This window comes from Oncorhynchus tshawytscha, linkage group LG13 (genome assembly GCF_018296145.1).
Source record: "Oncorhynchus tshawytscha isolate Ot180627B linkage group LG13, Otsh_v2.0, whole genome shotgun sequence".
Lineage (NCBI taxonomy): Eukaryota > Metazoa > Chordata > Actinopteri > Salmoniformes > Salmonidae > Oncorhynchus > Oncorhynchus tshawytscha.
Window position 1 is genome coordinate 46,951,595 of NC_056441.1, and position 130,690 is coordinate 47,082,284.

Here is a 130,690-nt window from a genome sequence, read left to right on the forward strand (position 1 = left end):
CGTGCTGAGGATCACATTCATTAAAAATCCTACAATGTGATTTTCTGGATTTTTTTTCTCATTTTGTCTGTCATAGGTGAAGTGTACCTATGATGAAAATTACAGACCTCTCATCTTTTTAAGTGGGAGAACTTGCACAAGTGGTGGCTGACTAAATACTTTTTTGCCCCACTGTATGCCTGGAGCAAAAATGGTGAGCAAAGATTTTAGTTTTTAACAATCTATTCTGAATATTACTATCAGCGCAAGATCAGGAGTGCTTACACAAGGAAACTCACATTAAGCTCTGTGTCTATTCACTAATTGACCACCGTGGGGAAAACTCAGGGGGGTTCTCATAGGCTGCCAGCAAAAATAGCCTCCATTTTACAGGTTGCTTTTGACTGCATTTCACACCACTTTTAGATTATAATTGTAAGGCTTGTAAATCTCCTGTTTGTGTTACTGTCGCAAATCAACTGCTTCATACTTAAAAAACACGTCAACCAATAAAATGCTCTGGCTTTAACATCAGACTGACAATGAGGTTGTACACTAAGTGTATGACAAATTGGCCCATAGCTTCACCTAACAATAACATAGACCTACTGTAGGACCCATAACTTCACCTAACAATACCATAGACCTACTGTAGGATGAATAACTTCACCTAACAATACCATAGACCTACTGTAGGACCCATAACTTCACCTAACAATAACATAGACCTACTGTAGGACCCGTAACTTCACCTAACAACAACATAGACCGAGGACTATAAATCAGTTAATATTTCAGGTGAAACATGGAAACTAAAATGTATTTGTCATGACATTTCCTAACCTGATCACCAGATAATTTTGTGAATAATCCCACTATGCTACTCTGTAATGTGTTGTCATTCTAAATGTCCTGAATAAAGGAAAATAGCTCTGTGTGTTGAACAATAGCCTATCCATCAAGGAACCGTTCTCTACACATTATGAGTAAAGTATCTCTGTGTCCAAACAGACTAACGAGAACCTACTTTAAATCAAGCAGACAATAACACATTATAAACACCAATTTGTTAGGGATGTTGGATCCAACGTGGAGCACGGCATAACTGTCTTTACCAGAGTAATGAATGAAGAAGTACTTTGGTTGTTGTTGCATGTTGTGATGTTTGTCATTTGACTGTCCAAAACATTGTCTGACAGCAAGATCCAGTATTTAAGTTCATCATATGACGAGCTTAACGTTATGACTATAACTACTGTTCCCTGAAGGAGGGATACTAAATGAAACGGCCCCTGGCAGACCACCCAGACCTGACCCCACAAGATGCGTCAGTTTTATCAATTTATTCATTGTCTTTCATTTGAAACACTCCTCTCAATGTTGAGTAAGGACGCACACCTAATTACACATATAGAAGTAGGATTAGTCTACCTGGCCTGTGTGCAAATGTAGGCCTATAAATGTGCCCATTTGGGGATGTCTGATTGTATTTCTGATTGTCTTAACACTGAACCACTAATGAGTTCTGGAGTTTCTCAAAGTATTTTTTCTTCTTCAACTCAAACAGCAAGTCTTAATGAAATCCACTAGTAATGAGAGTGGTTACATTTCTCCAGCTCCCATCTCTCAGCTGTTTACCAAACCATGTCTCTGGGCAGATATTTTGTTTCCATTTAAAACCTAGGTCGTCCCTTTAAATAAGCCACAAAATCAATCAACCAACTTGCAGTTGAAACAATAACAAAGTTGTAATGCCTTTTTGCTAATAAGAGAATTGGAGAAATGTAACTACTCTCAAATTCATAGATAGACCTATGTATGCAAGGACTGACCATCCATGATATCAACATTATAATTTTAACCATGTTGAGGCTATACAGTGTTGGTTTACATTTTCTAAACATTGGAGCAAAAAAATCTTATTTGGGGTTCTGATGGGGTACAACAGTTGAACTAAGCTCATGAGGCATGTTTTATATTCTTCAAGAATCAATGGCTATAAATTATTTAAAAGTCCATATCAGGATGTAGCAATTGCATATTTCCCCTTTACCACCACACGTCAGTTCAACAACTGCCGAGTTTGTGCCTCTGTTTTTAAGACAATACTTACTAGTGTTAACCAGGGCACGTTCATCATTAGAACCATTGGATGCCTTATGATGCATTTGGGAAACCGGGCCCAGATATCCAGTTTCCTCTTTGATGTGACAGTCATCACCCCCTCTTCTTTCACTCCAAAAACTGCATCCTCCTCTTTCTGTTCCTCTTCTTTTACTGTAACATCCTCCTCCTCTTTCACTCTGAACACGTCTTTCTCTTCTTTAACTGAAACGTCTTTCTCTTCTTCTTTCACGGTAAAACAGCCTCACCCTCTACTTGTTTTTGTATTGTAACATCCTTCTCTTCCTCCTCCTCTTTCACCAGAGCTTCTTTCTCTGTCCAGCAGACCTCCTCTTCTTTAACAAGAGGAGAGTAGCTTAGTGAACTCATGGTCGGGGATGTTAGCTAGCTATGCTAATGCTAACTTAACCAGACCGCTAGCTGAATTATTTTTTATTTCACCTTTATTTAACCAGGTAGGCTAGTTGAGAACAAGTTCTCATTTGCAACTGTGACCTGGCCAAGATAAAGCATAGCAGTTCGACACATACAACAACACAGAGTTACACATGGAATGAACAAAACATACAGTCAATAATACAGTAGATAAAAAGAAAACAAAGTCTATATACAGTTAGTGCAAATTAGGTCAAATAAGGGAGTTAAGGCAATAAATAGGCCATGGTGGTGAAGTAATTACAATATGGCAATTAAAAACTGGAATGGTAGATGTGCAAAAGATGGATGTGCAAGTAGAGATACTGTGGTGCAAAAGGAGCAAAATAAATAAATACAGTATGGGGATGAGGTAGATAGATGGGCTGTATACAGATGTGCTATGAACAGGTGCCGTGATCAGTGAGCTGCTCTGACAGCTGGTTCTTAAAGCTAGTGAGGGAGATGGGAATCTCCAGCTTCAGTGATTTTTGCAGTTCGTTCCAGTCAGTGGCAGCAGAGAACTGGAAGGAAAGGCGACCAAATGAGGAATTGGCTTTGGGGGTGACCAGTGAGATATACCTGCTGGAGCGCATGCTACGGGTGGGTGCTGCTATGGTGACCAGCGAGCTGAGATAGGGCGGGGCTTCACCTAGCAGAGACTTGTAGATAACCTGTAGCCAGTGGGTTTGGCGACGAGTATGAAGCGAGGGCCAGCCAACGAGAGCGTACAGGTCGCAGTGGTGAGTAGTGTATGGGGCTTTGGTGGCAAAATAATAACAACAACACCGTAAATATGAAATTTAATCGGATAACTAACTAGACGACCGAAGAGGGTTTGAAACGCAGTGGCAAATAGACACGAAAGCGTCAAAAGAGCTTTATTGGTTCGGCTATTTTGTCTAGCAAGCTACCGAGGTGTCTGACTGACTGTTGCTGCTGTTGAAAGAAGCTTTCCGTCCACCAGATTATACGTCACACCGCCATCTGCTGACTGGAGTGGGTAACGCAGTTGAGTAAAATCTAAATGCATGAGTTTTTACTCACCAATGTAACAATACCGTGTGGTTAAAGACATAGTAAGCTAGTTGTAGTCACGATATGGTTACCTATAAGTACAAACTATTATGTTTTTACATATTTATTAACATATTTTGTGAACTCTTCCAAACTACCCACAATGCAGTATTTCTCAATGTCATATGGATGATCAACTCTGTGCTACTGAGTTTGTATGCCAGTGTAACGGTGTAATGAAGTTACATGTTTTAAATATATTTAACCTTTATTTAACTAGGCAAGTCAGTTAAGAAGAAATTGTCATTTACATTGACGGCCGACAACGGTCAAACCCTAACCCAGACGATGCTGGGCCAATTGTGCCGTGCCCTATGCGACTCTAAATCACGGCTTGTTATGATACAGCCTGGTTTTGAACAAGGGGCTGTAGTGACGCTCCTAGCACTGAGATGCTGAACCTTAGACCGCTGTGCTGCTCGTGTGTTTACATTACACTCCGTGTAATACACTCAGTGATAAAGGTATGGGATTCTGAGTAATCCACAGCAGATTTTTGGATAATTTGAAAATTGAGTGGTCCTGGGATAGAAATGTATAAAGTTGACATTTCATCATAAAATCCCCCTTTTAAATCATGCATTAGCAATTTATGTTTTAGTAACTACTGTTGTTGTTTTGGCGTCAAATAAGCCTCTCTTTGTATGTTATTTGCCGAATCTCAGTTTTCCATGTGGGTTTTATGCTAAAGTTCCCTCTTTCAAGTTGGTAGCAAACTGAAAATTGCATCTTCTTTAGGTTTGCTATTTTTATCCTGTCGTCTATTGATCATTCATCCACACTGTGTCTCATCAATGCAGGCAATTTATGACAAATGTATAAAGTACATGTTTTAGAAACTCATGAACACCAGCGAGTTTATTAGCCCGGTTTTGTGAGTTTAGCTGGTGGTATTCGCCACTAGAGGGGAACATTGAGTAATCTTTCAGGTTAGTTTGATAATTTTTTATACTAAAATGGATGACAGTTTATTCTGATGTAGTGAATATGAGACACATGGAAATAATGTATTTATTTTTATTATAGTAAATTAGGAATGAATAGGAATTGTTAAATCCACAATACGATCACAATAACTTTGATAGACATTTCAACTGTTTTTTTTGTATAAGTATATTATAGAGCAGATTTATGTACAATTGCTGTGGGAGTGCTATTTATATCCCGTCACTACTGATCATTAATCCATACTGTGTGTGTCCCATCATTGCAGCTTTGGAAATAAATTAACTATCCATTCATTGCACCTTCCTGTGTTGACTCAATGACCAGGAAGGTCACACTAGGTCGATATCTAGCTCAAGCTTGCAAACGTTAAACACGTTAAACACACCTCATAACCCATCTCCATTAACTTCATCACACCTGCCCAGAACCACGAGAACACATGTCCATCTCCATGAATTACATCACATCTGCCCAGACCCACGAGAACACACGTCCATCTCCATGAATTACATCACATCTGCCCAGACCCACGAGAACACACCCCCATCTCCATTAACTACATCACACCTGCCCAGACCCACTAGACCACACCCCTATCTCCATTAACTACATCAAACCTGCCCAGACCCACTAGAACACACCTCCATCTCCAGCGCCCGCATCAGCACCATTTTATTTCTCTCCGCCCACTCACTTTCAACTTTTAGATAATAAAGCATTTTATCATTCTATTGAATTAACAACAGAGGATTGGTTGATTTCCGGGTTTTAAGTATAATATTTTAGATGACTGAATGACAATTAACTTGTGGTCGTGATGAAGGCCTATTGGATGACGTCGTCCATCGGGATCCTCCCCAAAAAAGAGGACGCTCTGGATTGATCACTGGAGTCAGATGTGAAGGAGGAGGTTGATCATATGGAGTCAGATGTGAAGGAGGAGGTTGATCATCAGGAGTCAGATGTGAAGGAGGAGGTTGATCATCAGTGAACCTCTAGGATTGTGGCTGGGCTGGCGTTTCCACTTCCAGCTTGGTCATATATTTTGATACATTGAATGTTGATATTTATTTAATATACTGTTATATACTGTTATATATTTGTACCTTTGGTTTCATGAAGTGATGTCACTGAGTACTGCCCCTATATATACAGTGCATTCGGGAAAGTATTCAGACCCCTTTACTTTTTCTACATTTTGTTACGTTACAGCCTTATTCTGACATGGATTAAATAATTTCCCCCCCTCATCAATCTACACACAAATCCCATAATGAAAAAGCAAAAACAGGTTTTTATAAATGATAATTAAAAAATATGATTTTCTTTCAAAAACAAGGACATTTCTAAGTGACCCCCAAATTTTTGAACAGTAGTGTACATCTACATGATGTATTGTTACACCATGTAGGAGCAGTAAAGACCTAGTCTGTTCATTATCTACATCTACATGATGTATTGTTACACCATGTAGGAGCAGTACAGACCTAGTCTGTTCATTATATACATCTACATGATGTATTGTTACACCATGTAGGAGCAGTATAGACCTACAGTAGCTAGCTGCTAATTTAGATTTAGTATGACTTAATGAAACTGCCTTAAATATGCTGTGGTAAACATTTTTAATTTGCACTAATCAATCAACACATTTCTGTCTTTGTATGTCTCAATATAATAGTATTATTTAATTAAATCCATTTAAAATAATCTTTGTCTGAAAATAAAATATGATCCTCAACTGCGTTTCCCCTCCAGTCAGCAGATGGCGATGTGCGTCTTTCAGGCGACGCTGCCAGCGTGACGTATAATCTAGTGGACGGTTCTTCAGAAACATCTCGTCAACCACCTCGGTAGCTTGCTAGCCAACATAGCCGACAGATTCAAGCTATTTATACGCTTTCAGTGTATATTAGTTACTGTTTTTTAGACACACTTCTGTTGTATCTACTTGTTAACCTATTTAATTTAATGTTAAGTTATTTTGTATTAGTCAACTATAGTAGCTGGCCGGTTAAGTTAGCACTAGCCTAGTCGCTAATGATAGCTAGCTAGCTAACATGCCCGACCATGAGCTCCCTAAACGACTCCCCTCCTGTTAAAGAAGAGGAGGTCTGCTGGAGGGAGAAAGAGGGTCTGTGGCAGAGCATTGTTGTGAAAGAGGAGAAGGAAGAGGAGGATGTTACAGTAAAAAAAGAAGTAGAGGGTGAGGCTGTTACAGTGGAAGAAGAAGAGAAATAAGTTACAGTGAAAGAAGAGGAAGAGGGGTTCAGAGTGAAAGAGGAAGAGGGTGTTACAGTAAAAGAAGAGGAGGAAGAGAAAGATGATGTGTTTGGAGTGAATAAGGAAGGAGAGAACTGTCACATTAAAAGATGAAGAGGAGGAGATAGGAGATCTGATTAACACCAGTAAGTTCCGCCTTAAATTTATTTTTAACTTTGGATATTCGGAGTTGGCTCGTCAATACCTCTTCAATGGAGGGCCCTGGGATGATGACTGATATGTCTAGAATCAGACGACGTAGAGAACAAGCTACACCTTGTTTTCTCCGTTCCGTTTCCAAAACATGACTTAACATATATATTTGAGAAGGGTCTTAACATAGACCTTTCTCAAATATCTATCGGCATGTTGTGATTTTCATGTAGTGATGATTTACTACACACCGTGCCCCCCAATAGTGCCATGTGAGAGTTGGGATGGCTACACCAAAGATTATGGATATACTGACAAGATGTCTCTCTGCTCTGACAAGGGGAGTCATTGTCCACAAAGCGGCACTGCAAGTTGTCTAGCTCCCGCCTATCCTTTCTTTGGATTGGTGGATACTTCTTATTATTGTAATCTATTGTTTATATTCTGTGAGGGTTGTTGTCCTCAACTGCCTGTATTCAATGGAGAGATATGCTAAGCTACTAGCATGAATATGCATAACAATCTGAAGACAACTCCTATAGTGTTTTATTAGAACACACCGTTCTATACAGTCCACATGGTAGAGGTTCATATCTGACAGAGATGAAAATCTCTCTTACTTAGAAAGAGGGGGTGTCTAAAGCTGCAACAACTAGGATTGTGCCTTTTGGCTTCTGGAGAACGAAATAATGTTGATATGAAAACTAATAGAACAGGAGAGAAATGGCATAGTGGTGAGTCTAATAGAACAGGAGAGAAATGACATAGTGGTGAGTCTAATAAAACAGGAGAGAAATGACATAATGGTGGGTCTAATAAAACAGGAGAGAAATGACAGTGGTGGGTCTAATAGAACAGGAGAGAAATGACATAGTGGTGAGTCTAATAGAACAGAAGAGAAATGACATAGTGGTGGATCTAATAGAACAGGAGAGAAATTACATAGTGGTGGATCTAATAGAACAGGAGAGAAATGACATAGTGGTGGATCTAATAGAACAGGAGAGAAATGACATAGTGGTGGGTCCGACAGGTAAATAAACTGCATTGATGAGACACACAGTGGGGATGAACGATCAGTAGTGAACAGGGTAAAAATAGCACTGCTAAAGAAGATGCATTTTCCAGTTAGATACCAATTTGAAAGAGGGATCTTTAGCATAAAACCCACATGGAAAACTGAGATTTGGCAAATAACAGAGGCTTACTTGACACCAAACCAACAACAGTAGTTTCTAAAACATAAATTGCTAATGTATGATTTAAAACGTGGATTTTATGATGTAATGTCAACTTTTTACATTTCTCTCCCAGGACCACTCAATTTTCAAATTCTCCAAAAATCTGTTGTGGATTACCCAGAATCCCATACCTTTATCGCTGAGTCTATTACACCGAGTGTAATGTAAACACACGAGCAGCGCAGCGGTCTAAGGTATGGCATTTCGGTGCTAGAGGCGTCACTACAGACCCAGGTTCAAATCCAGGCTGTATCATAACAGGTCGTGATTGGGAGTCCCATAGGGCACGGCACAATTGGCCCAGCATCGTCTGGGTTAGGGTTTGGCCGGGGTCGGCCGTCAATGTAAATAAGAATTTGTTCTTAACTGACTTGCCTAGTTAAATAAAGGTTAAATATATTTAAAACATGTAGCTTCATTACACCGTTACACTGGCATTCAAACTCAGTAGCACAGAGTAGATCATCCATATGACCTTGGGAAATAGTGCATTGTGGGTAAGTTTATAAGATTTCCCGAAATCAGTTAAAAAATTTGTAATTAACGCAAAAACATAACTGTTTGTACTCATAGGTAACCATATCGTGACTAAAACTAGCTTACTAAGTCTTTAACCAGACTGTATTGTTACACTGGTGAATAAAAACTAATGCTCCCTACACTTTAACTTGTTGTCTGAAGATAAAATATACATTTGACTCAACTGCGTTACCCTTTCCAGTCAGCAGATAGCGGTCTGAGAATTTATGGTTATGCTGGTAGTGTGACGTCTAATCTAGTGGACGGAACGCTTCTTTCAACCGCAGCAACAACAGATAGTCAAGACACCTCGGTAGCTTGCTAGACAAAATAGCCGAACCAGTATAGCTCTTTAGACGCTTTAGTGGATATTAGCCACTGTGTTTTAAACCCACTTCTATCGTCTAGTTAGTTAACCGATTTAATTTCATATTTACGGTGTTGTTATTAGTCAGCTAGCGGGCTGGTTGTTAGCATTAGCCTAGCTAACATCCCCGACCATGCGGTCACTAAGCCACTCCCCTGCTAAAGGAGAGGAGGATATCACAGTAAAACAAGAAGTAGAGGGTGAGGCCGTTACTGTGAAAGAAGAGGAAGACGCGTTCAGAGTGAAAGAGGAGGAGGATGTTACAGTAAAAGGAGAGGAGGATGCAGTTTATGGAGTGAAAGAAGAGGGAGAGATAACTGTTACATCGAAAAAGGAGGAGGAGGAGGAGGAAACTGGATATCTGGTCCCGGTTTCCCAAACGCATCTGAAGGCATCCAATGGTTCTAACGATGCATTTAGCCATAGGATGGTTTTGAGAAACCGTTCCCTGATTAACACTAGTAAGTACTGTCTTACAAACAGAGGCACAACCTCTGCAGTTGTTGAACTGATGTTTGGTGTTAAAGGGGAAATCTGCAATTGATACATCCATATTGTGAGTTTTAAATTATTTATTTATAGCCATTGATTCTTGGAAGAATATAACACATGCCTCATGAGCTTATTTCAACTGTTGTACCCCATTAGAACCCCAAATAAGCTTTTAACCACTCTCAAATTCATAGAGAAAGCTATTGTAGCAACCGTAACCCAACATCTCGTCAAGAAGTTCAGAAATCTTGCCGTAACAGTTATAAAGGTGTTGGCTTGACAGTCGCTGGACCCAGGTTTGAGCAGCTCAGGGCTACCCCCTGAATTCACTACACTATGAATACAAGGACTGGCCACCCATGAGGTAAAAATTATAGTTTTAAACCGATTTTGAGGCTATATAGTATATTCTATAATTGCCAGTGAAGATTTCCTGTGGGGGCAAATTATTAGAGCTGTTGATAAGTCATTGTATAATATTCAGCCAATTTTTTTTCATGCCATTACATTAAAGGCAAGACATACTTAGATTCAATTACAGTCATGAATTGGTTTGAAACCTTTGCTTTAAACCCTTCTCAAAGTTGGTGCCTTGATGGATTTGTAAAAAATGGTTTGTCATGAAACACTTTTTAAATTTAATTTAAATGTAACCTTTATTTAACTAGGCAAGCCTCTTGCTCCTACTTGAGACGCAGACGTCCCAACTAGAGCTCTGGAAATGCAAATGTGCTACGCTAAACGCTAATAGTATTAGTTAAAACGCAAACGTTCATTAAAATACACATGCAGGGTATTGAATTAAAGCTACACTCGTTGTGAATCCAGGCACCAAGTCAGATTTTTAAAATGCTTTTCGGCGAAAGCATGAGAAGCTATTATCTGATAGCATGTAACACCCCAAAAGACCCATAGGGGATGTAAACAAAATAATTAGCATAGTCGGCGCTACACAAACCGCACAATAAAATATAAAACATTCATTACCTTTGACCATCTTCTTTGTTGGCACTCCTTGATGTCCCATAATCAATACTGGGTCTTTTTTTCGATTAAATCGGTCCATATATGGATGAACTTTCACAAAACACTTTGAAATACTTTTCTAATGCAACTTTAGGTATTAGTACACGTTAATAAGCGATAAAAATCATCAGGAGGCGATGTAAATTCGATAGGTGGTCGTCTGGAAAAAATGTCCGGAAAAAACTCAACCGATACATCAAGTTGGAGGTCGGAGGGAATCGGTTCCCTTGGGTCGGTTCTACCAAGAATCAAATCCGAAGCAAATGAGAAGACTCTAGACATCCTGTGGAAGCTGTAGGTACTGCAACCTCGGCCTCATTTAATACGGTTCACCTTTAACAATGGGTTGAAGTGGCGCATGGATATTTTTTTCCACTTTCAGTGATCAGATTTTCCTGCGCTTTTCGATGAAACAGACGCTCTGTTATAGTCACAGCGGTGATTTAACCAGTAATAGAAACGTGAGAGTGTTTTCTATCCACACATACTAATCATATGCATATACTATATTCCTGGCATGAGTAGCAGGACACCAAAATGTTGCGCGATTTTTAACAGAATGTTCGAAAAAGTAGGGGGTAGGCTTAAGTTAAGAACAAATTCTTATTTACAGTGACTGCCTACCCCGGACGACGCTGGGCCAATTGTGCGCCACCCCACGGGACTCCCAATCACGGCCGGTTGTGAAACAGCCTGGATTTGGATCATGTTCTAGTGCTGTCCCCAACTAAAATACATCTTGGTCAACCAAAAGTAATCTGTTCTTTCTACCAATAGCCCCATGTGTTTTTATAAAATCAAATATCCGTACTGAATTTGTCTGGTGCTTTAACCTGTCTGGCACCAGTGGGACGGTAGCGTCCCACCTCGACAACAGCAAGTGAAATTGCAGGGCGCCAAATTCAAAACAACAGAAATCCCATAATTAAAATTCCTCAAACATACAGTGGGGCAAAAATAAGTATTTGGTCAGCCACCAATTGTGCAAGTTCTCCCACTTAAAAAGATGACAGGCCGGTCATTTTCATCATAGGTACACTTCAACTATGACAGACAAAATGAAGAAAAAAAAAACAGAAAATCACATTGTAGGATTTTTTAAATGAATTTATTTGCAAATTATGGTGGAAAATAAGTATTTGGTTAATAACAAAAGTTTATCTCAATACTTTGTTATGTACCCTTTGTTGGCAATGACAAAGGCCTCCTTCACCCAAATCCAGATCGCTGGTGTTCTGAAAGAGTTGCAAAACCTGGACCTTTACAAATCAGGTGGGTTAGACAATCTGGACCCTCTCTTTCTAAAATTATCCGCCGCCATTGTGGCAACCCTCATTACTAGTCTGTTCAACCTCTCTTTCGTATCGTCCGAGATTCCTAAAGATTGGAATGCTTCCGCGGTCATCCCCCTCTTCAAAGGGGGTGACACTCTAGACCCAAACTGTTACAGACCTATATCCATCCTGCCCTGTCTTTCAAAAGTCTTCGGAAGCCAAGTTAACTTCTTGTAGGATAGGGGACGCTTGCGTCCCACTTGGCCTAAAGTTAGGGAAAATGCAGCGCAGGAAATTCAAATAAAATATATAAAAACAAACTTTCATTAAATCACACATGTAAGATACTCAATTAAAACTACACTCGTTGTGAATCCAGCCAACATGTCAGATTTTAAAAAGTATTTTCGGCGAAAGCATAAGAAGCTGATGATAGCACAACAGTAAACAAAGTGAGTAGCATATTTCAACCCTGCAGGCGTTAAACAAAACGCAGAAATAAAATATAAAACATGCCTTACCTTTGACAAGCTTCTTTTGTTGGCACTCCAATATGTCCCATAAACATCACAATTGGTCCTTTTCTTCGATTAATTCCGTCCATATATATCCAAAATGTCAAGTTATTTGGCGCGTTTGATCCAGAAAAAAACAGCTTCCAATTTGCGCAACGTCACTACAAAATATTTCAAAAGTTACCTGTAAACTTTGCCAAAACATTTCAAACTACTTTTGCAATACAACTTTAGGTATTTTTAAACGTTAATAATCGATCAAATTGAAGACGGGTCTGTCTGTGTTCAATACAGGAAGACAACAAACCAACGCCACTTTTCAAGTCTTGCGCAACTCTCAAAAGTGTTACCCAATTCCAAGATGGCCATACTTCTTCATTGCACAAAGGAATAACCTCAACCAAATGCCAAAGTCTGGTGACATCCAGTGGAAGCGGTAGGAACTGAAAACAAGTTCCTAAGAAATATTGTTTCCCATTGACAACTCACTGAACAGACAGAGACCCCCCAAAAAATCTGAATGGTTAGTCCTCAGGGTTCTGCCTGCTACATAAATTCTGTTATACTCACAAACATGATTCAAACAGTTTTAGAAACTTCAGAGTGTTTTCTATCCAAATATACTAATGATATGCATATCTTATATTCTTGGCATGAGTAGCAGGAAGTTGAAATTGGGCACGCTATTTATCCAAAAGTGATATCCTATCCCCTCTATCCCAAAGAGGTTAACCTCTTGATTCTAGCCATCCCGGATCCGGGATCGTGAATACAGCCTCAAGCTCATTACCATAACGCAACGTTAACTATTCATGACAATCGCAAATGAAATGAAATAAATATGCTAGCTCTCAAGCTTAGCCTTTTGTTAACAACACTGTCATCTCAGATTTTCAAATTATGCTTTTCAACCATAGCAAAACAAGCATTTGTGTAAGATTATTGATAGCTAGCGTAGCAATTAGCGTAGCATTCAGCGGGCAACATTTTCACAAAAACAAGAAAAGCATTCAAATAAAATCATTTACCTTTGAAGAACTTCAGATGTTTTCAATGAGGAGACTCTCAGTTAGATAGCAAATGTTCAGTTTGTCCAAAAAGATTCTTTGTGTAGGAGAAATCGCTCTGTTTTGTACATCACGTTTGGCTACCAAAAAACCCTGAAAATTCAGTCATCAAAACGCCAAACTTTTTTCCAAATTAACTCCATAATATCGACTGAAACATGGTAAATGTTGTTTAGAATCAAATACGTCCCAATGCTGCAGACACTTTGGGCAAACGGCAGAAAGCTTAGGCTCGTTCATGGCACATTCACAGCCATATAAGGAGACAATGGAAAACAGAGCCTCAAAAATTCTGCTCATTTCCTGTTTGAAGTTTCGCCTGTAGCATGAGTTCTGTGGCACTCACAGATAATATCTTTGCAGTTTTGGAAACGTCAGAGTGTTTTCTTTCCAAAGCTGTCAATTATATGCATAGTCGAGCATCTTTTCGCGACAAAATATTGCGCTTAAAACGGGCACGTTTTTTATCCATAAATTAAAAGAGCGCCCCCTATATCCAAGAAGTTAAGCATCAGCTATCTGAGCAGCTTACCGATCGCTGCAGCTGTACACAGCCCATCTGTAAATAGCCCATCCAACTGCCTACCTCATCCCATGTTTTTAACTTTTTAAAACTCTTTTGCACACCAGTATTTCTACTTGCACATCATCATCAGCACATCCATTGATGGATACGCTATTATACAACACACAGAGCTATTTTCCTATATTTGTTGTTCGGTGAAGTTATTGGTCCTACAGTAGGTCTATGTTAGGTGATGTCATGGGTCCTACAGTAGGTCTATGTTGTTGTTAGGTGAAGTTAGGGGTCTTACAGTAGGTCTATGTTGTTGTTAGGGGAAGTTATGGGTCCTACAGTAGGTCTATGTTGTTGTTAGGTGAAGTTGTGGGTCATACAATAGGTCTATGTTGTTGTTAGGTAAAGTTATGGTTCCTACAGTAGGTCTATGTTGTTGTTGTTAGGTGAAGTTATGGGTCCTACAGAAGGTATATGTTGTTAAGTGAAGTTATGGGTCCTACAGTAGGTCTATGTTGTTGTTAGGTGACGTTATGGGTCCAACAGTAGGTCTATGTTGTTGTTAGGTGACGTTATGGGTCCTACAGTAGGTCTATGTTGTTGTTATGTGTCCTAGAGTACACTATGTTAGTCATGCAACAACAACCAAAGTGCTTCTTCGTTCATTACATAGGTATACTTGTTGTTAGGTGAAGTTATTGGCCAATTTGGCTAACAGTGTACTAATCCTCATTGTCAGGTTGATGGAAAAGCTAGACAAAGGGCATTTTACTGGTTCCATAACTAGTGGTTTCCTCATTAGCATGGAGGAGTTTATGCAATCAAATTGCCCTCGTGCTGCAATTTTAGAAAACACAAAGGGGCCTGTATTGTAGACCAAAAGTCTTCTACCACACTGCTTAGAGTTTCAACAACATGAATAACTTATTTCTAGTCTACAATCTTAGATGTTACTACTAATGTGAAAACAAGACAAAATATGACTTCTTGCTCATTTTAAGACAATTTTAACATTCATTACAGACATCAATTGTTGTACAACATCATGGCTATGCTGTTGGCATCAACTTTTACACTGGATTATTGCTGTTGTGGGCCTTTAATCATCTGTCTGACTTTGTTGTTCACACAGGAGAGAGACGTTACTATCGTGGATCCTCTGGGGAGCCTCAACAACCTCATGATGCTGAGGAGACAGAGAAGAGTCTCTCCAGATCAGAACACCTCAATAAACACCCGCAGAGACCCACAGGGAAGAGAACTCACTGCTGCTCTGACTGTGGGAAGAGATTCACATCATCAGGCATTAAAATTCATCAGAGAACACACACAGGAGAGAAATCTTATAGCTGTGGTCAATTGGGTTTTAAACATTAATTCATCTGGAACACACACAAGAGAGAAATGTTATATTTGTGATCAATGTGGGAAGAGATTTGTTTATGCTTGCCATCAACCAGACTATACAACACACACAGGAGAGAAACCTTATAGCTGTGATCAATGTGGGAAGAGTTTTTCAATCTGGCCATCTGAAGTGCACCAGAGAATACACACAGGAGAGAAACCTTATAGCTGTGGTCAATGTGGGAAGAGTTTTTCAATCACCATCTGACTCTACACCAGAGAATACACACAGGGAGAAACCTTAAATCTTATTAGCTGTGACAATGTGACAGCCTGACTATACACCAGAGGAAGATTTGTGATTGTGGAAGAGATTTACTTCATCTGGCAATCTGACAGTACACCAGAGAACACACACAGGAGAGAAACCTTATAGCTGTGATCAATGTGGGAAGAGTTTTAGTCGATCTGGAGATCTGACAGTGCACAAGAGAATACACACAGGAGAGAAATCTTATAGCTGTGATCAATGTGGGAAGAGATTTGCTACATCTGGCCACCTGACTCTACACCAGAGAACACACACAGGAGAGAAACCTTATAGCTGTGATCAATGTGGGAAGAGATTTGCTTCATCTGGCACCTGACTCTACACCAGAGAACACACACAGGAGAGAAACCTTATAGCTGTGGTCAATGTGGGAGGAGTTTTAGTCGATCTGGAGATCTGACAGTGCACAAGAGAACACACACAGGAGAGAAACCTTATAGCTGTGATCAATGTGGGAAGAGATTTGCTACATCTGGCCACCTGACTCTACACCAGAGAACACACACAGGAGAGAAACCTTATAGCTGTGGTCAATGTGGGAAGAGTTTTAGTCGATCTGGAGATCTGACAGTGCACAAGAGAATACACACAGGAGAGAAACCTTATAGCTGTGGTCAATGTGGGAAGAGTTTTAGTCATCTGGAGATCTGACAGTGCACAAGAGAACACACACAGGAGAGAAACCTTATAGCTGTGATCAATGTGGGAAGAGTTTTTTTGTTGACAGTGCACTACACACAGAAACCTTATAGCTGTGATCAATGTGGGAAGAGTTTTGTACTCGCCATCTGAGAACACACACAGGAGAGAAACCTTATAGCTGTGGTCAATGTGGGAAGAGTTTTGCTCAATCTGGCCATCTGACTCAACACCAGAGAACACACAGGATTGAAATCTCATAGCTGTGACCAGAGATAATCTGATAAAAGATCTCTGATCAAATATTAGAAAATACATACATGAAGTAGTTGTTTCATGATTTCAATGAATTAATGTCACAATGTAGAATTTTTTAACATTGTAGTAGGAGTATTGTAATGATTTCACAATGTAGAAGCCTAAACGTGTGCCCACTTATGAATTGATATCAACGTGTTATGGATATTAGCCTAATGGGAAAAATCCAGGCTCTGAAATGGAAGAGTACTATTTATGTGATTTAACAAAAATTGACAAACAAAAAAAGAGTTCGGATCAAATCAAATTTATTTATAAAGCCCTTCTTATATCAGCTGATATCTCAAAGTGCTGTACAGAAACCCAGCCTAAAACCCCAAACAGCAAGCAATGCAGGTGTCGAAGCACGGTGGCTAGGAAAAACTCCCTAGAAAGGCCAAAATCAAGGAAGAAACCTAGAGAAGAACCAGGCTATGAGGGGTGGCCAGCCCTTTTCTGGCTGTGCCGGGTGGAGATTATAACAGAACATGGCCAAGATGTTCATAAATGACCAGCATAGTCAAATAATAATAATCACAGTAGTTGTCGAGGGTGCAACAGATCAACACCTCAGGAGTAAATGTCAGTTGGCTTTTCATAGCCGATCATCAAGAGTATCTCTTCCGTTCCTGATGTCTCTAGAGAGTTGAAAACAGCAGGTTTGGGACAGGTAGCACATCCGGTGAACAGGTCAGGGTTCCATAGCCGCAGGGAGAACAGTTGAAACTGGAGCAGCAGCACGGCCAGGTGGACTGGGGACAGCAAGGAGTCATCGTGCCAGGTAGTCCTGAGGCCTGGTCCTAGGGCTCAGGTCCTCCGAGAGTGAGAAAGAGTGAATGAGAGAGAGCATACTTAAATTCACACAGGACACCGGATAAGACAGGAGAAGTATCTCAGATATATCAAACTGACCCTAGTTCCCTGACACATAAACTACTGCAGCATAAATACTGGAGGCTGAGACAGGAGGGGTCAGGAGACACTGTGGCCCCATCTGATGATACCCCGGACAGGGCCAAACAGGAAGGATATAACCCCACCCACTTTGCCAAAGCACAGCCCCCACACCGCTAGAGGGATATCTTCAACCACCAACTTACCATCCTGAGACAAGGCTGAGTAAAGCCCACAAAGATCTCCGCCATGGCACAACCCAAGGGGGAGCGCCAACCCAGACAGGAAGATCACGTCAGTGACTCAACCCACTCAAGTGACGCACCCCTCCTAGGGACGGCATGAAAGAGCACCAGTTTGCCATTGACTCAGCCCCTATAATAGGGTTAGAGGCAGAGAATCCCAGTGGAGAGAGGGGAACCGGCCAGGCAGAGACAGCAAGGACGGTTCGTTGCTCCAGAGCCTTTCCGTTTACCTTCACACTCCTGGGCCAGACTACACTCAATCATATGACCTACTGAAGAGATGAGTCTTCAGTAAAGACTTAAAGGTTGAGACCGAGTCTGCGTCTCTCACATGGATAGGCAGACCATTCCATTCAAATGGAGATCTACAGGAGAAAGCCCTGCCTCCAGCTGTTTGCTTAGAAATTCTAGGGACAATTAGGAGTTGTGTTACACTTACCACATTGGTGACCCACTTGAATCAAAATGCAACACTTCAAAATGTGGCGTGCTGTTTTCTACAAATTGTCCTCTAACCAGGGATGTACTCCCAGGGATGTACTCCCAGATTCCGTGTGGTTTTTGAGCTGTTAGTTTTAACAGGACGTGCAACCTCATCTCTCTCCTCTCTCACAATTTTTTGATATCGATGAGTGATGACAAATAAGTGTTGCATTCCCTTGTTTAGCGACCCCTAAATTTAATGCATCGCTCCTAAATGTAGCTGACTCTTCTGCAGGTTGTCCTCTAACCAGGGAGGTAAAATATATCTCCCATTTCCATGTGTTTTTTTTGTTGTGTCAGTTTCAACAGCACGTACAACCTAATTTCCCCCCTAATCGATATCAGTGATTTATTGCTATTTGTCAAAACAACAGTGTTTCTGGTGCTTGTGCAGTTTATAAGGAGCTTGTTTAAAAAATACAAGTAATATGATTATTGTGGCAGATGTTTGTGTAAATAGCACATGTTATGTTTAGGTTTTCAATTTATCCCCAAACTGTTCCTGCATATTGGTTATTGATTTGGACATGTTAAAACTGTGTTTTGACATTGGGCTATCCCACCAAGCAAAATTATATTGAAAAGACGTTGAAAATATGACTATGCAATCAAATATTTCATATTTACATTTCATGTAACATTTGGTAGTGATATTTATTCATGAACCAACATGACAATTTTTTGGTACAATTATATTGACATTGTTGCCCTGTTTGTAGAATATCAGGGTTAATTCTCACATGTGCCAAACCAAATGTTCTAGAGCATGATATTGGGGACCGGGCCCAGATCCAACAATATGCCTATCTAGTGAACCCTGAAAAGAGAGAGAAGCTCCGCAGTGAGGTGGAAAGTTATTACGGATATCGCAGGAGTTTCCTCTTGAAATCAGTCCATGGTTAGGAAATCTTGGTTGCTGATTATCTCTGGGGTGGGCAGTCAAAAAGATTTGTGTTTTGCGTTGAGCCAGTGTGTTTATTTGGAGTTTTATCTCTTATTCTTTTCCGTATTGAAACTGCACTGTTGGTTAGGGGCTCATAAGGAAGCATTTCACTGTTGTATTCGGCGCATGTGACTAATACAATTTGATTTGAGTTTTGTTTGGGCTCGTTCCAAGAGGACGAGAGTTCTAGAAGCTAGTGAGTTTTAGGATTCTATAGAAAGAAAAAGGAGAAAAAATAATATGATTGTTTATTATTATTTAGGAATAGGTGTTTTTTCTTGTTTTTAATTGTTGACAGCCAGTAGACACCATGTTTATATTGGTGAAGGTGAAGCATTGTAGTTGATTATAATGTGAAATGGAAGTTGTTTTCTGTTGGTGGTGAGCAAACGTGTCCAACAAAAATATAGGATATGTTTGTTGTCTTAAGGGGGAAGGTGATACAGGCTTTGGTTTTTCCATTTATGTTTTGAGGTTGGACTTTAGCACGTCTATCTCGTTAGCACGTAGGACGCACTGATTGGTGTCACCTCGTTAGTCAGTATGTGTTACACCTGTGCTGGCTTGTCCATCTCGTTAGTGGGAAGGTGTTTCACCTGAGCTGGTCCAGGTTCTATTTAAGAGTGTCTGGCCCAGTGCTCCAGTTGTCTTGATAGATGTGACAAATCAACACCTTTAGTTGCTCCACCTTTTTGGTTTAAGATGTTTTCATTTCAGGTTGAAGCTTCTTTCTGAAGAGAGCTTTTTTTTTTTGAAAATGAATACAAACAAGCAAACCTGGTCGGTTCCGGGGATTGGTATGGCAAATACGGTGCGATTTTCATGGACTGAAAAGGAGATGGAGCCTTGGGGAGAGAAACTTTTGGAAGGAACATTTTGATGGGATGCCTCAGGATAGAGGTGAAGGAAGTGCTCTGCCTTCAAGGGAACCCGAATGAGAAGGCTTTGATGTGACGTTTCACAAAGAAAAAAACATGATGATGTATGAAGATGGCAAAGGAAGCGGAGAAAACGGGACCCCTGTGCCATTATGCGGTGACCAGCCTGGCGAAGAACAACTTCAGGGTGGTCACCGTAACCATGTACAATCCGCATGTGAAAGATGAAGAGGTGAGGGCCTTTCTGGGGAGGTACATGGACAATGTCTCCTCAGCGAGGTACCTCAGGGACTCCCTGGGTTTCTGGAACGGGAGGAGAGGGTTCCAGGCGTTACTCAGGGAGTCCCCGAAGAGTGTGGATGGCTACCTCCATCCTCCGGCGATGTTCTCCCTGGGGGCTGACAGGGGAACACTCTATGCACGTCAGCCCCCGTTCTGCAGGCGTTGTATGGCCTACGGCCATATCCTGGCCTCGTGCAGCGCCAAGAAATGTCGTTTTTGTGGGTCGGAAGAGCACGAGGCCAAGGAGTGTGACGAGCCCAAGGCTTGCCACGGGTGTGGCTCAAGAGTACACCTGTGGCGTGATTGCCCGGCTCGTCACAGGTCATACGCGTCTGCAGCTGGGGGAGCGGGGGATGGGGGGGAAAGAGAGGACGCATGCGGATTGTACGGATGGCACAGGGGAAAGGAAGGAGAAGGACGAAGAAGGGAAGAAGGAAGAGGTGAAAAGAAAGAGGAGAGAAGATGGAAAGAAGGAAAAAGAAGGAGAGATTAAAAAGAAGGTGGAAGAACGTGGAGGAGCTGAGAAGAGGGAGAAGGGGACAGTGGTACGAGAAGGAGTGGAAGAAGGAACGGGGACAGTGACGGAGAAGGAGGGAGGAGTGGAGGTGGGGGGGTGGGAGGGGGGGAGATGGGGGAAGGAGTGGGGGACAGCCTGCCAGGCTTCCTCGAGGTCGAAATGAGGGATTTGGTGGAGGAGTTAGCGGGGATGGGACGTTGTGTCTCCCCGCTACCTCCTTCACCAAAGAAGAAAGGGATGAAGAGGGGAGCTTGGCAGGAAGTGAGAGGGGGGGGTGGAGGGGGAGGGGGCTAAGAGAGTGGCGGGGGGGGGGTAATTTGTCCTCCCGGTTTGCCTCAGCCCCTTGCATTTTAGTGGATGACTCCAGTGAGGGGTCGGTGGGCTGTTTGCTAGAGGGATCCCAACTCCTGTTTGAGGAGATGGGGTCCCCTACATGCAGCCCCGAGGCAAACAGGGAGGGGGATGGTGGGTGGGGAGGGAGGACCCAACACACTGCCTGGGTCATGGGTTGGGATGGAGGACGGGGGCGTCAGGAGAGGAGAGGACGTCCCCGCCGGTGGAGATGGACCAGGGGAGCATCGGGTGAGTCTCCTGTTTTTTTTTGGTTTTTTAAATTTTTATTTGTTGTTAATAATTAAATGAATAGTTCTGTTTCTTTTTTAGTCTAAATGTTAGGGGTTAAGGAATAATGTTAAAAGGAGGGCGGTTTTTTGTTATTTAGAGGGTGTGGGGTTTGATTTCTGTTTTTTACAGGAGGTTCACCTGAGGGATGGTGGGGATGTGTGTAGATTTAAGAGGGAGTGGGATAAGGGGGAATCTTTTTGGGGCATAGGAGGGGTGCACTCAACAGGAGTAGGGATTTTGTGTGGGCATAGAGAGGTTAAAATAGAGAACACTTTTGTAATAATGCAGGGTAGAGTTTTGGGGATAGATGTTAAGTTTAGAGAAGCTAGATATAGGTTAATTGGGGTGTATGGGCCACAGGTGGCGGCAGACAGGAGGGAGATGGTGGACTGTCTGGCGCCCCTGTGTGTTACAAACAGGCACTTGGTGATAGGAGGAGACTTTAATATAGATTTAGGGGTAGGCGGTGATAGCAGTGCAGGTGCCATCTCTGGGCTAATGGCTTGCCATGGTCTGGTTGATGGTGGCCTGCACACTACTCCGGCAATGGTCGGTCCTACATGGCGCAACTCCAGGGGGGTTGCGCGGAGGCTCGACTACATTTTTGTATCCAGGTCTTTGGGTCAGTTGTCTGGGCGGCTGTTGCCTGTTTTCTTCACGGATCACGACGGGGTGTTCCTGCAGGTGGGGTCGCCAGTCTGCCTCTTCGGTAGGGGGTACTGGAAGTTAGATCGGGATATACTGGAGGAGCAGGCTTTCGTTGACGCATTCTTTTGTTTCTTTCGGAGGCTTGACGGCCTCCGGTCTATGTGCGAGGGGGTGTTAGAGTGGTGGGATTTAGTTAAGGTGAGAATTAGAGCTTTTATAATAGGATATTGTAAAAGGAAAAAAAGGGAGGAAAGGAGGGAGGTGGATCATATCCAAAGGTTAATTGAACTCGAGTACGAGGCAGGCAACCTCGGCGGGTCGATTGACTGGGAGAGATTCGCAGCCCTAAAGGCGCAGCTCAGGGAGCTGCAGGAGCAGAAGGCTTGAGCTTTCCTGGAGCGTGCGCATAGTGGCTTTCTAGAACATAATGAGACTTGTTCCGCTATGTTCTTTAAGTCAGTTAGGGCCAGACAGAGTAGGAAGGTAATGCAGGGAGTTGGGGAAGAAAATGGTAGTATAGTAAGTAAACCAGAGGAAATGGTCAGGGTGACAACTGATCATTTCCAAGGTTTATTTAAGGAAAGGGAAATAGATGTAGAGCAGGGAAACGTGTTTTTAGAACACTTGTCCCGGGGGTTGCCAGAGGACATTAGAGACGTGATGGAAGCCCAGATCTCACTAGAAGAGGTTGAGAGCGCTCTTAGGAGGATGGGAAAAGGGAAGGTGCCTGGGATGGATGGGCTGCCGGCTGAGTTTTACCTCAAGTTTTGGGGTATACTTGGACCAGTGGTTCTCGAAGTCTTGAAGGCCATCCTTGAGACGGGGGTCCCGGGGGGATCAATGGCTGTTGGTGTGCTGTCACTTCTTTATAAGAAGGGGGAAGCAACTGACCTTGGCAACTGGCGGCCATTGACCATGCTGTGCGTAGATTACAAGATTCTTGCAAAGGTTTTAGCAGACCTGTTGCGCACAGCCCTTCCCTACGTCGTCCACGAGGATCAGACGTGCGGGGTAGAGGGCCGCTCTATAAGATGGAACCTACAGTTGATCAGGGATTCCATCGCTTGGGTTGAAGATAGAGGGCTGCCTTTAATGGTAGCAGCGCTAGATCAGGCGAAAGCTTTTGATCGCGTGAATAGATCTTTTCTATTCAGGGTGTTAGGTAGATTAGGATTTGGGGAGAAGTTTATAGGATGGATCCGTACTTTATATGTCGGAGCGGGGTGTCGAGTTAGTGTAAATAGTCACTTAGGTGACATTTTTGACCTCTCGTCTGGGGTCAGGCAGGGATGCCCACTCTCGGCTCTCCTCTTCGTTCTGTACATGGAGCCTCTGGGGGCTGCCATTAGGGCAGACACAGGGGTGGAAGGCTTGTTGATCCCTGGAAGTGGTGGGCTGCGTGTTAAGATGACGCAGTACGCCGACGACACTTCCTTGCTGTTGTGCAAGGACTCGTGCCTGACAAGGTCCCTTGCCATCTTTGGGGATTTCACCCGAGCGTCGGGAGCAGTTCTGAACCATGCAAAGTCTTCCGTCAAGTTTTTCGGAAGATGGCGCGGTAGAACGGATGTGCCTGGGGGGTTATCTCTCTGTGAAGGGGCCCTGAGGATTCTCGGGGTTCATTTTGAGACCTCCGGCTCAGCGACGCTAAACTGGAACATGCGTATCGCAGTGGTACAGAGGAAGCTAGCAATGTGGAAGGCTAGGTATTTGTCTTTTATGGGCAAAGTCCTGGTCCTAAAGGTGGATGTGTTGCCGTCTCTTTTGTATTTGGCATACATCTACCCATTGCCGGCTTGTCTGAGGAGGCCTCTAGTGAGGCTTGTGTTTCAGTTTATGTGGAGTGGCAGGTGCGAGTGGGTCGCCAGGGCACGCATGATCTGTCCCATCGGGGAGGGAGGTAGGGGGGTACCACATTTCCCCCTCAAGCTGGACTCCATTTTTGTTTCTTTCTTGTTGCGGAGCTTGCTCAGCCAGTGATACACCCGTCCGGTTACCTCCTGCGGGTGTTCTTCTCGTATCAGGCGAGAAGCGTAATGGTGTGGTCTAACGCGGGTCCTCGGGCGGAACAGCTGCCGTGGCACTTTGGCCATGCGGCCAAGTGGCTGCGTGCGCACCCCGAGGTTGAAGTTGCCTGAGTAGGTTTAGACCACAGGCACCTGTACGAGGAGGTCAGAAAGGCAGGGAGTCCTGCGCCTGTAGCGGGCATCTCGTCAGTGGTCTGGGAGGGAGTGCAGGCGCGGGGCCTGGACAACAGGCTCAAGGACCTGAATTGGTTGAGCCTTCATAAGCGTTTGCCGGTACTTTCCATCTTGTACCGGTATAGTTTGGTGCAATCCCCCACCTGTCCAAGATCCTCTTGTGGCAGGGGGGAGACTGTGCGCCATGCCTTCTGGGACTGTGCCTTTGCCGGACTAGTCTGGGCTAGGGCACGGGTGATGCTAGGTGTGGTTAGGAGTGATTTTGTTTTGACATGGGCTAGGCTAGAGAGAGGCGTAGGGAGAGCAAAGGGAACGGATAGGGACAGGTTTCTGCTCTGGCTTCTCATGAGTCTCTTTAAAAAGGGACTGTGGGAAGCCAGGAAGAATTTAGTCAAGACAGGGAGAGATTGGGGGATAGGGATAGTGAGAAGGGTGGAAGGTGATTTGAGGGGGAAGATGAAGAGGGAGGAGAGGAAGTGGGGGAAGCATGCAGCACGGGAGAGGTGGAAAGGGGGTTTAGGGCTGGGAGTGTTAGAGTGAGTTTGGTAAGGGGATAGATTAGGGAAGGGGAGATAGGGAAAGGGTTAGGTATTGGTTAGGTATGACGGGGAGGGACGATGCTCCCCTGAGGTTTGTTTTTGTTTGATGTTTTTGTAAATAGAATTAATTAAGAATGAATGAGAATTATGATTTTGTAATAGTATGAATGGTATTGATTGTAATAAATTATTTTAACCACCTTTTTTACTTCCTGTCTTTAAGTTTGGTCTTGGTTTTTCTTTTGTTTCCCTCTTCTTGGGGAGATTTTGTGGGTCTCATGGTGGGTGTCTTTTAGGTCCCAGTTGTTGTTACTAGTCAACTCCCAGTGGATACCCCTCCTAAAAAACAAGCTAATATTTTGGGTTGGATATTGCATCCAATTAATATTTTAATCAATGGAATTTCCTTAATGCTCTAGTCCAGGATTGAGGTATTTCTTATACAGCTCTGCTTTTTTGTTTATTTTGCCCGGCAACACAGAAACACATATTAAACACTCAAACTAATGGATATGGAGCATCTATGACCTCAGTTACACCTGGCACCTAAATGTGACATCTGTCATCCGATCATTCCAAGCTTCATTAGGTTCAAATCTACCAGGATGGGCTTTTGACATAGTCTGGATGATGTCAGGCCACTAAATATGCATCAGCAATGTAAAGAGATGGGGTGAATGAGTAGGGAAAAGTACATTTTACACAAATTACCTTCATAATATCAAATGTGTGTGCCTGAGAGGAAATTAACTTTCATGCAGCCAAAAGGGGTGAGAAATTACACCAATATCAGTGGACAATTTGCAATAATGTAAATTAACATGGATGATGGATCATATTACCTTTTGCTTACGTGATGAACCGCTAAGGGGACATAAATATTTACCATCTAAACAATGTGTGACCTCTCTGGCTGTAGAAGTGTTCTTCCTAACCAGTCCCTCAACAGCTCTCTGACTGAGCTCCACCCTCACTGGGTCTTCAGAGGAGAGGAAGGCTGATGAGGGATGGAAGGATGAATGGATCAGTCAGTCAATAAAGTGTAGAGCTGCTGTCTGACAAAATCACTATTTTAGTAGTTCGTTAAAGTAAATTGGGCTTTATGACTGCAGAATACCAACTATAAATCACTTCGATCATGTATTTTCAGGTAGAGATACATCCTTGGGACGTCCCTAGCCCGTTGAAGTTGACATTTAAAATGGTTAAGGTATGGATGTCTCAAGGATCCCAGATTGCATTGACCATCATGCATTCTTCTTCCACTTTTACATAGCAGGTGTAAAATAAACAGACAAGACAAGTAGGCATGCAATGCATTATGGCCATTGTAGTTCAATTATACCAATGGCTGATGGAACATATTCCTTTTTTTTCTTCCTTTATTTAAATTGACAAGTCAGTTAAGAACAAACTCTTATTTACAATGACGGCCTAGGAACAGTACCTTTCTAGACAATGTGCTGGACGGTAATTATTTATGTGGCCCATGTACCCAGTGTAACTTTACGAAAAAAAAACTGCTTTGATGGATTATACTATAGCTGAGATCCCAATACCCATGTAGACATAGCTTACTGACAGAACAATGAGGTTAGATCCCAATACCCATGTAGATATAGCTTACTGACAGATAAATGAGGTTAGATCCCAATACCCATGTAGACATAGTTTACTGACAGAACAATGAGGTTAGATCCCAATACCCATGTAGATATAGCTTACTGACAGATCAATGAGGTTAGATCCCAATACCCATGTAGACATAGTTTACTGACAGATCAATGAGGTCAGATCCCAATACCCATGTATTGCGAACAGGTCGATTGTAGCGGTAGTCGTTTTGATGGCGACGTACTTTACAGTTATTTCGACCGCGGTGGTTATTGGAGTCGTGGTTTCCTGGAAGAAACCGTTGTTGTGCATCATCTTTCAACGCTCCAATACCTGATAATGACCAAACCTGTATCGGCTATTTGGGAATTAAACTTTAATTAACCTGAAAGAGTTTCTTCATAGTAGAAACATCTGTTGGGTTGGTAGAATGTAGAAGTAGGTTTTAAATTCATACTTATTACAAATCTGCAGTTGTCTGACTATTATATTATTATTTAATAAAGAAAAATGCACTTAAATAAAGATTTATCTGCGTTGCCCACTCCAGTCAACAGATGACGATGTGCGTCTTTTAGGTTCCGGCAATGCTGCCAGTGTGACGTATAATCTAGTGGACGGGACGCTACTTCAACAACAACAGCTAGTCAGACACCTCGGTAGCATCCAAGCCGAAACATTCAAGCTATTCAGACTGCTTCGGTGTATATTTGCCTCTGTATTTGAAACATACAACAATTGTATGTCTTTTAACGAGTTTCCCCGTTTAATGTCATATTTCCGTTTAGTCAGGTAACAGTAGCTGGCTTGATAAATTAGCCTATCACTAGGCTAGTCGCTAACTAGCTAGGTTAGCAGGCTAACATCACTGACCATGAGTTCACCAAGCTACTCTCCTCCTGCTGAAGAAGAGGAGGTCTGCTGGACGGAGAAAGAAGGTATTTGGCTGAACATTGTCGTGAAAGAGGAGAATGAAGGGGAGGATGTTACAGTAAACGAAGAAGTAGAGGGTGAGGCTGTTACAGAGAGAAAGAAGAAGAAGACTCGTTCAGAGTGAAAGAGGAGGAGGATGTTACAGTAAAAGAAGAGGAGGGAGCTGTCTTAAAAACAGGAGCAAAACTATTGTTGAACTGGTGCATGGTTTTAAAGCGGCACTCTACTGAATGTTTATGCTTGAATGTGTTATTATTTAATGTAGGAATTGATAACTACACTGTAAGATGTGTATACCACCAAAGAGTGTGTCACCAACAAAACCTTAACAATGGATTAGCACATTCACAACTTTAATGTCACTCAGAATTGATAAACAAGATAGAAATGACAGGGGATGTGTGTTACTATAGTAACCCGTGGGGGGTGATGCGTGTTGCTATAGTAACCCGTGTGGTGGGGTGATGTGTGTTGCTATAGTAACCTGTGGGGGGTGATGTGTGTTGCTATAGTAACCAGTGGGGGGTGATGTGTGTTGCTATAGTAACCTGTGGGGGGAGTGAACACCCAGACAGTGGACATCTTTGAAAACAAAACCAGGAAGAAACTTCATCGTTACCCAGAAAGGATTTAATGTTGAGATTAAAAACGACTGCTGTTGGCCCTTTAATGTAAGATACATACGGCTTCTTATGTGTTTTATTTATCCAACATAACTACCGTACTGTGGATGATTTCAATTAAAATAGACAACAAGAAACAAAAAAACTATTAACTACGACTACATACACCCTTCTAGCTAGCTGACCACTGATTTTTATTGCAATTCATGTAAGTTAAGTTTTATATAAGTTAGGTTATGAGAGTTTAAAATAAAGTAATATGTACACATTTTGTGGGACATTCTGTTTATTGTCAAATTTGACTGTGTAACACATTTAATTAAAATTTTAACCTCTGAAATATAGCTAACAAGTTTGCTAATGTTGCGAGTTTAACTTAGTTGATATAACTAGTTAGTAACCAAAAAGGAAAGAAATTGTAAGTGTTAGATAATACATTTCAAGAAAACAGCTGAATGTTGTCAAGCTATAGACAGATAGAGCTCAGCCTATAAACATGACATTATCTATTATTATAGAGCTCTGCTCAGCCTATAAACATGACATTATCTATTATTTTAGAGCTCTGCTCAGCCTATAAACATGACATTATCTGTTATTATAGAGCTCTGCTCAGCCTATAAACATGACATTATCTAGTATTATAGAGCTCTTATTATGACATCAAGATATTCCCTGAGAAATTAGATTTGGAGCTCTACGTCATTTGTTTTTAAATCTCACCGTCACCAAGTGTATTTTAGTAATGTAATGTTGTGAAAACTGACCTCCGGTTATTGAGGGATCTAGTTTAGATTAAACCTCATAGGAAGGCAATTTTATTTAATGTTGGTTTCATTCAGGTCTCTCTGTTTAACTAAATAATATGTTTGTCTTTGGCAGGAGAGAGACCAGACTCTGACAGCGGGAAGAGTTCCTCAGAGGAAACAGACCCGGAGACGCCTAACCAACACCACTGGTCCCACTGTGGAAAGAGTTTTAGGTGGTTAGGGAGCCTGAAAATTCACGAGAGAATACATACAGGAGAAAAGCCCTACCACTGTTCCCACTGTAGAAATTATTTTACTCAGTTTGGGGCCCTGGTTGGGCATGAGAGAACACACACAGGAGAGAAGCCTTATCACTGCTCCCACTGTGGAAAGAGTTTTAGGTGTTTAGAGGACAACTTGAAGAAAACAGCTAGCTACATTTAGAAGTGTTGCATTTTGATTCAAGTGGGTCACCAACATGGTAAGTGTAACACAACTCTATTTGTGTTAGTCACTTTTTGCTAAATCTCATAAATAGTACTCTTTCAATTCAGAGCCTGGATTTTCCCCCTGAGGCTTATATCACGCTGAAATCAATTGAATGGGGAAAACGTTTAGGGTTCTACATTGTGAAATTACTTAAAATACTCCTACTTCAATGTTAAAACATTCTACATTGTGACATTAATTCATTGATATCACAAAATAACTCCTTCATGTACTGACCACAGCTATAAGGTTTCTCTCCTGTGTGTGTTCTCTGGTGTGATGTCAGCTGGCCGGATCGACCAAAACTCTTCCCACATTGACCACAGCTATAAGGTTTCTCTCCTGTGTGTGTTCTCTTGTGTAGAGTCAGATGGCCAGATGTAGTAAACCTCTTTCCACATTGATCACAGCTATAAGATTTCTCTCCTGTGTGTGTTCTCTGGTGAATTTTAATGCCTGATGAGGTGAATCTCTTCCCACAGTCAGAGCAGCAGTGAGTTCTCTTCCCTGTGGATCTCTGCAGGTGTTTGAGGATTTCTGATCTGGATGGACTCTTCTCTGCCTCTTCAGCATCATGTGGTTGTTGAGGCTCCCCAGAGGATCCACAATAGTCCCGTATCTCTCCTGTGTGAACAACAAAGTCACACAGATGACTAAAGGCCCACAACAGAGGTAATCCATTGTAAAAGGTGATGCAAACAGCGTAGCCATGATGTTGTACAGCAATTGACGTCTGTAATCAATGTTAACATGATTTGACAATTGTCTTAAAATGAGCAAGAAAAGTCATATTTAGTCTTTTTTTCACATTAGTAGTAACATTGATGATTGTCGGCTAGAAATAGGATATTCATGTTGTTGAAACTCTAAACAGTGTGCCAGACGACTTTTGTTCTCCAAGGCCCCCTTCTGTGTTTGCTAAAATTGTGGCACGAGGGCAATTTGATTGCAGAAACTCCTCCCTGCTCATGAGGAAACCGATAGTTATGGATGTACTATATCTGCCTGGAACAAAAATGGTGAGCAAAGATTTTAGTTTTTCACAATGTATTCTGAATATGAATGGGGGAAAACTCAGGGGAGTAACCTCCATTTCCAGGTTGCTTATGAGTGCATTTCACACTACTTTGGATTATAATTGTAAAGGCTTGTTTGAATGTTCTGTTTAATATAATGTTTGCTACAGTATGAATTATGTGTAATTATTGAAGAACCGCGTTAATGACAGTATCCATTTGGGTGTTGTCAATAAAGTTCCGATTTTATTTTTTATTTCACCTTTATTTAACCAGGTAGGCCAGTCGAGAACAAGTTCTCATTTACAACTGCGACCTGGCCAAGATAAAGCAAAGCAGTGCGACAAAAAAACAACAGAGTTACACGTGGGATAAACAAACGTACAGTCAATAACACAATAGAAAAATCTATATACAAATGGAGTAAGGAGGTAAGGCAATAAATAAGCTGTAGTAGCGAAGTATTTACAACTTAGCAAATTAACACTGGAGTAATAGCTGTGCAGATGATGATGTGCAAGTAGAAATACTGGTGTACAAAAGAGCAACAAAGTTAATAGAAATATGGGGATGATGTAGGCAGTAGGATGGGCTATTTACAGCTGCAGCGATCGGTATGCTGCTCAGATAGCTGATGCTTAAAGTTAGTGAGGGAGATTTTAGTCTCCAACTTCAGCGATTTTTGCAATTTGTTCCAGTCATTGGCAGCAGAGAACTGGCAGAAAAGGCAGCCAAACAGGTGATGGCTTTGGGGATGACCAGTGAGATATACCTGCTGGAGCACCTGCTATGGGTGGGTGTTGCTATGGTGACCAGTGAGCCGAGTTAAGGCGGCCTAGCAAAGACTTATAGACGACCCGGAGCCAGTGGGTTTGGCGACAAATATGTAGCGAGGGCCAGCCGACGAGAGCATACAGGTCGCAGTGGAGGGTGGTATATGGGGCTTTGGTGACAAAACGGATGGCACTGTGATAGACTGCATCCAGTTTGCTGAGTAGAGTGTTGGAGGCTATTTTGTAAATTATATCGCCGAAGTTAAGGACAGGTAGGATAGTCAGTTTTACGAGGGTATGTTTGGCAGCGTGAGTGAAGGAGGCTTTGTTGCAAAATAGGAAGCGAATTGTACATTTAATTTTGGATTGGAGATGCTTAATATGAGTCTGGAAGGAGAGTTTACAGTCTAACCAGATACTTAGGTATTAGTAGTTGTCCACATATTCTAAGTCAGAACCGTCCAGAGTAGTGATGCTAGTCGGGCGGGCCGTGGCGGGCAGCGATCGGTTGAAGAGCATGCTTTTAGTTTTGCTAGCATTTCAGAGCAGTTGGAGGCAACGGATGGAGTGTTGTATGGCATTGAAGCGCGTTTGGAGGTTTGTTAACACAGTGTCCAAAGAAGGGCCAGATGTATACAGAATGGTGTCGTCTGCGTAGAGGTGGATCAAGAAATCACCCGCAGCAAGAGCAACATCGTTGGTATATACAGAGAAAAGAGTTGGTCCGAGAATTGAACCCTTTGGTACCTCCATAGAGACTGCCAGAGGTCAGGACAACAGATCCTCCGATTTGACACACTGAACTCTGTCTGAGAAGTAGTTGGTGAACCAGGCGAGTCAGTCATTTGAGAAACAAAGGCTGTTGAGTCTGCCGATAAGAATACGGTGATTGACAAAGTCGAAAGCCTTGGCCAGGTTGATGAAGACAGCTGCACAGTACTGTCTTTTATCGATGGCTGTTATGATATCGCTAGTACCTTGAGCGTGGCTGAGGTGCACCCATGACCAGCTCGGAAACTGGATTGCACAGCGGAGAAGGTACGGTGGGATTCAAAATGGTCAATGATCTGTTTGTTAACTTCAAATCAAATTGATTTATATAGCCCTTCGTACATCAGCTGATATCTCAAAGTGCTGTACAGAAACCCAGCCTAAAACCCCAAACAGCAAGCAATGCAGGTGTAGAAGCACGGTGGCTAGGAAAAACTCCCTAGAAAGGCCAAAATCTAGGAAGAAACCTAGAGAGGAACCAGGCTATGTGGGGTGGCCAGTCCTCTTCTGGCTGTGCCGGGTGGAGATTATAACAGAACATGGCCAAGATGTTCAAATGTTCATAAAAGACCAGCATGGTCCAATAATAATAAGGCAGAACAGTTGAAACTGGAGCAGCAGCACGGCCAGGTGGACTGGGGACATTCAAAGACTTTCGAACGGCAGGGCAGGATGGATATAGGTCTGTAATAGTTTGGGTCTAGAGTTGGATATAGATCTGTAATCGTAGAGTGTCACCCCCTTTGAAGAGGGGGATGACCGAGGAATCGTTCCAATCTTTAGGAATCTCGGACGATACGAAAGAGAGGTTGAACAGACTAGTAATAGGGGTTGCCACAATGGCGGCGGATAATTTTACAAAGAGAAGGTCCAGAATGTCTAGCCCAGCTGATTTGTACTGGTCCAGGTTTTGCAACTCGTTCAGAACATCAGCTATCTGGATTTGGGTGAAGGAGGAGCTGGCGAGGCTTGGGCAAGTAGCTGCGGGGGTTGAGGAGCTGTTAGTGTAGTACGCCACAGGATGTTTTTGTGCTGGTCGAGGGCAGTCAGGTCTGGAGTGAACCAAGGGCTATATCTGTTCTTAGTTCTACATTTCCTGAAAGGGGCATGCTTATTTAAGGTGGTGGGGAAATTACTTTTAAAGAACAACCAGGCATCCTCTACTGATGGGATGAGGTCAATATCCTTCCAGGATACCCAGGCCAGGTCGATTAGAAAGGCCTGCTTGCAGAAGTGATTTTGGGAGCGTTTGACAGTGATGAGGGGTGGTCGTTTGACCGCGGACCCATAACGGATGCAGGCAATGAGGCAGTGATCGCTGAGATCCTGACTGAAAACAGCAGACGTTTATTTGGAGGGCAAGTTGGTCAGGACAATATCTATGAGGGTGCCCATGTTTATGGATTTAGGGTTGTACCTGGTGGGTTCCTTGATAATTTGTGTGAGATTGACGGCATCTAGCTTGGATTGTAGGACGGCCAGGGTGTTACGCATATCCCAGGTTAGGTCACTTAATAGAACGAACACTGAAGATAGATATGGGGCAATCAATTCACATATGGTGTCCAGGGCACAGCTGGGAGCTGAAGTCAATAACTGGCGGCAACAGTGAGAGACTTATTTCTGGAGAGATTATTTTTTTTAAATTAGAAGCTCGAACTGTTTGGGCATGGACCTGGAAAGTATGACAGAACTTTGCAGGCCATATCTGCAGTAGATTGCACCTCCTCTCTTTTTGACAGTTCTATCTTGACGGAAAATGTTGTGGTTGAGGATGGACATTTCAGAATGTTTGGTTGCCTTCCTAAGCCAGGATTCAGACATGGCAAGGACATTAAGGTTGGCGGAGTGTGCTAAAGCAGTGAGTAAAACAAACTTAGGGAGGAGGCTTCTGATGTTAACATGCATGAAACCAAGGCTTTTACGGTTACAGAAGTCAACAAATGAGAGTGCCTGGGGACACACAGGGCCTGGGTTAACCTCTACATCACCCAAGGAACAGAGGAGTAGGATGAGGGTATGGCTAAAGGCTATCATAACTGGTCGTCTAGTGCGTTGGGAACAGAGAATAAACGGAGCAGATTTCTGGGCGTGATAGGATAGATTCAAGGCATAATGTACAGATAGGGTGCGGGTACAGTGGAGGTAAACCTAGGCATTGAGTGACGATAAGAGAGGTTGCATCTCTGGAGGCACCAGTTATGCTAGGTGAGGTCACTGCATGTGTGGGAGGTGGGACAAAAGAGTTCTCTGAGGCATGTTGAGTGGGACTAGGGGCTCCGCAGTAAAACAAAACAATGATAACTACCCTAAACAACAGTATACAAGGCATATTGACATTAGACAGAGACATAAAGCGAGGCATAAAGCAATCACAGGTATTGATTGGGAGAGGTAGCTAAGACAACAATGGGTAAGACAACAACAACAGATAAAATGGCTATGAATGGGCAGAGAGGGTCAGTTAACTACACACAGGGCCTGAGTTTGAGGCTGGGGCCGACAGATAAACAAAATAAACAAAATGAAGAACCTTGATCAATGAACAGTCCAGCAGCCATCACCTATGTAGCCAAGTGATCATAGGGTCCAGTGAACAGCAATATATGAACCAGGGAAGCCGTAAGGTAGTCATTACTATGCTAGCCGGGAGATGCATAGGGGCTAACTGGTGCTAGCTTCGGGACAAGGGCGTTAGCCACTATAGCCAATTCAGTCCAAAGGTCCAGAGCTTACGGCAGGAATCCGGTGATGTAGTGAAGAGTCTGGGAGGCATCAGCTGTGTAGCCGAGTGATCATAGGGTCCACTGAGCAGGCCGGGAGATGGGCCTGGCTCAAGGCTAGCTTCGGGGCTGGGCCACATGGTGGCAGCTAGCTAGCTGCGATTATCTTGTGTAATGGTCCAGAGCTTACGGCAGGAATACGGTGATGTGGTGGAGAAAAACAGTCCGATATGCTCAGGGTTGATATCACGCTCCGATATGCTCGGGGTTGATATCACGCTGTGCAAACTGGCAGGTATTATCCAGGCTAAAAGCGGCTGGTGTCTGAGCTAAAAAGGTAAAGGCCACTAGCAGTGGCTAACAATGACTAAATAGCTAGTAGCTATGGCTAGCTTCTGATGGAGGTTCAAGCTATAAGGTCTAAAAAAAATAGCAGATCCGTATCACATTGGGTGAGGGGAATTGCCGGAAGGTATATTTCATTTAAAAATTGAAAAAGTTTGAAATATATTTTTTCAAATCAAATCAAATTTTATTTGTCACATACACATGGTTAGCAGATGTTAATGCGAGTGTAGCGAAATGCTTGTGCTTCTAGTTCCGACAATGCAGTAATAACGAGCAAGTAATCTAACTAACAATTCCAAAAAAAACTACTGTCATACACAGTGTAAGGGGATAAAGAATATGTACATAAGGATATATGAATGAGTGATGGTACAGAGCAGCATAGGCAAGATACAGTAGATGATATCGAGTACAGTATATACATATGAGATAAGTATGTAAACCAAGTGGCATAGTTAAAGTGGCTAGTGATACATGTATTACATAAGGATGCAGTCGATGATATAGAGTACAGTATCAACGTATGCATATGAGATGGACAATGTAGGGTAAGTAACATTATATAAGGTAGCATTGTTTAAAGTGGCTAGTGATATATTTACATCATTTCCCATCGATTCCCATGATTAAAGTGGCTGGAGTAGAGTCAGTGTCATTGACAGTGTGTTGGCAGTAGCCACTCAATGTTAGTGGTGGCTGTTTAACAGTCTGATGGCCTTGAGATAGAAGCTGTTTTTCAGTCTCTCGGTCCCAGCTTTGATGCACCTGTACTGACCTCGCCTTCTGGATGGCAGCGGGGTGAACAGGCAGTGGCTCGGGTGGTTGATGTCCTTGATGATCTTTATGGCCTTCCTGTAGCATCGGGTGGTGTAGGTGTCCTGGAGGGCAGGTAGTTTGCCCCCGGTGATGCGTTGTGCAGACCTCACTACCCTCTGGAGAGCCTTACGGTTGAGGGCGGTGCAGTTGCCATACCAGGCGGTGATACAGCCCGCCAGGATGCTCTCGATTGTGCATCTGTAGAAGTTTGTGAGTGCTTTTGGTGACAAGCCGAATTTCTTCAGCCTCCTGAGGTTGAAGAGGCGCTGCTGCGCCTTCCTCACGATGCTGTCTGTGTGAGTGGACCAATTCAGTTTGTCTGTGATGTGTATGCCGAGGAACTTAAAACTTGCTACCCTCTCCACTACTGTTCCATCGATGTGGATGGATGGGGGGTGTTCCCTCTGCTGTTTCCTGAAGTCCACAATCATCTCCTTAGTTTTGTTGACGTTGAGTGTGAGGTTATTTTCCTGACACCACACTCCGAGGGCCCTCACCTCCTCCCTGTAGGCCGTCTCGTCGTTGTTGGTAATCAAGCCTACCACTGTTGTGTCGTCCGCAAACTTGATGATTGAGTTGGAGGCGTGCATGGCCACGCAGTCGTGGGTGAACAGGGAGTACAGGAGAGGGCTCAGAACGCACCCTTGTGGGGCCCCAGTGTTGAGGATCAGCGGGGAGGAGATGTTGTTGCCTACCCTCACCACCTGGGGGCGGCCCGTCAGGAAGTCCAGTACCCAGTTGCACAGGGCGGGGTCGAGACCCAGGGTCTCGAGCTTGATGACGAGCTTGGAGGGTACTATGGTGTTGAATGCCGAGCTGTAGTCGATGAACAGCATTCTCACATAGGTATTCCTCTTGTCCAGATGGGTTAGGGCAGTGTGCAGTGTGGTTGAGATTGCATCGTCTGTGGACCTATTTGGGCGGTAAGCAAATTGGAGTGGGTCAAGGGTGTCAGGTAGGGTGGAGGTGATATGGTCCTTGACTAGTCTCTCAAAGCACTTCATGATGACGGATGTGAGTGCTACGGGGCGGTAGTCGTTTAGCTCAGTTACCTTAGCTTTCTTGGGAACAGGAACAATGGTGGCCCTCTTGAAGCATGTGGGAACAGCAGACTGGTATAGGGATTGATTGAATATGTCCGTAAACACACCGGCCAGCTGGTCTGCGCATGCTCTGAGGGCGCGGCTGGGGATGCCGTCTGGGCCTGCAGCCTTGCGAGGGTTAACACGTTTAAATGTCTTACTCACTTCGGCTGCAGTGAAGGAGAGACCGCATGTTTCCGTTGCAGGCCGTGTCAGTGGCACTGTATTGTCCTCAAAGCGGGCAAAAAGTTATTTAGTCTGCCTGGGAGCAAGACATCCTGGTCCGTGACTGGGCTGGGTTTCTTCCTGTAGTCCGTGATTGACTGTAGACCCTGCCACATACCTCTTGTGTCTGAGCCGTTGAATTGAGATTCTACTTTGTCTCTGTACTGGCGCTTAGCTTGTTTGATAGCCTTGCGGAGGGAATAGCTGCACTGTTTGTATTCAGCCATGTTACCAGACACCTTGCCCTGATTAAAATGTTACCAGACACCTTGCCCTGATTATTGCAATATATACAAAGAAAAGACGAAAAAAAACATAACATTTACAACAACAAACACGTCTTACTGCTACGCCATCTTGGATTACAAGATGACTATGTTTAAAACCATTGGATTTAGCAAACTCTGAAATTATTTAGTATTTTTGTGCCCACAAAAACTGTTTTCCCAGCGTAACATAAGGAGCCACTAAATGACACATAGTTCGAGTGCATTTCAGAATACAAAAAAACTGTCTGAAAGCAAAATCCCGTATTTAAGTTGAAGTTCATCATATGACAAGCGTAATATTATGACTATAACTACTGTTCCCTGAAGGAGGGAAACTAAATGAAACGGTACTATCAAATCCACGCCTCGCTGGAAGACCCGCCTTCCACAGGTGATGTGCGTGAGGCTTGGATTTATTCCTTACATTTAATACCGCTCTTCACCGACCCAGGAAAGGGCGGGAACAAACAGGCGTTGTACCTCGTTTCTCTCCTTCAGGGAAGTGTAATTATAATCAAAGTTACACTCCCTTTCAGTCAGTCAACTTCGGTACAACATACTATGGGGAAATAAAATCATTCCCCAATGGATCCTAAATGAAACAGCCCCTGGCAGACCACCCAGAATTGACCCTACAAGATGTGTCAGTTTTATCAATTTATTCATTGACAGGAGTGTTTCAAACAAAAGACAATGTTGAGTAAGGACGCCCACCTGATTACCCATATAGAAGTAGGAATAATCTACCTGGCCTGCAAACAAATGTAGGCCTATAAATGTGCCCATTTGGGGATGTCTGATAGTATTTCTGATTTTCTTAACGCTGCACCACTAATGAGTTGTGGAGCTTCAAACAAAGTCTAATCAAAATCAACTGCGAATGACAAAAAGTGCTGCGAATGCTGACAAAAAGTATTTTCATAAAATATTTCCAGCTCTCACCCTTTCGATAACCACCCTTTCGATAACCAGCATAAAAGGGAAAAATGGAATGCTCTGATGCAGTGGAAATGTCATAAAATACCTGATTACTTCTTATCCTTTGAACAAATAGCCTACAGCTGTGTCTGCCCAGAACTCACTGGAGCAGGAACCTGAGGGCCTCAAATATTTTGGATATTTTGCAAGCTTGCTCTAGGATATTTATTTTTATCAGGATATTTTCTACCTGCAGAATGCAATGTTTTTATTTGTTTTTATTTGTTGGCTTTATGTAGGCTATTTTTACATAGTTGGTAATTGCAATAAAAGTTACTTTTAGATTTGTATCATTTTCATTTAGTTATAATGTAGATTAATCACAGACAATAATTGAGATACTATTATAAATTAAATGAAAGTGTTCCACGAAAATGTGCATATGAAAATCATAACTGGCACACAGGTTGGTAGAAATGGTCAGATAAATAGGCACTCCAAATGGAAAAGGTTGCCGACTGCTGGTGTAGAGTAATAGACTAGTAATAGACTATCTATCTGTAGTCTATTAGTCTATTACTGAAAACTTCAGCAGCAGATGACCGGCTCCCTCTGGTTAGGTTATGCTGACTACCGGCTCCCTCTGGTCAGGTTATGTTGACGACTGGCTCCCTCTGGTCAGGTTATGTTGACGACCAGCTCCCTCTGGTCGGGTCATAGTGACGACCGGCTCCCTCTGGTCGGGTCATAGTGACGACCGGCTCCCTCTGGTCGGGTCATAGTGACGACCGGCTCCCTCTGGTCGGGTCATAGTGACGACCGGCTCCCTCTGGTCGGGTCATAGTGACGACCGGCTCCCTCTGGTCGGGTCATAGTGACGACCGGCTCCCTCTGGTCGGATCATAGTGACGACCGGCTCCGAAGTTATGACTTTGAGTCATTTGTGTGTCTTAATCATTTAATCAAACAGAATGCTTAACTTCACTGGTGCAGGGAGCAGCATTCGGGAATTTTGGATGAAAAGCGTGCCCAAATTAAATGGCCTGCTACTCAGGCCGAGAAGCTAGGATGTCCACATTAGTAGATTTGGATAGAAAACACTCTGAGGTTTCCAAAACTGTTAAAATAATGTCTGTAAGTATAACAGAACTAATATTGCAGGCAAAAACCTGAGGAAAATCCATCCAGGAAGTACTATTATTTTGAAAGGCTGTTTTTCCATTGAAAGCCTATCCACCATACAAAGACTTAGGACGCAGTTCACGATCTCTATGTGTCATCGGAATTTCATAATTCCTATATGTGTTCATTAATTAAATACACTCAGTCTATTTTATAATGTGTAAGATTCTTATTTGCATAAAATAGACAGAGACCAGTCTTATCAAAATTAGATAATAGTATTTATTCTCGGAACGCGCTCCCATGGAACCACGAACAACAGTTTACAGTATATCACAAAAGTGAGTAAACCCCTCACATTTGTGTAAATATTTGAGTATATTTTTTCATGTGACAACAGTAGTGAGTGTACAGCTTGTATAACAGTGTAAATTTGCTGTCCCCTCAAAATTACTCAACACACAGCCATTAATGTCTAAACTGCTGGCAACAAAAGTGTCAATATTGGGCCCAAAGTGTCAATATTTTGTGTGGCCACCATCATTTTCCAGCACTGCCTTAACCCTCTTGGGCATGGAGTTCACCAGAGCTTCACAGATTGCCACTGGAGTACTCTTCCACTCCTCCATGACGACATCACGGAGCTGGTGGATGTTAGAGACCTTGCACTCCCCCACCTTCCGTTTGAGGATGCCCCAGAGATGCTCAACAGGGTTTAGGTCTGGAGACTTGCTTGGCCAGTCCATCACCTTTACCCTCAAGGGAGTGGTCGTCTTGGAGGTGTTTGGGGTCGTTATCATGTTGGAATACTGCCCTGCGGCCCAGTCTCCGAAGGGAGGGGATCATGCTCTGCTTCAGTATGTCACAGTACATGTTGGCATTCATGGTTCCCTCAATGAACTGTAGCTCCCCAGTGCCGGTAGCACTCATGCAGCCCCAGACCATGACACTCCCACCACCATGCTTGACTGTAGGCAAGACACACTTGTCTTTGTACTCCTCACCTGGTTGCCGCCACACACGCTTGGCACCATCTGAACCAAATAAGTTTATCTTGGTCTCATCAGACCACAGGACATGGTTCCAGTAATCCATGTCCTTATTCTGCTTGTCTTCAGCAAACTGTTTGCGGGCTTTCTTGTGCATCATCTTTAGAAGAGGCTTCCTTCTGGGACGACAGCCATGCAGACCAATTAGATGCAGTGTACGGTGTATGGTCTGAGCACTGACTGGCTGACCCCCCACCCCTTCAACCTCTGCAGCAATGCTGGCAGCACTCATACGTCTATTTCCCAAAGACAACCTCTGGATATGATGCTGAGCACGTGCACTCAACTTCTTTGGTCGACCATGGCGAGGCCTGTTCTGAGCGGAACCTGTCCAGTTAAACCGCTGTATGGTCTTGGCCACCGTGCTGCAGCTCAGTTTCAGGGTCTTGGCAATCTTCTTATAGCCCAGGCCATCTTTATGTAGAGCAACAATTATTTTTTTCAGATCCTCAGAGAGTTCTTTGCTATGAGGTGCCATGTTGAACTTCCAGTGACCAGTCAGTATGAGGGAGAGTGAGAGCGATAACACCAAATTTAACAGACCTGCTCCCCATTCACACCTGAGACCTTGTAACACTAACCAGTCACATGACACCAGGGAGGGAAATGGCTAATTGGGCTCAATTTGGACATTTTCACTTAGGAGTGTACTCACTTTTGTTGCCAGCGGTTTAGACATTAATGAGTGTGTGTTGAGTTATTTTGAGGGGACAGCAAATGTACACTGTACACTGTTATATAAGCTGTACACTCACTACTTTACATTGTAGCAAAGTGTCATTTCTTCAGTGTTGTCATGTGACAACACTGAAGAAATGACACTTTGCTACAATGTAAAGTAGTGAGTGTACAGCTTATATAACAGTGTACATTTGCTGTCCCCTTCAGTGTTGTCACAGATATACTCAAATATTTACAAAAATGTGAGGGGTGTACTCACTTTTGATATACTGTATATACAAAATATGACGTCAGGTTATAAAATGTCTTTCCTCCTATCGACCAGGACAGAGCAGGTTCAAAAGTTTATTCCAACCTCCTAGCGCACACACACATCAAGATTAACTTCTGAAGTCTCACCACCATCTATCACTATTTAGCAGACAGCTCCAGATAATGGAAAACCTAGGGAGGCATGCACTGCCTTATCTAAACATCCCAGAGCTAAGTAGAGTCGGCTCAACCATAGGTTAACGATCCTTTTTGCTTACTTAAAAACCCACAAACCATTCCTCCCTAACCTAGTTGGAATGGTGTTTATTATGTTTAATTACTCCTTGTTCATGCTACATAATCCCTTCCATATGAACAAACTTTATTAATCAGATATAATAAAACAGGGTAGAGTTTAATTAGTTATAGTTCTATTTAAATGTAGATATCGTTTAGTCATTATTCATAAAATTCCTACCACTATGGCTTCTTCTACATGTGGCCAGTCTTTAGGCATTGTTTCAGGCTTTTACTCTGAAAAATGGGGGAGATACACCACTTTCAGTGGACAGTGGAAATTTCCAGCCATGAGCCCAGCGCATGATCAGGAGCGCGCATTTCTTGTTTAACTTTTCTATTGAAGAAGCTTTTGTCCGGTTGAAATATTATTGATTATTTATGACAAAAACAACCTGAGGATTGATTTTAAACATCGTTTGACATGTTTCTACAAACTTTTATTGTACTTTTTTAGACTTTTCATCTGATGTTGAGAGCGCACATTGTGCCTTTTGATTACTGAACTAAACGCACCAACAAAACGGAGGTTTTTGGACATAAAGAGGGACATTATCGAACAAAACAAACATTTATTGTCTAACATGAAGACCTGGGAGTGCCACCAGATGAAGATCATCAAAGGTAAGTGACTAATTTTAATGCTATTTCTGACTTTTGTGACACCTCGCCTTGGTTGGAAAATGGCTGTATGGTTTTCTGTGGCTCGGCGCTGACCTAACATAATCGCATGGTGTGCTTTCGTTGTAAAGCCTTTTTGAAATTGGCCACTATGGTTGGATTTACAAGAAGTTTATCTTTAAAATGGTGTATAATACTTGTATGATTGAGGAATTTTAATTTTGGGATTTCTGTTGATTTGAATTTGGAGCCCTGCAATTTCACTTGCTTTGGTGGAGGTGGGACGCTACCGTCCCACTGGTGCCAGACAGGTTAAAGCATCAGACAAGTTCAGTACGTGTATTTGATTTTATAAAAACACATGGGGCGATTGGTAGAAAGAACAGATGACTCTTGGTTTACCAAGATGTATTTTAGTTGGGGACAGCACTGGAACATGATTCTGGGGCTCTCGAGTGGCACAGCAGACACTGCATCTCAGTGCTTAAGGCACCACTACAGACACCCTGGATCAAATCCAGGCTGTATCATAACCGGCCGTGATTGGGAGTCCCATGGGGCGGCGCACAATTGGCCCAGCGTCGTCCGGTGTAGGCAGTCATTGTAAATAAGAATTTGTTCTTAACTGACTTGCCTAGTTAAATAAAGCTTACATTTAAATACATTTAAAAAATAGTGTTTCATGACAAACCATTTTTTACAAATATGTCAAGGCACCAACTTTGAGAAGGGTTTAAAACTAAGGTTTCAAACCAATTCATGAATGTAATTGAATCTATGTCTTGCCTTTATAGTAATGGCATGAAAATAAATTGAATTAATATTATACAAGACTTATCAACAGCTCTAAATTTGCCTCCGCAGGAAATCTACACAGGTAATTATAGAATATACTATATTGCCTCAACCTGGTTAAACTATCATTATGACATCATGGATGAATTCTAGAATATACTATATAGCCTAGAAACCTGGTTAAACTATCATTATGACATCATGGATGAATTCTAGAATATACTATATATCCTAGAAACCTGGTTAAACTATCATTATGACATCATGGATGAATTCTAGAATATACTATATATTTGGTTGCTGTTTAAAAAAACCACACAACCCAGCAATCTGCAGTTCAAACAATAACAAATCTGTCATTCCTCCAGTGTTTTGGTAATAAAAGGATTATGGGGTTAGAGAAATGTAACTACAGACAGACAGACCTATGGATGCAAGGACTGACCATCCATGATATCAACATTTTATAGTTTTAACCATGTTTTAACCATGTTGAGGCTATAGTGTTGATTTACATTGTTTCTAAACAGAGTAAAATAAGCGTATTTGTGGTTCTGATGCGGTACAACAGAACTAAGCTCATGAAGCATGTGTTATATTCTTCAAGAATCAATGGCAAAAATAAATAATTTCAAATTTACAATATGGATGTAGCAATTGCAGATTTCCGCTTTAATAGTATTCCATGCTGTAGCAGGCTATATAAAGAGGAAGACCTCCATTGACGATTCAGTTCGTTGTAACATCTCGTCTGGACAGGTCACCGTCCTTAGTTAGTTAGTTGGTTTACGTAAGCTAGTTCATTATCATAAAAGTGAGAACTTCTCTAGATTGGAAACTTACGTTAATGAGTGTAAAGCCATGTTGGCTTTATGGAAACAATATACAATATATGGGAAAGAATATAGTTCAGGGAAATAATCCAAACCTAGTTCTGCCTAGTTAGAACAACGTTATCTAGCTAGATAACGGTATTGTACTGTAGCTCATACAACGCCGATGGTCAAACCCGGGTTTCTAATATTTACGGTAATTAACTAGTAACGTTATGGAAGATATTCACAGAAAACCATCATTGTCTTCGTTATTCATCATTAGTATCTTATATTATTATAATAAATTATGTCGATACATATTCAGAGCCAAACACCAACTTAACCTTTTTAACTGTTGTCGCATCCAAACGTGTCACCATCGTTTTCAGTTGTAATTGCGAAGTTTCCGGAAGAAGTCCAGCAACAACGGAGGTTCCTCGATGAACCCACCTTCTAACAAGTTCTGTGAAGAACCTTTTGGGGCTGTTTTTCATTGATCAATAACCCTATGGTTCTTAGGGGATCTGAGAACAACTCCAGTTGAACCCTTCATTTTCAGAGTTGAAGTCGGCTCTATTTACTCTATTTACACAGATTCAAAACATGATGATTAGCATCATCGATCAAGTCAGCTGCTGCTGCTCCAATACAGTATGAGGTGAGACGGTGAACTGACGTTGAACTGGGCAGTCAGCTGCTGCTGCTCCAATACAGTATGAGGTGAGGCGGTGAACTGATGTTGAATCATAATGATTAAGGTAATTAGTGAAACTGTTAAAAAATAGTATATGGCATAATAAATATATTACGCTATTGTTATCATATAGAAACATCATGGAATATTGTACATCATATTAGCATCAACATACATTATAGTTTCATTAGATTTCACATAATAAAGATATTTAATATTTTCAAGGTCAGAAGTCAGATCCCATCACCTGCTATGTAAAAGAGACAGAAGAATGCACAATGGTCAATGCTATCCGGGATCCTTGGGACATCCCTACCCTAACCTTAACCCTTTTAAATGTCAACTAAAATGGGCTAGGGACATCCCAAGGATGTATCTCTACCTGAAAATACATGATCTAAGTGATTGATAGTTAGTATTCAGCAGTCATAAAGCCTTATTTCCTTTAACTACTAAAATAGTGATTTTGTCAGACAGCAGCTCTACACTTTATTGACTGACTGAGCCATTCATCCTTCCATCCTTCCATTAGTCAGCGAGCTGTTGGACTGGTTAGGCAGAACACTTCTACAGCCAGAGAGGTGAGGTCACACATGGTTTAGATAGTAAATATTTATGTCCCCTTAGCAGTTCATTACGTAAGCAAAAGGGAATATGTTCCATCTATGTTTATTTACATTATTGCAAATTGTTGGTGTAATTTCTCACCCCTTTTGGCTGTATGAAAGTTAATTTCCCCTCAGGCACATTCATTTGTTCTTTGTTATTATGAAGGTCATTTGTGTTGAATGTCCTTTTCCCTACTCATTCACCTCATCTCTTTACATTGCTTATTTATATTCAGTGGCCTGACTGCATCCAGACAATGTCAAAGGCCCATCCTGGTAGATCAGAACCTAATGCAGCTTGGAGTGATCAATGACAGAAGTCAAATTTAGGTGCCAGGTGTAACTGAGGCCATAGATGCTCCATATCATTACTTTGAGTGTTTTATATAATATGACTAAATGTGTTTATTTCTGTGTTGCAGGGGCAGTCAAGAAATGGAACGACAAGGCCACAGAACATGACATAAACAGAGCTGTGGGAGACCACCTCAAGCCCCTGGTAGAGCCTGGGGTGGTGTTTACCACTCCACCACGCCTTCAGCAGGCTGGAAAAGTGGGATTGATCTGTTTGTTTCAATTGTCAGAAATTTAATTATTTGACATGGGATTGGTACTGATTTTCATACTAAGAGGGACCAATAGTCTGATGATTGGTCAGTCATTGGGTTCATTTGTTGAAGTCAAATCAAACTTTATTTATACAGACATGGATGCAACACAATGGCTTCACAGGAAAAAACAATGAAAATAAGCAGAAATATTTAGTACAGAAGATAAGAGGATAAAAAACAGAAGACTAATGAGCATTTATGGAAATGCCATTGATTACATTATAAATTGGATGCAACATCCAACCCAACATATAAGCTTGTTTTCTAGGTTGGGTTCTGAAAGACACTATGGGGGTGTCCACTGAAAGTTGACTAGTAACAACAACTGGGACCTAAAAGACACCCACCATGAGACCCACTAAATTTACCCAAGAAGAGGAAAACAAAAGAAAAACCCACACCAAACTTAGACAGGAAGCAAACCAAAAAGGTGGTTAAAATAATTTATTACAATCAATACCATTCATACTATTACAAAATCATAATTCTCATTCATTCTTAATTAATTCTATTTACAAAAACATCAAACAAAAACAAACCTCAGGGGAGCATCGTCCCTCCCCGTCATACCTAACCAATACCTAACCCTTTCCCTATCTCCCCTTCCCTAATCTATCCCCTTACCAAACTCACTCTAACACTCCCAGCCCTAAACCCCCTTTCCACCTCTCCCGTGCCGCATGCTTCCCCCACTTCCTCTCCTCCCTCTTCATCTTCCCCCTCAAATCACCTTCCACCCTTCTCACTATCCCTTCCACCCCCAATCTCTCCCTGTCTTGACTAAATTCTGCCTGGCTTCCCACAGTCCCTTTTAAAGAGACTCATGAGAAGCCAGAGCAGAAACCTGTCCCTATCCGTTCCCTTTGCTCTCCCTACGCCTCTCTCTAGCCTAGCCCATGTCAAAACAAAATCACTCCTAACCACACCTAGCATCACCCGTGCCCTAGCCCAGACTAGTCCGGCAAAGGCACAGTCCCAGAAGGCATGGCGCACAGTCTCCTCCCTGCCACAAGAGGATCTTGGACAGGTGGGGGATTGCACCAAACTATACCGGTACAAGATGGCACGTACCGGCAAGCGCTTATGGAGGCCCAACCAATTCAGGTCCTTGAGCCTGTTGTCCAGGCCCCGCGCCTGCACTCCCTCCCAGACCACTGACGAGATGCCCGCTACAGGCGCAGGACTCCCTGTCTGCCTGACCTCCTCGTACAGGTGCCTGTGGTCTAAACCTACTCGGGCAACTTCAACCTCGGGGTGCGCACGCAGCCACTTGGCCGCATGGCCAAAGTGCCACGGCAGCTGTTCCGCCCGAGGACCCGCGTTAGACCACACCATTACGCTTCTCGCCTTATACGAGAAGAACACCCGCAGGAGGTAACCGGACGGGTGTATAACCGGACGAGCAAGCTCCGTCAACAAGAAAGAAACAAAAATGGCGTCCAGCTTGAGGGGGAAATGTGGTACCCCCTACCTCCCTCCCCGATGGGACAGATCATGCGTGCCCTGGCGACCCACTCGCACCTGCCACTCCACATAAACTGAAACACAAGCCTCACTAGAGGCCTCCTCAGACAAGCCGGCAATGGGTAGATGTATGCCAAATACAAAAGAGACGGCAACACATCCACCTTTAGGACCAGGACTTTGCCCATAAAAGACAAATACCTAGCCTTCCACATTGCTAGCTTCCTCTGTACCACTGCGATACGCATGTTCCAGTTTAGCGTCGCTGAGCCGGAGGTCTCAAAAAGAACCCCGAGAATCCTCAGGGCCCCTTCACAGAGAGATAACCCCCCAGGCACATCCGTTCTACCGCGCCATCTTCCGAAAAACTTGACGGAAGACTTTGCATGGTTCAGAACTGCTCCCGACGCTCGGGTGAAATCCCCAAAGATGGCAAGGGACCTTGTCAGGCACGAGTCCTTGCACAACAGCAAGGAAATGTCGTCGGCGTACTGCGTCATCTTAACACGCAGCCCACCACTTCCAGGGATCAACAAGCCTTCCACCCCTGTGTCTGCCCTAATGGCAGCCCCCAGAGGCTCCATGTACAGAACGAAGAGGAGAGCCGAGAGTGGGCATCCCTGCCTGACCCCAGACGAGAGGTCAAAAACGTCACCTAAGTGACTATTTACACTAACTCGACACCCCGCTCCGACATATAAAGTACGGATCCATCCTATAAACTTCTCCCCAAATCCTAATCTACCTAACACCCTGAATAGAAAAGATCTATTCACGCGATCAAAAGCTTTCGCCTGATCTAGCGCTGCTACCATTAAAGGCAGCCCTCTATCTTCAACCCAAGCGATGGAATCCCTGATCAACTGTAGGTTCCATCTTATAGAGCGGCCCTCTACCCCGCACGTCTGATCCTCGTGGACGACGTAGGGAAGGGCTGTGCGCAACCGGTCTGCTAAAACCTTTGCAAGAATCTTGTAATCTACGCACAGCATGGTCAATGGCCGCCAGTTGCCAAGGTCAGTTGCTTCCCCCTTCTTATAAAGAAGTGACAGCACACCAACAGCCATTGATCCCCCGGGACCCCGTCTCAAGGATGGCCTTCAAGACTTCGAGAACCACTGGTCCATGTATACCCCAAAACTTGAGGTAAAACTCAGCCGGCAGCCCATCCATCCCAGGCACCTTCCCTTTTCCCATCCTCCTAAGAGCGCTCTCAACCTCTTCTAGTGAGATCTGGGCCTCCATCACGTCTCTAATGTCCTCTGGCAACCGCCGGGACAAGTGTTCTAAAAACACGTTTCCCTGCTCTACATCTATTTCCCTTTCCTTAAATAAACCTTGGAAATGATCAGTTGTCACCCTGACCATTTCCTCTGATTTACTTACTATACTACCATTTTCTTCCCTAACTCCCTGCATTTACCTTCCTACTCTGCCTGGCCCTAACCGACTTAAAGAACAGAGCTGAACAAGTCTCATTATGTTCTAGAAAGCCACTATGCGCACGCTCCAGGAAAGCTCCTTTAGGGCTGCGAATCTCTCCCAGTCAATCGACCCGCCGAGGTTGCCTGCCTCGTACGAGTTCAATTAACCTTTGGATACGATCCACCTCCCTCCTTTCCTCCCTTTTTTTCCTTCTACAATATCCTATTATAAAAGCCCTAATCCTCACCTTAACTAAATCCCACCACTCTAACACCCCCTCGCACATGGACCGGAGGCCGTCAAGCCTCCGAAAGAAACAAAAAATGCGTCAACGAAAGCCTGCTCCTCCAGTATATCCCGATCTAACTTCCAGTACCCCCTACCGAAGAGGCAGACTGGCGACCCCACCTGCAGGAACACCCCGTCGTGATCCGTGAAGAAAACAGGCAACAGCCGCCCAGACAACTGACCCAAAGACCTGGATACAAAAATGTAGTCGAGCCTCCGCGCAACCCCCCTGGTGTTGCGCCATGTAGGACCGACCATTGCCGGAGTAGTGTGCAGGCCACCATCAACCAGACCATGGCAAGCCATTAGCCCAGAGATGGCACCTGCACTGCTATCACCGCCTACCCCTAAATCTATATTAAAGTCTCCTTTTGTTGGACAAGTTCTTACCACGAACAGAAAACAACTTGCTGTCAACAATTAAAAACAAGAAAAAACACGTATTTCTAAATAATAATATACAATCATATTATTTTATTTTTTATAGAATCCTAAAACTCACTAGCTTCTAGAACTCTCGTCCCCTTGGAACGAACAAAACTCAAATCAAATTGTATTAGTCACATGCGCCGAATACAACAGGTAGACCTAACAGTGAAATGCTGAATACAACAGGTGTAGACCTAACAGTGAAATGCTGACTTGCGAGCCTCTAACCAACAGTGCAGTTTTTTAAAAATACAGAAAATAATCAAATAAAATAAAAAACTCATCTCCAACACGGAAAAACGTGTCAAAATAAATTGTGACCCATGATAACACACGGGGTAAATTCAAAACACAAATATTTTTGACTGCCAAGACAATTGAGACCATCAGCAACCAAGTTGTCCTTACCAAAGACATGTCTGATATCCAGAGGAAACTCCTGCGATATCAGTAGTAACTTTCCACCACTGCGGAGCTTCTCTCTCTTTTCAGGGTTCACTCGATAGGCATGTTGTTGGATCGGGGCCCAGTCCCCAGTGTCGTGCTCTAGTACATTTGAGTTGGCACATCTGAGAATGAACCCTGATATTCTAAAAGCAGGGCAACAATGTCAATATAATTGTACACAAGAATTGTCAGTTGGTTGCATAAATAATTATTACTAAATGTTACATAATTGTAAATATGAAATATCAAAACCAAATGCACACACCCCTTTGTTAATACGTATTGGCAATAATTACCTGAATGCTGAGGCATGGAATAATAAAACATGTATCTTTTGTAAGGCTGGATGTTTGAAATATGAGGTGATTTGAGTCATGCTTCTTCAGTAATGGAATAAAGACAATTAGCATTTGAATGATGTAAAGAAATACTGGAGTGATGTTGGATTGTTAATAAAATTGATTATAGACTAAATTCATTATACTGCGACAAGGTGTATAGGCTGTAAGTACCTTGAAATTAAGTTGTTTTCAAGTAATTGAAAAAACAACCCGAAAATACATATTTTCAACTTTCACTTTCAGCTTCAACCGAACATATATTGGACGTCGGGCATAGTCTTATTTTCAACATCTTTGGAATTACATTTTGCTAAATGGGAATAGTGCAATGTCAAAACACAGTTTTAACGTGTCCAAATCAATAACCAAAATGCAGAAAAAGTTTGCGATATATTGAAAACCTAAACATGTTGAAGTGTTGCGTTTTAATTCAAGTGGGTCACCAACGTGGTAAGTGTAACATAATTTTTTTTGTCACTTTTTGTTAAATCACATAAATAGTACTCTTTCAATTCAGAGCCTGGATTTTTCCGCTGAGGCTAATATCAACTGAACAGGGGACAAACGTTTAGGGTTCAACATTCTGACATTCATTCAAATACTGCTACTACAATGTTAAAACATTCTACATTGTGACATTATTTCATTGATATCATGAAACAACTCCTTCATGTATGTATTTTCTGATGTTTAATCAGGGATATTTTATCAGAGTATCTCTTCCCACATTGATCACAGCAATACGATTTCTCTCCTGTGTGTATTATCTAGTGTACAGTCAGAAGGCCAGATGAAGCAAAACTCTTCCCACATTGATTACAGTTATATGATTTCTCTCCTGTGTGTGTTCTCTGGTGTATAGTTACATAGCTAGATGTAGTAAAACTCTTCCCACATTGATCACAGATAAAAATGTTTCTCTCCTGTGTGTGTTCTCTGTTTTGTCAGACAGCCAGATGTACCGAAATCCTTTCCACATTGATCACAACTATATGGTTTCTCTCCTTTGTGTATTCTCTGATGTATAGCGAGAAAGTTTGACTCAGTAAAACTCTTCCCACATTGATCAAAGCCATAAGGTTTCTCTCCAGTGGGAATTCTTTGATGTATTTTAAGGTCTGATGAAGAGTTGATTTTTTCCCCACAGTCCCTGTGGATATCTGCTGTTGTTTCTTGAGTTGATCTGATCTGGAAAGACTCTTCTCTGCCTAGTCAGCATCATGATGTTGTTGAGGCTCCTCAGAGGATCCACGCTAGTTCCGTCTCTCTCCTGTGTGAATGACAAAGTCAGACAGATGGTTAAAGGCCCACAACAGCAGAAATCCACTGTTTATTTGAGGTAAAAGATGATACCCAGAGCATACCCATGAGTTGTACAACAATTGACGTCTGTTAAATTATTTGACAATTAAGACAGTCAAGTTAGCAACAAGTCATATTTCGTCTTGTTTTCACATTACTGGTAAATATAAATAAGTTATTCAAGTTTTTGAAATCCTAAGCAGTGTGCCAGATGACTATTGGTCTCCAATGTAGGCCCTTGTCTGTGTTTGCTAAAATTGCAGCACGAGGGCAATGCACAAACAATTTTAATGCAGAAACGCCTCCCCGCTAATGAGGAAACCGATAGTTATGGATGTTGTATATCTGCCTGGAGCAAAAATGGTGAGCAAAGATTTTAGTTTTTCACAAAGTATTCTGAATATTACAGCACAAGATCAGGAGTGCTACTCAAGGAAACTCACATTAAGCTCTGTTTCTATTCACTAATTCACCACCGTGGGGGAAAACTCAGGGGAGTTCTCATAGGCTGACAGCAAAAATAGCCTCCATTTACAGGTTGAAAATTCGTACATTTCACACTACGTTTGGATTATAATTGTAAGGCTCGCTTGAATGTCCTGGCTAATATGTTTGTGTTTTTGTCGCAAATCAACTGCTATATACTTAAAAAACACAACCAGTAAAATGCTCTTTGGCTAGCTTTAACATCAGCCATACAATAACATAGACCTACTGTAGGGCCCATAACTTCACCTAACAATAACATAGACCTACTGTAGGGCCCATAACTTCACCTAACAATAACATAGACCTAGGATTATAAATCATTTAATATTTCAGGTGAAACATGGAAACTAAAATGTCTGTCATGACATTTCATAACCTGATCATTTTGTGAATAATCGCAGTAGGCTACTCTGTAAGGGGTCGTCATTCTAAATGTCCTGAATAGAGGAAAATAGATCTGTGTGTTGTACAATAGCCTACCCATCAAGGAACCGTTCTCTACACATTATGAGCAAAGTATCTCCATTTCCAAACAGACTAACGAGACCCTACTGTAAATTATAAACATCAATGTGTTAGGCATGTTGGATCCAACGTGGAGCACAGCATAACTGTCTTTACCAGAGTAATGAATGAAGAAGCACTTTGGTTGTTGTTGCATGTCGTGATGTTTGTCATGTGACTGGCATTCAGAAAATGATTTCCTGGATCAGCTGATGATAGTTAAACATGTGACTGTAATAAAACAGCTACACTATTAAGAGTTATGTGTAATTATTGAAAAAACGCGTTAATGACAGTATCCATTTGGGTGTTGTCAATAAAGTTAAGGTGACTCTCGTTACAACCATTGGATTTAGCAAACTCTGAAATTATTTAGGATTTCTGTGTCCATGAAAACTATTTTCCCAGCGTAACATAGGGAGATACTAAATGTTACGTAGTTAGAGCATTTCAGAGATCTGAATACAAAAAAGTCTGACAGCAAGATCTAGTATTTAAGTTGAAGTTCATCATATGACAAGCGTAACGTTATGACTATAACTACTGTTCCCTGAAGGAGAGAAACTAGGTACAACATACTATTAAATCCATGCCTCCCTGGAAGCCCTGCCTTCCACAGGTGATGAGCGTGAGCCTCGGGTTTATTCCTTAAATTTAATACCGCTCTTCACCGACCCAGGAAGTGGCGGGGCCAATCAGGTGTTGTAACTCGTCCATAACTGGCAAGCAGATCGGTAAAAATGATCAGATAAATTGGCTCTCTAAATGGAAATAGTTTGCAGATTTTACCGGAAACTTCATGAGCATAACGTCAGAATTTAGGAAGGCCAGCAGCAGGTCGGTTGGTTATTTTCTTCTGGTTAAATTGATCTCTGGCTTCCTCAAGTCATTTGTATTAATTATTTAAACAAACGCTTTATGCATCAGTTCAGTTCAAGTTCGGCACAAACAGTTGATTTGATTCAACACATACAGTTGATTTTATTAAACACAGGGGGTGTGTCTATATGAAAAAATACACGTCATAACATTTCAACCAATCAATTGGTAGAAAGAGAACAGTATGTTTTTGTTATCTGGGACACCCTAGGACATACAGTGCATTCAGACCCCTTCCTTTTGACACATTTTGTTACATTACATTCTATTCTGAAATGGATGATTTATTACATATACATACATTTATTAATGATCAATGTACAGACAATACCTCATAATGACATCACAATACCCCATAAAAGTGAGAGAAAAAAGTTTAGAAATGCTTGCATACGAGTGGTTGTATCTCTCTAGGTCATGCCAGTAGGTTACAGTAGGTTGTATCTCTCTAGGTCATGCCAGTAGGCTACAGTAGGTTGTATCTCTCTAGGCCATGCCAGTAGGCTACAGTAGGTTGTATCTCTCTAGGTCATGCCAGTAGGCTACAGTAGGTTGTAACTCTCTAGGTCATGCCAGTAGGTTACGGTAGGTTGTATCTCTCTAGGTCATGCCAGTAGGCTACAGTAGGTTGTATCTCTCTAGGCCATGCCAGTAGGTTACAGTAGGTTGTATCTCTCTAGGTCATGCCAGTAGGCTACAGTAGGTTGTATCTCTCTAGGTCATGCCAGTAGGCTACAGTAGGTTGTATCTCTCTAGGGCATGCCAGTAGGTTGTAACTCTCTAGGCCATGCCAGTAGGTTACGGTAGGTTGTATCTCTCTAGGTCATGCCAGTAGGTTACAGTAGGTTGTATCTCTCTAGGTCATGCCAGTAGGCTACAGTAGGTTGTATCTCTCTAGGTCATGCCAGTAGGTTGTAACTCTCTAGGCCATGCCAGTAGGCTACAGTAGGTTGTATCTCTCTAGGTCATGCCAGTAGGTTGTAACTCTCTAGGCCATGCCAGTAGGCTACGGTAGGTTGTATCTCTCTAGGTCATGCCAGTAGGTTACAGTAGGTTGTAACTCTCTAGGTCATGCCAGTAGGTTACAGTAGGTTGTATCTCTCTAGGGCATGCCAGTAGGTTGCAGTAGGTTGTATCTCTCTAGGTCATGCCAGTAGGTTACAGTAGGTTGTATCTCTCTAGGTCATGCCAGTAGGTTACAGTAGGTTGTAACTCTCTAGGTCATGCCAGTAGGTTACAGTAGGTTGTATCTCTCTAGGTCATGCCAGTAGGTTACAGTAGGTTGTAACTCTCTAGGCCATGCCAGTAGGTTACAGTAGGTTGTAACTCTCTAGGCCATGCCAGTAGATTACAGTAGGTTGTATCCAAGTGGAAACAATTATCAACCCAATGTGGAAAATGTTGAATTTGGTCAACAACAAAATGAATGGCATATTTGCTACGTGAGGTTTACTTGATCCAACAGAAGTTTCGTAATGATTAAGTTGTTATGTGGACACGTGACATACTACATGCCGTGACCCACAGTCTACGGTCAGCAGATATACCCTTCTCAAATATATATGTTAAGTCACTTTTTGGAAACGGAACAGAGAAAACAAGGGGTAGCTTGCTCTCTACGTCGTTTAATTCTAGACATATCAGTCATCATCCTAGGGCCCTCCGTTGAAGAGGTATTGACGAGCCAACTCCAAATATCCAAAGTTAAAAAGACATTTAATGCTGAACTTACTGGTGTTAATCAGATCCCCTATCTCCACCTCTACCTCTTCCAATGTGACAGTAATATTCCCTTCTCCCCTTCCTTCCTCACTCCATAAACTGCATCCTGCTCTTCTTTTACTGTAACATCCTCCTCCTCTTTCACTCTGAACGCGTCTTCCTCTTCTTTCACTGAAACGTCTTTCTCTTCTTCTTTCACTGTAACAGCCTCACCCTCTACTTCTTGTTTTACTGTGACATCCTCCTCTTCCTTCTCCTCCTTCACGACAATGTTCAGCCCCTGAGCTTCTTTCTCCGTCCAGCCGACCGCCTCTTCTTTAACAAGAGGGGAGTAGTTTAGGGAGCTCATGTTCAGGGATGTTAGCTAGCTAGCTATCATTAGCGACTAGGCTAGTGCTAACTTAACCAGCCAACTACTATAGCTGACTAATACAAAACAACGTAATATCAAATAGGTTAACAAGTAGATACGACAGAAATGTGTCTAAAACACAGTAGGTAATATACACCGAAAGCGTTTTAATAGCTTGAATCTTTCGGCTGTTGACTAGCAAGCTACCGAGGTGGTAGACGAGCTGTTTCTCAAGAACCGTCCACTAGATTATACGTCACGCACGCAGCGTCGCCTGAAAGACGCACATCGCCGTCTGCTGACTGGAGGGGAAACGCAGTTGAGGATCATATTTTATTTTCAGACAAAGATTATTTTAAAATGATTGAATTAAATACTGCTATTATATTGAGACATACAAATACCTGAATGTGTTGATTGATTAGTGCGAATAAAAAATGTTTACTACAGCACATTTAAGGCAGTTTCATTTAAGTCATTCTAAATCTAAATAAGTAGCCAGCTACTGTAGGTCTATACTGCTCCTACATGGTGTAACAATACATCATGTAGATGTATATAATGAACAGACTAGGTCTATACTGCTCCAACATGGTGTAACAATACATCATGTAGATGTATATAAGGAACAGACTTGGTCTATACTGCTCCTACATGGTGTAACAACATTCCTTTACACTTTTTCTGCATTGTGTTACGTTAGCCTTATACTTAAAATGATTCAAAATACATTTAAAATACTCAAATCGACAATACCCCATTACGACAAAGCAAAAGCGTTACATATTTTTGCTAATTTCTTCAAATCAACTGAAAAATCACATTTACTTAAGTATTCAGACCCTCGATTACAGCCTCCAGTCTTCTTGGGTATGACGTTACATGCTTGGCACACCTGTATTTGGGGAGTTTCTACCATTATTCTCTACAGATCCTCTCAAGCTCTGTGAGGTTGGAAGGGGAGCGTTGCTACACAGCTATTTAAGAGATGTTAGATAGGGTTCATGTCCGGCCTCTGGCTGGGCCACACAAGGTTATTTAGAGACTTGTCCCAAAGCCACTCCTGTGTTGTCTTGGCTGTGTGCTTACGGGCGTTGTCCTGTTGGTAGGTGAACCTTCGCCCCAGTCTGAGGTCTTCAGTGTTATGGAGCAGGTTTTCATCAAGAGTGGCCTCTGTCTGGCCACTCTACCATAAAGGCCTGATTGGTGGAGTGCTGCAGAGATGGTTGTCCTTCTGGAAGGTTCTCCCATCTCCACAAAGGAACTCTGGAGCTCTGTCAGAGTGACCATTGGGTTCTTGGTCACCTCCCTGACCAAGGCCCTTCTCCCCCGATTTCTCAGTTTGGCTGGGCGGCCAGCTCTAGGAAGTCTTGGTGGTTCCAAACTTCTTACATTTAAGAATGATGGGGGCGACTGTGTTCTTGGGGACCTTCAATGCTGCAGAAATGTACCCTTCCCCAGATCTGTGCCTCGGCACAATCCTGTCTCGGAGCTCTACAGACAATTCCTTTGACCTCATGGCTTGGTTTTTGCTCTGACATGCACTGTCAACTGTGACCTTATATAGACAGGTGTGTGCCTTTCCAAATCATGTCCAATCAATTGAATTTACCACAGGTGGACTCCAATCAAGTTGTAGAAACATCTCAAGGATGATCAATGGAATCAGGATGCATCTGATCTCATAGTAAAGGGTCGGAATACTTAAGTTAATCAATGTAAAAAATGTTTAAAAAAACAAAAAAACTTTTTGGTTTGTCATTATGGGGTATTGTGATGTCATTATGGGGTATTGTGGTGTCATTATGGGGTATTGTGTGTAGATTGATGAGGGGGAAAAAAAATCTTCCATTTTAGGATAAGGCTGTAATGTAACAAAATGTGAAAAAAGTGAAGGGGTCTGAATACATTACAAATGCACTATCCTATAGCTAATACTAATACCTAATACCCCACACCCTATAGCTAATACTAATACCTAATACCCTACACCCTATAGCTAATACTAATACCCTACACCCTATAGCTAATACTAATACCCTACACCTTATAGCTAATACTAATACCCTACACCCTATAGCTAATAATAATACTAATACCCTACACCCTATAGCTAATACTAATACTAATACCCTACACCCTATAGCTAATACTAATACCCTACACCTTATAGCTAATACTAATACCCTACACCCTATAGCTAATACTAATACCCTACACCTTATAGCTAATACTAATACCTAATAGCCTACACCCTATAGCTAATACTAATACTAATACCCTACACCCTATAGCTAATAATAATACTAATACCCTACACCATATAGCTACTACTAATACTAATAGCCTACACCCAATAGCTAATACTAATACTAATACCCTACCTTATAGCATCTAATGCACTGTATACTCCTGGTAGAGTTTTCTACCGCTACCTAATCTTAGGAGAGTACATGGGAGGCACTATACTGTGTGTCTGCAGGTGTCTATCTGGTCAAAACCACTGATACAGGAGCCCCTCCACCCTCTGGTGGGATGGATCATGTCTACAGAGAAACCTAGATTTGAATACTTAGATTTGTGTGTATTGGGTATATGTTGTGAAATTGTTAGATATTACTTGTTAGATACTACTGCACTGTCGGAGCTAAAAACCACAAGCATTTCACAACACCCGCAATAACATCTGCTAAACATGTGGACGTGACCAATAAAATGTTGTTTTGATTTAAAAAAACAAACATCCTATTTAACGAAGGTGCTTTTGGCTGGGGTCAAAATGACTCCATAGGATTTGAATTTGTTAAAAGTCCATATTGATACAGAAACATTAAACCATGATTTAGATATATTAATAACAAGTTGATTGACAAAGTAATGAAAAATTGGAAGAATTGAACAAACCATATTTTGGCTATGATAAAAGATATGTCTCTGGGGTCAAAATGATCCATGTCAGATGTATGGTTCAATGCAAATATGTAGTGAGTGTAAAGTTTGTTTTAAATTCTACCTCATTAAACACGAATCAATCAACACATGCTTCTCTTTGAACGACTTAAAATAATAATCAACTTTTATGAAATAAATGAAATATAAACTTTTGGTTCCTCAACTGCGTTGCCCACTCCAGTCAGCAGATGGCGATGTGCGTCTTTTAGGTTCAGGCGACGCTGCCAGTGTGATGTATAATCTAGTGGACGCTCCTTCAACAACAACAGCTAGTCAGACACCTCGGTAGCTTTCTAGCAAACATAGCTACAACATTCACGCTCTTTACACTGTTTTGGTGTATATTAGTCGCTGTGTATAAAACACACGTCTGTCGTATGTACTTGTTGGCCCATTTGATTATATATTTACGTTGTTTGTCAGCTAGCTGGTTTGCTAAATTAGCTTAGAACTAGGCAAGTCGCTAATGCTAACTAGCTAACATCCCCGACCATGAGTTCACTAAGCTACTCTTCTCCTGATAAAGAAGAGGAGGTCTGCTGGACGGAGAAAGTAACTCTCGTTAAAGAGGAGGAGGAAGAGGAGGCTGTTTCAATAAAAAAACAAGTTAAGGGTGAGGCTGTTACAGTGAAAGAAGAAGAGAAAGACGTTTCAGTGAAAGAAGAGGAAGACTCGTTCAGAGTGAAAGAGGAGGAGGATGTTACAGTGGAGAAAGAGGAGGAGGGGGAGATGACTGTCACATCCAAAAAGGAGGAGGAAACTGGATATCTGGTCCCGGTTATCCAAACTCATCTTAAGGCAACCAATGGTTCTAACGATAAACTGAGCCGTAAGATGGTTTTGAGAAACGGGGCTCTGATTAACACTAGTAAGTACTGTCTTAAGTACAGAGGCACAAACTCTGCAGTTGTTGAACTGATGTTTGGTGTTAAAGGCGAAATCTGCCATTGTTACATCTATATTTGGACTTTTAAATTATTTATTTATAGCCATTGATTCTTGAAGAATATAACACATGCCTCATGAGCTTAGTTCAACTGTTGTACCCCATCAGGACCCCAAATAAACTTGTTTAACTCCAATGTTTGGAAACAATGTAAATCAACACTGTATAGCCTCAACATGGTTAAATATATAATGTTGATGTCATGGATAGTCAGTCATTGCATCCATAGGTCTGTTTATGAATTTGAGAGTAGTTACATTTCTCCAGCCCCATCCATCATCTTATTACCAAAACAGTGGTGGAATGACAGCTTTGTTATTGTTTAAACTGCAGATTGGTTGATGGGGATTTTTTTAAAGGGACAACCTAGGATTTAAACACGAACAAAATGCCTGCCCTGAGACTTGGTTTGGTAAACAGCTGAGGGATGGTGGTTTGAGAAATGTAACCACTCTCAAATTCATAGAGAAAGCTATTGTAGCCACCATAAACCCAACACCTAGCGACCTCGTCAAGAAGTTCAGACAGTCACTGGAACCAGGTTTGAGTTCAGCTCAGGGCTATCCCCTGAATTCACTACACTATGAATACAAGGACTGGCCATCCATGATGTCATAATGATAGTTTAACCAGGTTTCTAGGCTATATAGTATATTCTATAATTCATCCATGAGTCATAATGATAGATTAACCAGGTTTCTAGGCTATATAGTATATTCTAGAATTCATCCATGATGTCATAATGATAGTTTAACCAAGTTTCTAGGCAATATAGCATATTCTAGAATTGCCAGTGTAGATTTCTTGTGGGGGTCAAATTGTTAGAGCTGTTTATAAGTCATTGTTTAATATTCAGCCAATTTGATTAATTCCATTACAATTTAACCAGGGTCTGTAGTGATACCTCAAGCACTATATCCTATCCAAGCCACATGGGAGCCCAACATTGACTACCGTTGGCTGGCATGCATAACTTCCAGTGAATTAAGCTTACTGGTGTTCCCCCAGCGTTAGGGCAACCCCATTCCTATTTTATATTCCTGGAGATTATTGGACATTTTCCAGTACCTTTAGAATTGTCCAGTATCTGTACTGTTTTCTTAGAAGTAGGTAGCAGAATCAATATAGTTAACCATTAGACATATGTGATTGTGCAAAGCTGGATCAACACACCTGGTCATTCTGGGCCTTTGGACAGGAACATTGGTTAATAATTTGGAAGCACCATAGGCTTGGACTTGTGAAGGCCATTGGACAGGAACATTAGTTAATCAGTTATAGGCACCTGCAATAGGAGTGTGCATGTCTGTTTATTTTTGTGTCATTGCAATGGTCACGCCACCAATAGAATCAATGCCCTAATGTCTGAGCCAATCAGAGAATGGAAACTAAGCAGAAAGATAAGGGTGGCCAAGGCTAAAGGGTATTAATCATTTACATAAAGTGGAGTGACTATGTTATGCTGTGGGACAGTTTTTTGTAGTCTGAAAGGCTCTCTAACTACGTCACATTTAGTGTCTCCTTATGTTGCGCTGGGAAAACAGTTTTCATGGGCACAGACATCCTAAATAATTTCAGAGTTTACTAAATCCAATGGTTCTAACCGAGAGTCACCTTAACTTTAACACCCAAATCGATACTGTCATTATCGCGGTTCTTCAATAATTACACATAATACTTAATACTGTAGCTGTTTAGTTACAGTCACATGTTCAACAATCATCAGCTGATCCAGGAAATCATTTTCTGAATGACAGTCAAATGACAAACATCACGACATGCAACAACAACCAAAGTGCTTCTTCATTCATTACACCGGTAAAGACAGTTATGCCGTGCTCCACGTTGGATTCAACATCCCCCAAAAAATTGTGTTTATAATGTGTTATTGTGTGCTTGATTTACAGTAGGGTCTTGTTAGTCTGTTTGGACACAGAGATACTTTTTTCACCTGATATATTAAATGATAGGTCTATGTTGTTTTAAGGAGAAATTATGGCTCCTACTGTTGGTCTATGTTATTGTTAGGTGAAGTGGGGCGGCAAGTGGGTCGGCAGGTAGTGGTTAGAGCGTTGGCCCAGTAACCGAAAGTTTATAAGATTGAATCCCCGAGCTGACAAGGTAAAAATCTGTCGTTCTGCCCCTGAGCAAGGCAGTTAACCTACTGTTCCTAGGCCGTCATTGTAAATAAGAATTTGTTCTTAACTGACTTGCCCAGTTAAATAAAGGTCAAATGAAAAGCTATGGGGCCTACAGTAGGTCTATGTTGTCATCAGGTGAAGTTATGGGTCCTACAGTTGGTCTATGTTGTTGTTAGGTAAAGTTATGGGCCAATTTGTTAAACACTTAGTGTTCAAACCCTCATTGTCAGGCTGATGGCAAAGCTAGCCAAAGAGCATTTTACTTGTTGAAGTGTTTTTAAAAAAGCAGTCGATTTGCGACAATAACACAAACATATTAAGCAGGAGATTCAAACGAACCTTACAATTATAATCCAAAAGTAATGTGAAATGCACTCATAAGCAACCTGGAAATGGAGGCTATTTTTGCTGTCAGCCTATGAGAACTCCCCTGAGTTTCCCCCCACGGTGGTGAATTAGTGAATAGACACAGAGCTTAATGTGAGTTTCCTTGAGCAGCACTCATGATCTTGCGCTGTAATATTCAGAATACATTGTGGAAAAACTAAAATCTTCACTCACCATTTTTGCTCCAGGCAGGTATACTACATCCATAACTAGTGGTTTCCTCATTACCAGATATACTACATCCATAACTAGTGGTTTCCTCGTTACCAGATATACTACATCCATAACTAGTGGTTTCCTCATTACCAGATATACTACATCCATAACTACATCCTCATTAGCAGGGAGGAGTTTCTGCAACCAAATTGTGTGTGCTTTGCCCTTGTGCCGCAATTTTAGCAAACACAGAAAGTGCCCTATATTGGAGACCAAAAGTCGTCTGGCACATTGCTTAGGGTTTCAACAACTTTAATAACTTATTTCTAGCCTCCAATCATTGATTTTACTATTAATGTGAAAACAAAACAAAATATGACTATTGTTTCTAATTTTAAGACAATTGTCAAATAACTTTAACATTGATTAGATGTCAATTGTTGTACAACATCATGGCTACGCTGTTGGCATCACCTTTTACAGTGGATTCCGCTGTTGTGGGCCTTTTACCATCTGTCTGACTTTGTTGTTCACACAGGAGAGAGACGGGACTACCGTGGGTCCTCTCAACAACCTCATAATGCTGACAAGGCAGAGAAGACTCTCTCCAGATCAGAACACGTCAAGAAACCCCAGCAGAGATCCACAGGGAAGAGAACTCACTGCTGCTCTGACTGTGGGAAGAGATTCACCACCTCATCAGGCATTAAAATTCATCAGAGAATCCACACAGGAGAGAAACCTCACGGCTGTGATCAATGTGGGAGGAGTTTTGTTCAATATGGCCATCTGAAGATACACCAGAGAACACACACAGGAGAGAAACCTTATAGCTGTACACAATGTGGGAAGAGTTTTAGTCATTCAACCAGCCTGATATCACACCAGAGAACACACACAGGAGAGAAACCGTATAGCTGTGATGAATGTGGGGAGATTTTTACTCAGCTAAGCAGCCTGATATCACACCAGAGAACACACACAGGAGTGAAACCGTACAGCTGTGATGAATGTGGGAAGAGTTTTACTCAGCTAAGCAGCCTGATATCACACCAGAGAACACACACAGGCGAGAAACCTTATAGCTGTTCTGAATGTGGGAAGTGTTTTACTCAGCTAAGCAGCCTGATATCACACCAGAGAACACACACAGGAGAGAAACCTTATAACTGTGATGAATGTGGGAAGATGTTTACTAGGTCTAGCAATCTGACTCTACACCAGAGAATACATACAGGAGAGAAACCTTTCAGCTGTACTCAATGTGGGAAGAGTTTTACTAAGCTAAGCAACCTCATATCACACCAGAGAACACACACAGGAGAGAAACCCTATAGCTGTGATCAATGTGGGAAGAGTTTTGTTCAATCTAGCTATCTGAAGATACACCAGAGAACACACACAGGAGAGAAACCTTTTAGCTGTACTCAATGTGGGAAGAGTTTTATTTCATCTAGCCTTCTGACAGTACACCTGAGAACACACACAGGAGAGAAACCTTATAGCTGTAATCAATGTGTGAAGAGTTTTGCTACATCTGGGCAGCTGACGATACACCAGAGAACACACACACAATAGAAATCTTTTAGCTCTAATTAATGTGGGAAGAGTTGTACTCGGTTAAACAGCCTGATACGACACCAGAGAACACACAGGAGAGAAATATCTTAGCTGTAATCAATGTGGGAAGTGATACTCTGATAAATGTTATCTGATCAAACATCAGAAAATACATGGAGTTGTTTCATGATATCAATGAAATCATGTCACAATGTAGAATGTTTTAACATTGTAGTAGGAGTATTTTAATGATGTCACAATGTAGAAGCCTAAATGTTTGCCCCTTTATCAATTGATTTCAACATGATATAGATATTAGCCTCAGGGAAAAAATCCAGGCTCAGAATTGAAAGTTGAGTTGTGTTGCACTTACCACGTTGATGACCGACTTGAATCAAAATGCAACACTCCAAAATGTAGCTAGCTGTTTTCTTCAAATTGTCCTCTATCCAGTGATGTACACATTTCTCCCAGATTCCGTGTGGTTTTTGAGCTGTTAGTTTTAACAGGACTTGCAACCTCATCTCCCTCCTTTCGCAGTTGATTTCAACAGATGAGTTATGACACATAAGTGTTGCATTCCTTTGTTTAGCGACCCCTAAATTTAAATGCATCACTCCAAAATGTAGCTGACTGTCTTCTGCAGGTTGTCCTCTAACCAGCGAGGTAAAAGATATCTCAAATTTCCATGTGTTTTTTAGTTGTGTTAGTTTCAACAGCACGTACAACCTAGTCGATATTAGTGATGTATTGCTGTCAAAACAACAACGTTTCTGGTGCTTGTGCAGTTTATATGGTGCTTGTTTAAACAAATACAAGTAATATGATTATTGTGGCAGATGTTTGTGGATATTGCACATTTTATGTTTAGGGTTTCAATTTATCCCAAACTGTTTCTGCATATTAGTTATTGATTTGGACAGGTTAAAACTGTGGTTTGACATCGGGATATCCCACCTAGCAAAATGTAATTGAAAAGATGTTGAAAAGAAGACTATGTCCGAAATATGTATTTTTGGGTAGTTTTTTCAGTGACTTGAAAATAACTTAATTTCAACTTACTTGCAGGTAGCCTAGTGGTTAGAGCGTTGGGCCGTCATTGTCAGCCAGAATTTGTTCTTAACTGATTTATTTACATTGACGGCCTACCAAGGTATAATAAATTGGTCTATAATCAATTTTATTAACAATCTTACATCACTCCAGTATTTCTTGGCAACGCTCAAGTGCCAATTGTCTTTATTCCACTACTGATGAAGCATGACTCAAATCACCTCATATTTCAAACATCCTGCCTGACAAAAGATACATGTTTTATTATTCCATGCCTCACCATCAATCACCACCATTATTGCCAATTGTGCTGCCATCCTGTTAGAAGGTAACAGAGCAGCTACAAACAACGCTACGGTGCAGGTCTTTCAATGTAGTTATTTCTTGTCACGCTTCAGCCTTGGAAAATATTTGTTTGTAAGTTCGATTCAAGCATTTAGCTAATGATGATAATCTTGTCATTGATAGAGTTGCTTACATATCAATGTTGGTTGGTTGCATTTACTCACAAATTGCAATGCCTTTCATGTATGTCATTAGCTGTATTACTTTGCTCGTGGGTCATGCAAACAAATTGTAAAATATACAATACTGTAGTTTTGTTACTGTTTCTAGTGTAATATGCTTTGTTATTCTACAGAAATGGTTGTACGTTATTAGAGTAATGAAAGGAGCCAATTACCATATGAGTAACAATTAGCTATATGGTTTGGCATCATGCCAGATGCATGGTACCTTAGCATGTGCTTTGTATTTATGCAACTTCAAATGTATAATGTACAGCTACATTATGTCGGTGTGAATTGAATACTAAAGTATATTATTTTCTGTATTTTGCAGTTTCACAAACATAAACGTTTTCAATATATTAATTCAAGAAAAGTCACGCCTTGGGAGTTTTATTGAAGAGTAGTTGTTAGCTATCTGTCTAGTTTTGCATGGGAACGCAACTCAAGGGCAGAATACCAGAAAAGCAATACATATTAAGGGGTGTACATTTGGTTTTGATATTTCATATTTACAATTATGTAAGATTTAGGAATCATAGTTATTCATGCAACCAACATAGCATTTTTGGGTACAATTATATTGACATTGTTACCCTGCTTTTATATCCAACAACATGCCTATGGAGTGAACCCTGAGAAGCGAGAGAAGCTTCGCAGTGAGGTGGAAAGTTACTACGGATATTGCAGGAGTTGGTTGCTGATTGTCTCAAGGGTGGGCAGTCAACAAGTTTTGCGTTTAGCCAGTGCGTTGGCATGGATCACAATTTATTTTGACTGCACGTTTTTCCATATTGGAGGCAAGGTTTTGGGGGGCTCTTTCCAAGGGGACGAGAGTTCTAGAAGCTAGTGAGTTTTAGGATTCTATTGAAAGAAAAAGGATTAATTATTTAGAAATGTGTTTTTTATCTTGTTTTTAGTTGTTGACAGCCAGTAGACACCATGTTTATTGTAGTTGATTATGTGAAATGGAAGTTGTTTTCTGTCGGGGGTGAGCAAACTTGTCCAACAAAAACATAGCATATATTTGTTGTTTAAGGGGGAAGGTGTTACAGGCTTTGGTCTTTCCATTTATGTTTTGAGGTATAGCTCGTTAGCAGGTAGGGTGCACTGATTGAGGTCACCTCGTTAGTCAGTATGACCTCAGGGCCAGACCCTGGTCTCTACACAAAGAGTACTGTTTTTACAGCAGATGCTGTCTGCTGAGAATTCTAAGTATCTTTCATACAAATCTAAACCTTGTGACCCGTTCTAAACATCTGTTGTTGGTCATGTAGGTTGAAAGGGGTGTATCTTGGCTGTAAAAAACCTTTGTACTTTTGTATCGTGGCTCTCAACGAATCATCTGGGGGTGATTTGTCGACCATCCATCATTATCGTAGAGCACTCAATTGATTCAATTTATATTTGTGTGTTGTATTGACCTGCTCCCTTATTAATAAGTGAATAAATATTTAAATTTAACTCTGACTTGTGTGGTAACTTTGTCTCCTCATTTGATATTAAAGAGATTAACCACATTTGGCGATGGGGATGTTAATCTTCACTTGGTGACCGCTCCTGACAACCCAGGTAAATCGTGCACGAGGGATCCCTCAAACATGGGATCTCAGGAAGACCACACTTTGGGGACGGAGCAGATGGTCCCACCTTTGTTTTGAGAGGCAGCGAGCCGAGTGGATACCACATCTCAAACGTAGTTAAAAAAATAATAATGACGAGCGAAACGCGTAAAGTGGAGTTTTTAGAAAATCCTCAAAGGCTCTGAGTGTGTATTCCTGTGTGATGGGTGCACCTTGGAGGTGTAAACAGGGTCCAGTCAGTAGGCTCTGAGTGTGTATTTTGGTGTAAGGGGGGCACCTTGGTGTAAACAGGGCCGAGGCAGCTATCTGTGTGAACTGGTGAAACCTAGAATCTGTGTTTACTAGTTAGGACCATTTATGATATAGTATAAGATAGTAAGGTGCACCTGTAATTTTTTTAAACCTGGACCCCATTTTAGAAGTCTTGAAAGATGTAAATGTATGAGTTGCATTATCCTAGGAACTAACCATGAGATAGAAATGTGAAAATATTCCTGCAGGTTAAAATATTGTTGAAAAACAACTAATTGATTAGGTATGTTTGGGAATAGCATTGTGTGACTTATATGAGAGTTGTGTGAATGTGGAAATGAGTCTTAATCTGACGTTTGGATAGTAACATATAGAAATATGCTTACTCAGATGATTGAAATTTGGATAATAAACTGGATGATATTTTAGAAAGCAGCGGAAGGTCTATAGTTCCTGGGAGGCTTGATTTTTACCGTGGTCTCTGGGAGGTTAGACAACTGTTGATGATCCCATGGTCAATGTCTGGGATTTAAAAAAAATATATATATATATATTCTGCTGGGTGTATGTTTGGAGAGCTGCTTCTTAGCTATGGAGACTCCTTGAAAAAGCAAATTGAATGGTTTTCGTGAGTACCTAAGAATTTCTTACGTTTTATATGGATTCTGTGAATATATGAAAATATGATGAATTGTATGTGCCGAGTGATTACTAATGATTACTAGAGATTTGATAAAGTAAAACTGGGAATATAATTTAGATACAATTTAAACAACCCATATGTAGACAAACGTAGGTTTTAAGTTGGTATCTTTAATGGATAATTTGATAAAGATGAGGTTTAAGCATTTTTAAATAGTCTACAAAGTCTGGGCAGTTTTCTCAGAAACTGATGGGAGTGTGTCCACTTTAGGGTAAGTTACCCTAAGGATGAAACTATAAAACGCTTATTGGATTTTCTCCGTCCGGGTACTACATTTGAAATAAAACTGCCCTTGAGGCCTGTGGGGGTCTTCCCAGTATGAGAGGAGTTGCTAGATTTATTGAATTCCATCAAGTTAGAGTGAACCAAAGTGTGTGACTAACTGTTGATGTTGAAGGAGCGTCCAGTCCACTAGATTATACATCACGGTGGCAGAATCACCTGAAAGACCCACATCGCCATCTGCTGACTGGAGTTGGTATCGCAGTTGAGAAAATACTTTAAGACAAAAAAGCTAAAAATGTTATTTGAAGAACCTTTTGTGGGAACCCCTATAAGTTATTTGAAGAACCCCTTATCATTGTTCCATAAATAACCTTTTGGGGTTCCTTTTTTAACTCCCTGTCCACCCTCCCTCCATTATAAAAACATATAATAATATTGACAATATTGACTTAAATAATAATTGTTTATTTAGTGGCACCACAAATGTGAATTAATATTTACAAAACAATTTACCAAACAAAACACATTACAAAATAGCAAATTTAAGGGAAAATAAAAAATACAGCCCTAGCAGAGCCCCAAGTCCCACGGAGACGTCCTCGAGGGCGTGGAAGTTCTCCCCATCAAAGGCCAGCGGGATTTCACTCTCATGGTGAAATGGATTTCCGCCGATGTGCAGTAAAGGAGTGAAGAGCGGTGAAATCTGTGTCAACAAAAGTAAGAAAAAATTAATACACTTACAAAGAACATAACAAATGTTCAGCTGTAGTTTTATATAAGCATGCACACTTGTGTTTATGAAGAAACAGATGATTGGTGCATAGGCATGGACATAAAGGCCACTCGGGTCCTCTTTGAAGAGGTAGGGCAAGAGCAGAATCGCTGATGTGGTCTCCAGGCCTAGTAAAGCATTGATCTTACTACACTTGCTAATTTTATTACAAAATACATTAGAGAAAGGGAAGGAATAAGAGCAAATACCTCTTCTGTATTGTCCTTCAGGGACTGTCAAAATAGCAGGATGATGTCCTCACCCCTGCCTCTCTACCTCTGCTAGTTCTTGAATTCTCGTTTTGTCTATATCCATTCCATGGACTTGATTCATTTCTGAGAAGATCTGAAAAGATAATTAAGATAATGTAACGTTTCCAAAATGGGATAGTATTGTACATGTAACGTTTCCAAAATGGGATATTATTGTACATGTAACGTTATGCCCCCGTGTGAGTTAATAGTATTGCATGTTGTAGCAGGCTATATAAAGAGGAAGACCTCCATTGACGATTCAGTTCGTTGTAACATCTCGCCTGGACATGTCACCGTCGTTAGTTAGTTAGTTAGCTAGTTCATTATCACAAAACTGAGAACGGCTCTAGATTGGAAACTTACGTTAATGAGTGTAAAGCCATGTTGGCTTTATGGAAACGATAAACAATATATGGGAACGAATATAGTTGAGGGAAATAATCCAAACCTAGTTGTGCATAGTTAGGACATAATGTTATCTAGCTAGATAACGGTACTGTACTGTAGCTCATACAACGCCGACGGTCAAACCCGGGTTTCTAATATTTACCTTAATCAACTATAGTAACGTTATGGAAGATATTCACAGAAAACCATAATTGTCGTCGTTATTTATCATTAGTATCTTATATTATTATAATACATTATTTCGAGACATATTCAGAACCCAACTGTTGTCGCATCCAAACTGTTGTCGCATCCAAACCATCGTTGTCACCATCGTTTTCAGTTGTAATTGCGAAGTTCCCGGAAGAAGTCCAGCAACAACGGAGGTTCCTCGATGAACCCACCTTCTAACATGTTCTTTGAAGAACCTTTTGGGGCTGTTTTTCATTGACCAAGAACCCTATGGTTCTTAGGGGATCTCAGAACAACTCCAGTTGAACCCTGTATTTTTAGAGTTGTAGTCAGACCCATTTACTCTCAGATTCAAAACATGCTGATTAGCATCAACGACCAAGTCAGCTGCTGCTGCTCCAACACAGTATAAGGTGAGAAGGTGAACTGATGTCAAATCATAATAATTAAGTTAATTAAAATTAATTAGTGAAACTTAAAAAATAGTATATGGCACATATTGTTAACATATAGAAACATCATGGAATATTGTACATCATATTAGCATCAACATACATTATTGTTTCATTCAATTTCACTTAATAAGGAAATTTCATATTTTCAAGTTCAGAAGTCAGAACCCATCACCTGCTATGTAAAAGAGACAGAAGAATGCACAATGGTCAATGCTATCCAGGATCCTTGGGACATCCCTACCCTAAACCCTACCTTAACCATTTTAAATGTCAACTTCAACAGGCTAGTGATGTCCCAAGGATGTATCTCTACCTGAAAATACATGATCTGAGTGATTAATAGTTGGTATTCAGCAGTCATAAATCCTTAATTACTTTAATGAACTACTAAAATAGTGATTTTGACAGACAGCAGCTCTACACTTTATTGACTGACTGACATCCATCCATTCATCCTTCCAACCCTCCTCAGCCTTCCTCTCCTCTGAAGACCCAGTGAGGGTGGAGCTCAGTCAGAGAGCTGTTGAGGGACTGGTTAGGAAGAACACTTCTACAGCCAGAGAGGTGAGGTCACACATGGTTTAGATAGTAAATATTTATGTCCCCTTAGGGGTTCATCACGTCAGCAAAAGGGAATATGTTCCATCATCTATGTTTATTTACATTAGTGCAAATTGTCCACTGATATTGGTGTAATTTCTCACCCCTTTTGGCTGTATGAAAGTTAATTTCCCCTCAGGCACACACATTTGTTCTTTGATATTATGAAGGTAATTTGTGTGCAATGTACTTTTCCCCACATCTCTTTACATTGCTTATGCATATTTGGTGGCCTGACTATGTCAAAGGCCCATCCTGGTTGTTCTGAACCTAATGCAGCTTAGAGTGATCAGATGACAGAAGTCATATTTAGTTGATAGGTGTAACTGAGGACATAGATGCCCCATATCCATTACTTTGAGAGTTTTATATAATATGACTGAATGTGTTTCTTTCTGTGTTGCAGGGGCAGTCAAGAAATGGAATGGCAAGGCCACAGAACATGACATAAGCAGAGCTGTGGGAGACCATCTCAAGCCTCTGGTAGAGCCGGGGGTGGTGTTTACCACTCCACCACACTGGAAAAGTGGGATTGATCCGTTTGTTTCAGTTTGCAGTAGTTGAATCCTTTCACATGGGATTGATACTGATTTTCATACTAAGAGGGATCAAGAGTCTGTCGATTGGTCGGTCATTGGGTTCATTTGTTGAAATCAAATCAAGCTTTATTTGTACAGCACATTTCAGACATGAATGCAACACAATGGCTTCACAGGCAAAAAACAAATGAAAATGAACAGAAATATTTAGTACACAACAAACAGAAGACTAATGAGCACCCTAAGAAAATGCCATTGATTAAAATATTAATTGGATGCAATATCCAAACCCCAAAAAAGAAAAACTCACACCAAACTTAAAGACAGGAAGCAAACCAAAAAGGTGGAGCAACTAAATGCAACACTTATTTTTCATCACCCATCGATATCATGCTAAAATCATTTGTCCGAGAGGAGAGAGATGAGGTTGCACGTCCTGTTAAAACTAACAGCTCAAAAACCACACGGAATCTGGGAGTAATGTCTACATCCCTGGTTAGAGGATAATTTGTAAAAAAACAGCTAGCTACATTTTGAAGTGTTGCATTTTGACTCAAGTGGGTCACCAACATGGTAAGTGTAACACAGCTCTTTTTGTGTTAGTCACTTTTTGTTAAATCACATAAATAGTACTCTTCCATTTCAGAGCCTGGATTTTCCCCCTGAGGCTAATATCCATATCATGTTGAAATCAAATGATAAGGGGGCAAACGTTTAGGCTTCTACATTGTGACATTATTCAAATACTCCTACTAAAGTGTTAACATTCAACATTAATTCATTGATATCATGAAACAACTCTTTCATGTATTTTCTGATGTTTGATCAGACACCTTTTATCAGAGTATCTCTTGTCACATTGATTACAGCTATAAGGTTTCTCTCCTGTGTGTGTTCTCTGGTGAATTTTAATGCCTGAGGAGGTGAATCTCTCCCCACAGTCAGAGCAGCAGTGAGTTCTCTTCCCTGTGGATCTCTGCAGGTGTTTGAGGTGTTCTGATCTGGAGAGACTCTTCTCTGCCTCTTCAGCATCATGAGGTTGTTGAGGCTCCCCAGAGGATCCACGATAGTCCCGCATCTCTCCTGTGTGAACAACAAAGTCAGACAGATGACTAAAGGCCCACAACAGAGGTAATCCATTGTAAAAGGTGATGCAAACAGCGTAGCCATGATGTTGTACAGCAATTGACGTCTGTAATCAATGTTAACATTACTTGACAATTGTCTTAAAATGAGCAAGAAAAGTCATATTTTGTCTTGTTTTCACATTAGTAGTAACATCGATGATTGTCGGCTAGAAATAGGATATTCATGTTGTTGAAACTCTAAACAGCGTGCCAGACGACTTTGGTCTCCAAGGCCCCCTTCTGTGTTTGCTAAAATTGCGTCACCAGGGCAATTTGATTACAGAAACGCCTCCCTGCTAATGAGGAAACCAATAGTTATGATTGTACTATATCTGCCTGGAGCAAAAATGGTGAGCTAAGATTTGAGTTTTTCACAATGTATTCTGAATATGAATGGGGGAAAACTCAGGGGAGTAACCTCCATTTCCAGGTTGCTTATGAGAGCATTTCACACTACTTTGGATTATACATTTAAGGCTCATTTGAATGTCCTGTTTAATATAATGTTTGCTACAGTATGAATTATGTGTAATTATTGAAGAACTGCGTTAATGACAGTATCCATTTGGGTGTTGTCAATAAAGTTACGATTTAATTTTTTATTTCACCTTTATTTAACCAGGTAGGCCAGTCGAGAACAAGTTCTCATTTACAATTGCGACCTGGCCAAGATAAAGCAAAGCAGTGCGACAAAAAAACAACAGAGTTACATGTGGGATAAACAAATGTACGGTCAATAACACAATAGAAAAATCTATATACAAATGGAGTAAGGAGGAAAGGCAATAAATAGGCCATAGTAGCGAAGTATTTACAACTTAGCATATTAACACTGGAGTGATAGCTGTGCAAATGATGATGTGCAAGTAGAAATACTGGTGTACAAAAGAGCAAAAAAGTTAATAAAAATATGGGGATGATGTAGGCAGTTGGATGGGCTATTTACAGATGGGCTGTGTACAGCTGCAGCGCTCGGTAAGCTGCTCAGATAGCTGATGCTTAAAGTTAGTGAGGGAGATTTTAGTCTCCAACTTCAGCGATTTTTGCAATTTGTTCCAGTCATTGGCAGCAGAGAACTGGAAGAAAAGGCAGCCAAACAGGTGATTGCTTTGGGGATGACCAGTGAGATATACCTGCTGGAGCACCTGCTATGGGTGGGTGTTGCTATGGTGACCAGTGAGCCGAGTTAAGGCGGCCTAGCAAAGACTGATAGATGACCTCGAGCCAGTGGGTTTGGCGACAAATATGTAGCGAGGGCCAGCCGACGAGAGCATACAGGTCGCAGTGGAGGGTGGTATATGGGGCTTTGGTGACAAAACGGATGGCACTGTGATAGACTGCATCCAGTTTGCTGAGTAGAGTGTTGGAGGCTATTTTGTAAATGATATCGCCAAAGTTAAGGACAGGTAGGATAGTCAGTTTTACGAGGGTATGTTTGGCAGCGTGAGTGAAGGAGGCTTTGTTGCGAAATAGGAAACAAATTGTAGATTTAATTTTGGATTGGAGATGCTTAATATGAGTCTGGAAGGAGAGTTTACAGTCTAACCAGATACTTAGGTATTAGTAGTTGTCCACATATTCTAAGTCAGAACCGTCCAGAGTAGTGATGCTAGTCGGGCGGGCGGTTGCGGGCAGCGATCGGTTGAAGAGCATGCATTTAGTTTTACTTGCGTTTAAAAGCAGTTGGAGGCCACAGAAGGAGTGTTGTTTGGCATTGAAGCTCGTTTGAAGGTTTGTTAACACAGTGTCCAAAGAAGGGACAGATGTATATAGAATGGTGTCATCTGCGTAGAGGTGGATCAAGGAATCAACCACAGCAAGAGCGACATCGTTGATATATACAGAGTCGGCCCGAGAATTGAACCCTGTGGTAACCCCATAAAGCCTGCCAGAAGTCCGGACAACAGGCCAGGTTGATGAAGACGGCTGCACAGTACTGTCTTTTATCGGTGGCGGAAATTATATCGTTTAGTACCTTGAGCGTCGATGAGGTGCACCTGTGACCAGCTCGGAAACCGGATTGCACTGCTGAGAGGGTACGGTGGGATTCTAAATGGTCAGTGATCTGTTTGTTAACATGGCTTTCGAAGACTTTAGAAAGGCAGGACAGGATGGATGTAACAGTTTGGGTCTAGAGTATCACCCCCTTTGAAGAGGGGGATGACTGTGGAAGCTTTCCAATCTTTAGGAATCTCAGACGATACGAAAGAGAGGTTGAACAGACTAGTAATAGGGGTTGCAACAATGGCGGCGGATAATTTTAGAAAGAGGGTCCAGATTGTCTAGCCCAGCTGATTTGTACGGGAACAGGTTTTGCAGCTATCTGGATTTGGGTGAAGGAGAAGCTGGGGAGGCTTGGGCAAGTAGCTGTGGGGGGTGCGGAGCTGTTGGCCCGGGTTGGGGTAGCTAGGAGGAAAGCATGGCCAGCCGTAGAGAAATGCTTATTGAAATTCTCGATTATCGTGGAGTTATCGGTGGTGACAGTGTTTCCTAGCCTCAGTGCAGTGGGCAGCTGGGAGGAGGTGCTCTTATTCTCCATGGACTTTACCGTGTCACAAAACGTTTTGGAGTTAGAGCTACAGGAAGCAAATTTCTGTTTGAAAAAGCTAGCCTTTGCTTTCCTAACTGACTGTGTGTATTGGTTCCTGACTTCTCTGAACAGTTGCATATTGCGGGGACTATTCGACGCTAGTGCAGGACGCCACAGGATGTATTTGTGCTGGTCGAGAGCAGTCAGGTCTGGAGTGAACCAAGGACTATATCTGTTCTTAGTTCTACATTTTTTGAAAGGGGCATGCTTATTTAAGGTGGTGAGGAAATTACAATTAATGAACAATCAGGCATCCCCTACTGACCGGATGAGGTCAATATCCTTCCAGGATACCCGGGCCAGGTCGATTAGAAAGGCCTGCTTGCAGAAGTAATTTTGGTAGCGTTTGACAGTGATGAGGGGTGGTCGTTTGACCGCGGACCCATAACGGATGCAGGCAATGAGGCAGTGATCGCTGAGATCCTGATTGAAAACAGCAGAGGTGTATTTGGAGGGCAAGTTGGTCAGGATAATATCTATGAGGGTGTCCATGTCTACAGATTTAGGGTTGTATCTGGTGGGTTCCTTGAAAATGTGTGTGAGATTGAGGGCATCTAGCTTGGATTGTATTACGGATTGTATCACTAAGGTAGGGGGCACTATTTTCACCTCCGGATGAAAGTAAACTTGGTAGATTTGGATAGAGAACACTAAAGGTTCCAAAACTGTTAAAATAATGTCTGAGTATAACAGAACTGATATGACAGGCGATGTTCTATGTTCTGATGGCTAGCATCTGATGAAGGTTCTAGCTATAAGGTCTAAAAAAATAGCAGATCCATATCACATTGTGTGAGGCGGGTTTCCGGAAGGTATATTTAATTTAAATGAAAAAGATGTATATATTGCAATATATTAAAAAAAGATGAAAAAAACATACAATTTACAACAAACACGTCTTCATGCTACGCCATCTTGGATTACAAGATTGGATCAAGCAAACTCTGAAATTATTTAGTATTTCTGTGCCCATTAAAACTGTTTTCCCAGCTTAACATAAGGAGCCACTAAATGATACATAGTTCGAGTGCATTTCAGAATACAAAAAAACTGTCAGACAGCAAGATCCCCTATTTAAGTTGAAGTTCATCATATGACGAGTAACGTTATGACTATAACTACTGTTCCCTGAAGGAGGGATACTAAATGAAACGGCCTCTGGCAGACCACCCAGACCTGACCCTACAAGACGCACACCCAATTACGCATATAGAAGTAGGACTAGTCTACCTGGCATGCACACAAATGTAGGCCTATAAATGTGCCCATTTGGGGATGTCTGATAGTATTTCTGATTGTCTTAACGCACCACCACTAATGAGTTGTGGAGCTTCTCAAAGTAATGCTTTATTCACCTCAAACAGCAAATAAACAAAGTCTAATCCAAATCAATTGCAAATGAGAATAGTTCCTCAAAGTATTTTTGTAAAATATTTCCAGCTCTCACCCTTTCGATAACCACTCGGCATTAAAGGGAAACATGTAATGCTCTGATCCAGTGGAAATGTCATAAAATACCTGATTACTTCTTATCCTTCTCACAAATAGCCTACAGCTGTGTCTGTCCAGAACTCACTGGAGCAGCAAACTGAGGGCCTAGAATATTTTATACAATGTTGCAAGCTTGCTATCTGAGTTTCCTGACCCAGTTGATACAATGTTTCAAGTTTGTTGTAGACAGGCCATTTGCAGCCAATGTGATTTCTAGGATATTTATTTTTATAAGGATATTTTCTACTTGCAGAATTTAATGTTTTTATTTGTTGGTTTTATGTAGGCATTTTTTTTTTACATAGTTGGTAATGGCAATAAAAGTTACTTTTAGATATCTATAATTTTCATTTAGATTTAGATGGAATGTATATTAATCACAGACAATTTTGAGATACTATTATACATTTAAATGAAACTGTTCCAAGAAAATGTGCATATGAAAATCATAACTGGCACACAGATTAGCAGAAATGGTGAGATAAATTGGCACTCCAACTGGAAAAGGTTGCAGACTGCTGGTGTAGTCTATTACTAGTCTATTACTGTACATAATGCGCCAATTTCAACTGGGATTTTTGGACATAAAGAGGGACCTTATAGAACAAAACATACATTTATTTTGTAACATAAAGTCCTGTGAGTGCCATCTGATGAAGATCAAAGGTTAGTGATTAATTTAATCGCTATTTCTGACTTTTGTGAGCCCTCTCCTTGGCTGGAAAATGGCTGTATGGTTTTCTGTGACAAGGTGCTGACCTAACAAAATCAGATGGTGTGCTTTCGCCGTAAAGCCTTTTTGAAATCGGACACTGTGGTTGGATTAACAAGAAGTGTATCTTTAAAATGGTATATAATACTTGTATGTTTGAGGAATTTTAATTATGGGATTTCTGTTATGAATTTGACACCCTGCAATTTCACTTGCTGTTTTCGAGGTGGGACGCTACCTGTCCCACTGGTGCCAGACAGGTTAAAGCAGGTTAAAGCATCAGACAAGTTCTGTACGTATATTTGATTTTATAAAAATTTATTCGTGGATGTTGATGTGTCTTGCTGGAAGATCCACTTATGGCCAAGTTTCAGCCTCCTAGCAGAGAGGTAACCAGGTTTGGTGGCAAAAATATCCTGGTAGTGGGTAAAGTTTTTTAAATTTTATTTCATACAGTCATTTTTGCTCATCTCTATCAAGGGTATCAATAACTAGTTGCTTATTTTGATAACTAGTTATTTGACTGAATCAGGAATACAGATGTGGAGTAGATGTAGAGTTTGTTTTAAAATCTCATTACAAATCTGAACTATTCAAACAACACTTGTTGCTCTTTGTACGTGTTGATATAATATTCATATTTAGTGGAGAGGAAAAAAACGTTTCCCTAAACTGCTTGATAATATTATAATTCATTGAAGGAAAAAAAAGGTTTTCCCTCCTCAACTGCGTTTACTCCTTCCAGACAGCAGATGGCGATATGTGTCTTTCAGGTGATGGTTCTACTGTGACGTATAATTTACTGGACGGAACACCTGCAGCCACCTCGGTAGCTCGCTAGACAACAAAGTCGGAACATCCAAGATCTTTAGACAATTTCATGGTTTATTTGCCACTATGATTTAAACATACTTATGTGGAAACAACTAGCTACCTCATTAAATTTTTTATTTACGTTATAAGTCAACTAGCTGGCTGGTTAAATTTGCACTAGTCTAGTCGCTAATGCTAATTAGCTATTATCCACGACCATGAGTTCACTAAGCTACTCTCCTGATAAAGAAGAGGACGTCTGCTGGACGGAGAAAGAAGCTCTCGTCAAAGAGGAGGAGGAAGAGGAGGCTGTTACAATACAAAATCAAGTAGAGGGTGAGGCTGTTACCGTGAAAGAAGAAGAGAAAGATGCGTTCAGAGTGAAAGAGGAGGAGGATGTTACAGTAAAAGAAGAGGAGGAAGCCGTTTTTGGAGTGGAGGAGGTTACTGTGACAGTGAAAGAAGATGACCACGTTTTTTTAATGAAGGATGAAGAGGGGGAGATTACTGTCACATTAGAGGAGGACGAAGAAAAGAAGACTGGAGATCTGAATAACACCAGTAAATACAGTGAGTACTATCTTAAAAAATAGGGGCACAAACTGCAGTTGTTGAACTCGTGTGATTTTTAAAAGGGCATTCTACACTTGAATATGTTTTTGTACTATATGAATTGTTCATGACGTCCTCCAGTGATTTTTACTTTTCCTGTTCAAAAGTGATACATAAATACATTAAAGTATAAACACACTAAAGGGAAACAAATATTACTTTGAAAATTGCGTTTAATAGACAACTGCAAACGTTAAGTAGTAGGGCATTCAAGGAGTTGGTTTGATAGGAAGTGGTGATGTCATGGACACTTCAAGGAGTTGGTTTAAAGCTACAACAAGGAAGCAGTGACAGATTCCAATGGATATTGATGTTCAAATGCTACAGCAATTATGAAGGTGAAAAGCTTGAAGTCAAAAGGTCAATCCAGAGGTATAATCCACAATAAAACTATATAAAACAATGATATTAAATGGTTGAAAACTATCTTAAAACGGTGTCTTCTATACAGGCACCCATCATCTGTTCCATGTAGACTTCAACTGACCCCGTCTTCCCATAACCCAACTAATGAAACGCACCTACAATTGGCCACGAGGGGTCATCACAAATAGAGGGATATTCTGTATACAAATAAACAACTTCCATACAACGCTGTACACAGTCAGCATTTCTATATTAATTCTATATACTATAAATAATTCTATAAAACATTCAATATCAAACATATCTACAAATACTTTTTCTTTCTGATACCAAAATGAGACAGTCATTTAGTTATATTTCTAAATGTCTCTAACAGATATAATCTGGACATGAGACAGTCATTAGTTATATTTCTAACAGATATAATCTGGACATCAGACAGTCATTAGTTATATTTCTAAATGTCTCTAACATATATAATCTGGACATCAGACAGTCATTAGTTATATTTCTAACAGATAAAATCTGGACATGAGAGTCATTAGTTATATGTCTAAATGTCTCCAACAGATATAATCTGGACATGACAAAATCATTAGTTCTATTTCTGAGGTTGAGAGACAAAAGCACTGGTTGTTCATTCTATAGTTTCTGGCCAATCGCACTGGTTGTTCATTCTATAGTTTCTGGCCAATCGCACTGGTTGTTCATTCTATAGTTTCTGGCCAATCACACTGGTTGTTCATTCTATAGTTTCTGGCCAATCACACTGGTTGTTCATTCTATAGTTTCTGGCCAATCACACTGGTTGTTCATTCTATAGTTTCTGGCCAATCACACTGGTTGTTCATTCTATAGTTTCTGGCCAATCACACTGGTTGTTCATTCTATAGTTTCTGGCCAATCACACTGGTTGTTCATTCTATTGTTTCTGGCCAATCACACTCGTTGCTCGTTCTATAGTTTCTAGCCAAGCAGAAAATGTTGCTGTCTCATCCATTCCCTACGGCAGGTCAGAGGTCGCATTTCAGAATGTCAACATTGTTGCTGTAGTGGCTTCAAACACTGTCCCAATATTCTAATTAGCCACTTGGATATGTCCTGTAGGAATTGATGAAGCTACAAAGAGGGGGTCCACCAACAAACCGTTAAAGATGTTGGGAAGCATTTAATCCATTTTTACAACATTTCTAAGGGTGATTTTGCATAAAAGTGAACCTGAACCACAGTGATAATTATCCTTAAAGGTTCAATATGCAGAAATCTCTCCACCATTTGATAAAATTGTGATATTTCGCCTGATTTCAGTATGTCTACACTCCGAGCTTGTTTTGTCACAATCATTGTATTATCTAAACCGCTGTTAAATACATTTTCCAAAACCTCAAATATTTTCAGCAGTTTGAAGATAATAGACTCAAAAACAACACTTAAGAATTGGAAGCATAGACATACCGCACATAGATCAGATCTGTGACTTCTTAGACTTGCTTTCAATGAGAATGACAGATCTATAACACACATTTTCTATGTGAAGTTGGTCAGGTCACCCAAAAAGTGATATGTTGCAGCTTTAAGGCCTATAAACAGGTCATTGCATGAATTCTGATCATTAGAGAGCAGGTGGCCAAGTCTCCAAAAGGCTTTTCAGCCAATCATATTTAATTTCTTTTAGAATGGGCTTCCCGGATCTTGTTTTCCACTCATAGCTGGTGATGTCATCGACATAGCTGTCCCCCAGTATTAGTTATGGACATGTTAATGAAACAGTACAGGCCCAATGGAAGAGTCTTGAGTGTTGTTTTAAAGTATTGTAAAGATCGTGGGGGACAGGCAATGTAACAGTACAGACCCAAAGATAGGGGGGTTGACTGGGACAGGCAATGTAACAGTACAGACCCAATGGAAGAGACAGGCAATGTAACATCCATAAAGGTTTTAGGAAATGTAAAACCTGCACCTGATATCAGATCATCTTGAAACTTTCTCTGGAAAGTGAAATTTCATCAATGTTTTATAATAATTCCTGATTTTCATTTGTCAGCATGTTTTATAAGGTTTATAATTAGTTCCTGCTTTTCATTGTCAGTATGTTTTTTCAGCTTTATGATGTCAGTAACATACATAACGGTTGTGGATGTGATGGATCGTATCTTCTCTTCAGAAGCTGTTCCATTCACCACATTCAGTGTGCTTGTTCTGAGATATTTTCTTCAGACTTGAGCAATTGTTGGTAACTTGAAAGTTACGTGTTCTAGCTAAGATTCTCTTTAAAAACATATTCTGAAGTCACAGGTTGGAATCGCTTCAGGGAACTTTAATATATGCTGAAATCTGGGGTTTAAAACCAGTTCAGGGAACATAAATGTATAGTGAAATGCATTTCTCTACATTGCAGTACTGTTTTATAGACAGAAAGATGAGAAGAGTGTTCATCAACAATCTGTGAATAGTCCTGCAGTTTATTTTCCAACTGAAAGCCCCCCAAAATATCCTGACTTCGTCCCGTGTCTAGTAAAGTGGATTGGCGCTATATAATAGTACTAATAACAGTAATATCTTATTTGTAACACACTTTTCAAATAAGTGGCACAAAAATATATGTATAATAACATCAAATCACTTCAAACTTCAAATCCTTAAATATCAAGCCAGGTCTCCTGTGGGATCTCCTCCCAGACCTGGACTAAAGCATCCGCCAACTCCTGGACAGTCTGTGGTGCTACGTGGCGTTGGTGGATGGAGCGAGACATGATGTCCCAGATGTGCTCAATTGGATTCAGGTCTGGGGAACGGGCGGGCCAGTCCATAGCGTCAATGCCTTCCTCTTGCAGGAACTGCTGACACACTCCAGCCACATGAGGTCTAGCTTTGTCTTGCATTAGGAGGAACCCAGGGCAACCGCACCAGCATATGGTCTCACAAGGGGTCTGAGGATCTCATCTCGGTACCCAATGGCAGTCAGGCTACCTCTGGCGAGCACATGGAGGGCTGTGCGGCCCCCCAAAGAAATGCCACCCCACACCATGACTGACCCACCGCCAAACCGGTCATGCTGGAGGATGTTGCAGGCAGCAGAACGTTCTCCACGGCATCTCCAGACTCTGTCACGTCTGTCACGTGCTCAGTGTGAACCTGCTTTCATCTGTGAAGAGCACAGGGCGCCAGTGGCGAATTTGCCAATCTTGGTGTTCTCTGGCAAATGCCAAACGTCCTGCACGGTGTTGGGCTGTAAGCACAACCCCCACCTGTGGATGTCGGGCCCTCATACCACCCTCATGGAGTCTGTTTCTGACCGTTTGAGCAGACACATGAACATTTGCAGGGCTCTGGTAGTGCTCCTCCTTGCACAAAGGCGGAGGTAGCGGTCCTGCTGCTGGGTTGTTGCCCTCCTACGGCATCCTCCACGTCTCCTGATGTACTGGCCTGTCTCCTGGTAGCGCCTCCATGCTCTGGACACTACGCTGACAGACACAGCAAACCTTGCCACAGCTCGCATTGATGTGCCATCCTGGATGAGCTGCACTACCTGAGCCACTTGTGTGGGTTGTAGACTCCGTCTCATGCTACCACTAGAGTGAAAGCACCGCCAGCATTCAAAAGTGACCAAAACATCAGCCAGGAAGCATAGGAACTGAGACGTGGTCTGTGGTCCCCACCTGCAGAACCACTCCTTTATTGGGGGTGTCTTGCTAATTGCCTATAATTTCCACCTGTTGTCTATTCCATTTGCACAACAGCATGTGCAATTTATTGTCAATCAGTGTTGCTTCCTAAGTGGACAGTTTGATTTCACAGAAGTGTGATTGACTTGGAGTTACATTGTGTTGTTTAAGTGTTCCCTTTATTTTTTTGACCAGTGTTCCTATATCAGACCACACCAGCACCAGTGTTCCTATATCAGACCACACTAGCACCAGTGTTCCTATATCAGATCACACCAGCACCAGTGTTCCTATATCAGATCACACCACCACCAGTGTTCCTATATCAGATCACACTAGCACCAGTGTTCCTATATCAGATCACACTAGCACCAGTGTTCCTATATCATATCACACTAGCACCAGTGTTCCTATATCAGATCACACTAGCACCAGTGTTCCTATATCAGACCACACCAGTGTTCCTATATCAGACCACGCCAGCACCAGTGTACCTATATCAGACCACACCAGTGTTCCTATATCAGACCACGCCAGCACCAGTGTACCTATATCAGACCACACCAGTGTTACTATATCAGACCACGCCAGCACCAGTGTACCTATATCAGACCACACCAATGTTCCTATATCAGACCACGCCAGCACCAGTGTTACTATATCAGACCACACCAGCACCAGTGTTCCTATATCAGACCACACCAGTGTTCCTATATCAGACCACACCAGCACCAGTGTACCTATATCAGACCACACCAGTGTTACTATATCAGACCACACCAGCGTTCCTATATTAGAACACACCAGCGTTCCTATGATGGTCTCCACACCTTGTTATTGTACTAGTACCACTACTATACTATGATGGTCTCCACACCTTGTTATTGTACTAGCTCCACTACTATACTATGATGGTCTCCACACCTTGTTATTGTACTAGTACCACTACTATACTATGATGGTCTCCACACCTTGTTATTGTACTAGCTCCACTGCTATACTATGATGGTCTCCACACCTTGTTATTGTACTAGCTCCACTACTAGTACCACTACTATACTATGATGTTCTTCACACCTTGTTATCAAATATATTTTTCTAAAGCCCTTTTTACATCAGCCGATGTCACAGTGATATACAGGAACTCAGCCTAAAACCCCAAACAGCAATACAGATGTAGAAGCACAGCGGCTCCCCAATTTAAGGTTCAACCAGCCGCCTGTAGTTGCGAGGTAGTTCTGTAGTTGTATACAGCCAGACTGGAAGGGTTCATGCAGAGTGTTGGTAGAGAGGTAGTTCTGTAGTATCTAGCCAGACTGGAAGGGTTCATGCAGATTGTTGGTAGACAGGGAGTTCTGTAGTATCTTGCCAGACTGGAAGGGTTCATGCAGATTGTTGGTAGAGAGGTAGTTCTGTAGTATCTAGCCAGACTTGAAGGGTGTCATGCAGATTTTCTCAAGGTTGGTTTGATGGAGGCAGTTTTAAGGGAATTAGGCACAGTGCCTGAATTAAAGTGATTTATGATTGTATGATTCTTGTGGGAATAGGGTCCAAGGGGCAGGTAGTTGACCTCATATAATTGACCATTTCAGAGACAGATGTTGGGGTTTTCAATGAGAATATAGTGAAACTGCAGCTGGGAGGCTCAGTGTGAAGCAGAGGGCAGGTCTGAATCAAGGGGTAGATTGTACAGTGAGACTGCAGCTGAGAGGCTCAGTGTGATGCAGAGGGCAGGTCTGAATCAAGGGGTAGGTTGGACACTGACGTAAATGCTCTTTATTTCGGATTTGGGGATTTGAAAAATTGTACTTTAGTCAAAGGAGGCATTAGCGAGTGGTTGAACTAATTTCTTTACTACAGAAAATATAATTCTGGGGTTCCCGTCACCATTTGCAATGAGATTGGTAAAGTGTAACTTGTGTGTTCAGTGCCTCTTTGTAGTCAGTCTGGTGATATACCAGGGCCTGGGCATGCAGTCTGTTGATAGTCTGTTGGCCTGGGGATGCAGTTAGGTTTGTTTTCCTCTAGCTGTTCCCCAGTTTGCTCCCAGCAGCATTCATAGATCGTAGATCACTGTTAAACTAGGCTGCAGAGTGTTTGTTTGACTGAATGAATATGACATTGTCTTAAATGCAGCGTTAAAATGTAAAGTTTTAATTCTCATCCATTACAAAAAGAGGTGCAGCGAAATGCTTATGTTTCTAGCTCCAACGGTGCAGTAATACCTACCAATACAAATCAATACACACACAAATCCCCAAGATAACAAGAAATAAATGAATAAATATCAACACGATGTCAGACTTCGGAATATAAATATTTAAGCAGAGCGGTGGCCAGCGGTCAAAGGCACTGCATCTCAGTGAGGCGTCACTACAGTCCCTGGTTCTAATCCAGGCTGTATCACAACCGGCTGTGATCGGGAGTCCCATAGGGCAGCGCACAATTGGCCCAGTATCGTCCAGGTTAGGGGAGAGTTTGGCCGGCCAGGAAGTCCTTGTCCCATCGCGTCCTAGCAACTCCTTGTGGCGGCCGGGCCCATGCACGCTGACTTTAGGTGCCAGCTGGACGGTGTTTCCTCCGACACATTGGTGTGGCTGACTTTCTGGTTAAGCGAGCAGTGTGTCAAGAAGTGCAGTGTGGCTTGGCAGGGTCATGTTTCAGCAGTGTGTCAAGAAGTGAAGTGCTGCTTGGCAGGGTCGTGTTTCAGCAGTGTGTCAAGAAGTGAAGTGCTGCTTGGCAGGGTCGTGTTTCAGCAGTGTGTCAAGAAGTGCAGTGTGGCTTGGCAGGGTCGTGTTTCAGCAGTGTGTCAAGAAGTGCAGTGCTGCTTGGCAGGGTTGTGTTTCTGAGGACGCATGGCTCTCGACCTTCGCCTCTCCCCGGAGTCCGTAGAGGAGTTGTAATTGGATTAAACAAAATATATAATACACTCGTACTGAAATCAGATTTTTCAATGACCTGGCAGATGTGTCAAACCATGTAAACACCTGCAAGACTTCGGTTAGAAGTGAATCACCTGCCTGGACATCCTAAGAACCACACAGAGACCTGCATTTTGAAGTCGGTTTAATAATACTTGTTAAACCTGACTTCAGGTGATTGAGGGATCTAGTCTAGATTAAACATCATATGAAGTTTTATCATGTGGAGGTTACATTCAGGTCTCTGTTTAATTAAGTAATTGGTTTGTCTTTGACAGGAGAGAGACCAGACCCTCCTTCTGACAGCAGGAAGAGTCCTTCAGGGGAACCAGACCCTGAGACGTCTAAACCAGCAGGACAACATCACTGCTCCCAGTGTGGAAAGAGTTTTACTCAGTTAGGGAGCCTGAAAACACATAATAGAATACACACAGAAGAGAAGCCTTACCACTGCTCCTTGTGCGGAAAGAGTTTTAGGTGGTTAGGGAGCGTCGAAAGGCATGAGAGGACGCACACAGGAGAAAAGCCTTTCCAATGTTCCCATTGTGGAAAGAGTTGTACCCAGTTAGGGAGCCTGAAGGAGCACGAGAGAATACACACAGGAGAAAAGCCTTACCAATGTTCCCATTGTGGAAAGCATTTTGCCCAGTTAGGAAACCTGAACCAGCATGAGAGGACACACACAGGAAAAAATACGTACCACTGCTCCCACTGTGGAAAGAGATTTACCCGGTTAAGGTACCAGAAAGAGCATGAAAGAATACATACAAATACACAGGAGGAGAAGACATACCACTGCTCTCATTGTGGAAAGACATTTTCCCAGTCAGAGGACCTGAAATCACACGAGAGAATCGAGAGGCTGTGTTCTGACTTGTGTTTTTGACTGAGAATGTGTGTTTTTGTTTGGGCTGTCGGACTTGAGATAACTTTGTGTAATGTTAGTGCACAATTTTTTAATTGCGATTAATCCATTGTCTGAAAGCGGTGAAAATACACTGAAAGCATCCAAAATGCATACTATATACCGCTAAAATCTACAATGCCATGTAAAAACAAGATGACATGGAGGTTAAATAAAGTGTGCTTTATCAATGTAACATTTTGTGACCCGTCCACTGTGGGGCTCTGTAGAGTCATAATATCCATAACAACTACAGGTCAAACAAGGAAATGGTTCCAATCCTTTTTCCACCATTCATTTTTCCCATAGGGCTGTGTTTTGTTTAGGCTCACCCTGGTGTGATGTTTTGATAACCATGTAAATCTCTCTAGGACAAGGTGACTGAGGGCACACCGTGTGTTGTGAATGTATTGTAATGTTTTTAATATTGTATAACTGCCTTTATTTTTGCTGGACCCCGGGTGGGTATAATTTGTGGAACGTTCCAACAGGAATCCGTTCCAAAAACGTCGTAAATAACAAGGTTGCCAACAAACAACGCATACAGAGTCGTATAACAGTAGAATGAGATACCGAGTAGGGAGTGAGATATGTAATTACGTTTTTCACTCACCACATTTATTCGGAAAAAATGTATCGACGTTCTGGTGGCCTCCACCATTTCTCATTCGTTGGTTTAGTTATTATTTCCGGTGTTCCTGTATTTGCCGGTGAACTCTGTTGCGCCTCAATTGGGGAATCGCTGTGGTTGAAATGTAACTGATGACCGCAAGCCCCAGTATTTTATTAGCTAGGTGGCTTGTACACAATTGTTACCGATGATACTGTATATACCTATTCGTACTACAGAAACATACATTGTATTTTGCCAAGTTCTCTCTGTGTTAATCCTGTTTCCCAAATATAGCAGGTAACTTGTGTCGATGTTGTTGAGTTCATCTTGCCTAGTTAAATAAAGATTAAATAAATTAGAACATTTAAAATATATACTTTGACCTATTTCAGGTAATCCCAAGATGCTTGATTCACTACACCTGCTTTTGAATAACCTTCCAGGCGTTTTTGCTTTACATTCTGACTTTTGAACGTATGTTTATTGGACATATATATTAGTGTCTAATAAAAAAGAGCAATTTATGTAAAGCATCCCATCTGTTTTAAGGTTAAAGTGTGTGTGTGTGTGTGTGTATATGTGTGTAGTGTAGGTCTTCTTGATGTCCACTAGGTGTCAGCACAGCTTCAATAATGTCACACCAGGTTCACAACATGCTAAGCCGGACAGGAAAATGGTCCAATTCACACACTTATCAAGAGAACATCCCTACTGCCTCTGATCTAGCGAACTCACTAAACACATGCTTCGTTTGTAAATTATGTCTGAGTGTTCGCATGGCTATTTCTTGTGTATAAGACAGTAGTTTTTTGGAATTGTTAGTTAGATTACTTGTTCGTTATTACTGCATTGTCGGAACTAGAAGCACAAGCATTTCGCTACACTCGCATTAACATCTGCTAACCATGTGTATGTGACAAATAAAATTTGATTTGATTTGATTTGATAAATAAAAATACAAGAGAATTGTGCTGTCTGGTTTGCTTAAAACCTCTTGATGCTACCCATCCCGGATCCGGGATCGTGACTACGGCTCAAGCTCATTAGCATAACGCAAAATGCAAAAAAATATTCTTAGAAATATTTAACCTCCACACATTAACAAGTCCAATAGCTCAAATGAAAGATAAACACCTTGTTCATCTACCCAGCAAGTCAGATTTCTAAAATGTTTTACGGCGAAAACATAGCACACATTTATATTAGACCACCACCGAAACAAAAGACAAGCGGCAGCCATTTTGTCCCAGAAAATATAAAATTTAAAAGTAGGATTAAAAAATAAATAATTCACTAACCTTTTGAAAATCTTCATCAGATGACAGTAATATTACATGTTACACAGTACATTATTTTTTTTTCAATAATATGCCATTTATATCCATAAATCTCTGTTTACAATGACGACATTTCAAAAAATGCTACTCAAATGTCCGGAGAAATGATGATAGCTCCGACAGATAACGTCAGATAACAAGCAATAAACATGACTAAATATACATGTTCTACATATAGTTACAAAGATACACTTCTTCTTAATACAACCGCTGTGTTACATTTATTTTTAACGTTACAGAATTTGTTCACTAGGCTATGCTATGAGACGGCGCTCAGATATTAGCAGTGTCTCCTCTACGTTTGGAGTCCACAGAAACCCAAAATAACCACATAAATATTCCCTTACCTTTGATGTTCTTCGATCAGAAGACGTAGAAGGAGTCATACTTACCCAATACATCGTTTGGTTTCAAGTTGTGTGTCTTTGTATTAGCATATGCTAACAGCTTCAGCTGAAATGCACCCAAAATGACTTCTGGTCCTTCTGGTCCCGCACTCTTGCGCATCAAAACTTCAAAATGACATATTATATGTCGACTAAACTGGTCAAACTAAGTGCAGAATCGAGCTTTATGATGTTTTTAACATGTAAAACAATGATCAGCACGAACAGACAAACCGGCTTCAATTGGTGTATCTTGGAAAAGAACGTTCCCCAAATCGGCCGCGCGCAATAGAGTGCATGTATTTGAGAGTGACCCGAACGATTTAGCCCGCCAAAGGACGAGGGCGCGCGAAATTCAAACAATGAACGTGCCAATTGAAAGCAGACATCGCGCTGAACACATAGAAACTGTTCCTGGATCCGTAGCTGCTTGGGAAGGGTGGGGGCGATGACGTCAAAGTTGACCCAACTTTTCTGTTGTCCACAGAGTGTTTGGGAGAATGGCTGCCATGAGAGTTCTGCTTTACATACAGACATAATTTAAACGGTTTTAGAAACTTTAGAGTGTTTTCTATTCAATAATTATTATTATATGCATATATTAGCAATTTTGGGGAAAAATATTTTCAGTTTACTATGGGCACGCACTTCCTCCAAAGGGGGCAGTATTCAGCCCTAGGCTTAAGAGGTATATGGAAGGTCAAATAATTTATACTTTTACCACTGATACTTAAATATCTTTTAGCAATGACGTTTACTTAGTATTTTACTGGGTGACTTTCACTTTTACTCGACATTTTCTATTAACAAATCTTTACTTTTACTCAAGTATGACAATTGGGTACTTTTTCAACCACTGTTCAAGACATTTAGCACCCAATACCCAACATTCACTTGACTTGAAGTAGGAGTGCTGAACTAGGATCTGTTTAGCATTTGAGAGTAGAATGAATAACATTACTTTGACGGTGGATGGGGGGTACTGATTCCAGTTCAGCAGTCTTAGCCTGAGACATTTCATAAATGCGTACAGAGGAGCACTTTTCTACGATCAGCTTTGCCTAGATCATTCTGAATCAGTTGTCTCTGAAATAAGATTATATGGACAGGGGTGGGTTTGACCGTAGATCAGCACTCCTACTCAACACCAGTTGCTGTATCCTAACATTTTATAATCCAATTTCCCTTGCTGTCTATGTCCTTCCGGAACCCCACCTCAACATTGTTCTGTCAAGGCAACAAAAGCAAGTTGGCATGCTCTTGAAAGGAATTTAACTCACAACCTCTCCTTTGGGAATTCACCACCATAACTACTACTACAACTATTTTTAAACTATCTTAACATGTGGCTTTCTTCAGGTGGACCAAGACTAGGAACACCTTTGAATGGTCTACAAAGAATGGCCCCAGGTAAAAGTTGGCTTTTGCAGGTTACTCCACAGCATAGTATGCTATCACAACTCTATTGAAATAACATTTGAAACAAGGTGTCACTTCATTCTTACTATTTGATGGGAACAAGACCCTTTTCCCCTGCATCCCTCTTGTTTGCTCTTTCAGGCCCACAAATGCAACAAGAAAGAAGTTGCGACATTAACTGGTTCTCTGGGATTTGAACTAGGGGTTACAAACCTCAAGTTAGCTCTTTCATGCCAACAAAAGGCAACATCAAAAATGGCTCTCTAAAAAATGCTCTCCTCAGATTTGAAATGTCAAACTCTGGTTTGGGGAGCAGTCACCATAACCACTACTCTACCAAACAAACAGAGACTAAATATTAAAGGGTACTTGAAAATGCACACATCAAAGACAACACTTCAGAGATTGGAGAATGGTGTGGGGGCTTGTACTTCTTGGATCCAACAACCGTTCCTCAATCTTCTTTTGATGACTACAAAAACATAGATTATGAATCTTCAAAACCTACACTATAGGATGGATGTGTTTAGGAACCTGGGACAAAATTTGAAAGGGGCGTGTTTCCAATTACCAACAAATAGACCCTAGAAATGTTATTCCAAAATCTTAATATTGGAACTTTGTCCCTTCATTTGCCTACTACTGTCTATAAGCTATCATAACATGTGGTTTTTTTCTTGGGGACAAGGTATCGGAACGCTTTTGAATGGTCTACAAAGCATGCCCCCAGGTCAAAGTTGGCTTTTGCAGACAAGGATAATATTGTTACTCCACGACATAGTATGTTATCACAACTCTATTAAAAGGACATTCTATACAAGGTGTCAATTCAGTCCTTCTATTTGATGGGAACTAGACCCTACCCCCCTACAAACCTCAAGTTAGCTCTTTCATGCCAACAAAAGGCAACATCAGAAATGGCTCTCTAAAAAATGCTCTCCTCAGATTTGAACTCTCAATCTCTGGTTTGGGGAGCAGTCACCATAACCACTACTCTACCAGACAGACAGAGACTAAATATTAAAAGGTACTTGAAAATGCACACATCAAAGACAACACTTTTTATTTATTTTATTTCACCTTTATTTAACCAGGTAGGCAAGTTGAGAACAAGTTCTCATTTACAAATGTGACCTGGCCAAGATAAAGCAAAGCAGTTTGACGCATACAACAACACAGAGTTACACATGGAGTAAAACAAACATACAGTCAATAATACAGTATAAACAAGTCTATATACGATGTGAGCAAATGAGGTGAGATAAGGGAGGTAAAGGCAAAAAAAGGCCATGGTGGCAAAGTAAATACAATATAGCAAGTAAAACACTGGAATGGTAGATTTGCAGTGGAAGAATGTGTAAAGTAGAAATAAAAATAATGGGGTGCAAAGGAGCAAAATAAATAAATTAAATACAGTAGGAAAAGAGGTAGTTGTTTGGGGTAAATTATAGGTGGGCTATGTACAGGTGCAGTAATCTGTGAGCTGCTCTGACAGTTGGTGCTTAAAGCTAGTGAGGGAGATAAGTGTTTCCAGTTTCAGAGATTTTTGTAGTTCGTTCCAGTCATTGGCAGCAGAGAACTGGAAGGAGAGGCGGCCAAAGAAAGAATTGATTTTGGGGGTGACTAGAGAGATATACCTGCTGGAGCGTGTGCTACAGGTGGGAGATGCTATGGTGACCAGCGAGCTGAGATAAGGGGGACTTTACCTAGCAGGGTCTTGTAGATGACATGGAGCCAGTGGGTTTGGCGACGAGTATGAAGCGAGGGCCAGCCAACGAGAGCGTACAGGTCGCAATGGTGGGTAGTATATGGGGCTTTGGTGACAAAACGGATTGCACTGTGATAGACTGCATCCAATTTGTTGAGTAGGGTATTGGAGGCTATTTTGTAAATGACATCGCCGAAGTCGAGGATTGGGAGGATGGTCAGTTTTACAAGGGTATGTTTGGCAGCATGAGTGAAGGATGCTTTGATAATTTTAGAAAGAAAGGGTCCAGATTCTCTAGCCCGGCTGATTTGTAGGGGTCCAGATTTTACAGCTCTTTCAGAACATCAGCTGAACGGATTTGGGAGAAGGAGAAATGGGGAAGGCTTGGGCGAGTTGCTGTGGGGGGTGCAGTGCTGTTGACCGGGGTAGGAGTAGCCAGGTGGAAAGCATGGCCAGCCGTAGAAAAAGAGGTTCAGAGGTTGGAGAATGGTGTGGGGGCTTGTACTTCTTGGATCCACCAACCGTTCCTCAATCTTCTTTTGATGACTACAAACATAGATTATGAATCTTCAAAACCTACACTATAGGATGGATGTGTTTAGGAATGGGGGACTAACTTCGAAAGGGGTGTGTTTCCAATTACCAACAAATAGACCCTAGAAATGTTATTCCAAAATCTTAATATTGGAACTTTGTCCCTTCATTTGCCTACTACTGTCTATAAGCTATCATAACATGTGGGTTTTTTCTTGGGGACAAGGTATCGGAACGCTTTTGAATGGTCTACAAAGCATGCCCCCAGGTCAAAGTTGGCTTTTGCAGACAAGGATAATATTGTTACTCCACGACATAGTATGTTATCACAACTCTATTAAAAGGACATTCTATACAAGGTGTCAATTTCAGTCCTTCTATTTGATGGGAACTAGACCCTACCCCCCTACAAACCTCAAGTTAGCTCTTTCATGCCAACAAAAGGCAACATCAGAAATGGCTCTCTAAAAACTGCTCTCCTCAGATTTGAACTCTCAATCTCTGATTTGGGGAGCCATCACCATAACCACTACTCTACCAGACAGACAGAGACTAAATATTAAAAGGTACTTGAAAATGCACACATCAAAGACAACACTTCAGAGGTTGGAGAATGGTGTGGGGGCTTGTACATCTTGGGTCCACCAACCATTCCTCAATCTTCTTCTGATGACTACAAGCATAGATTATGTATCTTCAAAACCTACACTATAGGATGGATGTGTTTAGGAACAGGGGACGAAATTCGAAAGGGGCGTGTTTCCAATTACCAACAAATAGACCCTAGAAATGTTATAACAAAATCTTAATATTGGAACTTTGTCCCTTCATTTGCCTACTACTGTCTATAAGCTATCATAACATGTGTTTTTTTTCTTGGGGACAAGGTATCGGAATGCTTTTGAATGGTCTACAAAGCATGCCCCCAGGTCAAAGTTGGCTTTTGTAGACAAGGATAATATTGTTACTCCACGACATAGTATGTTATCACAACTATATTAAATGGAGGCTAGGCATGCATAGGAACAGACCGGTTTTAAAATAAGAGGCACTTCCTGATTGGATTTTCCTCAGGTTTTCACCTGCAATATCAGTTCTGTTATACTCACAGACAATATTTGGACAGTTTTGGAAACTTTAGAGTGTTTTCTATCCTAATCTGAAAATTATATGCATATTCTAGTTTCCGGGGCTGAGAAATAGGCAGTTTCAAATGGGTATGTTTTTTAGCCAAAAAACGAAAATACTGCCCCCTACACGCAAACGGTTAATCAGACTCATTTTAACTTTATATAGTGCACCAAGAGATCTTGATCTTGTTTCTTGCTTACGACCATACCGGCCTGAGTAAGCCTGATCTCATCAGATCTCAGAAACTAAGCAGGGTCGGGCCTAGTTAGTACATGGATAGGAGACCGCTTGGGAATACCTAGTGCTGTAAGCTTTTTGTCCACTCTTTGTGCTCTTGCATCATTTCATCAGCATCACTGACCTGAAGAATTAAAACTCTGCCCGTTTTTTCCCAAAAGGCTGAAAAATGTGCCCTCGCTTTGAAATAAGCAAGCAAGGTTTGTTTGTATTTCATCCAACGATCTGTGCTACAAAGTGATGGCTACAGTATATGCAATTTCTTCCACTTTTTCAGTGACACAAAGATGCTTATCTAAATGGTGAAAATGCAACATCTGTTAATCAGACTCACTTTGACTTGAAATAGTGCAACAAGAGATAATGTCTCGCTTACGATCATACCAGCCTGAGTGAGCACGTCCTGCTTGGAAAGTGAGACAGGTGTTGGTGATTAAGTCGTGATTGAGTGTTTGTTTGCTTGAGAGCTTTTTTGGTTATTTTCAATGTTTTTTGAAGTATAATTTTGATTTTTTGCATTTGAACAAGTTTAAGTTTGGTTCTTTTTTTTCCCCCCTTTGCAGTTTTGCTGATTGGGGGAGAGTTTTTCGGTCTCATTTTTGTTTATTATGACGGACTTCATGGCAATGACTAACGGAATGGACAAGGACAAAGAAAATGCTCAACGGAAGAAACATGGAGATGAAGGAGGCCTGAAATATGGCAAAGAATTTACGGTGGCAGTGGAGTTGATGGGAGAAGATAAAGTTACAACGATGGAGATACTACTATCGATTAAAGAGGTGTGTGGGAAGGTGGTTGGATGTAGAATGAAAGGAGAAAGAAAGTACGAAATGATAATGCGAAATGGAAAAAGGAAAGGATCGTTTAATGGATGGTTTAATGATAAAAGACACAAGGATCATGGCGAGAGATATGATAGCAAACGAGCTAGTCGTATCTTTCATGACTTTTCCTGTTCACATCGAAGACAAAGTTATACTGGATAAGCTGAGTAGCTGGGGTGTAACTGCTGTCTCAGAAATAAGGAGGAGAGTTTGGCCAGGTATGGAGATAGTGGACGGGACAAGATTTTGTAAAGTAAAATTCACTGAAACAGTACAATCATTGCCATATTCGACAAAATTTGAGACACTGGAGGGAGGAGAGTATTTTAGAGTAATACATGATAAGCAGGTCAGGGTTTGTCGACTGTGTATCCAGCCTGGGCACATAGTCAAAGACTGCCCTGAGTTTAAATGTTTCAAGTGTGGTAAACAGGGTCATTATGCAAGGGAATGTGTTGGAGGGAAGGAAAGATCTTTTTGTGGTGGATGCCGAAAGAGACTAGAGGAGCGCAACTGTGGAGAGGTTTTGGCTGAAGAGGGGAGTCAGGAACTTTTCGAGGAAACAGTTGTATCACCGCAAGAAGGAGAAGAAGATGGAGGAGAGGACGTGCTGGAGGATGGAGAGACGGAGAAAAGAAGAGGGGAGAAGATGGAACAGAATGAAATAGGGGGGCAGTATGGATTCAGAAATAAGAAGAGGGAGTTTTCAGGAGGAGGGGGGGAGTGAGCTGGGTGGAGGCACTGGGGACTCACAGATTTTGGGGAGGGCCTCGGGCTATGTGGGTGCCTCGGAAGGAGGTGAAGTGGAGGGGAGTGGGATGCTGACAATGATACAGGAGACGCAAATGGATACAGGAAGCACAACAGGCACAGGAAAAAAGATTTTGAGTTGGTTGGATGAGATGGATTTAGAGTCAATTTCAGATTCAGAAGACATGGAAAAGATTGATAGAACAAGGGGAGGCTACAGGAAGAGGAAAGCATCGGTGGAGATGAAAAAGGACGGAAAAGGAAGAAAACATGACAACAGGTAGAGGATAATGAGAAAATATTTATTTTTATTATTTATTGGAATGGTTAAATTTATGTCAATCAATGCGAATGGTTTAAGAACAATGGAAAAATTAAGATATTGGTTTAAGAACAATGAAGAATTCTGATATTTTATGCCTTCAAGAAACACATTGGGGCAATATATGTATTTTAGAAGTAAAAAAAATATGGAGAGATTTTATTTTTTGTTAACAATGGCAGGGGGAATTCAAGTGGTGTTGCTATTTTATTGAGGAAGGATGTGGTAGATAATGTGAAACATATGTATAATGATAATAATGGGAGGATTTTAATTTTAGATTTTGAATATATGAGTATTGTTTTTAGAATTATAAATATTTATGTACCTGATACTGAAATAGAGCGCAAAGATTTATTTTTAGAATTAGGAAAATGGTGTGAGGGAAACTGTATTGTAATTGGGGATTTTAAGCAGATGTGATAACTAGTACACTACAGAAACTGCTGCAAGAACTATCAGCACTTTCCAAAGGAAGGCATTGATGACAAGAATAATTCTGTTCCAAATATGGTAATTATTGTATGTGTCAAAGAGCGCTGTTTCCACCCAGGTTGAAAACGGGGAACTTTTGCATGTTAAGGGTACGTGATAACCACTGTACTACAGAAACTGCTGCTTGAATTGTCAGCAAGGAGTAAACTGAATTTTACAGATTTTCATTGCATGAATTCAAATTTCGAAAATAAGGCATTTATGAAAAATAACTCTATTACAACTACGGTAATTATTGCATGTGACAAAGAGCACTGTTTCCGCCCGGTTTCGGTACTGGGGACCTTTCGCGTGTTAAGCTAACATGATAACCACTACACTACAGAAACTACTGCAAGAACTGTCAGCAAGGAGTAAACAGAATTTTACAGATAATCATTGCATAAATTCAAATTTCCAAAGGAAGGAATTTATGACAAGAAGAATTCTCTGTTACAAATATGGTAATTTTTTGTAAGTATCAAAGAGCGTTGTTTCCGCCCAGGATGAAACCGGGGAACGTTCGTGTGTTAAGATTATGTGATAACCACTACACTACAGAAACTGCTGCTAGAACTATCAGCAAGGAGTAAACCGAATTTTACAGATATTCATTGCATACTGGGATGGGGTGCGTCAACAAGTTAACAGATATTGCATTTTCACCATTTAGATAAGCATCTTTGTGTCACTCAAAAAGTGGAAGAAATTGCAAATACTGTAGCCATCACTTTGTAGCACAGATCGTTGGATGAAATACAAACAAACCTTGCTTACTTATTTCAAAGCAAGGGCACATTTTTCAGCCTTGTTGGAAAAAATGGACAAAGAGTTCTAATTCTACAAGTCATTCATTCTGCTGATGAAATGATGCAAGAGCACCCCCTAGTGACAAAAAGCTTACAGCACTCGGGATTCCCATGCAGTCTCCCATCCATGTACTAACCAGGACCGACCCTGCATGTCTTCCGAGATCTGACAAGATCTGGTGTACTAAGGCCAGTAGCTAATATGAGTAGTTCACAGGCGGGCCACAAACAGGCAAATAACAAAAGGCATCTCGGAACGCACACCTTGTCGGTCGTTGTCAGTGGATTGTATTGGTGGGAAGAACAAAAATATAGTCTGCAGGGTAATCGAAGTCGCCGCATCTAATGTCAAGCCACTGGTCACAGGTGAGCTGCCTTGTTAAACCCTAAAAATAAATCAAAACACTATTGTGTTTAAAATACCCAATACGCCATTTGTTAAGATTTCCCCCATGTGGACCTGTTGTCACTCTTACCCTGAGGGTTGCTGATACTTCCAGACACTTTTTCGGTCTTATCTGAGGAATTTTATCATTTATATCAGAATGGCCATTTTCTGAGGCCACTTTAGCGCTCATTCAATGACGATTTACTACTCTTTTCCCATTGAAGGTCCTGACTGTCCTGACCAGGTCAGGTTACAGGAGACCACAACCCTACAGATTATCTCTCAACCCCAACAGAGGAGGAGAGATCTAGGGGTCTGAAGATGTGGAGAGTTTTATGACCCCTCACGCCCTGGTAAATTTTAGGCCACAGACAAATTCCTTTGTCCTGTTACTATGGAGAACCAGCCTCAGAACATTAAACATGAAATACAGGGACTTTGGAACAATGATTTCCGTCAGCCACAATGGTGGTCATGACGATAGATGGAATATGGAAATGTATGTAATTTTTGTTTTGTTATTAAAGGGTAATAGATGACTAGTTAGTATAGTTATTATGAAAACATTGTAACGTGAAGAGTTTTCCTAGTAAATATGGTTGATGTTTATACATTGTACATTGTATGGAAAATATCCAAATCAAAGAGAATGTTTGGGGGAAGATGAAATGTTAAGTTAGTTGTCTAAAATTTGATTTGAATATTATCTAGACCTTGCCTCATTAATTAACTTGCTGCGCCCAGAGAATTGCCCTAAAGGCGGTTACGCCCACTTCTGACCCAAGGGTAGAAAACTTGTGACTATAGAATTTACAAGGAGACTACGTGACCCAAGCTGCAGCAAGGTCTAAAAAGTCAACAAACCCAGAACGCAACGCAAGTTTGAAGACAAATACATTTTCTATCCAAGCTATGGATGAGTAGCTGTGTCTAAGCGGGTGAATTCAAGTCGAACCACCTAGCCTCCATCTCCCATCGAATCGTGGTATGTGAAGGGTTTCATTCCTATGCTGTGAGCTCTGAGCTACAGAGCTGTCTGTCCTCAGAAGACCCCTTCCAGAGCAAAGGGTGAGGGAACAGACTCCTAAGCCAAAAGGACACTGACATCGGGAGGACGAGCAGGGAGGTGCGCAGGAGAAGTGCGTCATCGAACAGCTGAACGGTCCACTCAGAGAATCCTCGGAGATCATCCCCATGTAATTACATCATTATATTCTGACCCATAAGAGCGGCAGTTTGGGGCAAGTCTAGGGTTAGAATAGCATAGCTGACAAATTCACCCAAATGTATATTTCTCATGTACTTTCTTTTTTCTCTCTCTTTTGAAATCCCCATTGTGGGTAACACGCGCCATAGTGTGTTGGCCCATTGTACTAAGTTCTAAACAATAGCCTATAATGTGTTTTGTCTATGTGTATCTTTTATCATAATTTTACCTATTTAGTAATAAATATTCAACTAAGATTGGTGTGGTACGAATTCACTGGTGAGACCCGGGTCCGTGCAGATTCACGGGCTATACGACGTTCAGAACGAGATTGGTAGAAGCAACTGGTTAATTAGCGGCTGCTGTAAAATCGATATTCTGATTTTTCTTTTAATTTGATTGCTTTTCTGATTTTCGTGACCGAGCTACTTGATGCTAAGTGTACTTAATGATTTGTCGAGCGATCAATAAACTTACACAAACGCTTGGATTGCTTTCGCTGTAAAGCATAATTTCAAAATCTGACACGACAGGTGGATTAACAAAAGGCTCAGCTGTGTTTTCCTATATTGCACTTGTGATTTCATGAATATAAATATTTTTTGTAATATTTATTGAATGTAGCGCTATGCTATTCAGCGGTTGTGGATGACAATTATCCCGTTAACGGGATTGCAGCCATAACAAGGTTTAATCACGCAATTAGAAACTTTAATAATTCGATGAACAACAGTCGTCACATTAACTAATACAATGTCACGCCATATTAGCACCCCCGTGGTGAGGAATCTAATATAGGAATATGTAAAACATGTATCTTTCGTCAAAGTTTATGATGAGTATTTCTGTTATATGACGTGGCTCTCTGTAATTACTCTGGATATTTTGGAGGCATTTCTGAACATGGCGCCAATGTAAACCGAGATTTGTGGATATAAAGATGCATACTATCGAACAAAACATAAATGTATTGTGTAACATGATGTCATATGAGTGTCATCTGATGAAGATTATCAAAGGTTAGTGATTAATTTTATCTCTAATTCTGCGTTTGTGACTCTATTGTTGGCTGGGAAAAATGGCTGTGTGTTTTTTTGGATTTGGTGGTAACCTAACATAAATATGTGTTGTGCTTTTGCTGTAAAACATTTTAAAAATCTGACACGATTGGTAGATTAACAAGATGTTTATCTTTCATTTGCTGTATTAGACTTGCTTATGTGTGAAAGTTAAATATTTCAGAAAAATATTTTTGAATTTCCCGCTCTGCCTTTTCAGCGCGGGAATCCCTAGCCATAAGCGGCACCCCTAGCCATAAGAAGTTAAATCGTGTTTGCAGCCTCCAACTCAAAAACCCAAACATTACGTAAATTGAAATAACTGATAATTGTAACAATGAGCAATCCATCAAATGGGTTTCCACCCATTTCCCCTCTAATCAGTGGACCTTCACCCACGGAAAGATTGATCGCTGACCTCCGCAACGATGCAAATCCTAACTATGCCGAGGGGCTGGAAATGTTAGATTTCGATGCCATAAGCAAGAAAAATGCAGACATTGCGATAGATGCTCTTCAAAATAGACCACCAGCCGGAGGCCTGGTCAAGGTTCTCTCCAGTTCAGCTTTCAACTATGCCCACCAGCAGAGCTGGACAGTGCACCAGTACCTCTGTGCCCAGCAGAGGCACGAGCAGGAAGCGGGGGAGTTCAAGGCACAGGTGGAGAGAAACAGGGAGCTTGCATCGAAAGCCGAAAAGGATAAGCTACTGCTAGCTGAGGAACTGTGTGTGAGAGGACAGATAAATTGGAAGATCTGTCTAACACTTATAACAAAGAACGCGAACAAACTCTTGACCAAGTCCGTATTCTAAAGGAACAACTCGTTTTAGCCAAAACTAAATACGATGAAGTCCACGCAAAACTAGATAAATCTAACAAGCTAGCTAGAAACCGGTGCGAGCAACTTGATGCCCTGCAAGCGGTTGTGAATGAAACCACTCAAAGCAATAATGCTCTATTCCAAAAGCTGCAGGCCAAAGACGATCAGTTAATGAACACAATGACCAAGTTGGAGGACAAAACAGCAGAACTCATTGAAGTCGCTGATTTAATGAAGGATGAGAAAGACCAGGTGAGCAAATTGGAAAATGTGATCTCTAAACAAAAGGAGGACATCGCTTCACTGGATCTCTCATTCCACACTCGAGACCTCTCACTGCAAACCATGACAGATAAGTATGAGGACGAGCGGAGCAAGGGCGACACTTACGTGTCTAAAATAAACACCCTCAACTTCCAGGTGGACTCTGCGATGCAGCAGAACACCACCCTAAGGTATCATCTGGAGGAACTCCAATACAGTGACGCGCTATCGCGGGACAACCAAACCAAGCAACCTAGCTCACATCCGGAGCTCAGAGACTGAGATTTCAGCCTCTTTCTCTTGGCCATTCGGCCCACAGTGAATTGGGGCCTCCTCGTCAACACAACCACAGTTTGACTTTTCCTCTTTGCCTTTTGGCCCACAATTCCCCACGGGAGAGTGCAGATGCTCCTTGGAGGGGATCGCATTGACAAAATCGTCAAAAATGTCCGCCTCTTTGACCCCTTTCCGGGAAAGCCAAACGACACTGAGACATTCTTAGCAGACATAGAGGACGCCTTGGATGGCTACCCAAATGCTACGAATGCAGACAGGCTCTACCTTTTGAAGCGAACATCCAACAGACACGTGACAAGGTTCATCCGTCTACAAGAGCAACACGTGCCAAACGACTATACTAAACTTGCCACGGTTTTGAAAATAGAATTCAGTGGTTCTGCGACTCGCAAACACGATAGCTCGTTGGCTAACAATATCAGACAAGCTCGAAATGAACATCCACAAGCCTACTATCACCGGCTTCGTTCAGCTTACTTTGGTATGCTCACTGAAACCGGAATGGAAGATCTTTTACCATTTAAAACCTGTTGAGGATAGGGGGCAGTATTTTCACTTTGGATGAATTGCGTGCCCATAGTGAACTGCATCAAACTCTGTCCTAGATTGCTAATATATGCATATTATTATTACTATTGGATAGAAAACACTCTGACGTTTCTAAAACTGTTTGAATTATGTCTGTGAGTATAACAGAACTCATAGGGCAGGTAATCTTCCAAACAAGAAGTGAAATTCTGAAAGTTTGGGCAACTTTGACATCATCGCCCCCTCCTTTCCCAACAAGTTATGGATCTGGAAGCACTTCCTACACCTTCCACTAGATGTCCTCATTCAGTAGAAAGTGTAATGGAGCATTTGCTGTGAACTTTGATCTAATGGGAGGGAAAATAGTCAGTGTCCCGACAGAATGCCATTTTGCTGTGGCGCATTTCTCTGTGGGTGCTACGGCTGTTCCATTCGGCTCCAGATGAAAACATATGATCCGGTTGGAATGTTATTGGATATATATGATAATAACATCCTGAAGATTGATTCTCTACTTAGTTTGACCAGTTTATTTGACCTGGAATATATCTTTTGGAAGTTTTCGTGCGAGTTATCTTGGACCAGCAGTCAGTTTTTAGGCACGTGAGCTGAAAGTGATAGCAAATGCAGCTACTTGGACACTAGTATTGTACATTATGGAACAAAACAACGATTTATTGTGGAACTAGGACTCCTTGCACTACATTCTGATGAAAGATCATCAAAGGTAAGGGAATATTTATGTTGTAATTTCGTATTTCTGTTGACTCCAACATGGCGGTTACGTCTGAGTGCCGTCTCAGATTATTGCAATGTTAGGCTTTTTCCGTAACGTTCTTAAAAAATCTGACACAGCGGTTGCATTAAGAACCAGTGTATCTTTAATTATATTGTAGAACATGTATCTTTAGTGAAAGTTTATGATGAGTATTTCTGTTATCTGGCGTAGCTTTCTATAATTCTTCCGGATATTTTGGAGGAATTTCTGAACATGGCATCAATGTAAACATAGATTTGTGGATATAAAAATGCATATTATCGAACAAAACATAAATGTACTGTGTAACATGTCATATGACTGTCATCTGATGAAGACTTTCAAGAGGTTAGTGATTCATTTTATTTCTAATCCTGCTTTTGTGATTTTATCTTTGGCTGGAAAAAATTGCTGCGTTTTTTCTTTGGTTAGGTGGTGGTCTAACATAAATATATGTTGTGTTTTCTCTGTAAAACATTTAAAAAATCTAACATGATGGGTAGATGAACAAGATGTTTATCTTTAATTTGAGGTATTGGACTTGTTAATGTGTGAAAGTTAAATATTTCGAAAGAATATTTTTGAATTCCCTGCGCCACCTTTTCAGCTGAACGGGTTTTAAACAACTGTTCCTGTCAAACATGTCTCCCAACTTCATTAACTACTTGGGCTCTACTGCCCACGTTGGGTTGCCAATCTCGACGCTCCGAGAACTTGCAAGCACCGCTTTTGAAGCATCAAAAGCAAGCCAGGCTCTTAATCCAACAATCTCTGATTATGTGTTTCTGTAGGATGGAGTTCCTTTGGCTGATCCTGACTCTCTGCGCCCTGGTCAAAACCAACCCAGCAGACGTAATCACGAACGGACCCCCTACGGGAATCGTTCTCCGCGACGACCCAGAACTCTTCATAACTAACTGCAGAGTACACAGGCAGAGAGTGTATGTCAGAGAAGATGAGAGATGAGAGATGCAGAGAATGTGTACCGCCAACACATTCCACCTGTGGCGCATTTGAGTTGGGCAGGGGCTGACTGGACCAGCCAGGTAATTAACACACTAGAGAGATATTCATACCAAACACCCTGGATAGAGAGGTTTACACACTAGAGAGATATTCATACCAAACACCCTGGATAGAGAGGTTTACACACTAGAGAGATATTCTACATTGTTGCTTCAGTGTGTCTGACTGAACATGACCATGATTAGAGTGAAACATCATGTTGTGTTTGACACAGGGACACTGAGGAGTCTTCATACCAAAGATGAAACCCTGGATAGAGGGGCTCAGTGAATGTGGAGGTGAATGTGTACAGGTGGGTCAGTGTGTCAGAGGAGGCTCTATAGAAGGACAGAGTGCCGGCTGGCCAGTCCAGATACACTCCTACTCTGTGGGAGCTGGAGGAGGGGACGTCTATGGTAGTGGGATTATTATTGTGCCAAGCAGTGTAACTGTTGTCATAGCAGAACAGACTCCAGGACTTGTCATTCCATCCAAGACAACAGTCCTTAACCTGTCCTCTCCTGCTGATTCCTTTATATGTCACTCCTATACCAGCCCAACTCCCACTCCACTCTACCTCCCAGTAACAGCACCCAGTCAGACCCTCTCTACACAGCACCTGTTCACAGCCCTCAAATCTCTCTGGGTGATCAGGATACGGCTGCTTCTCTCTCCTACGTGTCACCTTTCTGTTCTCCTCAGACAGAGAGAGGAGTCTGTTTACTGTGTTTGGGTCCAGTGTGAGATCACAGACATCTGATGGATGAAACCAGACACAATATTAGAAATCATCATCATTCACATAAGAATGTTAACTCACTTTTCACTAATTCATTTAATGTAGATGTTTCTAGGTATCAAGAAGATCATATGTTATACTGTATGGTAATATAAAACACACTTATTCCCATTAATTACACACACACACACACACACACACACACACACACACACACACACACACACACACACACACACACACACACACACACACACACACACACACACACACACACACACACACACACACACACACACACCTGTATGCATGCATGAACACAAACACATATTTCCTATGCAACAAAAACAAGCCACACACATACACACACATTGTCAAAACAACTTTTTCTAAACTTTGGTGTCCCTGATTTCTGCTTCTGTAGAACTACAGCTGATATTTACTGACCAAGTAAGTAATGACGTTGGTGTTTGACTTAACTTGAAATAAGACTTATTCTTAGTCATATTCTTCACAGCAGTCAACACTCACATTTTCTAAGTCCAGGTTTCATTGTGTACTCTCCGCCATGTTCCACACTGTAGCGGTAAGCAGAAGAACATACAGTCATTGACGGATACACCTGAACTCTCTCTCTCTCACACACACACACACACACGCATATAACTTTGCCCAAGTGTCGGTAAGAATGTTTGTCTTAACTAGCCTGATAAGTCAAACATGTCTGATATGAACATTGACATAAACCCTCTACATACTTAAGATTCTCCAGTCTACAGTGTGGATTCTCCAGTCCAGCAGAGAGCAGTCTGACTCCTGAGTCTCCTGGGTGATTGTAGCTCAGGTCCAGCTCTCTCAGGTGTGAGGGGTTTGACCTCAGAGCTGATGCCAGAGAAGCACAGCCTTCCTCTGTCACTTGACAGCGTGACAGCCTGCAAAGAGTAAAATCATATTAAAATCACACTGATATTCTTTGGTGGTGAATAGTGGCAGTATATTTTTTTCTACATTTTCAGATATATCAGTGTCCTGAAACCTGCCATATCTATTCATAAATTAATGTATCATTATTATAAATGACAAATTATCAAAGTATTGCCTGCAGATAGAAACATGTATAGTACAAATATTTGAGTAGACTGACCAGACCAGTTTAAAAAGCAGTTTCAGTCAAAAGACAGACAGTGAGGTGTCAGATTTAGATTGTATTGAGTATACAGTCCACACCGTATCTATTTTGACAGTGAAGCTAACATTTTAAATGTGTCTCTATAACCCAGGATTTTGGATTTCAGATCAAATGTTTCATATGAGGTGACAGTATATAATGTCACCTTTTATTTGAGGATATTTTAATACATATCTGTTTCACCATTTAGAAAAGTGAAAGCAATTTATGTATCTAGTCCCCCTATTTGAAGAAGTCCTAAGTATTTCGACCAGATCATTAAAGTAGTCAAAAGTTGAGTATTTGGTCCCATATTCGTTGCACCCAATGACTACATCATGCTTGATTTGGTTGTGTTTTGGGTTATGTTTTTCCCAACAGTAACCAATAGTAATTGAATGGTGGATGATGACCGAGTAGACATTTCTAAATACCAGTAAATTAATCCCAGTGTGTTTGTGGTTCCAGTGTGTGTGTGGTTCCAGTGTGTGTGTGTGTGGTTCCAGTGTGTGTTTGTGGTTCCAGTGTGTGTGTGTCCAGTGTGTGTGTGTCCAGTGTGTGTGGTTCCAGTGTGTGTGCGTCCAGTGTGTGTGTCCAGTGTGTGTGTGTGTCTAATGTGTGTGTGTGTGTCCAGTGTGTGTGTCCAGTGTGTTTGTCCAGTGTGCGTGTGTCCAGTGTGTGTGTGTGTCCATTGTGTGTGTGTGTGTTCAGTGTGTGTAAGTGTGTGTGTCCAGTGTGTGTTTGTGTGTCCAGTGTGTGTGTGTTTGTCCAGTGTGTGTCCAGCGTGTGTGTCCAGCGTGTGTGCCCAGTGTGTGTGTCCAGTGTGTGTGTGCTCTGTTGCGCCTTCATCACCATGCTGTCTGTGTGGGTGGACCATTTCAGTTGTGATGTGATGTTTACGTGAAGGAACATGTTTAAATGTTTTGGTCGCTTCGGCTACGGAGAAGGAGAGGGGTAACCCGCAGTCCTTGGAAGCGGACTGCATCGGTGTCACTGTATTATCTTCAAAGCGGGAAAAGAAGGTGTTTAGCTTGTCTGGGAGCAAGACGTCCGTGACGTGGCCTGTAGACCTCATATGTAGGCCACATATGTCTTGCAACTCCACTTTGTCCCTATGCCGAATAACTACACTGTTTATATTTGGCCATATTTCCCGAGCATGAATGAATGTGGTGGTTCGCACTTTCAGTTTTGAGTGAATGCCGCCATCAATCCACGGTTTCTGGTTGGAGTAGGTTTTAATAGTCACAGTGGATACAATATTTACAATGCACTTCCTAATAAACTCACTCACCGAGTCAGCGAATATATCAATGTTATTGTCTGAGGCTTCCTGGAACATTTCCGTGTGATCAAAACAATATTGAAGCATGGATTCTGATTGGTCAGACCAGCATTGAAAGGTTCTAGTCACGGGTACATCCTATTTGAGTTTCTGCCTTTTGGATGGTAGGAGCAAGATGGAGTCGTGGTCAGATTTGCCGAAAGGTGGGCAGGGGAGGGCCTGGAAGTTAGAGCAGTGATCCAGTGTTTTGCTCGAGCGGGAACTGCAGTCAATGTGCTGGTAGAATTTAGGTAGGCTTGTTCTCAAAATAGCTTTGTTAAAATCCCAACCTACAATAAATTCAGCCTCAGGATATATGGTCACCAGTTTACATAGAGTCCAGTGAAGTTCCTTGAGGGTTGTCGAGGTATCTCATTAGGCTGTGACTAATCAAAGAGAACTACCTTGGGAGTTAATGTGGTTGGCATTTGATTGTAAGGAATTCTAGGTCGGGTTACAAAAGGACTGTACGTTGAACTGATTACACCATGAGTTGTTAATCATGAAGCATACACCACCACCCTTCTTCTTACCAGAGAGATGTTTGTTTCTGTCGGTGTGACGCATGAAGAAACCCGTTAGCTGTACCGACTCGTTAACTGTTAGTTCTACCGACCCAGAGTGAGCTATGTTTCTGTGAAACAGGTAATGTTATAATCTCTTGGACTGGACATTGGTGAGTAATATGTTCGGAAGCGGTGGGTGGTGTGCTTGCCTTCTAAGTCTGACCAGTAAGCCCCTCAGTCTGCCTCTCCTGTGGCAACGTGTTTTTGGGTGGGCCTCTGGGATTAGATCCAATGTCCAGGGTGGAGGTTCGAACAAAGGATCACTTCGGGAAAGTCATATTCCTGGTCGTAATGTTGGTAAGTTGACGTTGCTCTTATATCCAATAGTTCCTCCTGACTGTATGTCATAAAACCTAAGATTTCCAATGTACCAATGTAAGAAATAACATTAAAAAACAAATTACTGCATAGTTTCCTAAGAACCAAAAGCGAAGGGTGACCATCGAGTGTGTGTGTGTGTCCACTGTGTGTATGTCCAGTGTGTGTGTGTGTGTGTGTGTCCAGCAGGTGTGTCCAGAGTGTGTGTGTCCAGTGTGTCTGTCCAGTGGGTTTGTGTGTGTGTCCAGTGTGTTTTTGGTTCCAATTAGTGTGTGGTTCCAGTGCGTGTGTGTTTCCAGTGTGTGGGTGCAGTTTGTGTGTGTCCAGTTTGTGTGTGTCCAGTGTGTGTGTGTCCAGCGTGTGTGTGTGTGTCCAGAGTGTGTGTATATCCAGTGTGTTTGTGTGTGTGTCCAGTGTGTGTGTAGTTCCAGTGTGTTTGTGGTTCCAGAGTGTGTGTGGTTCCAGTATGTGTGTGTTTCCAGTGTGTGTGTGTGCAGTATGTGTGTCCAGTGTGTGTGTGTGCAGTATGTGTGTGTGTTCATGTGTGTCCAGTGTGTGTGTGTCTGCTCAGTGTGTGTGTGTCCAGAGTGTGTTTGTCCAGTGTGTGTGTGTGTGTGTTTGTGTGTGTGTCCAGCGTGTGTGTGTGTCCAGTGTGTGTTTGTGTGTTTGTGTCCATTAGCCAATAACAGAGGCTACAATAAAACATGCTAACCTCTCACCATTACCAATAACAGAGGCTACACCAAAACATGCTAACCTCTCACCATCACCAATAACAGAGTTACAACAAAACATGCTAACCTCTCACCATTACAAATAAGAGAGGCTACAACACAACATGCTAACCTCTCACCATCACCAATAACAGAGGTTACAACAAAACATGCTAACCTCTCACCATTACCAATAAGAGAGGCTACAACAAAACATGCTAACCTCTCACCATCACCAATAACAGAGGCTACACCAAAACATGCTAACCTCTCACCATTACCAATAACAGAGGCTACAACAAAACATGCTAACCTCTCACCATTACTAATAACAGAGGCTACACCAAAACATGCTAACCTCTCACCATCACCAATAACAGAGGCTACACCAAAGCATGCTAACCTCTCACCATTACCAATAACAGAGGCTACACCAAAGCATGCTAACCTCTCACCATTACCAATAACAGAGGCTACAACAAAACATGCTAACCTCTCACCATTACCAATAACAGAGGCTACACCAAAACATGCTAACCTCTCACCATTACCAATAACAGAGGCTACAACACAACATACTAACCTCTCACCATTACAAATAACAGAGGCTACAACAAAACATGCTAACCTCTCACCATTACCAATAAGAGAGGCTACAACAAAACATGCTAACCTCTCACCATTACCAATAAGAGAGGCTACAACAAAACATGCTAACCTCTCACCATCACCAATAACAGAGGCTAAACCAAAACATGCTAACCTCTCACCATTACCAATAACAGAGGCTACAACACAACATACTAACCTCTCAACATTAAAAAAATAACAGAGGCTACAACAAAACAAGCTAACCTCTCACCATCACCAATAACAGTTACAACAAAACATGCTAACCTCTCACCATTACAAATAACAGAGGCTACAACAAAACATGCTAACCTCTCACCATTACCAATAACAGAGGCTACAACAAAACATGCTAACCTCTCACCATTACCAATAACAGAGGCTACAACACAACATGCTAACCTCTCACCATCACCAATAACAGAGGCTACAACAAACTATGCAAACCTCTCACCATCACCAATAACAGAGGCTACAATAAAAACATGCTAACCACTCACCATTACCAATAACAGAGGTTACAACAAAACATGCTAACCTCTCACCATTACCAAAAACAGAGGATACAACAAAACATACTAATCTCTCACCATTATCCTCAAATAAAAGGTGACATTCTGGACTGTCACCTAATATGAAACATTATATCTGAAATAGACAATGCTGGAGCATAGCACCAAATTTAAAACTGTAAGCTTCACTGTCCAAACACATATTGTGTGGACGTTGTGTGTTTGGTAAACACGTGGATCTGGTGAACAGTTATGGTGAACAGTTCTGGTGAACTTGTTGACCAACAACAGGAATTCTAACCTCAGAGTCTCCAGTTTACAGTGGGGATTCCCCAGTCCAGCAGAGAGCAGCTTCACTCCTGAATCCTTCAGGTCATTGTTACTCAGGTCCAGCTCTCTCAGGTGTGAGGGGTTTGACTCCAGAGCTGAGACCAGAGAAGCACAGCCTTCCTCTGGGACTCCACAGCCTGACAGCCTGACAAAGAGATCATCATGACTTCACAAACACACTGTTGTCATGACTGTCCTAATCAGGTCAGGAGACCACAACCCTACAGATCATCTCTCACCCCCAACAGAGAAGGAGAGATCTAGGGGTCTGAACATGTGGGGGTTTTATGACCCCTCACGCACCTGGTAAATCTTAGGCCACAGACAACATTCCTTTGTCCTCTCACTATGGAGACCCACCCTCAGAACATTAAACATGCAATAAGGGACTTTGGAACAATGGTTTCCGTCAGCCACATTGGTGGTCATGACGATAGATGGAATATGAAAATGTATGTCATTTTTGTTTTGTTATTAAAGGTTAATAGATGACGTTATTAAGAAAACATTGTAACTTTAAGAGTTTTCCTAGGATATGCTTGATGTTTATACATTGCACGTGGAAAACGTCCAAAGAGAATGTTTTGGTAAAGATGAAATGTGAAGTTAGTTGTCTAAAATTGGATTTTAGTAAAATCTAGACCTTTCCTCGGTGCGCCCAGAGAATTGCCCTAAAGGCGGTTACTCCCACTTCTGACCCGAGTGTATAAGACATGTGCATTAAGAATTAACATATCAGACTATGTGACCCAAGCTGCAGCCAAGATCTAAAAAGTAAATGAACCCAGAACGCAACACAAGTTTGCAGACCGAGAAATCTTTTTCTACCCAAGCTATGGATGAGAACCCCTAGCATCCAATCCCAGCGAATCATGGTATCTAAACGGTTTCATTCCTACGCTGTGAGCTCTGAGTTTCAGAGCTGTCCGTCCTCAGAAGACCCCTTCCAGAGCAAGGGTGAGGAAACAGACCACTAAACCAAAAGGCCACTGACATCGTGAAGACAACCTGTCACGCCCTGGTCTAAGTATTTTGTGTTTTTCTTCATGTATTGGGTCAGGCCAGGGTGTGGCATGGGGTTTTTGTATTGTGGTGTGTTTTGTCTTGGGGTTTTGGTGTGTGTGTATTGGGATTGTAGCTAGTGGGGTTATCTAGCAAAGTCTATGGCTGTCTGGAGTGGTTCTCAATCAGAGGCAGGTGTTTATCGTTGTCTCTGATTGGGAACCATATTTAGGCAGCCATATTCTTTGAGTTTGTCGTGGGTGATTGTCCTTAGTGTCTTTGTTCCTGTCGCTGTGTTAGTTGACACAAGTATAGGCTGTTTCGGTTTTCGTTACGTTTATTGTTTTGTAGTGTTTTGTGTGTATTCGTGTTACGTTTGTTTTATTAAACATGGATCGCAATCTACACGCTGCATTTTGGTCCGACTCTCCTTCACACCTAGAAAACCGTTACAGAATCACCCACCACAACCGGACCAAGCAGCGTGTCAACAGGCAGGAGCCGCAGGAGAGGCAACAGAGGCAGCAGCAACAGAGGCAGCAGCAACAGGAGCAGCAGCAACTACAGTGGGAGAGACTGCACTACTTGGAGAAATGGACTTGGGAGGAGATTCTAGACGGGAAAGGACCCTGGGATCAGCCTGGAGATTATTGTCGCCCCAAAGCCGAGCTGGAGGCAGCAAAAGCAGAGAGGCGGCATTATGAGGAGCTAGCACGGCAGAGCGGATGGAAGCCTGTGAGTCAGCCCCAAAAATGTCTTGGGGGGCTCAGGGAGAGTGTGGCAGAGTCAGGAGTCAGACCTGAGCCAACTCTCCCTGTTGATCGTGAGGAGCCAAGGAGGAGATCAGAATCAGAGCCGGTGTTGGAGGTGAGCGAAACAGAGACTGTGAAGGAGTTAATGGGGAAATTGGAGGAGAGAGAAATGAGGGAGTTGCTGTGTTGGTGCTTTTTGCATGGAATTCGCCCGACGGAACGTGTCGGGGATTTGATGGCACCTGGGTTAGCGCTCCATACTCGTCCTGAGGTGCGTGTTAGTCGGCTGGTGAAGTTGGTGCCAGCCTCACGCACAAGGACTCCTGTGCACATCCCTAGCCTTGCACGTCCTGTGCCAGCACTGCTCTCAAGATCTCCAGTACGCCTTCACGGTCTAGCCCATCCTGTGCCACCTCCACACTCCAGCCCTCCGGTAACAGCTCCCCGCACCAGGCTTCCTGTGCGTGTTCTCGGTTCAGTACCACCAGTACCAGCACCACGCATCAGGCCTACAGTGCGCCTCGCCTCTCCAGCGCTGCCGGAGCTTTTCTCCTCTACAGCGCTGCTGGAGTCTCCCGCCTGTTCAGCGCAGCCAGAGCCTCTCTCCTCTCCTGCGCTGCCGGAGTCTCCCGCCTGTTCAGCGCAGCCAGAGCTGCCAGCCTGCATGGAGCAGCCAGAGCTGCCAGCCGGCATGGAGCAGCCAGAGCTGTCAGTCTGCATGGAGCAGCCAGAGCTGCCAGCCTGCAGGGAGCAGCCAGAGCTGTCAGTCTGCAAAGAGCTGTCAGTCTGCAAGGAGCTGTCAGTCTGTAAGGAGCTGCCAGTCTGCAAGAAGCTGTCAGTCTGCAAGGAGCTGTCAGTCTGCATGGAACAGCCAGAGCTGTCAGTCTGCAAGGAGCTGCCAGTCTGTAAGGAGCTGCCAGTCTGCATGGAGCTGTAAGTCTGCAAGGAGCTGCCAGTCTGCAAGGAGCCAGTCTGCACGGAGCTGTCAGTCTGCAAGGAGCTGTCAGTCTGCAAGGAGCTGTCAGTCTGCAAGGAGCTGTCAGTCTGCAAGAGCTGTCAGTCTGCACAGAGCTGTCAGTCTGCAAGGAGCTGTCAGTCTGCAAGGAGCTGTCAGTCTGCACGGAGCTGTCAGTCTGCAAGGAGCTGCCAGTCTGTAAGGATCTGCCAGTCTGCAAGGAGCTGCCAGTCTGCACGGAGCCGCCAGAGCTGCCAGTCTGTAAGGAGCAGCCAGAACTGTCAGTCTGCATGGAGCAGCCAGAGCTGTCAGTCTGCAAGGAGCTGTCAGTCTGCATGGAGCAGCCAGAGATGTCAGTCTGCATGGAGCAGCCAGAGATGTCAGTCTGCATGGAGCAGCCAGAGATGTCAGTCTGCATGGAGCAGCCAGAGCTGTCAGTCTGCATGGAGCAGCCAGAGATGCCAGTCTGCATGGAGCAGCCAGAGCTGTCAGTCTGCAAGGAGCTGTCAGTCTGCATGGAGCAGCCAGAGCTGTCAGTCTGCATGGAGCTGCCAGTCTGCATGGAACAGCCAGAGCTGTCAGTCTGCAAGGAGCTGTCAGTCTGCATGGAGCAGCCAGAGATGTCAGTCTGCATGGAGCAGCCAGAGATGTCAGTCTGCATGGAGCAGCCAGAGCTGTCAGTCTGCATGAAGCAGCCCGAGCTGCCAGTCTGCAAGGAGCTGTCAGTCTGCAAGGAGCTGCCAGTCTGCAAGGAGCTGCCAGTCTGCACGGAGCCGCCAGAGCTGCCAGTCTGTAAGAAGCCGCCAGAGCTGTCAGCCTACATGGAGCAGCCAGAGCCGCCAGTCAGCGTGGAGCAGCCAGAGCCGCCAGTCAGCATGGAACAGCCAGATCTTTCAGTCTGCCAGGATCCGCCAGTCAGCCAGACTCTTCCAGATCTGCCAGTCAGCCAGACTCTTCCAGATCCGCCAGTCAGCCAGACTCTTCCAGATCTGCCAGTCAGACTCTTCCAGACTGCCAGTCAGCCAGACTCTTCCAGATCTGCCAGTCAGCCAGACTCTTCCAGATCTGCCAGTCAGCCAGACTCTTCCAGATCTGCCAGTCAGCCAGACTCTTCCAGATCTGCCAGTCAGCCACTCTTCCAGATCTGCCAGTCAACCAGACTCTTCCAGATCTGCCAGTCAACCAGACTCTTCCAGATCTGCCAGTCAACCAGACTCTTCCAGATCTGCCAGTCAGCCAGACTCTTCCAGATTTGCCAGTCAGCCAGACTCTTCCAGATCTGCCAGTCAGCCAGACTCTTCCAGATCTGCCAGTCAGCCAGACTCTTCCAGATCTGCCAGTCAACCAGACTCTTCCAGAACTGCCAGTCGGCCAGGATCTGCCAGTCGGCCAGGGTCTGCCAGTCGGCCAGGATCCGCCAGATCCGCCAGTCAGCCAGGATCTGCCAGTCAGCCAGGATCTGCCAGTCAGCCAGGATCTGCTGAAACCACCAGCCAGCCAGGATCTGGTAGATCTACCTACCTGCCTGAGCTTCCTCTCACTCCTGAGCTTCCTCTCACTCCTGAGCTTCCTCTCACTCCCGAGCTTCCTCTCACTCCCGAGCTTCCTCTCACTCCCGAGCTTTCTCTCACTCCCGAGCTTCCTCTCACTCCCGAGCTTTCTCTCACTCCCGAGCTTTCTCTCACTCCCGAGCTTTCTCTCACTCCCGAGCTTTCTCTCACTCCCGAGCTTCCCCTCAGTCCCGAGCTGCCTCAGTCCCGAGCTGTCCTTCAGTCCCGATCTGCTCCTCAGTCCAGTGGGTTTCTGGGTGAGGACTTCTAGGCCATGGTCGGCGGCGAGGGTGGACTATCCAGGGACGCGAGGAGAGGGGACTAAGACATTAACTGAGTGGGTTCCACGTCCCGCGCCGGAGCCGCCACCATGGACAGACGCCCACCCGGACCCTCCCTATTGTTTTGAGGTGCGTTCGGGAGTCCGCACCTTAGGGGGGTTCTGTCACGCCCTGGTCTAAGTATTTTGTGTTTTTCTTCATGTATTGGGTCAGGCCAGGGTGTGGCATGGGGTTTTTGTATTGTGGTGTGTTTTGTCTTGGGGTTTTGGTGTGTGTGTATTGGGATTGTAGCTAGTGGGGTTATCTAGCAAAGTCTCTGGCTGTCTGGAGTGGTTCTCAATCAGAGGCAGGTGTTTATCGTTGTCTCTGATTGGGAACCATATTTAGGCAGCCATATTCTTTGAGTTTGTCGTGGGTGATTGTCCTTAGTGTCTTTGTTCCTGTCGCTGTGTTAGTTGACACAAGTATAGGCTGTTTCAGTTTTCGTTACGTTTATTGTTTTGTAGTGTTTTGTGTGTATTCATGTTACGTTTGTTTTATTAAACATGGATCGCAATCTACACGCTGCATTTTGGTCCGACTCTCCTTCACACCTAGAAAACCGTTACACAACCAGAGAGTTGCGCCAGAGAAGTGCGTCATTGAGCAGCCTAAACGGACCACATGGAGCTTCCCATCTGAGAACTTCCACACGTAATTACATCATTATATTCTGACCCATAAGAGCGGCAGTTCGGGGCAAGGCTAGGGTTAAAATAAGCATTGCTGACAAATGCACCCAAATGTATATTTCTCTCGTGTACTTTCTCTTTTTCTCTCTCCTTAAATCCCCATTTTGGGTAACATGCGCCATAGTGTGTTGGCCCATTATACTATGTTCTAATCTATAGCCTAGATTGTGTTTTTGTGTATGTGTATTTTTTATCATTTTAGCTTTCTAGTAAATAAATAATCAACTAAGATTGGTGTGGTACGAACTCATTGGTGGGACTCGGGTTTCTGCAGATTCCCGGATTATGCGACGTTCAGAATGAGATTGTAGAGGAAACTGATTATTTAGTGACTGTTGTAAAATCAATATTCTGATATACTTTGAGTTAATTTAGGAAATAGAAACTCAATAAAACAAATTTTCCCATGGTGCCCTAGGTAAATGAGTTAATAATTGCTTGATTCATTTAATCACGCAATTAGAAACCTTTAATCATTCGATGAGCAACAGTCGTCACATTAACTAATACAATGTCATGACACTGTTCATTTAACACCGGTAGTGCAGAAGGACAAAGGCAGATGCATTTGGTTTATTCTCTCAAACAACATATAGATTCATCTTTGGGTCTCCTAGAATTGTATGGTCATATTGTTATACCAATGTGAAAACCAATGCACTGATTCAATGTGTAATTCAATATGATATTGTATATATATTACAATACATATTTTTCTCTAAACTGAATATTGCTTCCTGATGATTAGTTCTGATGTGTCATTGTATGTACTCACAGGACAGCTCTGGAGGCTTTGACCACTGGCAGCAGCATCAGAAGACCTTCCTCTGATCTGGAGTATTTTTTCAGGTCAAACACATCCAGCTCATTTTCTGAAGTCAGCAACACAAAGACCAGAGCTGACCACTGTGCAGGTGACAGGTTGGCTCCAGAGAGACTTCCTGTTCTCAGGTAGCTTTGGATCTCCTCCACTAGAGAATGGTCATTCAGTTCATTCAGACAGTGGAACAGATTGATGCTCCTCTCCGGAGAAAGATTCTCCCTGATCTTCTCCTTGATGTACTTGACTGTTTCTTCATGGCTCCGTGAGCTGCTTGTCTTTGTCAGTAGACCTTGTAAGTACTTCTGATTGGACTCCAGTGAGAGGCCCAGAAGGAAGCGGAGGAAAAGGTCCAGGTTTCCTGTCTTACTTTGTAAGGCATTATCCACAGCACTCTTGTAGAAACTAACTTCAGGCTCGTCTCTGAATAAGCAAAGAAAAGTTATTGGATTTTGTTTGCAGTTTGTCCATTAGATTCTCGTTGTTGATGAATGAGAGGAACACATATACAGCAGCCAGAAACTCCTGAATGCTCAGATGAACAAAGCAGTACACCTTCTCCTGGTACAGCACACATTCCTCTTTAAAGAGCTGTGTGCACAATCCCGAGTACACTGAGGCTTCAATGACATCAATACCAGCCTCTTTCAGGTCCTCTTCATAGAAAATCAGATTGCCCTTCACAAGCTGTTGAAAAGCCAGTTTTCCCAGTGACAGAATGCTCTTTTTATTCCAGTGTGGACCTGTCTCTTCTTTCCCAAGATACTTTTCATTCTTCTGTTTGGTGTGAAACACCACAAGGTGTGTGTACATCTCAGTCAGAGTCTTGGGCATCTCTTCTCTCTTATATTTCAGCATGTGTTCAAGGACTGTTGCAGAAATCCAACAGAAGACTGGAATGTGGCACATGATGTGGAGGCTCCTTGATGTCTTTATGTGTGAGAGGATTCTGCTGGCCAGGTCCTCGTCACTGAATCTCTTCCTGAAGTACTCCTCTTTCTGTGGGTCATTGAACCCTCTTACCTCTGTCACCTGGTCAACACACACTGAAGGGATCTTATTGGCTGCTGCAGGTCTGATAGTTATCCAGAGGAGAGCAGAGGGAAGCAGATTTCCCTTGATGAGATTTGTCAGCAGAACATCCACTGAGGTTGACTCTGTGACATCACAACAGATTTTGTTCTTCTGGAAGTCTAGGGGCAGTCGGCACTCATTCAGACCATCAAAGATGAACAGAACTTTGTACTTGTTGTAGAGGGAGATTCCTGATTGTTTGGTTTCCATTGAGAAGTGATTGAGAAGTTCAATGAAAGTGTGTTTGTTCTCTTTCATCAAATTCAGCTCCTGAAAACGGAATGAAAATAAAAATTGCACATCCTGATTTGCTTTTCCTTCAGCCCAGTCCAGAATGTACTTCTGCACAGAGACTGTTTTTCCAATGCCAGCGACTCCCTTTGTCAGCACAGTTCTGATAAATTTGTCTTGTCCAGTTAAGGGTGTGAAGATGTCGTTCCATTTGATTGCAGTCTTTAGTCTTGCTTGTTTCCTGGTTGTTGTCTCAATCTGTCTCAGCTCATGTTCATTATTGACCTCTCCTGTTCCACCCTCTGTGATGTAGAGCTCTGTGTAGATCTTATTGAGAAGTGTTGGGTTTCCTTGTTTAGCGATCCCCTCAAATACACATTGACACTTCTTCTTTAGATTAGATTTGAGTTCACGTTGGTAAATCACAGCAGGATCATCTGAATCTAGAAATAACACAGATGATATTAATGTTTTAATGCTTACAGTATTGTAGGACTGTTATAAAGTTTTAAATTATAATTATTTAACTGACTATACATGTGTAAATGTTTTCATATTGCATTACAGACTGGCGTGACTGATTATAATATTATTGATATTATTGATGTTATTATTAATGTTGTCTCTCTCTCTCTCATCTCTCTCTAAATTAATCACCACAACACATCCCTGCTGCTACTTGAGGAGGTCACTAGGTGTTGTGTTAAGGCTGCTACAATGTCATTGAGTTGTACTTTAGCTTCAACTTTTAAATGTTATAAAACAGCACTCAACATGAGTCAGACAGATCTTACAGTTCTCCAGTGTGTCAGCAAGCTCCACCTGGTTCATTTTCCTCAGGACGTGCAGTGTGATCTTCAGAGCCCCCTCTCTGGCACTGCTCTCCTGCTTCTCATCTTCAGAATCCACCACTTCCTTATCCTGCTTCTGACTCTCAAAGCCTTCTGGGAGTTCTGGACTAAGAATCCTCTTGAACAGCTTCAGCTCGTTCTTCACAAATGTCATAATATTCTCTTCAAGCATCTGAAATAAATAAAGTAAATAGGTTAAGCAAGAGACAATATGCTTTCTCATTATCACATTAATGAATGGTTGACAGATCAACTTTACTTGAGGTAAACAAAAACAAATGTACATAACAGGACCACATACACTGAATATGGAGGCCAGGTCTTTTTGATGACTCTGGGAAGACTGACCACTGAGAATCTCTGACTCGAATCTCTCCTGCTGGTTTCTGTGGACAAAACAAACATGAGATTACATCTCCCCATCCAGGGAGTGAACACACGCACACACACACACACACACACACACACACACACACACACACACACACACACACACACACACACACACACACACACACACACACGCACACACACACACACACACACACACATACACACACACACAGGGAATGTTGTGTTTTAGGACTATAGGAAAAAAGTATTAGCCTATGGATTTTGAAAACAACAAAAATAAATGGGAAAATAGGAGAGGAGGAATGACTAGAGACAGTGTTGTTTAACTCACTGACCATGACCCATGAGTTCTTCTTACCTTTGTTCAGTAGAAAGGTCTCCCTCGCTAAAGTATATAGGTAGCTCCATAGACATGTCACTCTTCATGGACACACAGCTGGGTACAGGGGAGGCTGGTCTCTCCTGCTTGAATGGGCTACAACACAACAGATAAAATAAGTACAATTAGTACTGCTAGGTTTTACACAGTAATAATATATATCTGCCTCACTCAGAGAAATCAATAGTACTGCTAGGTTTTACACAGTAATAATATATATCTGCCTCACTCTCAGGGAAATTAGTAGTACTGTTAGGTTTTTACATAGTAATAATATATATCTGCCTCACTCTCAGAGAAATTAGTAGTACTGCTAGGTTTTACACAGTAATAATATATATCTGCCTCACTCAGATATATCAGTAGTACTGCTAGGTTTAATACAGTCAAATGTGACCGACCAGCTTGGTTCGGTCTTGTGTAGCCAAATTTGAAATTGTATTTTTTAAATTGGATAAAAGTAGAGACTCAGAGCTAGAAAATGGTATATCATACACTACAGTTGAGGAACAATGGGAAAGTAGTTCTGCTTTGAAATATGACAAACTTCTAACCTCACTTTTGAGAAAACGTCCTTTGAATGTTTTGGTTCTCAAACATCAGCGCAACATCACGTTGTTAAAAAATAATCCTAAATTGGGCATGGCTATAAATTGGGAAATTGAAGGCATCTAGGCTGTAATATGTGTTCTATGAAAATTAACATTTGTATGCAACTTTGTGGGCAACATTATTGGCAAGGAACTTAATGCCTACTTTGCCAAAGCTATTTAGAGTTGTTAAACGGGTGTGAAGAGTGTGTTGATATAATGGTAATATTGTCAAAATTCTGCTTGTAACAATGATCAGAATTGGTTAAAAAATATGCATTCCATTATATTAGGCAATAATTAAGAGTAGGCAAAGTGGTCGTGTCGTGTGAAAATTCTATCAAATGTCTTACATTGCAACGAGTACAGTCAGGGTGCCGCGGAACCCCTGCAGTACCTCCACAGAGACAACGGATTGAGAACCCTGATTTAGCAGATACTCTTATCCAGAGTGATTTACAGTAATTACATTCATCTTAAGATAGCTAGGTGAGACAACCTCATATCACAGTCAAATATACAGGATATAAACATTCCATTCAAGCTGAATGGATAATAATAATGGATATGTAGCATTTTGCTTAAATTATTATTTATTTTTATACACATCTAAAATCTATATTTAAAAATCTGAGAACAGATATATTGAAGGTAAGCATAAGCAACCATTTATGATTAAAAAACAAATGTGAACATTTTTGGAAATAAACTCTTAATAATTCTTAAACAAAATTGTCATCTCACCTCTTAGCTTTGGTGTCATGTTCCCCAGAGAGACTCATTTTAGAGGCAGGGCCTCCTTCCTCTCTCTCCCCAGAGAGACTCATTTTAGAGGCAGGCCCCCCCTCCTCTCTCTCCCCAGAGAGACTCATTTTAGCGCACTGACCCCTAAACAGAAATCCAGCATGTTGATTGTCATTAACACAGTAATTCTTCAATGTCAATTGTTATCATTTATTAATTATCTCTTATAAAACATTTACTAACAGACATATAGAAACAGTCAGGTGATTTAATGCAATCACATGAACATGTAGTTGTGACATTTCATCTCCATGGTAACTGTCATTTTTATAATAAGTCACTGTTAATAGTCACTAAGAGTGGACTATTTATTGTCTTTCAGTATGTTATTTTCTAAACGTATCTGATAATACAGACAGAAGGGTGAAAATGGGCATGAATGATCTGAGAGGGAAATCATTGATCCATTCAATGTTTATTTGCAACAAGTAAGATATGTTATATAGTGTAAAGTAGGCTAGGTTATAATGTATAATAACAGTTTGTTAGTGATATGCAGATTGAGTTCTATACCTCCGCTATAGACTTCACATCATAGATGACCAGATCAGATCAGTTCACAGAGACCATCAGGTTTGTCGGCATGATAAGTGATCGTAGCTCAAACCCACTCTGACTATTGAATGTCTGACGTCGACCTAACCTTATAATAGTTTGTAGGTAGCCTAGACCCACAGTCTGCCCGTCTTTCCTACATACCAACACGTTTATTTCATGTTACAGAAAAATATGTGCCACAGTTTCAAAAGCAACTTTGTAACTGCGTAGTCTACAAACATGTTTCTAATTACATATGAGGAAATCACATACCTTACAGTCACTGGTGCAGCTGTTTTCTTGCAGTTGAAGTAGCTTTCATAGGCAACTCATTCAACCAGCCTAAACAACAGTAAATAAAAGATGTCAAATGGTCAAAAGTGAATCCTGATATAGCCATATACATTAGAGAGAGGTATATATATCCTGATATAGCCATATACATTAGAGGTATATATATCCTGATAGAGCCATATACATTAGAGAGAGGTGTATATATCCTGATATAGCCATATACATTAGAGAGAGGTATATATATCCTGATAGAGCCATATACATGAGAGAGAGGTGTATATATCCTGATATAGCCATATACATTAGAGAGAGGTATATACATCCTGATAGAGCCATATACATTAGAGAGAGGTGTATATATCCTGATATAGCCATATACATTAGAGAGAGGTATATACATCCTGATAGAGCCATATACATTAGAGAGAGGTGTATATATCCTGATAGAGCCATATACATTAGAGAGAGGTATATATATCCTGATATAGCCATATACATTAGAGAGAGGTATATACATCCTGATAGAGCCATATACATTAGAGAGAGGTGTATATATCCTGATAGAGCCATATACATTAGAGAGAGGTATATATATCCTGATAAAGCCATATACATTAGAGAGAGGTATATATATCCCGATAGAGCCAGATACATTAGAGAGAGGTATATATATATACTGATAAAGCCATATACATTAGAGAGAGGTATATATATCCTGATAGAGCCATATAGATTAGAGAGAGGTATATGTATACTGATATAGTTATATACATTAGAGAGAGGTATATATAGCCTGATATAGCCATATACATTAGAGAGAGGTATATATATCCTGATAGAGCCATATACATTAGAGAGAGTTATATGTATCCTGATATAGCCATATACATTAGAGAGAGGTATATATATCCTGATAGAGCCATATATATTAGAAAGAGGTACAGTGGGGCAAAAAAGTATTTGTCAGCCACCAATTGTGCAAGTTCTCCCACTTAAAAAGATGAGAGAGACCTGTAATTTTCATCATAGGTACACTTCAACTATGATAGACAAAATGAGAAAAACAATCCAGGAAATCACATTGTAGGATTTTTAATGAAATTATTTATTATCTATTTATTATTTATTATTCACTATACTAACATTACACCATACATTTAATTTCTCTACACACTTTACAATAATACCTGGCAGGATTCCCTGTAGGCTGAATTCACAACCAGAACATGTCAACTCATTGAGATAATTCTGTTCTGTTCTGTATATTCTTATGGATGAGGCCTAAACTGGAATGTGAAGCTAACTGAATCTGGCTATTTTTAGAAAACCAGTATATCAAGCCTGTATCATAGTCTACCCCTCAGGTTACGTTCAGGTTTCAGCATCAGACAGGTATCAACATGCCGAGTCGTAGGCAACAACCTGGGTTGTATTCATTAGTTTACTCCACAGCCAACAGTTTAAAAATGTTGCATAAAACATAAACAGTTCTCTCAATGCTGTACAACGTGACCTAAACAGTTTCTGTTGCCAGAACGTTTTGTTACGATGGGCACTAATGAATACACACAACCTGTTTTGAGGAAGTGTAAGTTGTTAGTCTCTCCACAATAGTTATTTGTCTCTTTCACACAACTTACCTTCCTCAGTGAAAAGCATTAACAGTAGATTAGAAAGAGAAAATGTTTGTTTGTTGCTTGTTGTGTTTTAAGCCTGTTTTGAGGAGAAAAGTCAATAGACCTATGATACAATACACTCTTAGTATAAAGGGTTCCAAACTTGTCCTCCAGGCTGTCCCTATAAGAGAACACTATTGGGTTCCAGGTAGAACCCTAATTGCTTCCATGCAGAACCCTCTGTGGAAAGGGTTCTTCATGGAACCCAAAAGGGTTCTACATAGTACCAAAAAGGGTTCTACAAAGGGTTCTCCTATGGGGACAGCCAAATAACCCTTTTAGATTCTAGATAGTGTAGGAGTGATCACTCTGGGGCACACATATGGGCACAGAACAAATTCACCCCACACATCTGATTTATTTCGAAAACATTTTAAGGAGAGTAGGACTATTATAACACTGTCCACCAAAAATATCATCAACTATATGAATACACATAACAATATCATCAACTATATGAATACACATAACAATATCATTAACTACATTAATACACATAACAATATCATCAACTATATGAATACACATAACAATATAATCAACTATATGAATACACATAACAATATCATCAACTACATGAATACACATAACAATATCATCAACTATATGAACACACAGAACAATCGTCAACTTACCTTTTATCTCTCAATAGAAACAGAGTCTGGAATGATCATCAGGTTGTCGAATGTTACTTTCGTTTGCTCTGCTCATTTACATATCAGGTTCTGCCTGTTCTCTCTCCCACTCCCTCTCTCTTTATAGCTCTTACAATGTGTCTTGGCATACATTCTACAACTGTCTGGAACTCTATTATTCTGCCTCTCTCCATCACTTTCTCTGTATCTTGTCTGGTGTCCCTCTCCATCATATCATATTCTGTTGCTGTCTCCGTGTATTGTCTGCATCTCTCTCAATCACCAGAAAATATTGAGGGTTAGGCCTACTACAATACAACATTCAAAACATGACAACACAACTACATAACACCATTAAATACAGTTGAGGGTTGCTACAATACAACATTCACAACATGACAACACAACTCCATAACACCATTAAATACAGTTGGAATGTAGTTTGAACTCTCAAACGGTTTCCATCAAACAGAAAAACAACAAGAAATCTGGATCAACACATTTAGATTTCTAGATACTGCACTTTGCTGTTTCATTACCCAGACAGCTGTTTAAGGTCATACCAAGGTAGAGTGCGGTATCAGCATTTTAGGGGTCAAAAGTCAGATAAGAGGTCATGGCTGATATGCATGGACTAGAAAAATAACTTTAAGGCCTTTTTTCTCAGATTCACTGTTTGTGTAGACTGCAGTTTGTCTTTGTTGGGCAGTAGTTCAGGTGGCTTGCCTTTCCCTTAGTGTGGCTATCGCCATGGTTACACCTTACTGAAAACAATGAGGTTACTGGCCCAACACTCCAATCACAAGCAAACTGACCAGTTTAATCAATGAAATGTGATACAAATGTGATGCAACAGTGTGCTTTAGGACCATGTGGACACCTCCTAGAGGTGGGTTCATCAGGGGTTTTAATCAGACCATGTGGACTCCTCCTAGTGTCTGGTTGTTAGGAGTGTTAATCAGACCATGTGGACACCTCCTAGTGGTGGGTTTTTTAGGAGTGTTTATCAGACCATGTATTTATAGACACTATGCTGCATCAGTTGGTACAGGTGATAATATAGAGACAAACCCCATCATGCTTCAGCCTATGTATTTATAGACACTATGCTGCATCAGTTGATACAGGTGATAATGTAGAGACAAACCCCATCATGCTTCAGCCTATGTATTTATAGACACTATGCTGCAGCCGTTTGGTTACAGGTGATAATGCTTATTGCTAATAGCTGATAATATACCATCTATACAGGTTATATGGTCTGATTTGTTAAAATCATTTAACATTTTTAACAATATCTTATTGGGCTCATTTCTGGAGGTGGAAATTATATTTTAGATGGTGTAAGCATCATTATATTTTCATACATTTTGGATTAGAATGTACTTTTTTTTGGTCACCAGAACTGAGTATCTCAGAACTGAGTTTCTCAAAAAGTATCCCCAGGAGGAAGGGGACTGGAACTGGTCAAATGCCCAGTTTAATACATTTACAAAGTGATCCTCTATCCCTGTTTAAACAATGCCACTTAATATAATATAATGTTTACATACCCTACATTACTCATCTCATATGTATATGTATATACTGTACTCTATATCATCTACTGCATCTTTATGTAATACATGTATCACTAGCCAATTTAAACTATGTATGTGTGAAGCGAAGTGCAACCCTTCCCCTGGTCTCTGCATTAGCTTGAATGCATCAGATCGACCTTGTTGATTCCCTAACAAAGAAAAACCTAACCTAACCCTTTCCCATCCTTATTCTAACCCTAACCGTAATTTTAAACCCAAACCAATCCCCATTCCCATCCAACCTAACACCTACCTCCCTACCCTTAACCCGAACTGTAATTTCAACCCTAACCTTAACCCCAATTCCCCTCAATCCTAACCCCAGTCCCCAACCCTATCCTAACCCCAACCCTAACACCTATCCGAACTCTATCCTAACCCTAACCGTAATTTCAAACCCAACCCTAATCCCCACTCCCATCTAACCCAACCCATATCCCCACCTAACCCTAACCGTAACTTTAACCCTAACCCTTTTTTAAACTTAACCCTAGCACATACAGTTTATTAAGGCATGCCCTTGATCCTTGCCCTAACCTTAACTTCACCTTTTATTCTGGCCCTAACCTTAACCCCCTTCATTGGGAATATGTCTCCTCACTTCTCATATAACAACTTTCATAAAGATGTATCCCTAGGAGCAATAGAATTAGAGAACATGCGCCGGTGTATGTTGTCCTCTTTGAGGTCAATTTTCCCCTGACCTGCCAGAGCCCTGTTCTCCTGCTTCTATTTAGATATTTTTATTTAGAGAACCTGAATCACATATATCGAGAGTACTTCTATATTATATAACTGGAACCTTGCAAATATGTTTATTAATTTTGTTTTATTTTAAAGTTGTTTCCTTATACCATTTCTTTGTGTTTATGTTTTGGCACTGTTTGCCTCTTACTTATTTCTTTACTTTGAATTTTCAATTTTCTTTTGAGGTCTTCTTATAGAGTGGCCCAATGTCATACAAATAACCCAAGTTTTCCTCCGATAGATGAATTGTGCGGAACGTCAGGATTTTTTCTAACATTTTAACTTCCCACGCTTTTATCTTTTTAACCGTAAAAGAAAAGGATTGGGATTTTGAGAAAAAGAACTGGATTCCTCTACCTCATTATTCCAAAAGGACACATTTTTTCCTACAAACAAAGCCAAGCACATTAACCTTTGGGCATTCATTTGAAATGGTATGAAATACCAAATATGTCTGCATGAAATATCTATTCTCTGGGTTTGGTAAAAACTCCCATTTATTCCACCCCAAAACCACTGTGTGTACACATGAAGATTTTAAAGTTTGGAGTTTATTTATCCGTTATTTTACCAGGTAAGTTGACTGAGAACACATTCTCATTTTCAGCAACAACCTGGGGAATAGTTACAGGGGAGAGGAGGGGGATGAATGAGCCAATTGTAAACTGGGGATTATTAGGTGACCGTGATGGTTTGAGGGCCAGATTGGGAATTTAGCCAGGACACCAGGGTTAACACCCCTACTCTTACAATAGGTGCCATGGGATCTTTAATGACCTCAGAGAGTCAGGACACCCGTTTAACATCCCATCCAAAAGACAGCACCCTACACAGGGCAGTGTCCCCAATCACTGCCCTGGGGCATTGGGATATTTTTTAGACCAGAGGAAAGAGTGCCTCCTACTGGCCCTCCAACACCACTTCCAGCAGCATCTGGTCACCCATACAGGAACTGACCAGGACCAACCCTGCTTAGCTTCAGAAGCAAGCCAGCAGTGGTATGCAGGGTGGTATGCTGCTGGCTATGGAGTGACTTGAAGCTGAACAACCATCAGAATTGAATTATAAAGGAGTGATCACCTTCGAGTGTAGTGTTTTTCTCACCCTAGTGTGGAGTTCTTTTTCTAAGGACCATTTTTATGGAGTATCAACTGAATCTACAGTGAGAATTTCATATGGATTGTTTTTTGTATACAGCTTTTTGGAAGGCCCTGAAGCCTGCATGAGGCTTAATTGCCAGCCCTGGAACAACCACCAGATGGCAACAGAAAATTACTTTTGTAGGAGAAAATTAGTTTTGAGTGTTGACCTCCATTACCCATTATCCCTTTTACATTGTTTTTTTTTTCTAAAACAGGGCTTATTTCTTATTGTTTTGTTTTTTTGCCTTTTGCATCATTCTTTGTTGATTCGCTCCAATTATATATTTTGGGGGGTTTAATTGTTATATGATCCCTTCTTTTAGATAGGATCCCCAGCTAGTGTTCCTGTTGTGCACCTCTACCATGGCAGTGCCACTACATAACCATTTCCATGCTTTAGTCAATCTAAGTGATCAGGGTGAGTCTACTGGAGAAACTAGGAATGTTCCTTCCTGGCCAGGTATAACCTACATAAGGAACGCAAGTGGCATTTCCCGTATGGTTGATGAGGATCTCCATATTGCAAATGTACGGTCCCTTACTAGATGTCCGCAGGTGCTATTAAACTAGGCCAACGGCTTCAGGTCGTCCCCCAGGGCCCGGTCTTCTGGGAAGTCATCAAATAAAGTCTCTCGGACATTAGGGTTCTGCATTATAACATTTTTTTTTAATGAAATTTTTCTGCTGTACCGGAAAATTCCTCCAGATGGCGACTGGCTGTATATTGCAAATGGACAAAACATCACCAAACGGACATGGACGTTTCTCGTAAACGGAAAAGACTTCGAAGATGAAACTCGGTGAGCACAGGTTTGGCCAAATGTACTTTTAGCCCAAAAACAAGATTGCGTTAACGCTCTTTGAGTTAACCTTTTGTGACTAGGGGGCAGTATTTTCATTTTTGGAAAAATAACCTTCCCGTAGTAAACGGGATATTTTGTCAGGACAAGATGCTAGAATATGCATATAATTGACAGCTTAGGATAGAAAACACTCTAAAGTTTCCAAAACTGTAAAGATATTGTCTGTGAGTATAACAGAACTGATGTTGTAGGCGACAGCCTGACAAAAATCCAAACAGGAAGGGTCTCTTATTTAGAAGGCTCTGCGTTCCTATGCGTCCCTATTGAGCAGTGAATGAGATATCAACCAGATTCCTTTTTCTATGGCTTCCCTAATGTGTCTAGTGTCACAATACATAGTTTCAGGCTTTTATTTTGAAAAATGAGCCTGAACGTCAACATTGCGTCAGTGGTCAGCTGAACTCTCAGAGTGACAGTGTGAGGCTTCAGACACACAGAGCCTGCAATAGTTACCTGCATTCAAAACATCAAAGAACCGTCAGATCTAGAGCTCTGAAACGATAAAAAACCTGTTCTAGGGCTTAAGTATGTCGTGCACAGTGAGTTATGTGGCTCTATGAGGTTTTCAGGTCGAGAAACAGCCTCATCCATTTGCAATAACTTCAATTCATTTTTAACATCGCAAGAAAATATGACGCTTAAAAAAGTCCCAGAATCACAAGACTAGGTGCATTGAAACCGCCTCAGCCTATAGAGATGGACCCTAAAGTTTCGATAGCTCTTTCAGGGACCCTGTAGCAACGCCCAGAAAAAGTGAATTTTCAGCACTAATTAAGGTCGTTGCTTGGGCTCCGAATGACCTATTGAGCCGAAATTCGAGATTATCTAGGCCTACACATAATGTCAGAACTGGATCCGCAGCTAGAAGGTAAGTACGTGTTTTATGGTTTTTATGGTTTTAACAGAAGGTGCTGTGAAAACATCACCAAATGGACAGGCTGAAAGCAACACTGAAAGTGTTGGCAAATGGCATCACCGTAGTCTCTAGGCCGTGCTGAGTTCAACAAGGTGCCTCACTTGACCGTAGCTCGCTCGGGCTGACAGCAGCTACCGTGAAAAAAGTAGGTCCAATAATAATCCAGAGGGCGCGATCAGAGAATTCATGCAATCAAATCAAAATGTATTTATAAAGCCCTTCTTAGATCAGCTAATATCTCAAAGTGCTGTACAGAAACCCAGACTAAAACCCCAAACAGCAAGCAATGTAGGTGTAGAAGCACGGTGGCTAGGAAAAACTCCCTAGAAAGGCCAGAACCTTCAAAGAAACCAAGAGAGGAACCAAGCTATTTTTATTTATACCTTTAACTAGGCAAGTCAGTTAAGAACAAATTTTTATTTTCAATGGCAGCCTAGGAACAGTGGGTTAACTGCCTGTTCAGGGGCAGAATGACAGATGTCAGCTCAGGGTTTTGAACTTGCAACCTTCTGGTTACTAGTCCAACGCTCTAACCACTAGGCTACCCTGCCGCTATGAGGGGTGGCCAGTCCTCTTCTGGCTTTGCCGGGTGGAGATTATAACAGAACATGGTTAAGATATTCAAATGTTCATAGATGACCAGCAGGGTCAAATAATAATAATCACAGTGGTCGTCGAGGGTGCAACAGGTCAGCACCTCAGGAGTAAATGTCAGTTGGCTTTTCATAGCCGATCTTTCAGATTATCTCTACCGCTCCTGCTGTCTCTAGAGAGTTGAAAACAGCAGGTCTGGGACAGGTTGCACAACCGGTGAACAGGTCAGGGTTCCATAGTTGCAGGCAGAACAGAAAACCTGACTATCCTACCGATCCTCGACTTCGGCGATGTAATTTACAAAATAGCCTCCAACACTCTACTCAGCAAACTGTATGCAATCTATCACAGTGCCATCCGTTTTTTCACCAAAGCTCCATATACAACCCACCACTGCGTCCTTTATGCTCTCGTTGGCTGGCCCTCGCTACATATTAGTTGCCAGACCCACTGGCTCCATGTCATCTATAAGTCTTTGCTACGTAAAGCTCCACCTTATCTCAGCTCACTGGTCACCATAACAACATCCACCCGTAGCACGCGGTCCAGCAGGTATATCTCACTGGTCATCCCCAAAGCCAACACCACCTTTGGCCGCCTTCCAGTTTTCTGCTGCAAATTGTGATTGGAGCAAATTACAAAAATTGTTGGAGTTGAAGTTGGAGACTCACATATTCCTCACCATTTTTAAGCATCAGCTATCTTAGCAGCTTACCGGTCGCTGCAGCTGTACTTGGCCCATCTGTAAATAGCCCATCCAACTACCTACCTCATTCCCATATTGTTTTTATTTACTTTTTTGCTCTTTTGCACACCAGTATTTCTACTTGCACATCATCATCTGCACATCTATCACTCCAGTGTTAATTTGCTACATTGTAATTACTTCGCTACTATGGCCTATGTATTGCCTTACCTCCTTACTAAATTTGCACACATTGTATATAGATTTTTCTATTGTGTTATTGAATGTACTTTTGTTTATCCAATGTGTAACTCTGTGTTGTTGTTATTTGTCGCACTGCTTTGCTTTATCTTGGCCAGGTCGCAGTTGTAAATGAGAACTTGTTCTCAAGTGGCCTACCTGGTAAAATAAAGGTGAAATAAAAATATTAAAAAACAGGATGCACCTGAGCTCAATTTCGAGTGTCATAGCAAAGGGTCTGAATACTTATGTAAATAAACCTGTTTTTGCTTTGTCATTATGGCATATTGTGTGTAGATTGAGGAACATTTTTTATATTTAATCCATTTTCGAATAAGGTTGTAACATAATAAAATGTGGGAAAATGGAAGGGGTCTGAATACTTTCCAAATGCACTGATTATATTATAAAATTGGTAATTCTCTTATGTCTTCGTGATTGTTTAACATAAGTATAAAAGTATCTTACCCTAGCTCATTCACTACAGCATATCGACTGAAAACATCGTATTCATTATACTGTTAGAGCATGGGAAAGAGGTTATGTTAAGATATGTCAGTAGCACTTCATAAAAGCTCATACATGGTTATAAGAAATAGTAAGGCATTATATTTTATGTCCTGGATTAACTGAATGGATTTGGACTTGCCCCGAAGCTGGTCAGTCAGCAGAGCCAATATATTTTACAACTTCTCCTTCATCAGTAGCAGCCCTCATGTCTAGATTGGGAAAATACAAATGAGGAGCCTACACCACTAGAGTGCAGTAGAGTGATGTAGTTTGGATGTGAAATTTAAGAATCATGCCTAGCCATCAGCATAGGGGTCAATTGCATTTTATTTCAGTAAATTCAGGAAGTAAACTGAAATTCTAATTCCAGATATAATTTTTCCATTGCCACACACCAACAGTATTTCTGGAAGTTCTCATTTGTTCATGTACAATAACAGTCTAAATAATTTTTTAAGTATATACATCAGAAGTTATATTA

The 130,690-nt window shown here is 41.7% G+C and overlaps 3 protein-coding genes, 2 long non-coding RNA genes and 2 pseudogenes across 6 annotated transcripts; 5 read left to right on the plus strand and 2 right to left on the minus strand.

The window, feature by feature from the left end:
* Positions 1–8,989: 8,989 nt before the first annotated feature.
* On the plus strand, positions 8,990–16,333 carry LOC121838953 (annotated as a pseudogene).
* A 10,750-nt stretch (positions 16,334–27,083) lies between these two features.
* Positions 27,084–46,070, plus strand: LOC121839072. Of its 2 annotated transcripts, XR_006078633.1 has the most exons (3): positions 27,084–28,061; positions 28,896–29,923; positions 45,549–46,070. It is a non-coding gene; the product is annotated as an uncharacterized LOC121839072 (long non-coding RNA). The 2 variants fall into 2 exon arrangements; XR_006078632.1 differs by lacking the exon at positions 45,549–46,070 and having other exon boundaries at positions 28,896–30,436.
* A 12,914-nt stretch (positions 46,071–58,984) lies between these two features.
* Positions 58,985–66,538, plus strand: LOC112265022 (gastrula zinc finger protein XlCGF17.1-like). The gene is made up of 2 exons (XM_042295795.1): positions 58,985–59,199; positions 62,500–66,538. The coding sequence occupies exons 1-2, from the start codon at positions 59,061–59,063 to the stop codon at positions 63,537–63,539; spliced, it is 1,179 nt and encodes a 392-aa protein (XP_042151729.1). The 5' UTR covers positions 58,985–59,060; the 3' UTR covers positions 63,540–66,538.
* A 1,786-nt stretch (positions 66,539–68,324) lies between these two features.
* LOC121839073 lies at positions 68,325–69,832 on the minus strand. The gene is made up of 3 exons (XR_006078634.1): positions 69,661–69,832; positions 68,825–68,960; positions 68,325–68,546 (listed from the first exon to the last, which is right to left on the minus strand). It is a non-coding gene; the product is annotated as an uncharacterized LOC121839073 (long non-coding RNA).
* A 7,940-nt stretch (positions 69,833–77,772) lies between these two features.
* On the plus strand, positions 77,773–87,608 carry LOC112265023 (zinc finger protein 239). The gene is made up of 2 exons (XM_024442010.2): positions 77,773–78,345; positions 85,618–87,608. Exons 1-2 carry the CDS (start codon positions 77,994–77,996, stop codon positions 86,223–86,225), a joined length of 960 nt encoding a protein of 319 aa, XP_024297778.2. The 5' UTR covers positions 77,773–77,993; the 3' UTR covers positions 86,226–87,608.
* Positions 87,609–93,565: 5,957 nt separating this feature from the next.
* Positions 93,566–93,684, plus strand: LOC112266221 (annotated as a pseudogene).
* A 9,481-nt stretch (positions 93,685–103,165) lies between these two features.
* LOC112265024 (NLR family CARD domain-containing protein 3-like) lies at positions 103,166–119,871 on the minus strand. The gene is given in 11 exon segments (XM_042294927.1): positions 103,166–103,872; positions 104,387–104,433; positions 104,614–104,787; positions 109,276–109,325; positions 109,519–109,561; positions 115,463–115,950; positions 115,952–117,255; positions 117,607–117,835; positions 117,965–118,049; positions 118,376–118,492; positions 119,731–119,871. Coding segments are annotated over 11 exon segments (3,219 nt in total). The 5' UTR covers positions 119,859–119,871; the 3' UTR covers positions 103,166–103,318.
* Between the last annotated feature and the right edge of the window lie 10,819 nt (positions 119,872–130,690).

Excerpts from the sequence above, each read along its gene's own strand:
- LOC112265022 (XM_042295795.1), top strand. The coding sequence starts at position 59,061 with ATGACTGTCACATCCAAAAAGGAGGAGGAAACTGGATATCTGGTCCCG. Across the intron at positions 59,200-62,499 it reads CGGGGCTCTGATTAACACTA|GAGAGAGACGGGACTACCGT; the intron begins GTAAGTACTGTC and ends TTGTTCACACAG.
- LOC112265023 (XM_024442010.2), top strand. The coding sequence starts at position 77,994 with ATGAGTTCACTAAGCTACTCTCCTGATAAAGAAGAGGACGTCTGCTGG. Across the intron at positions 78,346-85,617 it reads GAATAACACCAGTAAATACA|GAGAGAGACCAGACCCTCCT; the intron begins GTGAGTACTATC and ends TGTCTTTGACAG.